Source organism: Argiope bruennichi, chromosome 2 (genome assembly GCF_947563725.1).
Source record: "Argiope bruennichi chromosome 2, qqArgBrue1.1, whole genome shotgun sequence".
Taxonomy (NCBI): domain Eukaryota; kingdom Metazoa; phylum Arthropoda; class Arachnida; order Araneae; family Araneidae; genus Argiope; species Argiope bruennichi.
The window spans coordinates 1,316,771-1,425,394 of NC_079152.1; the positions used below are offsets into that span (position 1 = coordinate 1,316,771).

General features: G+C 32.4%; 1 protein-coding gene across 1 annotated transcript; it reads left to right on the forward strand.

Moving 5' to 3' along the window:
* The first annotated feature begins 11,628 nt into the window (after window positions 1–11,628).
* On the forward strand, window positions 11,629–98,361 carry LOC129961577 (transmembrane protein 178B-like). Its single transcript, XM_056075075.1, has 5 exons — window positions 11,629–12,229; window positions 62,386–62,502; window positions 90,772–90,909; window positions 93,863–93,960; window positions 96,024–98,361. Exons 1-5 carry the CDS (start codon window positions 11,992–11,994, stop codon window positions 96,291–96,293), a joined length of 861 nt encoding a protein of 286 aa, XP_055931050.1. The 5' UTR covers window positions 11,629–11,991; the 3' UTR covers window positions 96,294–98,361.
* The last annotated feature ends 10,263 nt before the right edge of the window (window positions 98,362–108,624 follow it).

Consider the following 108,624-nt stretch of genomic DNA (forward strand, 5'->3'; position numbering starts at 1 on the left):
TATTCTATTGAATAATACTTCTATTCAATCCTATTGAATTCAAATTTTATCAAAGTATTCAAATAAAAAAAATAAAGGAAAATAATGCCTTATATAATCAATAAAACAGCTTTCATGAGAATTAATCAAAGTAAGATTTTCATTCAATGAATAAAATCAAAAGGTATTCCTGAAAAGAAGAATTTAAATTCGAGAAGTAACAAAAAATAATTAGTAGTTATTTTATTCAGAAAAAATTCTAAGTTCCAAAAATAATAATAATAAAAAAAAAATAAAAAAAAAAACCCTCCAAAAATTTCAAAATCCTAAAAGAAAGATAAGCCTTATCTGTCTTCGAAGGGGTTGGGGAGGGGAGGGGTGAGTTGCAGAGAAGGGGTTTGGGTATCACCATTTCAGCCGGGGTCAACTGAGGTCAAACTGTGCCAGAACTCTCCTTTTCCCCCTACTGATTCTCTTTCGCGGCCGCTCTTTTTATAGAAATTAACTCGTGTTTTTTATTCAGAACTTGATGTGAAGACGTGGTAGATTGCAAGTCCTCTTCAATATTTTTCTTTGGAATTTGGTTTTCGGTTTGACCACCGCGCAAATTTTTTTCAGAAGTATTACCAGTTTCTTCAAGCTGTTCTTCGGTCTCAAAAGTATTGGCGATTTCTTCAAGTTGTTCCTCAGTTTCGATACTTGCGATTTGTTCGCTGGGCAAAAAAGACGATGCTATGCCTCTTTTCGCTTTAATGCCAAAACATGGCTTCATAAGGACTTTGGCGTATTCCTTCGTGGTATGTAGTGTTCTTGGCAAATTAAACAAAGGGTAAACCTTCTGACCATTTATTTGTATTGTTATCGTTCATCCATGCAGTTAGCATATTCTTTATATCCTGATTGGCCCTTTCAACTGAGCCTTGTGTTTGACTGTGACGAGGCTTTCCATGAACTATTTTAACATCTTTCTACATAGCGCATATTTCGGATATGACTTGATTACTGAATTCTCTACCATTATCTGATTGCAATATTGCTGGAGCACCAAATATTAAAAATATTGGAAGAACGTGATACGCTACTTCTTCAGCCCTCTTAGTTTTCAAAGGTCGTAGCTGGACAAACTTAGTTAAATGATCTTGATACACCATTATGAACTTATATTCACCATCTGAGTTTGACTGCAGATCTATCAGATCAACTTGACATCTTGAGTTTTACTCAGAACTGATCATCGGTTTCACAACAATACCTTTCTTAGGTGCACTGTGTTTCATTTGACACTGTGTGCATAGATTTAAATACAACATTACAACTTCATATGTAATATTTTTGTATTTATTTTGCAACTCTTGAAGCATACGTGTTCTTCCTCCATGGCCTGCCCTGGTGTGAGCTTCATATAGTATACTGAACAATTCCTCATTGGTAACATAATACTGTATATTCGTTTCTCCTGGTTTTAATGGCACAATTAACTTCTCTTCATCATTAATTTTTAAAACGTCAAAACGTTTTAATCGTCTGTAATCCAAAGGTGTGTTGCACTTAGTTTTAACAGAAACCACTTCAGAAAGTATTTTAGAGTACTTTTTTCGAGAAAAATAAAAGCAATTGTCTTCTCGTTTACCCGCAATTAATACATTTAACTTTTCAAGAAAAAGATCACGATTCACTGCAGTATCCATTCTGTATAAATCAGGAAATCAGAAAAAAAAAAATTAAGAAAACTTTGCTCTCGCCATCGAACCTTGCATATGCATACGACTGACAAAGCTGACTGACTCCACCAGCACAAAGGATTTGGTGAGAGACTCCACCAGAACAAAGGATTTGGCGAGAAACAGCCAGTCGCCTCTTTGTCGGCTCCTGTCTTTTTGACCTCCACCAGAGCATATTTGTGATTGTCGACATACACCGGTGAGGGTCCGAATGTACAAGAATGTAATGAAATATTCGATCTTTCACCGACGTATTTGGTGTTTGTCGACATTCTCTGATTTCGGTCTTTCACGGTAACATATATAATAAACTAGCAGTACCCGCACAGCGTTGCCCGTGGCATGGGCATGTCACGCAACATCAAACAAACATAAAAATATATTTAGAAATATTCAAAAATAACTACAAAACCATTTTTTATTGCACACATTCAGAAATATTGGTTAAGCTTTGATATACAGTCATTTGGCGTCTTCCCAAGTTGGCAATTTTTCGGTGGCGCTTTTGCTACCGTTACGCTATTGCTGCCGTTTGCGCCACATTCTGTCATTTCGTTAAAATTTGGCGATAAATTATTATTATTATTATTATTATTATTATTATTTTTTTTTGCCGAAAATGACTGTGTTTCAAAGCTGTTCAGAAATATTTAAACTGTTAAAAAGATAAAAATATGATATGTTCATAGACAAAACAATTCACTAAAAATATACAATAGAAAAGCTGTTTTGAAATTTAAAAATATACAAAAAACTCATTGCACCCACTGTTCCACACTTGTTTATCAACTCTGTATAGTTTGACATGAAAATAAAATTCAGCTTGCTTCGTAATATTTCTTTGTAAACTATATTGGCTGTTTTTCCTCCTGGTGCGAAGGCAAAAAGATTTCGTTTGGATGCAACTCTAGAAAATGCCACATAAAGTTGTCCATGAGAAAAACATTCTTCACTTAAGTCAATTCCAGCAGTGTGAAACGTTTGTTCTTGAAATAATTAAAATCGCAATTTTAAAACTCCTTTTTTTTATATGATTTGAATATAATAAAACCTTTCCCAATAAATGCCCTACAAAATGGTATAAATATCTCCAATATCAGTTAATTTTTGGGGCATAATGAGTTTTGAATCGCTGTTTAAAATCAGAAGTAAACAAAGAAATGTATCGCATATGCATACCACAGCGCTGGCTATTTGCGCATGCGCAATTTGAAGTTTTCGCACATGCGCGGATAAATATATTACGCTTGCGCGAATCGTAGTAGGAAAATAATTAAAATCGCAATTAGAAAACACCTTTTTTTAATTTTGATATGACTTCAATATATTAAAACATTCCCCAATAAATGCCCTACAAAATAGTAATAATATCTCCAAAATTAGTTAAGTTTTTTTCGAGTTTTTCTGGTTTAAACATACAGACGCTTTCAGGAGACTATTTTATACTATGTATAGATGATGTTTGTCCTGAATAATGCTGAATTATAGAATAAAAATGGAACAGAAAAATCCTTTTACGAAATGAAAGATGAGCAAAACACGCGATTACAACATTTTGATGGAGGAGTTTGAATTTCATCATAGCTTTTAAAAACATTGTTATATATAAATGCGGGAACTGTTAACAGATCTCACCTTCTGTATGGCGTCATATTGCGTCATTAATCACGTGATGTTTTCCCGTCATTATAGGCAGACGAGAGTTGAGCAGTGAGATTGTAAGACGTACAACTCACGCTCAAATATGTATATGTTCTATGTTAGTAATGTTTTGTCCTTTGCCCTTTAATCTTAATAAATATATTTCACATATTAATGCTGGCCATTGCCTTTCCCCACATAAAGTATCAAATTGAATTGAAATTATTATTAAAATTAAAGGCGAAATTACATAGAAATGAAATCGATGCCATTAAAAAGATAATTAATAGAATTTTGTAAGAATTATTGTAAGTATAATAATTGTAAGAAGATTAATTCTTACAAAAATAATATTCTTTTACAAAAATATTATTTTTGTAAGAAAATTGTTTTGGAAGATATGGATATTAATTTCTGTAGGCCAATCATAACGATTACTCATTTATTTTAAGTTTATTTTTGCCCGCGAATAAATTTTCTGTTCTGAGCCTATTTCTTAATTTTTTTATGTCTTCTTTTCTCTGACTAAATGTTCTTTTTGCTAACACGGCGAGCCATCTCCAGAGCATTTCTAATAATATTTTGCATTTCCATTAACTAGTTACAATAAGCGTTGCATCAATGCAGCTGTAAAAGTGTTCGATGAAAGGAAAGATTAATTGCACTATTAAAAAATTGTTACATCCCCTCTAAAGAAGGTAAAAGTAGGGTAGGATGACTTTATGTTTTTCCTCCATATCAGAACATATCATCACACAAAAAGCATTCTTTGACCATTTTAAGATTTAAGAAAAATAATTTTTCAATGACATAAATTTTGTTTCTGTAAGTCTCATATTAATAATTCCCCCCCCCCCAAATAAATTTAAATTTAATTTATTAGAATTTATTTATTTCCGTTAAAATATTAGGTTTACTTCTTACACGTGCCAAACGGTGGGTCAAGAGTGTCGCTTATCCGAAATGTTTGATAATTATTCATTTATCCTTCTATTCAGAATTGAAGATTCTAAAATATTTTAAAGGGTTGAACATAAAAATTCAAAAATGGTACGACATGAAATTGTACGTATTTTGTTTTTGCTTGCATACACAATAAGTGCATGCAAGCGCAGTTGTGGATATAGCGGCTAGCCTTTTGTAATTCACAAAAATTGAATGTTTACGAATTTACACTCCCATATAGGAAGATACGAAGCATATAGATGATGCGAAATATATAAAGCAACCGGCGAGAATGGTCACCTCCACACTTATCCCAGAGAAAAGCCTTGTCTTGCATGGCATTGGCGCACAAGAGTTACGAAGTATTATCTTTTGGCGAGAATACAGCATTTTTACTGCACCTGTCCTGAAAACCTTGGCGACTTTTTCAGCGGTTAATAATATACGAAGATGGAATTTGTATTTTAGACGCATTTTTCGAAACCGGTTGAAATAAAAATTTGACACAAAACTACACTTGTAGTCACAAAATCCCAAAAACTTTTGATATGTTTAAGTCATTGCGTTTGTGAGTTACAACATTTTCAGGGTTCGGCGCGACCACTCAAATTGATTTTTCTAATATATTTCTTTAGGTACTAAACTAAAACATTTTTTTTACTTTATCGCATATGAAGTATGGAGAAAATACTGTAATCATGAAAAAAAAAAATTATAATTTCAGATTTTGATGTACCTACTAATCAATGATGTGTTAATCAATGATGATATAAAATTAAAATTTCCTGAAATGGGAAATTTCTAATTAATTTGACTAATTAATCTACATGTTTCAAGCCACCGTAAGATCGAAAAACAAAATTTTGGAAAATATCTGTATTTATCTGTCTGAAACAAAGTTAAGGAAAAAACTCTTTGAGCTAGACAGTTGAAATTTGGTATACGGTCTTTACACCAAATATATAGTTTTTTCTTGAATTTTGAGCAAACCCCGGTCAGAGAGGTCCGGTTTGTCTTCCCACTTTTCGGATATAAGTTAATACGATAGCTACAAAAGAAGGCAGCTAGACAAATTCGGTACACAGATTTAAAATCTATAGTACATATATCTGCCAAAAGTTGAGCCAAATCCTACATGAGGTTGACTGTCTGTATTTTTGCGCGATTGCTCAAAAATTATTATATAAATTATTATATGAAATTTATTATGGTTATTTTGTGGCTATAAGTGTGGTTCTATGTTAAATTTGGAATATTTCTATGTTAACTTGGAAAAATCAATATATTCTGGAAAAAATCATCGTTAAAACACAAATTTGATATTAACCGCATACCCAGGATGAACCGTCAAAAAATACACTAAGGATCACACGATAGATGCAGCAAAAATGCTTAACTCAATCAAAAGGTTAATATTTTGTAACTATTGTGCGCCAATGCCATGTACAATATTTGCGGGAGTGGTGGGGATAACAGCTTTAATAGAGAGTATCCGAGAAAGTTTTGGAGGAAAGGTTACCATTGGTTATTTTTAACCCCCAGATCATTAACAATATAAGTGAATGCCGTCTTTTTATTACAGTAAACAATTCAGGAAATGAAACCATGATATTTTGTTCATTCTCATCATAATTGATTGAAGATAATTTTGTTTCTGGGTTTATCTGTCCAGCAAAAGATCTGCCAGAAAAAGTTTTCGCTCATAAAATGCCTGTTGGGTAGTTACGGCAGGATGCTCTCTCTCTTGGTGATCATTAAGAATCGGAAGAAGGATGTTGGAAATTGTTAAACCACCTGTCATTTAATTACATTTTCAGACTTAGTTTAAATCGGATGATTTTTTTCCAGTTCGGTAGGTCTTTGTCTGCCATGATATTTTTTAATATTGGATCCATTCGAAAATAGTCCCCATGCTACAAATACTGGCTAAATTATGATGCGCGTTCAATTGTAGCTTAATAATGGTGCACACTATAGAAATAAAATACAGCTGGTCGAAGCAGTAGTACTTTGTAATGGTAAATACTATGGAAATAAAATATTGTTGGAAGCAGTACTTGTCCTTTTTAGATGCCCCTCATTCATTTGCTTTGAAACAAAGCGACAGTTTTTGTTTCTAAGACACGAATACATACTCTTAAAGTTCTTAAAATTTGTCATCGTATCGCTTTTTTATTTATGTGTATGCAAAAATAAAAAAATGGTATCCCGAAAAAATTTCTCGTATGCTGTCTGATAAACTTTTATATCGGAGAATGCCTTGTATGACATTCATTTCAATATATTAACCTTTGCTTTGAATTTAACCTTTTCATTGAATTTATTGTAGGATCCTTGGGGAATTGCTTGACGATTAACCTCTGTCAAGAGATTAATAGTATCCGAAAAAAGAATTCGTGTTTGATTCGCGTTTTTCAAAATGGATTGAACGCAAAATTTGACGCAAAACTACAATTGTAATCACAAAACCACATGTGAAATTTAATATATTTAAGCTATCGTATTTACATGTTTCTGAATGTTCAGAAAGATAGATGGTCAACCCCTTGTTGGATTATGCTCAAAATTTGATCATTGTTTACGCTGTAGATGTTACTTCTTGTTATAGACATACTTTTTGTACTGAAATTTATTGATAGCTCTCCTAATTTTGCAATTTTTGTGTTAATTTATATTCAAACAATCGGATAGACAGATTTCTGCAGAATGGATTTTATTCAAAATTTGGTAGAAATCTATATGTTTGGACTGCATACCAAATTTCATTCATAAAGTGTTCTCGGGTTATCTTTGCCATAAACAGACAAACATAATGCCACAAAAATGTGCTTTTCGAACTCGGTTCTAAAACGGGGAGATTCGACAACATCTCAAGTTCGAATTTTTTGACGATTACTATACTTCCCCTAGACTTCGCATGCGAGAAAATCAAATATGTAATTTAAGCTGTTTTAATAAATTGAAAATTGTAACTTAACAAATAACATTGTTTTTTTTTTCAATGTTTACTATTTTATGGGAGAAAGAAAAAAAAAATTAACTTTTTTGTAACCGTAAACCGTGGCAGTTTTTTCCTTATGCCGATACATCTTTTATGGTCTCATATTCGATTTTTTAACAAGATTTTCTTCATACTTCGTGTAAACAATGTAAATGTATTGTGATCGTCAATAAAAAAAAAATCGACCTTGAATTTTGACCAGATTTTACATTTCATACCTCTCTGAGAGGGAAAATACAATTTAATAGTTGTCTGCCTGACTGTGAACAAGATAATTCAAAAACGCATTAACCATGAGAGCAAGAGAGATGAAATTTGGTATGGGGTGTTTCCACCAAATTTACAGGTTGCCATTGTATTTCGAACGAAAACTGCTCAAAGAAAATTTGTCCATTGGTCTGTTTGAACAATTTATTTCACAGATCTAATATCTGAAGCGTAAATCTGCTTCTGTCGGCCTGTATTAACATGCATGAAAATGCGGTAACTGAAAAGAGAGATGGCTTAAGGTTAAATGAAAACCTTATATAGTATGTATTTCAATAGGGAGAAAAAAAACATCCAAAATGCCTACTCATTTTTCTTCACTATTCTACAAAGCGAGGGGGAAAAAAAACATCATGTATACGCATTGGCTTTTCAGTTTGTAGAAAAGTTGATTTGCTCATGCATACATTTTTCCCCGCCTGTATAGGCTTTCAGTCAGTTTTTGTAGAAGGTGCAATTCCCTGGTGGTAAGTTCTTGACTTCGGGACGGGAGAGTTCCAAATCTGAAAGCCGATTTCACCGAAGAATGACCGTGTAAGTGGGCATGGATGAAGTTAAATCCGTCAGGGTCAATGTTTTGCCCTTGGCGTAGAGACAGATGTCAGCTCAATGATGTCGTTCCGATCTAATCAAGGTTCAAAATTTTGATATCTCGTCCCGAAATAGCCTACGTGTTGTTTTGAAATAGGACGTAAATCTTATAATTTTAAACGAGAAATTCTTATATATATTTATATATATATTATATCTAGATAAGAATTTGCCTTTTAAGTTCATCTGTATTGGTGTCTTTCCTAAAAAAAAAAAAAAAAAAGAAGCGATTTTACACACATACACACAAAACATTTTTTTAAAAAATAACTAATAGAATAAGTAGATCCAGCTTCCGCTTCGAAGTGTGGGCAGTGCATATTGGTCCGAACAACATAAATGACGCGAGTCCTCGATCAGAGTCGAACTTTTTTGCTTTATTTTTTATTTAAGTATTTATATTTAATACTTTTGCTTTTTAAGTTTATCTATAAAGGTCTCTTTCCGGAAAAAAAGCAATTTTACACACACACATTAAAAAAAAAACACCCACTTTTTATAACTAACTATTAGAGACTTTTTCTATCTAATTTCATGCTGATAGTGTCATATAGCGTCATCTCAAACCCGATTTCATCATGGTAAAGCTTTTAAAAATATGAGTAATGATAGAGAAACTGTAACATGAATGCTGTACAATAGCAGATTGTTTCGAATAACATGTTAAATTAAGTGCTTTCGTGACTTTTTTTAAAATTTAAATGACATATTCATGTGTAGATAAGAATGACAAATACTCCCCGTGATTTGGGTAGCCCGGATTCGAGTCCTGGTTCGGGCATGGGTTCTTTTGCTGTGTTCTATCTGTGAGGTGCAAAACGATTCTAATCACACGACGACACATTGTTATTGTCGACACTTTCTTTTCTGTGTCTACATGTAATGCCATAATTGTTTTGAGGAAAATGCAGAATTGGAGTATTTTCTTGTTGTGCTTTTCAAAAATTGCTATATTTCAAAATGCAAGCTCAGAGTTGGTTCCTAATTGCATAAATAAGTTCCATCATTTGTTGCGGAAAATTTTTATGCCTAATAATTTTTTGGCATAAACGGATCAATGTCAAAACTATCAAATTCCAAATCTATATCTATACTTATAATAAAGCTCAATGTGTGTGTGTGTGTTGGCGCTCTACAGGCCAGACCGTTCGACCTACAGCTACCAAATTCGGCATGTATATACCTTGGAGGCCGGGAATGTGCACCTAGGAGCGATTTTTTTTAGTTTTGAATTATAATTTTAATTAATTAAAAATTAAGCAAAATTTTGACGTTTTCCCGCTATAACTTCCAAAAATATTATCGCACAAAAATGATTTCTACATCAAGTTAAAGCTAAAAAAGTAATCTTTCCAATGACACCAATAGTTTAATCTGTAAATTAAGTTTCGATTTTTAATGAATTTTTAGAGAAATATTTTAACCATATTTTTCACCAATATATTTCGTACAAAATAAAAATAAAATTTTATCTGTACGAGCACGTCAATGGGAAAAAATTAGCTTTTATCAACGCGTTGCCATCACATTGACAGAAGCTGAAATTAAAAAATAAATTATTATTCCAAATTAAATGGATAAAAATGTAATTTTCAGCACGTGACTGTATATAGTGGAAAAAGTAGAAATATGATATTTTCTAAAAAAAAAAAAAAAAAAAAGGAAGATAAGTTTTTTATCATCTTTTATAATATCTATATTATTAATTGAATAAAATATTAATTAAGGCAAACATAGTTTAATATATATAGAATAATCCCTCTAATCAGCGCCCATCAGCTAATTTGGAGCATACATCTGCGAATAAATTGGCCTAAATGAACTAAATAATTGTATTTTATGTAACTTGAGTCAACAAATGCTCCCCTGAATTATGCATTTTTAATTTTACCATAGGTCTTCTTCCCTTTGAATAAAAATTGTTGAACTTCAATTAACTAAATCAATCACTAAAACCGACTCATTTATGAAATTTGAATATCAATCTTCCATAAAAACTGGTGATTTTAAACCACTTCATCGACCACCTCAAAGAAGATAGGCCAATCTTCTGCCAGGGTTTCTCGACAGTGATTATTTATGATTAAGAAAATGTTGATTGTTCTAAAATTGATATTATAAAAATTTCGTAAATCGGCCAAATATTTTTATCTATTCAAGTTTCTGTAAGATTCTTTCGAAATAATTTTTCACTCTTCCATTGAATAACGTAAAATTACATTTAGAAGAATTAATTTCAATTAATCATGTTGTCAATGACTTGAACTTTCTTATGATGTTTATTCATTTTCTAATTTACTTTTCAATAATTTTTTAGTTTAGTTAATTTATTTTACTTTCTCTCATGTTTCTATTTGAATGCAACAAGAAGAAAATTTCAAATTTCTCAATAAATAAATAGATACAATTTTCAACGTTTCCTCAAAATAAACTTAAATACTAATCGGTTTAAAAAACGAATGAAAAATAAATGAATAATAATTTTTTTTATGTTGTGGAAACCTTATTGTCAATAAATTAATTTGGGGGAAAACATTAAGCTACAATATCTAAAATCATCTAATTAGATTTGCAAAATTATTAAGAAATTGTTAAGAAAATTGCCTAATTTTATTAATTAATTTTTTAAATATTCCATCTTTTTAATTGAATGAATTCGCAAAATAAATTATTTGTTATTTCTTTACATTTATCTCATTTTAAATATGGTTATACATTTTCAAAATAATTGTTACTTAGGATCTTACGTAAATTATCAGATTATCAATGAGGAGAATTAAATTTATTTTATTTATGAATTTTGTAAATTTATTTTTTTAATTATTAAATTATTTCAATTATTAAGAATTATTTAACGTCTCCAAAGCCGTTGTACCATAGACATAAATGAATAAACTTTCTGCGAAAGAAATAAGTAAATAAAAAATAAATCTGTCTCAATTTTCCTTTTGAATTATTAAAATTAATTTTTCATTCTCTTTCTCTTCAAAATTTATTATTCTTTTTTCGTTTTCTTAAATGATGATTTGATGACGCATATAACAAATTATTTCTTTATTCAGTTATGCTGTTAAGTTTGTTTTGAATGAATGTTTTAGCATTTAGAAAAATAGATCCTCTTCCAAAATTAATTGCAACGGCAAATCCATTCAAAACAGGCAATTCATGATCAAAACTCAAATATATTTTATTGATTGCATTTTTAATTTATTTCTTTTTTATCAATTCATATATTCCAGTTGATTTACTCTTCGTTATGTTTTCTCAAGTACAGTAATATTTCAAATAATAAAATAAAAAACAAAATTCATAAACTCTTTCGGCGTTTCTCCAGAACGAAGCGAGCATTAACCGGTTTAAAGAGCGCACTTATTCGAAGGCAACTCTTAACATTTTCGAAGGTAGCTAAATAATTTCTAGCCAAAGGCGCAGAAAACGAGATTTGGCATCTTTGCTAGAATACCTATACACGTCACACTCGTTTGGCAGCCGTAGCCGACCGTAGCGTGCCTTCTCAGCGAGACTCCCTTCCATTCCCCCGTTTCAGTTCCAAGGAGGAAAACACCTGTGGCGGATGTCGGCACGAAAACAGAGTGCGCCCGAACGATAACCCAACAATGATCGGATGTAAAATATCTTCTACTTTTTTCCGTATATCCACATAAAATCGTTTGCAAGATATCAGTATTTCATGAAGTAAGATTCTTGAAGAATTTTTGGAAGAAGTGTAAAATTTAGAAGACTTCTTTCAGACGGAAGAATTATTCTTCAACTGTCAAATACAAATCGTTTGTGCAAACCTGTTGGAGTTCTAAATAGGCCTAGGTAAACACAAATAATATTGCAATGGCTTGTTCGGCAGTGACGCTGTCTTTTGCGACCATCACCGCTGTTGTGGCAGTGGCTTGTTTGGCTATCGCTTTCGGAACGGACAATTGGTACGAAATTCGAGTAAATCGAACATCAATCGAGGAAAGAGAGCCCGTACAGTCTCTAAAAGAATTCGACGAAGATGTCAGGTATTTTAGTCGAGATGTGGGCTTGTTTAGGATGTGTTTCCCTGATGCAGAGAAGCCCAAAAAAGGTGAGTTTCCTTTTATGTTTTATTCCATTCTACTAAAAAGTTAAAAAAACAAAACAACAACAACTTTAAGCTAGTTTGGGAATATTTGGTGACTTTTATATAAAAAAACGAGTGATTTTAGAATATTTTAAACAAATTAAAGGAACTGAGATGCATGTTGTAAATAAATATTCTTGAAAAGATCGATTATTATATTTTTCAAACACGTTAGAAAAAAGATGCAAAATTTTGTGTTTTGCTGCAATTCGTCAAAAGATTCTCGAAGATATATGAGATCACAAACGATACTTCGGGCAATTTTGTAAATATTAAAATTTTTCAACAAAAAACAAATTTTGCTTTATTCAACTTTTATTTTGATTACCGGTTATAAAAATCGTTTGCTAAATATGCACAAATAAATAGTAATAAATTAGCACATATAAATATTTAATGAATTTATCGCGTTTTAGATGGCATCGGTCAAATAACCTTGCTGAATTTTTTCAAAATTATGAGAAATTTATCAAAAGTACTATTTTTCCTACAAAAACTAGCTACTAATTTTTTGTTCAAATGCATACTTTTAAATTTTACTTGAAATATACTCAATGTTCAGAATCTTGAAATTCAAGCGCTAAGTATGATTAACCTCCTAAAAAATAAATATATCTTTATTTTACGTGATTAAGGTGTTCTAATTTTTTGATTTATGCTGAAAATAAATATTTTAAATTACTATCTATATTACTCTTTACATTTTTAGATGAATAAAATTTGAAATATAAGTTTTATTTAAAGCGAAACAGGAATTTTCATCCTTTTTTTTTGTAATGCAGTTTATAAAAATTTGTGAGGAAACACTTTCTCACAAATTCGAGTAAATCGTATTTGCGTAATTTGTTTCTTTTTTTTTTTTTTATGCGTAATTTGAAAGGTACATTGAGAATTTCTTTTAGCTTGTCTTAAGGAATTTATGTAATCCTGCTATTGAATAGATTTCTCTGGTTCTTTTTTTCGCTTGATAAAATAAGTATACTATTTTTTGAATATAATAGCTTTATGAAACAACTTTGATTTTTGCCGTTGAATCCTATTTGGTTACAGATCTCAAGTACAAAAAGTTCGTCAAAAATTATGAACGAGTCGATTTCAGAATCTTTTTTTAATAACAATTTTTATATAGTTCAATTTGATCATATGGATCCCAAAAATAATTGTTTATGCATCCAATTAATTATATTCACTTCAAGATATTTTATTCACTGATTTTGTCCATGGAACTTGAAAAGTAATAAGAACTTATTTTTAAATCCTAAAATTGTGTAAAAAGTTTAAAATTATCGAAAGTAATTATGAAATATCGAAATGAGTAATTTTCAAGGACAATCGATGTTTCTACTTTGAATCTAAATGCTTTTATTTCTAATATTTTGAGCAAATAAAACGGATTCCTAAAAATAAAAATATTACGAAAATAATTTAAAATTTAATCACGCAAATTTGGTAACAAATATACCAGAATTAAACTGAATTCTCTTTTGCTAAAAAAAAAAAAAAATTGATTTTTAACAAATTTTTGTTCATTTTTGGAATTTTTTAAAAAAATTCGATCAATATCAATATGCTAATACAAATTTAATAATAAATAAACAAATTAGATTATAATAGTTAAATAAATTAAGGCTACTAAATTTAAATGTTATATAGATTAAAGTCTAAAATATAAACATTTTAAAAGAAAAAATATTTCAAATCAATTATTGGAATGAAGTATTTTTAAAACATTGTCAACAGTTAGATTCAAGCTGTTAAAAAAAACCAATCGCTTTTTGAGTACGCAAATTATTGATCTAAAAAATAGGAAAGGAAGTATATTATTTTTTTATTAGTATGTTACATATTTTATAACAAGCAGAAATAAAATTTCTGTATGTTATAAATTTAAATCCAATTAAGAATTGAATTAAATTTTAATCGAATTCCCAAATTGGATTTAAATTTAATTCTCAAAAAAAATTTAAATCCAATTATCAAAAAAAGAATATTTATTAAATAAATGGTAAGAAAAGGAATTCCAGTTTAGGAAATTTTAAAACTTTAAATAGTTGAAATGATTTTAAAAAATTAAGCTGAAATTAAATTCTACTTGATTATTACAAGTTTTGATTAGAAATGAGAGATAGAATAAACAAACGAAATCGAACATTTGTAAAACTAACTTCTGAATGAATAACGAAAATCAAACGATAATGTCAGACAGGATTTTTTAATATTTAATACTTAATGAAATTATAAAAATTATCTAATTACTCCATAGTCATGGAATAAGCGAAAATTGTTTTATTTTTTATTATTATTTTTTATTTTTTTTATTACGGACACAATAATTTTCAAAAAGTTTTATTTAACTAGAATTAATAGAAATACAATAACTTCAATTAACATCTTTTAAAGATGCTTCTAAAAGCACATTCAAAATTTGCTCTTTGTCTTTTTTCATATTTAATGCCGAGAAAAACATTTATCAAATTTACCTTACTTAGCTTCTTATTAGAAGTTTTATTTTGCATTTACAAATTAGAATTATTCAATTCTCATAAATAAATAAAATAAATTAAAAAAAATTGAATCAGTAGTAAAGTAAGACAGTAAATGAATTTGTCAAATAATTTAAATTTCAAAACATTTATATGAATAGACAATCTTATTTGAGAGAAGGTCTTTTAAAAGCAACAGTGATGTTTTAAATTTACAAGGATTCTCCCCAAACACATTCGTCAAAAGAGAGTTATTATAGAAATATTAGTTATTTGAACATTCAGGAAATTCTAAACTTCGACAAATTATAACGTAATTTTATAAATAAAAAAATTTTCTGATGTGTTTGCTTACATTAAGATTTTATTAATTAATACTAAAATAAATTCTGTTATTTTAATTGAAAATTGGTGACCCGTATTCTGAAGATCTGTTGCGTACTTAGGAAACAGTTTCTTTGAGAACTTTTCTTTGTTGCGGAATTCAATTTTTTTTTCCGGCAGATCCCATTCTTAACTTATAGAAAAATCTTTCTAATTTTTTTAACAACATCTTGCAACTCTGTATGCATTTAACTATCTACATCAAGACTCGAATGCAAAAATCCAACTTTTTTTATTAAATTTTTCAATCTCAAAAGTCGATTTGTAGTAACCATATTTTTTTCGATTTTTAGTAACTACTGTTCATTTTCGGATTCGGAAACCCTCCGTGCTTTTGTGAATGAATCAGGATGGTCTATTTAGTCAAAAAAGGGGCGAGAGGAAAGATGAAAAGAGATTTTTATATTAAGCATATTTTATATTTAATTAAAATTGCTTAAACTTGGGAAAAATTTGTAAGACTATTAAATTAGCCTCATAAAAAATCCATTTTTTTTTTAATTTAGAAAAAAAAATGTAAACATTTTCATCAATTTTTTTATAAAGAAAAAAATTTTTTATGCAGTAATATTTTTGGAAGTTATCACGGTAAAACATCAAAATTAAACTTAATTTTTAATTAATTTTGATTTAGAATTGATCCATTTTTTGTTTTCGAATAAATCTTCCGTAAAATTGGCTGCAAGACTCCACCTATAAAAGGAATGTAATCAATATAAAAGAAAAAATTTAAAATAGCTTATAAAATCAAAATGTTTTTATAGTTTAATTATTCTAATTTTAATTATTATAAAACGAATCGATTAGATACAACTCATCTTGGAAGCGCATGCAGACAGCTATGACAAATTACCCATTTGGCGGATGACGTAAAATGTATTTCTCACAGAAAGGTCACTGTGAAGCTAAACGAGTTTAGTTTTCAAAGTAATTTTATTTCACAAAACGCTGTTTAATGACACACATTTTTTTTAGATATTTCAATAAATTTTAAACCAGCCTAATTCCATCTGACCTGTAGCGTTTTTTAGTGATCTCGTTCATGTACAAATGAATAAACAGATACACAAGTTATTAAATCTTTGACTGCTTTGGTTCAAAATGTGATACGCATTTGTAATTCTGTTGATAAAACGTGCACCATATTTCATTTTACTAATTTCTTGTGTTTTGGAATGACTGTTTTCACAGTTAAACATAATTCCAAAAACAATATTTTTCCTATTTTAGAGGCGCCTTGATGGCGTAATGGCAAAGGTCTTAACTTCGGAGCCGAAGGGTTCCAGGCGCGAAACCCGATTTCTCCAAAAAACCACCTTGTAAGCAAGTACAATGCTCTTTAGTCGGTGGGTGGTTAAATGCTCTGCCTCCTATGTGGCTATGAAACTTCACGAGAAAGGAAGGTCCGTTCGCATCCTCTGATCACAGTTCAAAAGAATAAAATCCATGGCAAAACAGCCTTAATCTTGCTTCGAAATGGGACGTGAATACAATTAAATTAAATTGAACCGGCTCTTCAGAAATTTAAGATGTGATGATTCATCAAAAACTAAAATCGAATTCTTTGATGATTACAACGCTTTCTTATGTTTTCTTATTATAAACAAAAATAAATGCATTTGGAAGTATTTGACTTTGCCTAATCATTGTAGGGCATTGGCATCAATCCTGAAATGCCACTTTCAGTTGTTACGGACTAATTGTCGTAATTAGGTGCCTCGCATGTATTATTACCTTCTTATAGCACAGAGATATGCAGTGTTTTATGGTGTCGTGCGAAACGCTTAATAACATTTTATAGTATCGAACGATGCAATGCGATATCGTATGTCAGGGATTATCTTGAAATATCAATTCTTACGCATCTCATTTTCCTACTTAATACCCGCCTTTGGCGACCCAGCTTGTTCGCTCATATTAATGACTTTTTAGGCTGTTAAAAAATGAATACAGAATGCATATACATTTAGAAAAATTTATTTTGTTAATTGATAAGACTGAAAAACATAAATTCAATTGATTCAGTTTAATGCAAGTTAAAAAGTGAATACACCACGAAATAGAAGCGGAAGTGAAGTTCCTACTGCTGGGTTAATAATTGGTAAAAACACGCAATTGAATATTTTAATGGATGAGTTTTAATTCTTTCAAAATAATTAAAAGCATTGTATCAAACTGAATTTAAAAAATAGCATTAAAATTAAGGCCAAAATTGTACGGAAATGAAATTGGGATCATTAATAAGATGATTTTTTGAACTTTAAGATAACTCAAAGACCATTTCTATAAGATAATTGCTTCGTGAGTTATGAATATCAAGTTTTCATTGCTAAGCCATGTCGATTATCTATCCGATTGCGTTCTAGTCCATTTTTGTGCTCTATTAAAACTTTCTGATTGAAGCCTCTTTCTTGATATTTTATGAACTTTTTCTTGACATGGCAAAAATTCTTCAGAGCTTTTCCAATAATATTTTGCTCCTCCATTAATTAGCTACGGGAAGCGTTGAATTCAATGCAGCTATACAAACGTTCAATGAAGCAGTCTGAAATGGGTATGATTGTTTGTTTACATTTGACTGTTGCCATTATATATTATGAATATAATTTTTTCAGCAGAAGCGTGACCGAAAAGAGATGACACTTTGAATTTTTAAAGTTCGTTTTTATTCCATCCCGGGAGGCATAATTTATGTACATGCAGAATCGACGAGCACATCAACACGGAACGACACCAGAGTGAAACGAGGAAAAGCTAATGGAATATTTATCCCCGCTGTGATACTGTGACATTTTGATAGGGATTTCTTTACTCGTGTCGACTTAGGTAAAGGAGAATTCAGGTATCTTTTAAAAAGAATTCGCTTAACTGGACAATTTTTTATACCTTATCTCTGAGCGTGGGAACTTGTCCACTTTTAGAACTCGTGTTGAATTAAATAAAAAAGGTGGAATTGGATCAGGAAATAATAAGTAAGTTATTATTTTTAGAAGTAAGTTAGTATGGGTAAAGCAAAAAATTAGGAATTGAGTTTAAGTAAGATTTTAAAATATTATTACATATATATATTGTTCAGCGTCAGGTACAACATTCAACTTTTGAATAAATTTATCCGTTGGATTACCCACAATGTGTAAAAAAAAGCTACCATAATCCGATTCTCACAAAGAAAAAGGCAGAATAACCCACTGCGCATTTTCTGTGATAATTTCAGTTTTATTTCTGCGAACAGGATCTTCATTCAACTTTGCGGCGTAGGCTAAGGCACAACCGTGGCAGAAGATGCATGGGCGTCTATTTTTTTTCATTCGCCCGGAGGGGGCGAGGAGGTTTGTAGCGTGACCTTAGCCACCTGAACCAAGGTCAGGTGAGGTATGCAGGTAGCGAGGGTTGACTTAGTAACTCAGTGGTGATGATGAGAAATCTTCTTGGAATTCCTAAGCATTTAGAGATCACGCTTAATTTCGGTTGATATTTCACGGGAATAACACAAACTTACCTGTTGCCGCCTTAGACCTTAAAATAAGAAAAATAAAATACCGAAGTCTCATATCTAGGAATTTGCACTAAGACGGCACTAAGAAATGGTTTCCGTTTCTTATTGCTCTCTCCAGCCTAATACACTTCATTTTCTTTCTTTCCTTTTTTAAAAAATAGCAGTAGAAAATAAGTAAAAATGCGAAATAATGATTTCAGTCACTAAGTTTTAAAAAATTGTATTCAGCTTCTTAACAAAAAAGAAATTTTTATTTTCTACTAGTCGGGTGGTTCGCCGGAATTAAAGCTCGTTAAATTTTTAATTAAAAATTTTTTTGTTACTTGATCTCTTAGTTACTTCTTCAGCAAAATATTTTTAAGCTTCAAATTTTGAGTCATATAACTCATACTATTATAGAATCTTTAAACCATTTTGTTCATTGTATTATGTATCTCTCTAATTTTCTGTCAGCTCTTGTTTTCTAATCTTCTGTCAACACTTTATTTTCAACTTTAAAATAAAGTGTTAGTGATAGAACTTCAATTAATACAAAAACTTTTTTTGCTGAAACCTTTCATGTTTTATATATATACTAGCCGCCTTTGGCGACCAGCCGGTTCGCCAATCTTAATGTTCTTTAAAATTTTAATAATTAAATATTTTATGCAATTTCTACTTTAATAGCTTCTTCATCAAAATATTTTAAAACTTCAAATTTTGATTATCATATAATTCATTCATAATATTATAAAGGCCTTCAGTCATAACGTAATATGTATCTCTCTCATTTTCTGTTAGCACCCGTAGAATTTATGCTTTAAATTAAAGTGGAAAGAATTTATCTTCAATTAATATAATAATATTTTTTACTGAAACAAAGCATTTTTTTATAATCTGATTACTGAAAATAGAGTCACTCAGCGTTTAAACTTTATGGGCACTAAAGAATATCTTTTTAAATTTATGTAATATCTCAAGAGTTGGTCAACAAAATTTTCTTAGATTCATTATGAGCAGATCGATTAATTAACAATGTTTAAATTTAAATGCATCAAACACTAAGAAAATAAAATGAATCGTTTAAAATAATCGGTCGAAAACAGGTTTTAAAAAAACTACTTAAAAAACGATGTACTTAAAACTATAAGCATATACAAAAAATATATAACTAATATAAATACAATTTACTTACAAAAGCATGCAACTAACCCAAAAATAATTTAAATCATCCATTGATAACGTTGTCATGGCAACAATCAGAACAGAATGCGCATGCGTGAATTTTCTTCGCCGGTTATGTAACGCAAATACGTGATTTTTTTCTACGCCAGTTGGGGTAACGCTATGCGGATTAGAAATTTTTAATTTCCTTTATTCTGTTTTATTTTAATTCAAAAGTACTTCAGAATGAATCTGAAAGATTGATTCATTAACAATGTTTAATTTTAAATGCATCAAACATTAAGAAAATAAACAGAACCGATTGAAATAATCCGCCGAAAAATTTTAACCCTAGCCTCATTACTGTTGGGAGAAAAAAAAACTGAATCCTTTCTCGTTTGGCGCTGGGGAAAATGGAAGATTTTTTTGGCGGAAAAGTTGGCGGTGGGGAAAATGAAAGATTTTATTGGCGGGAAAGTTAGTTTTTAACTAATAATTAAAATTCTAATTAAAAATTCGAAAAAAGAAACCCCAGGTGCACATTCCCAACCTCCAAGGTATACATGTACCACATTTGGTAGCTGTATGTCAAACGGTCTGGCCTGTAGAGCGCCAACACACACACACACACACACACACACATTGAGCTTTATTATAAGTATAGATATATATATATATATATAAAAAATAGAATTGTTCGGCATGGAAGTCTTATGAGCACTTCAAAATAATTTTCATAATTTATTCAGTATCTCAAAGAATTGTTCGATTCATTATAATTCAGTTTTTAGTTTTAATTTCAAAAATATTTGAATGGCGTCAATGATGTTTTATTTTTTCGGTCAATAAATAGGCTTCAAAAAAAGTTTGGAGTCTAAATTTTATACGAACTTTTGATCCTAAAGAATCATATTATGTGAAGTATTTTTGATACTCCAACTTTTAAATAAATTAATTAATTAAAAATTTTCTATTTTCTCTAATTAGATCTTCCAAATTATGAAATTTTGAATATGTTAAATTAAATCGTCTGTTTTTGAGATTGTCTTTCAATTGAACACTAAATTTTTACAAATTTCTCGAAATTGTAATCTTTTTATTCAATTTATAATATCTATGAATAAACTGATTTTTGTGGAGTAATTCCGTGCACTTATAATATAAGGCCAAATTGGTTAAGTGGCTTACGATTCTTTTTTATTTAAATACAATTCCGTAATTCCCCATTGTTTTTATCACTTTCTTATACGAATTATAGAGAAAGTATTGCAATTTTCAAAAAACTGGAACTCGATATTTTGCCGAATCAACACGTTTTAGACCTCTTCGAATTAGATAACTCAAAAACGCTTGAGCACGATTGATGAATTTTGGTATATGGTCTTTACATTAAATTTGTTGGCTTTTTCTTCAAATTTTGTGTAAAATTTATTCAGAAGAATCTGTCTGCCCAGCTGTTCGAATATGAGTTAACTGGATTAACTACAAAACGAAGAGAGCTAGATGGATAAAATTTGTTTCCCAGATTTTTCCAGATATCTGTACCGTAGATACTTATCGAATTTTGTGCAAAATTCGACTAGGGGTTGAACGTCTCTTGGTTTGTACTTTCAGAAACATGTAAATATAATAAGTCAATGGTTTAAGTCTAGCAAATTTGTTATGTGACAAATATATCAACTGTAATTCGGTGTCACATTTTGATATCAATCAGTGAGGAAAATTGTGCGTGAAATCTAAATTCATCTTTGTTAGAGAGAACGCGAAAAAGTTTTGGACAGACCACTTCTAGTTTGAACATGGATTTGGGTGCAGAATTGTAATTCTACTTTCTTGGGATATGCACAAGGAGTGGATTTAGGTATTTAGTAACTCCAAACAATACACATTATGAGGCACTGGTATTAAATGTTCAATTCAGTTCCACATTTCGACAAATGTTTAATTTAATCAAAATGTTCGTAATTAATTTTAGTTTAATTATTTGGAAAGTTACATTCCTTTTATTTTTTTAAATATGCATATTATGTAAAACTTTATTAAAATAATAAAAATCCTTACAAAAACTAACCATAAGAATAAATTTGATTTTCCTATTTACAAATAAAAGTATTTAATTATGATAAATTATAATTAAATAATAAATTTGAAAGACATATCACTTCAAAAATATTTTATTTCTTAATTTTTAAGTATATAAAGTTTTTTTATTAATTATTTTTATTTTATTTATTTTTATAAAAACATGTATTTTATTTTCACCACTCCAGTCATTTGGATCGAGATATTACTTTATAAGTCTTTTGCATTTGAAATACGGCATTGGAGCTACATTTCATGTAGATGTCGTCTTTTTTTTTGTCTGCCTTAACATTTGTGTCTGTTCAGACAAAAAAAATGTTAAATCAAATTCGAATCTCTAGTACGAAACATCATAGAATGATAAATGTTTTGGATATGCTTGAACCGTCTTTTCCTTCGCCCGGAACGATTTTTTGTGTATCTGTGAAGACGGTGAATTAATTGAAACTGAAGAAAATAAATTTTTGTCGACTTTAAAGTTATTCTGTAGAATATTTCTTTCTAAATATCAATGTAATGTTTACATTACAATCATGAAAAACTCAAAACCATCCTAGTTAACAGTTACAGAACGAATAGCTATGTATTAACAGTCGGTTTGTTTAGTATTAAGAAAAAGGCATTGTTGGAGGAAAACACACTTCAGAAATACAAAAAAAAATTTATTAGGTTATGTCATTAAAATATATTTTATGTGTTTTGAAATGACCCTTTTGCATATACTTTTTACTGGCTTTAAAACCAACTTTTGACTTTAATTAGAGCCTAGTAAAAAAGTAATTATCTATTTGAAGTTGGGAAATAAATAAAAGCTGCCTATTGTTTTATACTCAATGTTGAACTCTTAATTGAACAGAAAATTCATTCGCACTGAATGACAGCGTTGAACGTAATGGGAAAAAGAAAACAGAAGGAAAATGGGCATTATATAGAAGTTGCTAATCTGGCCATTGATTCCCCTTAAATGGAGGAAATTCAAAAATTCGTAATTCTGTCCAAGTTGATCGCATTTAAGTAAAACTTTTTTGGCTTGTATGCCTTGGATATGCTTGATATCTAAGGATGATATGCTTGATATTGAATATTTTACTAAACATCAACAACATGACCAGAAGATTGTATAAAAATTTACATACCGTGTTTTTTTTGAGTAATCCATTCATTTTCAACAACATAAAAAATAGTCTTTACGTCATTTTAAACCTTTTTCCAATCAGCACTATAAGTTGCACTAAAGCTTTAGAAATAAACTTTTGGACCATTGTTAGAAAGCATGACCTGCACATTTTTTTAAAACTAAAACTTAGCAACAACGCTTTCTCTTTTAGAAAATTATTATGAATAATTTTGTGCTACAAAAAAAAAAAAAAAAAAAAAAAAAATGCTTGCAATTTCTCCTAAAAAACAGTTTCGCATCTCCAAAAGAAAAAATTAGAATGCATTATGTTACAGTTCTTTGTAAGACATGTCTCTTATTCTGTCTGCCATCTAGTAGCTATAGCTATAAAACACTAGCCAAAATTATGAAAAAGTAAATTCTATGTAGACATTGTAATGATTCAGCTTCTTCCCTGGGTGACCACTGTGACATTCCGTTTTTCCCACACTCGATAATTTACATTCCGGGCCATTCTTCATCAACGAAACTCCCACAGTGTTAAGTGCCTCCAGATTGCCAAATGGAAGACCCTCCTTTTAAGTATTGTCGTCTGGCCAATTAGTGCTAATCCAGATAAGGAACCACACGTGCGTTTCCCAGGGAAATAAATCGTGTCTTCGAAAGGCCAGAGTGTCAAACACTCCAGATGTCCTTCATTTTTCCCATTGTGGAGGGTGGATCATCAGTGGACATTTCCCACGGGCGACCAGAGACGATTCAGGTTGTTCTGAACGGTGATTGGGTAACAGGGAGTGGACAGGAAAGGTGGAGTCTGAGAGAAAGATAAAAGGTGAGATTTTTCGGAAGAAGGGGGAGAGAGGAGCTTGGTATGAAGTGGACTTCTGAGAAAAATTCCACCCGAAGGAAATTCGGTGGATTCCTAGAGCTAACCCTGCAGTAGCCTGAGACGCCAACCGCCTGTGAGCTGTTCTTGTGAAGGCGTTTTCTCCAAATTTGTTCGAGGAACTATTCTTGTTTAAATTTCGTGCTATAAATAGCATCATTCATTTAACCTAGATGAGAAAGAGTTGTTTTTATGTAATAAAGCTGTAAATAAAGAATTTGATCATAACGTTACCTGTTATTGGATCGAGACTTTACAACATAAAAGCTTAAATATAGTCTACCCAATCTTGTGAAATATAAGGAATATTTAGACGCTTATTTAATAAAAATTGAAGTTCAAATTTAATTTTTAATATTTATCTGAAACCAAACGATTTCTTTTTATTTTAATACTTCGGAAAGACCAAACAATTATTTTTCCATGATATTATTACCTTAAAAAAACGGTAACAAAAATTCTGTTTTTTTTTTTTTGAAGAAAATTTGTAACTTTTTGTAGTCTATTTGAAAACGATTATTTTCCCATAATAATCCATAAAAGAAAGGAAACATATTTTTTTTAATTACGAAAATTTGCAACACAAAAATTCTTTTTTTTAATTAAGAAATTTTGCACTTTTTTTTTTTTTAGTGTATTTGAAATCTGCGTTACATTTTTCAGCCCCTCTCAACTCGAAATTTTCTTGTCAAGATGTTGCTTCCCGATATTTCCGGCGTCATTATTTGCTGGTGATCCGGAAATGATCGACAGCAACCGTTCCGTTCATTCCACTTGCGCTGTGGAGGAAAGAAAAATGTATCGGATTTTCCAAACGCGGCGATGCGCGGCAAGAAATGAACTGAGATGATGCATAAGTTTTGCAGTTAACATAATGCGATGTGCATCGGATTCCAACTTAGTTGCGGTTTTTCCCCTTCGGGCTCTTTTATTTTGGCGCTTGACGTAATAGTTGCCGAACGAGTCAAATGAATACTTGTGGGATTGAACTACCGAGGGTTTCATTAGAAACCGCAATTCTGAAATGGAGCTTTCTCGCGTTACGGAATTTATGAAGAAAACGATTCATGGAAGGTTCATTTCAGAAAGTAGAGTGATGAATTGGATCATTATAGTTTTTTTAAGGGACTTAATTCACCAAAATCCAATTTTTAGAAAGTCAGAGTATTTATTACGTTTTTCGAATAAAATTACGAATTTTTCAATAAAATCACTTAAATGAAACTGCTTTTCTCAATCTCGCTTTCTTTTTTCTTTTCTGAAATTGTTTTTTCTTTTAAATTGAAGGATGAAAATGAGCTCATGAATTATTTTTAAAATCGTTTGATATTCCAACCATTTATCTCGGAACTCTGGCATTGAATTCTAAGGAATTTCCGATTTGTCAGTTCGATTTCATTTGCTACATAAGTAAATATGCAAAAAATAATTTTTTTGAATTATAAAATGTTAGGATGATAATGTGGATCTACATTGATTTATTAAAAGGGTTTTATAATAAATTCACGTATACTTAATAATATAGTTATGATATATTGGAATAATAATCATTCATCTAACCAATTATGCAATATTCTAAAAAATATTTGTTTAAAGTTTATCATTTCCTTAAAATCTGCCGTAACAATTAAATTTTTTATTATATTTAGGGAAATCATTAAATAATAATGGTTGTTAATTTTTAACGAATAATCTTACTTTTCTAGTCTATGATATGCATTTTAAAAAGATAACGAAAAAAAATACAAATTTTTTACAAAGTTTCTAAAATGAAGAATGAACTAAAATTTAATTGAGTTAAAGATTTATTGAAATGTGAAACTAAATTACCCATTTATTGAGGCCTTGTAATACGATCTTTACATTGCATGACTTCCGAAATGTAGCTATGTCGAAATATTTGTCGAATGTCGAAATATTTCTATGTCGAATTTTGGCTTCAATCGGTTGGAAAAAACAAGTTTAAAATGCAAATGCGATTTTCGGATACTATTAAAACAGCATGCCAGGAATGAATCACCAAGGATCACGCGATGGATTCAATAAGAAATGATTAGTTCACATCAAAGATTGATATTTAGTAATTACGGTACACCAATGCCACGCAAGGCGTTCTCTAGCATTATACCATAATTTAGAATATGCGAGAAAGTTTTGGAATAACATTTTCTCTTCTGTTTAGTTAGCAATGAATATCTCCATATGAAGACATAACTTAAATTTCCGATTCCCAATATTTCTTTAATCCCATCTGATTGCTTTTTTGTGTTCTTTTTTCCACGGCGGCTCTATCTAGCGGTGATCAGGTTCGATTACACCCTTAGTTCGCAATTCCAAACCCATGAGATACCAGAAGAGACCGGTTCTCCTTTTCCGTGGACTGACTGAAGGAAGTGTATTTTTACACGCTATCCAAAACAGAGGTCATGTTACCTGCAAAACGACTCATTAATGTGCCTGTGTATGTTATTTACTTTTTGTTGAATTTCATTTGAAATCTCTATTAGAATTTTTTAAAAAATGACGCAGCCATTATAGAGAGTTGTGTTATTTACCTCAGGTATTCCGCCGATGGAAAGCTGCAAATGACTTTACTGTTTGTGGTTTAGCTATAACGGATTCTGAAAGATATTCAAAGAAATTTAATGTAATTAACCGAAATTTTACTGTAGACCGTTATTTCAAAATGAATTAACTAAAAAGATTTTAAAACTTTTTTGTTAATGAATTAAACAATCATTTTTTTATTTTAATAATTCTCTACTTTTAAAGTTTTATCTTATAATGCATTAATAATAAGTATTGCGTTATTTTGAAATCAAATTTTTACGACTTCGCTACCAGATGGCACCCCTCCTGTGGAATCAAAAGTTAATTAATTTATTAACTAATAATGAAGTTCTTAAAACATTGAAATAGTGCAGTAAAATAATAAAATGGCATGAATCAAGCAAGTGTACAAAATTTCCAAGTTCTAGCATTTTTATAAGTGAGTCAAGAATTGATTATAAAATTTCATCTATGAAAACATGAAACAAGTCTTGAATGAAAGCATATTAAATAAAAAATAGAAAACCCAGCAATGACCATATCAAACTTAAAAAAAATAAAATGCAATACGAAGTGTTATCCCATAATGTTGGATAAAAACACAGAGGCATGATGACAGTTTAAATCTGATTTGTGGTTTTCCTCATATGAATGTTGTATCTCAAATGCTTTTATTTGTGATGTAGATATTAGAGTTACATGAGATTCAAGTACTGATTTTTCTGTGTCCTGAAATATCAGAACTGACAGTACATCCTTGGGTAAATTCCACAGAGAGATGGTTATTTAACACATCAAATATTTGCAGACTGCCTGATGGAGGTATTGTTTTGCACGGGATAAAAAAATTTACTTATCTCTGAACTAAGATTGTAGTAATCTAATAAATGTAAATTCTTCTTTTCGAGATTAAAAGGGACTTTTTCCCATATATGCCAGCAGACCCGATGGCATAGTGGTAAGGTATCGCATTCGGGTCCGGTGGGGGCGATATCAGATTTCATGAAAAGTGTATAGAGACCTGCCACACGTTAAATCTGATTTCGTAAGTCAAATATCTTCTTATTCATGTGGGATTGATAATAGGGCAGGAGAAATACCAGCTCAGATGTCGTCCTTGCCATTTGATTGCAGTTCAAAATTGCTAAGCTCGTTCCAAAATAAGCCCTGTTTTGCTTCAAAACGGGATGTCATTTATATAAACCTATCACAATCATATTCTATAGGAAAACCAAGTAGTATCAATTCAGTTTTGGAAACCAGTGCATTTCTTGCAACAGATAGGAGGACCCAATATGATATGACATTCACCCAGTTATGAGTGAATGCAATTCTGATGGAGGAATTCCATATCGTTGCGTATCTGTAATATTGTTTCCCTGTACAGCTTCTCTCGTAGTAAGGAAGAGGCTTTTGCAGATATCTTAACGGGTGCAAGGTCAATGACCCCCCAGCCGTGTGGATAAACTTGGCGACAATCTTTACAATAATAATAAAGCTTTTCAGAGCTACAAGAATTGTAGATTCGAAAAGCTTTATTATTTAAGTTTTATAATTATTTTAAAAGCTATAAGAATTGTAGCAATGTTTCTATTTGTAGCTGATCCTTCTAGAAATTTCTATAATTTGCTATGGAGACTATAAAATCGCGAGAGAGTAAACGCGAGGCAGTTTAATAAATTCTTTTTCTGAGTGGTATTGTTCTGAGCTCTTATTTTCTCTTATACATTGCATAGAGAAAGTATTGCAATCGTCGAAAAATTTGATCTCTAAATTTTGACGAAATTTTTGTATTATATCTGCCTGGCAAAAATATCTCATAGCCGCTTTAAATGAAACAGAAGTCATTTGGTGTATGGTCTTTACACCACATTCTATCAAGTTTTGTGTAAAATCTGTTCAGAGGAAGTTCGTCTATTCGAATGTAAATTAATACGATGACGAAGAGAGTTAGATAAAGGGATCTCGGCTTCGGAACCTGAGGGTTTAGGGTTCTAGACCAGCGAAAAACCGCCGTGTAGGTGGGTCTGATGCGCGTTAAATCTATCGAGCCCAAACATCCTCCTCCTGGTGTGGTGTGGGAGTTTGGAGAGAGAGTGTCAGCTGAGGTGTCATCTTCATCATCTGACAGCTGTTCAAAATGACGAGGTCCATCCCAAAATAGCCCTAGTGTTGCTTTAAAACTGAACTGAACTGAGAGTTGGATAAAATCCGATACACAGAATTAACTTCTCTAGTGTAGACATTTGTCTATTTTCAGCCAAATCCAAAAAGGGTTGCCCATCTCTCGGCCTGTACTTTCAAAAGCATGTAAACGTGATAAATCGAAAACGCAGTGACTTAAATATATCAAACTAGGTATGTGCTGTTGTGACTACAGTTATAGTTAGTTCTGTGCCTAATTTTAGTTTCATTCCTTTGGAAAACGTGATTAAGACACAAATTCGATTTCCGAATGCTATTAATCTCAAAAATTTGCCATCACATGATAGATTCAGTAAAAAGGCTCAATTCACGACAAGGATTCAACTATTGTTATATGCCAAGCAAAGTGTACTCTGGAATAGCGCTTTTACTAGAGAGTAGGCGAGAAAGTGTTGGGGAGACCCCTCGCATTGTTTTTTTTTAGATTATTTAATGAGTGATATTATTTATTATATTTAATTAAGTAATTTTATTGGTTTATTTAATGAGCGATTTGCTCTTTGCTTGCGAGCTGTTGATTTCTGTAAGAATTGTCTTCCTGTATATTTCTGCTGTGGTTTTGCTACATGGCCTTTTTTTTTTTTTTTTTTTTTTTTACCTTTGGGAATAGATCCGCTATCGAATTTGTTGGATCTCTCACCAAAAGCAATTTCTGTAACCATATCGTAAGATGAAATCATATGTTTAGGATTTGAGAATTCTAAAACATGCAAATGAACGAGTGAATGAATCATTTTAGCCTAGTTCTCATCCTTCAGTGACTTCTTTAAAATGAAACAGGATGTAAATTTGTTTTTTTATTTGATATTCACTTAATATTTATAATATGATGCAGATTATATATATGAATTCAACAATGAAATCAACAAGTCGTGAGTTTCATCTCTTACGCGTTTCAGCGCCGATGTTCATCTTCTATTGACGAATTCTTGCATCAGTGCTTTGAGAAGTGTTCGAACAATGGAACTTCCCCTATTTGCATACGATGACTCATTGGTCCAGTGCTCTCTAAACTTACAGGTCGCCGGAAGCCAAAGCATTCGTCTGTTTATTTACTTGGCTGTTTTTGAGGACAAATAACCTTTTCAATTTATTCACAAAAAAGTAAATAAATAAATAAAATTAATTGCGTATTGATCAAATTTCTTTGAGTTTACTTACTTAATAATAAAATATACTTAATGAACCGAATGTATGTAATAATTTATATATTTAAAATAGGAAAAATCATAGGACAAGTACTCCAATAATAGTTCAATTTTCACTTTCTCGTATACGTTAAAAAGAGATTTCAACAAATCGTCTCGTTTTTGAGTTCTAATACGTTTTTTGAAAATGTCTGTCTATCTGTGATAAAGATAATCCTAAAACGCTTTGAGCTAGACGAATGAAATTCGGCATACGGTCTTTACGCAAAATTTGTAGATTTATGTTCAATATTTTGAGCAAAATCGTCCAGAGGAAGTCCGGCTGTTCGAACATTAGTTAACACGATAGTTACAAAACGAAGAGAGCTAGATAGATAAAATTTGGTATGCAGATTTAATCTCTATATTGCAGACACTTATCCATTATTGAGCCAAATCCAACAAGAGGTTGAAAGTCTGTCTGTCTGTACTTTCAGAAACATGTAAACGCAATACTCAGAAACGCAATGACTTGAATATATCAAAATTGGTATGGGATTCTGTCACTAGAAAATGTCATTCCGCGCCGATATTTGGTTTCGGTCGGCCAGGAAAAACATGTCCAAAACACAAATTCGATTTTCGGATACTATTAACCGCATGCCAGGGATTAATAGCGAAAACTCTGGCCAAGGATCATACGACGGATTCAGCAAAAATGCTAAATTCACGCCAAAGGTTAATATTTCGTTAATGTTGCACGCCAGTGCCATGCAAGGCGTTCTCTGAATAACTAAGACTCACGAGAAAATTTTGGGGAGTCCATTTTCGCGTTTTCTGTGAAGGATGTGAAGAGAATATTCAACAGAAATGTCTTTATTTTAAACATTATAGTTCTTGATAATTATTCAAGAATGTGACCCATAATGTTTTTTTTAAGTAGAAGCCTTTTTCAATTGCATACTATTTCCTAACTCGCGGTTAACCAGAGTTTCAGCGTACCTATCTTGCTCTAATTCAAACTGCCCTTTTGAGCGTGTGATACTTCTTTTAAACATAAAAAGGTTCTGAATGCTTCCTGTACAATTTGTTTATATCTATCTATGTAATATAAAACTGACGTATGTAGCACAGAAATCGCTCTTCTTACTTATTCTCGAATGGCAACAGTCAGATATAAACAAAACATTATCAAAATGTTTCAGACTGCTCCATTGAACGTTGCACGTGAGTCGAGATATCTCGTCTTTCAGATACTTCCAATGACAGGCTTCTGTAGGCTAAAATTTGTCTCTTATACCAGTTTAGATAGATTGAACTTTCTAATATATATCTGAAGAATACCTTTATTTTTCTCTAAACTGGCATAAAAGAAAAATTTTAGCCAACAGAAACCTGTCATTGGAAGCATCTGAAAGACACGATATCTCATCGGTAGCGTTGAAAGTGTTAAATAATTAATGGAACTGCATAATATTAACAGAATTTCTCGAGTATAAATTTGACTTATCAACAAAAACTCCATTCAAATCAGAGGAAAGAGTATGTAAAAGAAATAATCAAGATGATACAAATAGACGTCAAAGTTTAATTGAACGCGGAAATAAGTTTGGCCATCGCCTAAGGGTCAATCGCAATGGCTTTCTTTAAAGAAACTGTTGTTGATATTTTTCAAAACTATTATCTTCTTAAAGGTTTTTACATTATATAAAATTCAAAAACTTATCTTAGTGATATCAGTTTCATTTCTGAAATTTTTATTATATATAATTTACTTTGGTTTCAATCAAAAAGAATGCTATGAGGAAATTGAAACTTGTCCATAAAAATATTCAATCACATGCTTTTTTTCCCAGCGTTAAAATTAAGATTTAAGAAATTCTTTATTTATGCATTACCTCCGAAGTAGAATTTTCACTTCTACTTTTATTTCGCAATATATGCATTTACTAACCTTTTAGCTGCCACGACCCCCATTTTGGAATTTTTTTTACGTAAAATTCGGCATTAAAACATATTATATATACCTGAAAGTCCAGCTTCATTCTTTATATATCAGACAATACTATGTGCAGTAGAAAGCGTGTATTCGTCTGCTTCTTTCCTTTACAACAAGCGCACAAATTTGTAAGTTGAACGGAACAGAACCATCGAGTTTGAAGCATTTTACTTTTGAAATACTGTGCATAAATATGTAGTTCAGAGGTTATAGTAATGATCTGTTACTTTTCGGTCTTTTGTTTTTATTGAAATGATTTCGTAATAGCACTGATTTGGGGGTTTTCTTTGAAAGCACCTAGGCGCTATACCTTTTCGTGTTCCGTTCAACTGGAATGAATGGGTTAATAACGAACAATTTATGTTGAGCGTAAATTTTAAATATAAAAAAAACACTGAGTAACAATAAAGACAGTAATAAACAGTTAGATTTATATATTAAAAAAACAATTAGGACAAGCAATTTATTTGTATACTATTAAGTTATTATCTCTCGATGTTTAAATTTTCCATATTGTAGTAACAATATCTCAGATATTGATAATTAAAAAAAAGATGTGTTTGAATGTAAAGAGCACTTTCATGCTAAGTTGCTGAGCTTCTTTTTTTTTCGCTCTTCGTTATTTTTTTCTCTTTTATTCATAAGTTTTTTTATTCTTTTTTGAATAAAAACTAATTTAATTGCAATGAATATCATTAAGCTGCAAGATTAACCCATTACTTGCCCCAATTTTTATTTGTGGATTTTGCAATTTTACGTACAGCACTCAGCGTCAAAAATATATTTCGAAAACCTGACAGTTTAGTTTTTATCGGATATATATACCAGTTAATATTGTGCGGTGCATGAAGTGTGTATTCCATGCTTCGTTTCTTTACAAGAGGATGCATTTGAAATTCGCCTGTGAGTTGAACAGATCAGAGTTGTTATATTTGAAGCATACTATTTTTGGTTTAATTTTTGTATTATAATGAAATGCCGTACATAAATATATAATTTAGAAGTTATAATAGCGATCTGTTACTTACTCAGTCTTTTTTTTTATTCAAATGATTTTATTGATAATTTTTAACAATGCCTTTTTAAAAAAAATATCAAATGTTTTTAAAAACACAATTTGAATATAATTATAATGTTACTGTTCGTTTCAGTATTCTGAGACGACGCCTTTTCGATGGTTCTGTCTCATTAAGGGGAGAGACTCGGAAGGATGAGTGCATTTCAGGAATTCTTCGTCATTCTTTGGCCTTGATTTCCGCCCTATTAGATACTTTTTTGATCAATTTTTTTTTTCCACATGTATGCGAGTATCGAGCCTCTTCTGACCATATTATTTTAATTCAGTCCACGAATAATCTGAGTTTATTTTATTGCTAAATGTAAACATCCCCTCCTTTCAACTTTCCTTTCACCCCTATTTTGACGAATTGAACCCATCCTAATGCATGCGCGAAAGCGCGGAGGGTTTTGGTATCTATTGTCAAATAATAGACAAGTTTTATATAGTATGTATATATATGATTGACTTGTCAGCAAAAAATTTCCAAAAAAAAAATGGCAGTTAATTGTTATTGACTTGTGCAATATTAATATAACTTTTATTTTCTTGAGTGTTGCAAATGCTGTTGGACGAGGGATCAGTAAAAATAATCTAGTGAATTCCAAAATGATGGATAATCATAACCTTGTCGAAAAATGAACCATTTGTCAGTCTCTATTTATACCGGCATGATATTTCCCAAAAGACTCTCATTACTGAAACGAACAGCTGATGACTTCATTGAACCAGCTCATCAATTTCTCTAGATTGAGGAAAATAATGAATAGAGGCCTCATATCCGAAACATTTCGAGTGGTCATCATTTGTTCCTTCTCAGAAGGGCTACTTTCTTCGCGAAGATGGAAGAGCGAGTGCGCGTTGGAATGCCTTGGAAACCTGTTTGATCACCCGCCGCATTCCGCCAACCCCAGTGCTGCCGTTCGCAAGGTCACCCACCTCTCGATCGCCCCAAGACATGCGGAGAACTCAATCGCTACTCGTAAAGTAGATTTCCTGCAGACGATTTGATTAGGGAGGGGGTACAGATGAATGAAATCGTTTTATTATTGTATTTAAAAAAATAAAATAGTAAAAATTCAGTTCAGTTTTGGTTTTGATTTGAGTTGAGTAGGTGGATATCTATAGCTGTTTTTCTTCTTCTTTTTATTGTTATTTAAATTTAGATATGCATCTTCATTCTGCATGATTTTTTATGTTAAATTATGAAACGTTTGTATTTTAAATTTTTGTATAAAAGTGATGAAAAAACACTGTAACACAAATAAATGTTTCAGTTAAAAATGAAGTGTAAAATTGGAAAAGAATTGAATATATATATTTTTTTTAAATTAAAGAATGATGGAAAGTAAAAACCTTCTAGTTTGGAGGTATATCAAATGATTTGTTGAAAATACTGCAGTTATCACGTAGTTTTAGTTTATATTATGTTGTGAATTCTAAGCATCCTATTTTTATAATGCAATAGTATTCAGTTTATAAGAATTATTAAATTTTTGTGAAAATGTTTGCAATGATAAAATTTGAGATTTTCTGTTCTCTATAAATCAAAATGTATTTCCGTAAATGAATAATTATAGTAAGTGATCAAAAAATTAATGCTCCCTTATCTTTAATATCACAAATAGAAAAATGAATGAAAATGAGCATTTTATATTGGAATTATGCTAAAAAATAATTCCGAATGAATAATTCTAACCAACCATTTTTGAAGATTATTTTTTCCTTCCTATGAAACGATCACGATATCGTTACTTTTTAATCTATTTTCAAAATTGTATTTGATGCAGTAATTGTAGCCAAAAAATATTCACTCCAGGGAAGACTCCTTTTCCCCCCCATTGTCTAGACTTTTTTAGGATACGGTCGACTTCTAATTTCTTTAACGTGTTGCTGTCCACCCAGTGGTGAAGATCTACAATATTTATTACAACTTAATAATAAATACGAAATATGTACTTACCTACATAACTAAAAACATATATTATAATAGCCACAAATAAAATAATATCAAATGAGGTATTTGATATCAAACAATTCAAAATGCATTTAAAAAAATAAATCATTTTCATCTAAAGTAGTTATTGTTAGTAGAAGACTTCGGCTACATATTGCCCGCCAGTATCTCGATATAGAATTACTAACTGCTAATCTTGCACTCGATTCAAAGGGGTCGTCTGTGAGATATGTTGTCTTAATTATATTCATAGTCGAAAATGCAGATTCAACAGGTAGGTAAAACCAAAGAACGATGTTAAATGATATGCAACTTTTTTTAAATGAGGATTCTAAAAGTTATTCTTAAGTTCTGAACTTTTAAAATTGCCATTTTGAAGGAGAAAAACTTCGTTTTTCTCAAGCGATAAAGAGACTACAAAGTTCCATAAATATGTTACTTTTAGTATGTGCGTCTTGGTAAAAGCGGTCACCCCAAAATGTCTTGGTGGTCCACCAGTCGATCTACTTAATGCCTACCGCTGGTTTAGACCTCTTGAATACCTAATAACATTGTAACAGCAAACTATTAGTTTAGATCACGCATGGAATGGGAACGTGGCTGTACCCACACGTGTTGCATCAATGTTCATTTGATTCATTGGGCGGTGAAAGGTGTTATCCAAGACGCTTTCCTCATCGAAGACGGAACCTTCTTTTGTGGGGCTTTCTGAAACAAGCCGGTCGATCGTCTCATGCGAGCCGTGGTTGCGGTCTGATAATCCGAACAGGAGGAATTGCGACAATAGGCAGACGATTTCAATAGATCCTTCCTTCCCCCCCCCCCACATCATCATTCTCTTGTTTCAGCCTGACACACATTCGATTATAAACAATATTGCAGCCTTCTCACGAGAAAAGCGGGTGGTTAAAAATGAGGCTGTCAGAAAGATGCTTCAAAATAACTTTGGTTGAAGTGCATAAATTTCGATGTGTGCAGTCATCGAAATTTAATTTTGTCGCAGAAATAAACACAATCCCTTTGTCTTCATTTAGGTGTGGTCTCCGATTTTTCAAAATTAGAAAATTGACTTTTTAAATAGTGAGGGATTTATTATTTCATTTCATAAATAAGTATGAAAGGTAATTTTTAATTTATAGGTTAAAAAATATAAATAAATATGGACGTTGTGGGATATGTTGCGGTCCTTAACATACTTGTCAGTTTAGTCCTTGTACTAATCACATTTCAACAATTTTCAATACATACAGTTTTATTTTTTTATTTTAATAACTTTGTGAAAATGTTTTTGTTTTTGTCAATTTATTATGATTCAAAATGAATATTTATACCGCAAAACGTCTGCTACAAAAATATTATTCTTATTTCAACAGTAACTGCAATATTATTATAGTAGACGGTTTGTGTGTATAAATATTCTAATACACACATCCATTAATTAATAATAATTAAATGATTGTAATGAAACTTGCAGGACTCTGGCTAGTTGAACTTCACAAAACGTTAAAATGATCGCAATATTTTGTATTTGAAAATATATTTATTCGACAACTAGGCAGAAGACAGCTAGTAATAATAATTCAAAGCATACATACATTTATTTTTTTCTGTAGTCACATTCGATCCTATTAGAACTGGTGAAATCAGAAAGATACATATATCTACATTTAACGTGGAAGGCTATCGTAATACTTATACGATAACAGGTAGTAGCCTAGGCTAATCCCTGGCTGCGAGCTTCTGTCGACTTAATGATCCTAGATAGTGACTTGACCCTGCGTGGTTGGAAATCTGACATTGCGTACAAGAACTAATTGTACTTTTCCGATTAAAATGTTTTGATGTTGAAATCTAGATTGATTTAGACTAAAGCGTGTATTGGCTTTTCATCAATAATGAATAATATCGACAGTTACTTATTGCCTTCTCGTGGGTGAAATATAGGAAAGTACTTTAATCTTAAAAAAATTCGAACTCGAAATTTTGGATGAATCTCCACGTTCTAGACCTGCTTGAATTCGAAAAACACGTTTTTGGCATTATGTTTGTCCGTCCGTCCAAAGTGAACCCAAAATGCTTTGAGCTAGTCTAAGGAATTTTGACGGAATTTTAAGGAAGATCTTTATACCAAATTTGTAAATTTCTTTCAAATTTTAAGTAAAATCCGTTCGAAGGAAGTCTGTCTGTCCTGCAGTTTGAATATAAGTTAACACAATCATAACAAAACGAAGGCGGCTAGATGGATAAAATATTGTACTTAGATTTCACATTATATTGTGGACAACTATCAAATTTTGAGCCAAATCGAACAAGAGGTTGACTGACTTTCAGAAGCATGTCAGCAGTCAGTTGATATATATAAGTCAAAAACTCAATGACAAATATATCAAATTTGGAATGGATTTTTGAAAATATAAGTGTAGTTTTTTGTTAAATTTTTGTTTCAGTCGTTTGGGAAAAACATGCCTAAAACTCACATTCGATTTTTGGATACTATTCATCGCATTCCAGGGATGAATCACCAAAATGCTCGTCAATGATAGCACGATAGATTCAATCAAAATGCCACCTTCACTCCAAAGGTTATTATTTCGTAGCTATTGTACGCCAGTGCTGTTCTGCGATCCCCTTTATTGGAGAATATGCGAGAAAGTTTTGTGGAGACTACTACCGCTTGTTCTTTTAACTTGTGATGGTAATGGATTAAAAGTACCTGTCAGAAGCTATTAATTCAGATCGCAAAGGGTTGTTCTCTTCGCGTGTTACAATAAACGCTTCCTTCACGGTTGAGTAATGGTGCTAATTGTTTGCGAGATGAACAGGCCGAGTGAGTAGGAAAAGAACTTCCCCCAGCTGCTTTCTCTTCCGGCTTGTCTTCTGCAGAGGCCGTCGGGGGATTTAAAGAAGGAATCCGCAAGCTGATGATTGCAGTTCGAATAAATGAATAATTAAAAACATGTACAGTATATTCTTTCCACTGAATGGATTTATTTATGTGTCATGAGCTTCTATTTATGTCTTTTCAAAGATGAAGATATGAGTGCTTGTTTTCTCTACAAACAAGTGCGTTTGAATTCGAACTACCTAACTTGGCGTATTATATATTTTGGAGAAGGGAAATGGGCAACTGGAAACCATTTTTTAAAAATTTTATTTAATAATTTTGACGTTTAACCGCTATAACTTCCAAAAAATAATCATGCACAAAATAATTTTTACATCATATTAGAACCTAAAAGGAAAAAAAAAAAAAAAAAAAAAATCTTTTCCATAATTCCAATTTTTTTATCCATTTTCAATGAATTTAAAATTTTTTTTCTATTTTATTATTTCTGTTTTAATCAATATTTTAATAATTCTAATTTAATTTTTCTTAGTTTTATTTCTATTTTTAATTAATTTAAGAAGTGTTTTAAGCATATTTTACAACACTATATTTCACTGTTGAAATGAAACTCAAATAATTGTCGTTGTTGTTAATATTTTATCACGGCCTTTTCCTCCATTGATCGTTATGAAGTAGAATAAGATATTTTTCTATGTTGAGCAGTTCTCAGCACAAGGCACGTTCTTAATAAAAAATGTTTTGAATTTTGTTTTATTTACAATTAAAATATAACTTCGGAACAAGTAATGGTGAAATTTTTTCAAAGTGCAGTTGTTTTAATGCTGCTTCTCTTTTATGTAATATAATTGAATGCATAAAGATAGAGACAAAAAGAGAGAAATGCTTAACATTATGAATAAGCTTCTAAAATACTTTGATTTATATGTCCAGTAAAATTTGAAGTTTAAAAATATTTTGCTGAAGACCAAGTTACACAAAGTATTTAAATTTTTAGCAACCATCAAACTTGGTGCACCTACTTCTCCCCAAAAGAGGCCAATAGAGAATAAAAATTAAAAATTTTGACCGCTGCTTGAGGCTGAATGAGTGGATTTTTAACTTTTCCATTTATTTTAAATGTAAAAATAATTGAATACTTTTCGATTAGCTGGGCGAAAGCGAAAAGTTGCCAAATAATTTAGACTTACGCCAAAAAAAAAGTTATAGCATTAGTTTTGTACATTTGTATGCAAGTTGGAGCTGGTCTAAATTATTTGGCTATCTTTCGCTTTCGTCTTTCACGTGATCGCAAAGAATAAAGCCTGGATTAATGATTTCGGTTATCATAAATTTATTACTGTTAGTCTTGTTTCTTCTGTCATTGGTCTATTTATTGAGCTTGAATATAAACAGTGAGGGATATAGTGACAAAGGCTGTTATACCACTGTCATTAGTTTAAAATGATCATATTAAAATATTTTCATTTTTTGGTCTAGCAAACCCATCTCAAACTCATGCAGGTTTTTCAACCCTCAGATGTATTTATCAAAGGAATTTAAATCATTAGGATGCCAAAATTAAATGACACAAAGTTAAAAATATATCATTCTTCTTCTAAAACAAACATTCAATAAATATTAATCACCGACCCCATTATTCTCGCGTGTTATGATGATGATGATATAATGAATTGTCACTTAAGCTAACTGGATTTTTTCCCCCCAATTATTCTGAACTAACGATGGCATAATGAAGATTCCATCTCTCTAACTATTGTTTGTTTGCAAGACGTTCTTCTAAGGGGAAAACAAACGGAATTCTTGTCGTTTTTTAAATAATGGAGGGCGTCATTTCAATCAGGAGACAATAACCACAACCGCGTTATTCAGGAAGTCTTTGGGTCTTTTCTGGCCTCAGGGTTTTCTGTCGAGGTTGGGCACCGGAACGTCTGCTATCTTTTTAACTTTATGTGTGTGACCTTTTGCCGCGGAGTATGTCTCGTATCTGCGAAGGAATCTTCTTATTTTTCTGCTGTAATACCTCTGAGAATACTAACTTATGCAGTGTCTTTTCTTTTCCGTGCTGTTTCTTTTTCCAAGGTCGGAATTTCCATTTGAAAAAAAAAAAAAAAAAAAAAGACGACGCCTGAGAGTTTTCAAGTTCGTGGAGGAATCCACGCATTATTGGCCCTGTAGGTTATGTGTTTGTAATACGGGAGGATTACTTGCGCAATCCGCCATTGTTAATTGCTGGAAGCCTGTACCGTATGAAATGGCATGGCATCGACACGTCATTCTGATGATAATAGAAACCTTTTCACGTTCTGTATTTCAGAAAAGCATTTCAAAATAAACTGCGATCTACTAACATAAAACGTATCGTAGATAAAAATTGACTTCAATGTAAGCAGTATAGAATATATGGCAACAATTGTACCCTGAATGCTAAAAGGTTGCAGTACTTTGGGGCAAGCTTTTATCTAAAAAACTTTTTCCATATGAAGCGCATTTAATATTTTGGACATGTAAATGGAGTACACTTTATAAACTAATTCATTCAATAGATATTATTATTAATATATATTCCTACTGTGATAACTTATACTGATTTAACTTACTGAGATAACTTTGATACTGAGATAACTTAGTATTACAAAACAAACGGGACTATCCTCCGCGCATATTCTTTAATAAAGATGTTGTCCCAGAGAATGCTTTGCATGTTATTGGCGCACAGTAGTTAGGAAATATTAATCTTATGAAATATTAATCTTACGAAATCTTACTTATATTAATCTTACGAAATATTAATCAATTAATTATTTGAATACAATTAAAATTTTAAAGCGCTACTTCCTGAAATTCTTATAATAATAATAATAATAATAAAAAATCGGAATTTATCATTTTTATTTTATTTTTCCTTTCCTTCAAAGTCTGTTTCTCTGCAAAAATTTCAGAGCCGATAGTTCTTTTTTTTTAAATTTAATTCAATGTTGCTACTTCTATAAATTATTGCTTTTTTTTAAAAATTTTAAATAAAAAGCAACGCAGTTTACAGAATCAAAACTAAAAGATTTCGTGGAATTTATTTTCTAATTTTTTTTTTTATGTCATCGGTATGACTTTTATGCGGGGGTGCCGTTTTTGCCTGATCTTCACGAAACTGGCATACGTCATCTTCGAGAGATAGAACCCTTATCAACTTTTTAAAGTCCTAAAAATATGTAAATTATATGTTAACTAAAAATGAAACACGTTTTCTGCATTGTTCAGAAAATATTGTGCCACAAAAATGATTTTTACATTATTTAAAAAAAAAAAAAAAACGTTTTATTTCTCAAAAATTTTTAAATTTTCCACGAAATTGTGATAAATTTTTAAAATTTCAATTGGTATCTTATCTGTAGTGACATTTTTGTATCTCACAACATTATATGATTCTTGTGTGATATAAAAACATAAATAACGAACTCGAATGATAAAATTTAAATTAATTTCATGACTCTATCGAGGCATTTCATTGCATGAATTTGTCGAAATTAATATTTAAAAAAGTACATGTTGGAACATCAACTACAATGTAGGATTTTCGCTTTCATTACAACGATTCATGTCATTCATATTTTTAAATCTTATAGAACAAACAAAGTGAGAATTCCAATAAGTGCATCATGGAAGTCAATGCTCCGAGCAAACGAACTAAATCGGTTAGTTTTATCGGTAAAAAAAAATTTTATGCTTTTTTTAGAAATAAAACAGAATCGAAATCGGCTTCAATGAAGTAAAATTCTTGTCATTTGATTGATCTGTTGTCTACAATAAAAGAGTGCGACTCATTATGGATTCCTTATACTTAAATTTTATTTTTAGTCTTAAGAAAGTTCTATTTCCTTCCAAAGCAAATGTACTCGAATGGATGCAACGCAAGATGACGCCACCCCGTACCGTTCATTTTTTTAATACCATTGACATGATTACCTTGCACTTTTCTTAAATAAACTGTGTGAGAGTAAATATTTGAACAGCGGGAATGAAAATCCGAATGCATGTTGTGGAAAACAATGTGATGAACTTAAAGGGTACAGATGGATGGAGGGCGTGCGTACAGAGAAATGAGGTCACGATGTGATAAACCGACCCATTGGCTGACCCGCATTAGTTTGCATGAAAATACAGAGAGAGGAATAAATAAAGCAACAAAAGAAAACAGCGTTTTGCGTAAAACATCAACAGATGGTTCTTTCAAGGTTTCGTCGTTAAAATTTCATCTTTTCGACGAAAATGTATGTTCCAAGATGGATTGAATGTCACGGTCTATAGAAATATCTTCTGTGTGAAAACTGCTGCCCTCATTTAGTTTTTGGCGAGTTAATGCTTGTTTTATCACTCTGTATATCATTTTGAATATGATGGAAAGGGGCAAGATTTGCACATATAAACATAAGGTTTGCTCCCAATAACCCGTTTTCTAAAAATAGCATTTAGGATTCTTACATCATACTGTTTACTTTTTTTTTGGTTAATTCCAGTTGAAATGGGGCAGCTAGAAATTTTATAAAACAGTACTTCTCCACGATCTAAATATTTGCGAATCATTACAGCCGAAAATAAGAGAGACTGTGTGCTTATCATTTTCTCTTAAGTTAGATAAACTGTACTAATGTCTTCGAAATTGAGTTTTTTAAATTGAAAGGATAAATAATAAAATGAAAGAAATAATAAAATACTCTTTGCTTGGAAAAAAAAAATGTACTTTCTCTTGAGATATAGCAACAATTATGTCGCTGCTTCACGTATAATTTGCATTCTTGATACTATTTATAGTAAGTTTGGCTACATTATTCAAATACTAATCGCCTTTGGCGACCATCTGGTTCAGTATTATTGGTTAAATCGTTTAGATTCAGGGTTTTAATTAAATTGTTTAGATGCAATTTTATATCCACGATATCGTGAAATTTCTAGACGTTAAAAATGTGTCACTTTAATTGTCTTGAATATGCTCCGCTCATTGTATACATGAAGCGTTCTAATGGAGACACGTCCCATGACATCAGGTGACATCAGGGTGCTATTAAGAATGTAAATATGTGTTTCGTCTATCTTCTAAATTTCGCGCAATTGTAATCTAACTTTTTATACGTCTTGTAAACTACACAGATCTTAACCAGTACCCTTCTTCTTTAGCTTCTAACAATCAGATGGTTGATGAAACGATGAAAATGGTTTGAATTTTGGTGTAATAATGTTGTTTTATTGTTGACAAAAAATATTTTTAAAACATTGCCGAAATTTGAGAAAAACTTGCCAACTATTAAATTGGTATCATCAAAATGACATTTTTTAAAAATTTTGAAATGATGTAAAATTTATTTTAGTATGATAATATTTTCGGAAGTTATGGCAGAGAATTTTTAAATAAATTTTTAAAAAAATCGCTTTGAAGTGCACATTTTTATCACCCAAGATATGCGTGGCCCAAATTTTGGTAGCTGTCGGTCAAATGGTCTGGCTTTTAGAGCGCAAATACCGACACATACATTTATCTTTATTATTAGTATGAATATGCATTTAAAGCTTTCAGATACGATGTTTTTTGAAGAGTCATATCTTCTCTGTACAAAACACACACACACAAATACATGAAGATTTTAAATATATATATATATATATAAATGAATAAAGGAGATTCGAATGCCTATTCCAAAAACCATGGTATGATAACTTTAAGTTTGAATCATGTATATTTATATTTAATTATTAAACATCTGCTCTGAATTATGGCAATGATAAATTGCACACTAAGAAAATATTCAACACCGTTGCAGAGCTCTTGTGTATAAGCCTAGTGACTAAAACGGTGAATGGTAATTTTGTAAACTGTGCTTCAATAATAGGTTTAAATAGTTGTTGAAATTAGAGAAATTGTTGTACAATTAAAAAAATGCTATCGTTGTGAAACTGAATCATAAGAGCATAGAAGTAGTCTTAGTATCTTGATATGCTTTGAAGGGAAAACGTTGTTTGTCAGTCTGCTTGTTCATGTGTATGTGAGAACAGTAATTGAAAAACGTAAGAAGCTGGAATAGTGAATTCCGATGTGTGATATTTATACCCAAATTGTGGGTATGTCCCAAATTTTGGACCATTTGACCGCCTGAAGAAGTTTAGATTACCTCCACGAATCTTTTTATTATAAGAAATCGTGGCGGCATGATGGTTAGGTTTTGGCTTTGGGGCCGAAGGTACGGCTGCCGAATCCACCGAAGAACCGTCGTGTAAGCGTGTCTGGTGCATGTTAAATCCATCGGTGCCAAATGCCCTCCCGCTGGTGTAATGTTCAAGTTCGGAGAGATGGTGCTAACTCAGGTGCTGTTCTCGTTATTTGATCGTGACTCAAAATTGCGATGTCTGTCCCAAAATAAGCCCTAGAGTTGTTTTTAAAAGCGGATGTTAATGTAACTAAACTAAAAACTCTTTATATAGAACGAAACTAAGCCGATGGCCCTGTGGCGCGATAGGTCTCGCGACTGAAGAATTCCAGATTCGAAACATGATTCACCCGTAGCCCTGCTTTTTAAACGAGCATGTTCCGATTTTATTTCGTCAGGATCAATTGTTCTTCCCCAGTTGCGGAGAGTGAATTTCCTTCCTTGGAATAAAGAATAAAATGGGAGAATGAGATGCGGGTTCAAATGCCGATATCGTCATCTTACCACGGATCAATATTAAGAAGTCCGTTTTAAAATTATCTTAATATTAAACTTTGAAACTTGAAATCTTGAATAAACTAAACGAAGCTGAATCCAAAATATGCTGTAGTATTTTGTAGATACTGCCTTCTTTCATATAACAGCGTGATTAACATTTCTGCATTTGCGTATCCCTTGATCTAACATCACCGTTCCGGGTAGCCTCTACTTCATTATGTATAATTATTAACATTTGCATGCATATCTGTCAATATCCACCCTTTCATCCCCCTTTTTTTGCGTACCCCCTGAGACAATTTCACATACCCCTAGGGGTACGCTTATTACAGGTTGCGAAACACCGCCTACAGAATCAAAGTGAAGAACAATCTTGCTGATGGTATTAGCTTTTATGAATTTATTATTTTACTACACCAATGGGAGCGGTCACCTCAAAACTTTCCCGCATACTCTCAAATAAAGGTGTTAAACCAGAGAACGCCTTGCAGGGCATTGGGTGTACAATAGCTACGAAACATCAACTTTTGGCGTGAATGTATCATTTTTACTGTATCTATCGTGCCATCCTTGGCGAATCTTTTCGGTTGATAGTATCCGAAAATTGAATTTTTGTTTTAAACTAGTTTTTCCCAACCGATGGAGACAAATACTTGATACACTTGTAGTCACAAAATCTCATACCCATTTTGATATATTTAAATCATTGCGTTTTTCAACTATCGCATTTACATATTTCTGAAAGTACAAACAGAGAGACGGTGAACCCCTCTTTGGATTTCACTCAAAATTTACTAGATATCTACGCCACGGATGCTTATTTTATTTGTGATGTTTTATCCAATTTGCTCACCATTTTATAGTCATTTTGTATGTTAACGTATATTCGAATAGCTGGAAGACAGACGTCCTCTGAATGGATTTCGCTTAACATTTCCTAGAAATGTCTAAATTCGGTGTAAAGACCAATACTAAATTTTATCCGTGTATGTCAAAGCATTTTTGAGTTATCTTTGTCACAGGCAGGTATTTTCTAAAAATGAGCTCTTCAAACTCGAGGATGTCTAAAACGTGGAACGTTCGAATCTCATCGAATCTCTCATTCGAATTTTTTTGATAATTACAATTCTTTCTCTGTACGTCTTAGTAAAATTGTTCTTAGGCTTAGTAAAAATAAAGATCATATAACAAATTTTATTAGTCTAGCTCAAAGCTTTTTGAGTGATCTCTGTCAGAAACGGGCAGTTTCAAAAATGTGTTTTTCGAAACCTAGGGAAGTCTAAAACGTGGAGATTTTTTTTTTATTAAGATTTTTTTTTTTTTTTTTTTTTGTTATTAAATAGTTTGAGTTCTTAGCATTCATCCTTAAAATGAAATGATAAAGCGAGCAATGAGCAGGGTAAATGTAAAAGAAGCAAGGTGAAAGATACTCATCATTAAAATCTTTTATTTATCTGCCGTCTATGCTAATAGTAAAGAGGCAGTCGTAAGTCTTCCTGCGAATGTCATTTTTGAATCCTGAAGCAGTTAATAAGTATCGATCTCCGTTTAAGCGTAATGGGCCAGATCAAATCAAGCGTGTTATCTCGCGTTACTTTGCCTTCTCAGGTTGTTTCGGTTTCCCTAAAAAATAATTTCCGTTCTTCCTCGCCCTTTCCTTCATAAATGCTTTCCAAAAAGAAATCCGAAAGACGTCTGGATCAGACCTTGAAGCCATACAATGGGCCGGGAGCTTTGGATCATCGCTTTTAAAAGCTTTTCATCGCCAACGCTGGAGGTGGAGTGTTTCTTAAAAGACACAGACAAACACTTGTAAAGAGTTATAGGAATGCTTGTTCTGTGATCTAATAGTTAGCTTAGTTATGATTAATGGTATAAATGTTTTTAAAGAATCTGTCTATTAATAGTAAAGACGCATGCGTGTATTCTGGCGCTCTTCAGGTCAAAAATATTTGATCTCGAGTTATCAAACTTGGCACAGGTATAATTGGAGGCTTAAAATGAGCACTCAGAAGCCAATCTTTTTGAAAAATTTAAATAATTCATAATTAAATAAAATTTAAGTGTTTTCCCGTGATAACTTCCGAAAACATTGCGATACAAAATACTTTTTTTCATAAATTTAAAAACAATATATTTTTCAAGTAATATCCATTTTTGTCGTAAGTTCTTTTATTTTTTAATTAAGATTACTTCGTTTGGGATGAATTCTTTGCTAATATGCTTTAAAATAGTTATATTTCTGAATTTTTCCGTTGTTTTGCAAATACATTTATAAATCCAAAATAAAACGTTTAAGAATTGATAGCCATTTTAGCGAAATATAAAAAAAAAAGGTTTCTTTTTTTACTAAAAGTCTTTTAGTTTACAAATTATCAAATGATTTACAGATTACTTTACAGCAGATAGCTTAAGAAATATTTTTTTTAAGTTCCTGAACTAAACAATAAGCTGTATTTCTATTCATTCTTTAAATATTGTGGTTCAACTGATAAATAATGTCAAATTTTCAATTTTTTCCCGACTGTGAAGCACTAAAACAACTATAAAATATTTTAAATAAGTAGATTATTTATTCTTTGGTTCAGGAATTTCGGAACCTATTGGGAAATTTTTATACCAAATTTGAACAAAAAGTATGTATTAGACAAGTCTGTCTGTCACAAATACCTCACAAACGCTTTGAGCTAGATGGATGAAAATGAATATGTGGTCGACATACAAAATTGGTAGATTTCTGTTGAATTTGGAGCGAAATTTATTCAAAAGAAGTCTATCTATTCGGCTATACAAATATTGGTTAAGACGATAAGTACAAAATGAAGAGAGCCAGGTGGCAAAAATTCAGTACACAAATTTAGCATTTATAGTGTCGACTGCTGTTAAATGTTGAGCCAAATTCAACGTGAGATTCAACGTCTGCCGTTCTTTCATTTCAGAAATATGTTAACGCGATAGCTAAAAAGCGTAATAATTTAAATACATGCGATTTGGTATGCGATTTTGTGACAAGTGTCCTTTTTTGACAAGTTTCAGATTTTGTTTCGAATCAGTGGGGAAAAACGCATGCAAAACTCAATTTCGATTTTCTGATACTATTTATAGCTGGAAAACTCGCCAAGGTTGGCACGATAGATTCAAAAGAAAAATAATTCACTCCAAAGGTTAGTATTTTGTGACTATTGTACACCAACGCCATGCAGGGCCATCTCTGGGATAACACCTATACTAGAGAATATGCGAGAAAGTTTTGGGGCGTCCCCTCCCACTGGTTTTCCTTTATTATTGTAACTGTTAGGCAGTTCGCTGCATAAAAAGGCACAGATTTCATTACTAAAAACTGCATAGATTACGAGGAAGGTGTCTTGCGTGTTTCAGTGGATAAGAGCGGACCGCCAATGCATTATTACAGAGATAGGTTTGCATGGGAAGCACACATTTCGCTCCAAATGAAAAGGGCGATGGCTGAAAACAAAGGAAAATAAAGTTCTGTTGTCTGATAGTCATCGCTGGCGATGTTTTTGTTTCCCCGCCACAATCGAAAGTAGCTCACGCCCCCCAAACAAACACAATGCACTCAGTTGGTATCTTGCACCTGATGTGTCGGAACGCTTTTTAGAAAATTTCTCAGCCTTACCTATTTCATTTGGACTGTCCGACAGGCACGGGCAAGATCGCCGGGAAAAGTGGAGCACAAGGTGGTTGGACAAATAATGCAAGGTTATGAACAAGACGAATTCTTGTTTGGTAGCATTTTAGAAGTTGTTATTTAAAAGTCATGGAAGTAATTCAAGGCACTTTATTCTGCACGTATCATTTTTTCCCCTTATTATTATGAAAGAGATCTTTATTTTTGACACTTTTTCTTTTAAATAAATGCTGTCAAAATAATATGTAATAGAGTAAGAAACAGTAACAGCTGATGCATAATTTGTGTTTTGTTTTATGTCAGTGTTTCTTTGCTTGTCATTCTGCATTGAGAGGATGCGAAATGATCGGCTAAAAGTTTATTAAAACCCCTTCCGGTAAAATGACGAGTATAGCTCGTCACTGGTTTTTTTATACCATATAGCACAATGACGAGCTATATTCGTCATGCTCCTAAAGTTTCTGTTGAATATGATAGTAAATTTGGTTTAAAATTTTTGGTGTACTCAATCCGGCTGCACTTTTATTACCTATGTTGATATTATAGATCACTATTATATATTGTTTACCGTTAGATTGTCCTGGTGCAATGTACGGCCAAATGGTTGTTGTTGACTTCATACTTATAAACATTTAGCGTGATCCTCCGTCTTACTAAAGGAAAACCATTTCTGAAATAAACACCGTAACGAACCGCAAAACTAGGTACTAATCAAAAGTCATTGGTGGTTTTTGAAAAAGTGTTGAATATGAATTTAAGGATTACAATTATATCCATATCAATAATATAATTTTAATTAACAATATGTAAGAATTATAAAATGAACTAGGTTTTTCTAACAAAAATTAAATGGTTATTTCATGAACAATTGTTAATTATTAAATCTTACTGGAAGGGATTAACCACTTGCAGTAGAAAGTTGTGCCATGCACGTCGAGATTCTTTTATCAACAGAATCACTAACGACGTACTATACCGGGGCCTCCGAGATTGCTTTCTTACTGCTTTAAAATTTTTATTGCTCTCTTCGTTCTCGGAGGTCCCGGCTATATTCGTCAGGAAGCAATTATTTTTCACAGAAGTAAAAATGATATTCGCTGAGAGTGTTTGTCGGAACACAGTTTACAGGAGCACAGTCTTGGGTCGAAAATGAATTCACTTTGAAAATTCGAATCTTCTTCCGATTTCTATAAGGTATCGGATTCTTTTTGTGGGAACGTTGTGAATTAAAGAGCATTGTTTTAGCACTTGCACCTGTGAATTTCTTAGAACCATAAGTGATTAAGGATACAAATAAATACATTTCGATTCTATTTTATTTTCTTAAAAAGTACAACTTTTTTTGATTGATCCTCGTGTACTGTTCGTTTCAGGACCCAGAGACCAGCACTTTTTGACACTCCCGCTTTACTAAAGGTTGTTGCTTTCTTGCTTATTAAATTTTTCCATTAAATTTTTTTTTATTTATTTTATACGCAGCTAAAGTTAGATGAATAACGGGTGTGAAATTATTGTTAACGGAATGATGCCCGCTCATAAAAGTTAATTAAAAAAAAAACTTTTTTGCTTTATATTTTCTACTACAAAGGAACAATAAAGGAGAGTTTAGTTGTACAAGAACATAAAGGATATTAAAAGTGTTAAGAGTCTTTATTAGTTTCCATTTTTTTCTTTTAAATGTATAATGAGATTTTTACAGTTGAAAAGAACAGACTTTTCTAAGCTTTTTTCATATGCTACCAAAAAATGAATCATATGATAATCTTGCCACAAAATAAAAGTTTTTGTCTTAAAAAAAATTTCAAAATTTTCTCTCGTGGTTCACTGAGCATTATAACGGAATAATAACGGTAGTTTCCTTTCATATATTTTCCAACAGTAGTTTTGAGGCTGCCGTTGTTTAGTGGTAAGGTCTCGGTTTGGAGGAGAATTCCGGGTTTTAAACTCAATTCCATGAATGATCCGTCATAGATGTAAGGATATTTCTTAATTTAATTTAAATCCTAATTAATTTCATATTTTTTAATCCTGAATCAGTTTATACTACTTCATTCTAAAATTTTATCTTATGTTCTCATTTTAATCCCTTTTTTTATTTAATTACTTCTAACACGCGCTTATAAAGGTGCTGATTCCGGCATTCTCGTGATTCGCTCATCGAGGAAAAGGATAAAAATCCCTAACGCCGACGATATAACTTCAAAGATACCCAAGATTCTCTTTTCCCCGTGTGCAAATTGAGCTTACATTGAAAAAATAAATTGAAATTTTTAAAATTTGTCTTCTTTTTTTCCATGTATTTGCCAAAATTATGCTGAATATATATATGGGGCCGGTGCTCGTTAAATACTATATTGTGGATTAAACGTCTTTCTGTAGTTGTGGCTCGAAAGTTTGTTGGGAATGGGGTGGCCAGATCAGATGTTGTTTACGACATTTAGTCAATATTCAAAAGTGCTTTGTCCATCCCATTATAGCCCAAACATTGCTTTAATAATGGAACATAAATATATAACTATCATTTAAGTTCATTATCATATCAGTAATTAATAAAATTGAATTATTAATTCATTTATTCTTAAACTATCAAGTTTATAAACTATACATTATGTATCAATTAAACAACCTATGGGTTATTAACTTAATTATCAGCTGGGTTATTCTGGTAATAAAGTTTTGTCTTCCCAATTGGAGAACTCCAAGTTCAAAACCTCATTCTACAAAAACTCCATTGTTTATGCGTTCCTGTATAACTGTATATATGTCATTCCTTTCCGTAGGTGTGGTTTGGAAGTTTGAAGAAGGACATGCCAGAGTCAAATGTCGTTTTGTGATCAAATTCATATAACATGTATTTTGTTCCAAAATAACATTCATATTGTTTCAAAATGGGAATTTAATACAGCTAATTAAAACAAAACAGTCTTAGATTTCTTCGTTTAATGTTTTCTTATTGTTATACCTCTTACTCGTTTGTGCAAAGTGGACTCTTCGAGTGGCTACTCATTGTAATCAGTGATTGCGCATGCCGACAGATGTAGAAAACTATATTCAAGTTGTTGTATAATTGCATCTTTTTAAATCGTTCGTTAATAGGACGCTACTATTATTGGTATATTTAATATCCTCATTTCATTTTTGTAAAAATTATTCTAATTGAAATGAAAATGTATAGTACGGAGGTCAGCAAAATATTTGATTGAAATTTAAATGCCCATTTTAGTTTTAACAGACAACGCCAAATAACGGAGTATGAATGAATTTAAAGCAACATTTTAATCAGCGCAGAACTTCATTGTTTTACTTTCTCGTAGAACAGTGAAAGTTTTGTCAAAATTCTCTTTCGAGATTTTGATGAATTTTCACCTTTTGGATCTCCCCAAGATCGAAAAACACATTTTTGGAAAATGTCTGTTTGTCTGTGACAAAGATTACTCAAAAACGCTTTGAGCTTGTTGAATGAAATTTGATTTAGGACAGTACATCAAATTTGTAGATTTTTATCGAATTTTGAGCAAAATATTAAAAAAAAAAAGTCCTTCGGTTTGGCTGTTCTTATATAAATTAATACGATAATTGCGATGCCGATAGATCTATATGAGTAAAATTCGTTACACAGAATAAATATTTATAGTCTAATCACTTATCAAATTTTGAGCTAACACCACTGAGCGTTTGTCAATATGTACTTTCAAAAGCATCTAAAATCGATAATTCAAAAACACAATGACTTCAATGCCTCCAATTTGACATGCGATTTTGTGACTATGATTGCAATTCTGTGTCAAATTTTGGTTTCAATAGGTTTGGAAAAAATACAGCCAAAACACAAATTTATCTTTATTAGAGAATATTTAAGAAAATTTTGAGGCTACCGATACTGTTAGTTTCAAATATAATATAACTTGCTTTTTTAGGCCATTCGTATTTTATTGATATGTAATGGAGACTTCCATTCTTGAATTGAGACAGATATATTAGAGCAGCCTGCTGACTAATAATGAGTAGATTCAAATCTTTCCTGTCAACCCTTCGCGCTCGGAAAGATAATAGGATGCATATTTATGCACGTGAGAATGTAAGGATTCATTCTAGCGCTTCAGAAGCTGCAAAACAAAATGATCGATTTGCTTTCATTCCTTAAAATGAATTCGAGAGTTTCTGCTACTAGACGTCTTTCGTAATATTCGTTATCCTGTAAGAATGTGTAAGTGACGTGTTAAAATTCAGTTACTTTTTATAAATTAGAATTATATTTACATCTTATAATAATATAACCATCATTTTTGATAAAATTTATCATCCGTAATATTTTAAAAACTTCCGTTGCCATCACGATATTTCTTGACGTTATAAATCGTCTCGTTGCGCCAATTCTTGTGACTCGTGCTACGGCTATTAACGTTTAAAGATGCATCCTTCAGAATAACGATGTAAGAGAGAACAAAAAGTCGTCGATGCATTTATGATCTTGTAAATACCATTAAATATACCGTCCCAGTTTAATTGTTAACTATTTTGAGTTTCTTTTATTTGTTATTAATAATATTAAGTTAAAACACTGGGTAGGACAGCGGTCATTTAGAAAATGGACGGCTCGCGGAGTGATTATGATAATCTGTCGTCGTGCGAACGGATTCCAGTCTAGTGATTCATTTGCTTCATTTTGGTGAATGTTATTTTTCTTTTAATTTTATTTGTAAATATCAGGATCAGGGTCAATTATATCAAATGCATGTGCTTAGTTAATGAATTAGGCTTTATCTAAGTATATATTTAAAATCGAAAAAAAAAAAAAAAAAAGGAACCATTTTCCCTCAGTCTTAAGCAGTGGCTTGATTTTGTACATTTTTGTTCCATATGCTTTCGCATAGTTCGAAATATACAATTTTCTTTTTCTCATTTACAATTTCGTCTCCTATTCTGTTATCATCCACTTAGATTCTAATCTTTTAATCTTTCACCTCCAATGGATTACTACAGATTCAATTATCCGAACAAAAATTATTTGCTCATTTTTTTTCTCCTTTTAATTAAAATTTATTTGCGTTTAATTTTATCAGAAAGATCTAAAATTATTAAAATCAGAAAAGAAAACTTTTTTTAAAAAAAGGGAGTGGTCCATTGCGCAAAAGTCGTCTGAGGAGCTAATTAGTTTTCAGCTTCGAATGAAAGGCTTATTAATATTATCTGATGGGGAAGGGATTAGTTAGAATCTTGAATAATCATTATAAATTTAACTAACAATATGATACGTATCAGTTATTCACAAGCCATGAGGTAGATAGCTGCATAATTAGTTCATCTAACGCAGAGGAAGTTATATTTTCTTTTTAAAACATCTGTCCTTAATAACATAACATGCCATTAACATACGAAAGCATGTTTTCCGGTCTAATGTCATCCCAGCTATAAGGAAGAGAGAGAAAAAAAAGTTGGTAGGAATGTTCGAATAATATTTGGTTTTCTGAAATAATCCTACGCAAACGAGTGATTTTTTTTTAATGTTACTGGGCAAGGTCTCCATTCTTCAAACACAATAAATACAAACTACGACTAAATGGTCATTTAATGTACAAAAATTAAACTGGTGTGTTTTGTGGTGGATGCTTGAAATGTTAGCAGTGAAATGACTTTTTCGCCTCGAATCGAGTTCAGCTGTTGATATTGCGCAGCAGCGAACAGGTGTGTCGACACGACCCATCCACTTTCAAGGCTCGAAACATTCGTTAGTCTTTTCAAAATCCATGTAGGCTGCAAGAAGGCGCCAGATGTGTCGGAAGAAACTTCACTTTCGTGCTCTCGCCCTGTTCTGTGGTGGGCTGAGTCCCATGAAACTTTTACAATCGCAGTGACACCCTCGTTTTGAGTCAACGTTTCTTCCATATTGGGACTAAGTTGTTGACCTATTGTGTGAGAGGTTATCTAAGAAACAGGTTTAAAATAAGTCGAAGAACAGTTTTACTTTTGCTGCAATTGAATATCGTTTGCCTGTACTGGGAACGGCGAACTGTTTTAGTCATCTGCGATGTCATTACCTTTTTGTCTTTACATTCTTTTTCTAGCCGCAAGGGTAATTCAGTTTTAGTGAGTGAAAAACAACAAAGAAAAATCTTTCATTCTCATTTGAAATCAAAATAGTAATATTATCAGAGAATAATTATAGTTTTGTTTTTGTTATAATGGAATCCATTTGCTTGTAGTGAGAATGTTTTAGTCACACATAGGAGGTTTCTGTCATTCACTTCTTTTTTAACCCATTAACTGTTTTTGACGAGTATATACTCGTCATGGGAAAAGAAAAACATTTTGCGTCATGATGAGTTTATTCAATGACAATTAATTATTTATTATATTTATTTTTATGGCAATTTAGATACGCATTTTCCGAAGAGGTCGAAACTGTTAATTGGTTAATTAAATTTTAGTGAATAGAAATGGTAAACAATAAATTGTTTCCGTCTCATTTGAAACCAAATCAAAACCTTTTAATTTCTATAACCTACCCTAAACTGAAATATCACGTGGAAATACACCTGAAATAAATGCTTGCTCAGTTCAGTTTAGGTAAATTCTCTTTTGGAGATATTTATAAGCTTTGAATGCATTAGCAATGTATCTTTTTTTGCTTTGCCGTGAAAAGATCAGAACTTTTATGTCATGGATTGAACAAAGAATTATTAAAATCAAATTTATTATTTAATTATAAAGAATAGAACTGTCATTTGAAGAAAACTCGACAGCTTATTTCCCCAAAAATTTATATTTCATTCATTCATTGATTAATTCATTCAAATTCATTAAGATCCCAGCATAAGATGCGTAAGAGTTCTCAATTTGTAAAATATATTGAATTTATTTCACTTATTAAATGGATATTTGTTGTACTGATAATCATCAAATGATATTACAATGAAATCGAATGATTTTTCTTGTTATAAATGGAGGCCCAAATAGGAACTTCACGCTTTAACATACTTTACGCGATTTTAGTTATTTTATCTAACCGTTACAAACGCTATTGAAACTAAACTTATCAATGTATTATAGTTGATAAATTTCGCAGTAATTAATAAAAAGCAAAATTCAAATATTTTAAAAGCAAAATAATTATTTACTACCGATGAAAGATTTATTTTCTTCACCTCATTAATCTTTTAATTCCAAATTTTATCAACTTTTTCTATAAAATAAAAATGCTAATTTCTCTATTATAAACACATTTCATTAGATCTCCTGATTGGATAGATTGAACGGCTTCGACGTTTGCATTTATTTTACTTCCTCTCTAATAAAAAAAAAATGTAAATTAATTCGAAAAAAGGGCTGTGTCAGTCAGTACTGCTAATAATATTTCGCTTGCAGGTGAAAGAAATCCGAATGACTGTGCCCCCAAGGTCATTCGTTTGTTATAATAATGACAAGGCACGAACACGTTATTTGGCACGCTTTTTCGGATCTAGAGACGGATTTCTTCACTTTCCTTTTTGTTCCAAAGGGAATTCATTAAAAACTTCTCACCATGATAAATTCCTTCTCTCAATGTAAATCAATCGATTTTTACCTTTTTTTCTCATATATATTAAGAGAAAGTTTTGAAATCGTCAAAAAACTCGAATTCGAGATCTTAACCATTTCGAACTTCTTTAAGTCCAAAAAAAAAAAAAAAAAAACATTCTTTTTAAAATTCTATTTATCTGCTTATGGAACACAATTCAAAACCACTTGAAACCACTTTGACAGAAGAAATTCAGTATGTGGTTTTCACACAAAATTTGTACATTTCTATCGAGTTAGAGCGAAATCCATTTACAGGAGCGTAAGCGAACAGAGTAATTTCAAACATACAGATCCGGATGGGAGGGGGGGGGGGAAGTGCTGCTACTTTCAATATCGGAAGTATCGATTTGTACCTAATTTTAATCAGATCCGTCAAGGGATTGGCCATGCATGTGAATAGAATAATTCGAAAATGGTGTTAATTAATTAAATGAATTTTGATATGCGACTGAATTCGTGAGTCAGTTTATGGTTCTGAGTTAACTATTGGTTTTAATCCATCAAGGAAAAAAGCACCCCGTAAAAAAGTACAGAAAGGTTCTTCTTTGTACTACGAAACGCAAATAGCTCATATAAAAGACTGAAAAAAAAAAAATTAAGCACTGATGGCATTCACCGTTCTACTCATAGTCAACAATTTTTAAGCTGGGATTGGAGGGGGAGTGGTTACAGCCTTTATTAGGTAGTATGCGAGACAGTTTTGGAAAGACCATTCAAGCTGGTTTTATTTCGATTTCTTTTATCACTGATTATAATTTAAAAAACTCTGGAATGTGTTCTCGCATTTCTTTCGCTTTGTAGATTTAATTGAATTCTTCTGCAAAATCCTTGAGGAACAGTATAGCGAAGAAAATCCACGCATTGAGCAAAACTATTTTTTATCCCAAAACCTTTTCACATACTCCAATAGAGACGCTACCTCAGACAAAGCCTTATTAGATGCATATGCCTAATACTAACAATTTAGAACTTCGATATTGGGATAGATAGAGTTGATAGCCTGTATTTTATATATATATATATATATATATATATATATATATATATATATATATATATATATATATATATATATCGGGTGTCCCATAAATTTGTAAATACTTTAAAAATTCATAAAAATTGAAGGACTGGATATATTTGAATGCGGTTTGCGAAACTATTATTCTCATGAAGGGGGATTTTTTTTTTTTTTGATAGAGAAAAAAAAATAATTCAAAAATAATCCACAATAATCCACAAGCAAATCAGTGGAATTATGCAAATTAAAGTCTTATGAAAGGCAGAGTGAGCGATTGACACATCATTTCTAAAGGTTTGCATAAGGTTTGTATTAAGATGTTGACACTGGTGGAGAAAGCACTATTGGTAAAGTTGTTTTATGTCAGCAACGAATCGGAGGCTGAAGCTTTACGAAAGTTTAGGACCCAGAAAAGATTGAAGAAAGGTTCAGGTCCGATCGCTCCTGCTGGACTTGTTTTCCTAGAACGCCGTTTCGAAGAAACTGGAAGTTTGTGTCATCGGCCACGCAGTGGTGCACCTCGTTTAACAACAATCCGTACCCCCGATGTCTCTTCGCAAATGGACAGGCTAAGGGAACAGTCTACAAGTGCAGTCAGTAGCGCACGAGAAGTGGCACGAATAACTGGTATACCAAAGACTTCGGTGTACCGTATCCTTCATGGTGTATTGCAATTGTACCCGTACAAATTGCAATCGCTACATCAGCTCTTGCCAAATGATACAGCTAAGAGATTGGAATTCTCAAATTGGGCTTTGGCGAAAATTGAAGATGATCCGCGATGGCTGCTGAAAATATTGTGGACAGATGAGGCTCATTTTGCTTTGCATGGAGCCGTTAATACCCATAACTGTAGAATATGGGCACAAGAGAATCCACATGCTTACACTGAGAAGCCCCTGCATTCACCACGGGTTACTGTTTGGTGTGGTTTCACTGCATCCATTATTGTAGGCCCTTTTTTCTTTGAAAAGCCCTCTAAAAAAGCAGGATGGAAGATATGTTCAGTTAATGGAACAAGTTACTTCGAAATGTTGCAGAAGGAAGTGATACCATCCTTATTGGAACACGGTGTCCTTGACACAGTGACATTCATGCAAGACGGGGCATCTCCTCACATCGACACCGAAGTAAAGGCATTTTTGAGAAGAACTTTTACTGAAGAACGGATAATCAGTCGTCTCTTTACACATGAATGGCCCCCACGCTCACCAGATTTAACACCCCTTGATTTTTGGCTATGGGGTTACCTTAGGTCTCGGGTGTACCGCCATAGGCTAACTTCGTTAGTGCAGCTGAAGGAAGCCATTCGCCACGAAATCTCATGCATTCATCCGGATATGCTGTATGATGCAGTTACCAGTGTTGTCTCCCGCTTCCAAACTGTTATTTGTGGTGATGGCGGAACACATAGAACAAGTACTGTAGTACTGGTGTGATACGCATGTAAACAAATGCTTGCATGCAAATAAAAGTATTTTTCCCGTAGAATTGTATGTTTTGCTTGTGTTTAGCGCCCTCTATCGACAAATTTTTGAACTCTTTCTTTTTTTTTTTTTTGTATGAAAAAAAAATTCCCCTTCATGAGAATAACAATTCCGCAAACCGCATTAAAATATACTCATTCCTTCATTTTTTATGAATTTTTAAAGTATTTACAAATTTATGGGACACCCGGTATATATAATATGAATAAATGTGTGAATATATATGAACACAATGACATTTTTTAAGAAATGTGTCCCGTATGAATCATTTTACTGCTTAAACGACAATCTGAGTATTTAAGCTGATCGCCAAAGGAAAGTAGTAGTTACAAAATATGATTGAAAATAGAAATTTTATAAGTTAAAAAATGGATGTCATGGAAAAAAGTGTTGCACTTCAAAATGATATTAAATTCCTTTTGCACTATTCATTAATTTAATTATTATATTAAAATCGTTACATTTTCGGTCGTTATCGTGGAAAAAAGCCGAAATGTCGCGCCTCTTTTAATAAATTAAAATCTAAAAAAAAAAAAAAAAATCACTCCTAAATGCAAATTTCCACCTTTTAACGTATAAATGTGTCCAATTTGGAAACTCTCATTTAGGGATTGCAATACCGAACCAAAATTTCAATACCGGTATTCGGTATTTTTTAAATCTTAATACAGGGATACCGGTTTTAATACCGGTATTAGAAATTTTGGAAAAAGAAAGAAAACACAGGTGTTTATTTTTTTTATTTGCCAGTTTTGTTAGAGAGTATAAATATCACAAAAAAATAATTTGTAACTTATAAATTATAACAGTATATAATCACAAAAAAGTAAAGAAACATCTTATTTAAATCACACACAAAAAAATATAAATATCACTATTCAGTTTGTGGTACTAATACAAATTTTTGAAATGTGATCTAAAAAAACATAACACATCAATTGTACTGTCATTAAGCCTGAAAAGTAATTTTGTGTAAAAATGACCAGCTGTCGAAAACGCTCTTTCGGTATCTACGCTAGTTGGTGGTACTGTTAGCAATGCGCGATATACTTTTTCCAAGTATTTACTTCTAAAACCCTCATCTTCAAATATATCGATTTCTCGTCGGATGGTTTTGGACATAGCTAATTTCTGTATTGTATTTTGGTTCGTTGAAATTTTTTTATTTATCGCTAATTCTTATTTTTGTTCAAGAGACAATTCCTTTTCACTATCGACAGTAGTGACATCATAATTTTCGATAATTGAACCAAATTCTGAATGTGGATAGGTTTGTGAGAAAAAATTTTACTCTCACTTAATCAGATTTGAATTGCTTATTTTCTTTTCTTCTTTTCATTTTCATTTTTAAAATCATTATAATTATGTAAATACCATAAGACATTTTCTATTTCGGTATGCCTTTCTTCTATGCGATTTTTCAATGTAATATATAATTCTTCAGATAGTGATGTGTGCTGTTCTTTCAGTGACTGCAACATGAAATTTATTGTTGCATTAGCTGTTAATAAATTAGAATCTCTCCGACATAATGCCTCAATAGTCAATTTTATTGGAAGTAGAGCTGATATAGTTCTGGATATTAAGTCGAATTCACTATCTGAAAAATTAATTTACAGGTTTAAGTCGATTATTGCTTTTTGGATTGGATTTCTCAGTTTCAAAAATCTTTCCATCGTTAGGAGTAAACTGTTCCAACGTGTATTAGAATCTAATATTAACATATATTCTGTTTTATTTTCAGTTAGTATTTCAGTTCATCCTTTTTATAGGGGAACGTTTAAATATCTTAACAATTTTTCGAACTTTATAAATTATAGGAAGCAATTCTTGATAGGTTAATATTTCATCTTCATTAGCAATATCTTCTTCAAAAATTACATTGTCATTATCTTCATTGTCAATATCACTCTCACTCTTAATCTTTTCAAAGTTGGAATCCGAAATTTCTATATCCACAGTATTTGGATTCTTCTGTTCTTTATTTTTTTGGTATAATACATCTATTACTCCGAATTGAATTCCATGTGCATAGCACAACTGCTGATTTGCACCCATCAACTTTCCAACTTTTTTCATAATTGTTTCCCCATCAGTCGTTATGGATGCAATATTTTCTTTCAGGGATAATCCATGTTTCGCTAATTTAGATTTAGGCAATTAATTAAGCCATTCATTGGCTAATTAATTTCGCCCGTTAGGGAGACATAAAAACAAAAACGTATACTATTTTGCTATGTTCGCGATACCTGAACATATAGTGGAGACAATTTTAAAAATTAGTAAATGCCGAAAAACCGGTATTTAAACTTGTGAATACCGGTATTACAAAATTGTACAAATGACTCAAAATACCGGTATTCGGTATTGCAATCCCTACTCTCATTCAAACGATCTTACCTGCAGAGCGCCATTCATCCTTATTGTAAGTGATAAAAAAATAAAACATTTTATTCTCTCTTGATAAGTTTTAAGAAAAGGAACAACATATGTCTTTATGAGAGACGAAATTCCTTGCACCACACCATTCCGCAACTTTAATCACAATAATGGCAGCAACTGAATCACGCGTTTGACATATAAACTTTTTTTACTTAGAAAATTATCTAGATCTGATATTTACGTTTTGGTTCATTGCATTGGCAACTGAATGAAAAAACTTCAAATCAAATATTAAATTGTATCACTAAGAGTTACAACTTTTCATGGTCTGTTAGAATGCATCTCGCCATTCATTAAAGGCTAACCAAAAGACGGAATAGTTTTTAGCCCATCTGATGACGGAGTTAAGGAATCAAATGTTCTTCAATGACATCTTCAAAAAGGCTTAAAAAAATTCTAAAATATAAATTTCAATTTCTAGTGTTTTTGTAATTTGAGTTTTAATGTTTCCAATTAATAATTTATGAAACTATCTATCTATCTGTATATATAATATATATATGCTAATAATATAATGCTAACGTACTTGGTACAAAAATAGCTGTTATTACTTTTTGTAGAATGGTAGTAGATAAATGTAAACAAATCATTATATGAACGCTTCGGATGGCTGCATTGAATGTGTTTGCAGTTGCATTTCATTCAATGCTTCGTTAATGAATGAAGTGACAAACTATGGATAGGATTCATCAAAAAAGGTTTACCCAGAGGAAATGAGATGTAAAAGTAATTTTTTAAAAATCCTAAACTAAGATTAATTGAGCGCGAAAATGAGTTTAACCATTTCCAGATGAGTCCTCGCTGTGACTTACTTACGGAACTATTTGCCAAAAATATTAACTCACAAAGATGTTTTTTGCATTATCTTAAAATTCAAAAAATTATCTTTTTGATGATATCCATTTTATTTCTGTACAATGCTTTCTTTACTTCTAATAATTTTTTTAATGTAGCACACAAATAATAACAACTTTTAATGTTATGAAATTGAAACATCCGTCAAGAGTAGGATTTTGCAGTATATGCACCTTTTGAAGCTGTACGCATTATAATTTGTTCTGATTTATTCCATTCATTTCATGTTTTTCCTTCTTCGGTTTTAACGTGAAAATAAAATTTTAAAAATATGTATTTTTCATTAGTGGTTCATATCTGCATCGTATGTTAAAAGTTCATATCTTTCTCTATATATATATATCTTTATGCAGCGGACTTTGCAAAGTGTTTTTCTTTATTTTAATTTTACCAAAATTGTATTATTGCTTCCGAACGCAACTAATCTGAACAGATGAAGACCGAATCTTTGACGGTTTCTTTCTTCATCTGAGGCAATTTTCATTGTTGATTACAATTTCATTTCGGCCGGTGTTACGAATGGCAATTATTTATATAAAAAGTGATAATATTGATAATAATAATTTTTTATGTAATCGTCATTCGAAACACCCGCCGAAATGAAATTGTACTCAACAATGAAAATTGCCTCAGATAAAGTAAAACGATGACGTAATTAAAAGTTGAAATATTATATTATTACAAGCAGTATATTTGTAGAACTTGAGGAGCGATTGCTCATGATGACATAGAGATACATCAATGTTTTTTTTTTTTTTTTTGAAAAGTTAAAAAAAAAAATTCTTACGTGGACTTCATTTTTGTATTTTTCCCATTAACCACACCCATTTCCTGGTTGATTTCAAATTTTATTAATAAAAAGTTCATGCGTTTAAGAGTTACGATTTATCAGCCTAAAAATTCAATAATTTTTGGAAACAAGTGGGTCGCCAAAGGCTGTTAGTTACATACTATATAATCTTTTGTAATACAATGTCTAGCTTCAATAATTATTCAATAATTATTACTTAAATAATCATGCATTATTTTTAGTATTTTTTTTTTTCTCTTCATTGCAATAACCTTCATCTTTGTTTCTCCTAGCCCCTCTGTACATGTCCCCGGTGCAAACCGAGTGCCTGAATCTGGATTACTACATTCCTCAGAACCAAGAAAATGAAAACACGAAGCGGTTCACCGATCAGCGATGGGAACGGATCCGTAAGTACAGCTTCTTGCCTCTGCCATTCGCTCGAATCCGATATCCGGCGAGAAAAAGAAATGACACAAATTCGTGCGCAGATAGGATCAGTTCCAGCAATTTAGCCGATAAGATCGTCGCAGTTTATCTTATTTTCCTCGAGGACAGGTTTTGATTAAAAAGAAATATTCCAATCGATACGATATCGACGTCATGCGATCTAATAAGTTCATCACTGTAGCATGGCTACTCAAGAAGAGAAATTGGCAATATCAGTATTATAACAATATAACAAATATTGTATACAAGTATCATAGAATTAAAAGATCTCTCTTTAAAACACTTTAGAACAGGAAATAGTGATCATCTGATGTGCATGCGTTCTGTCCTCGAAAATTCGTCTAAATAGAAAGACACGAGCAACAATAGCTTTATTATTATCCTTATTTCTCCTCATATATATGTTTAAAGTCCCTATATAGGGCCAAAAAGCGTTCTTATTACTTATTGTCGAATGGCAACAAGCAAATGTAAACAAATAAATATTCGAATGTTTCAGAAGCTTTATTGTTTTTTACAGTTACACTTAATGCAATGCTTCGCTAATTACAAAATTTTATGAGTTAAATTTTATTAACGTCCCGTTTTAAAACAACTCTAGGGCTATTTTGAGACCGACCTCGTCATTTTGAACTGCGACCAGATGACGAGGGCGACATCTGAGCTGGCACCTCCTCTCCAAACTTCCACAACACACTAGTGGGAGGACGTTTCACCAAGGGTATTTAGCGTCACTAGACCCGCTTAAACGACGGTTCTTCGGTAGAATCGGGTCTCGAACCTGAAACCTTCGGTTCCGAAGCCGAGACCTTGCCACCAGGCCACCGGGATCCTAAATATTATTAGAAATACTGGGGATAGAGCTCACAGGAAACTCAATTCATTCAGGGGGAAAGATAATGTAAAAGGAATTAAGAAATGAGATTCAATCGAGTGCGGAATGAGGCTTCATTGTCGCCAAATGTATAATCGCTATGACTTGCCTATGGAAATAGATGGCCATATATTCCTAAACTATTGTTTCACAAAAGTGATTTTTGCATTCTTAAAACTAAAAAACACTCTTTTTAATGACACCCATTTTGTTTCTGAGCACTATTTTTAATATTTTTTTAATGTAGTTACAACAATGAATGGTTTGGTTGAAAATGCGTTTTGAGATGAATGCGTACTTCACTTGCCTTAACTCAAATGATCTACCTGTAGCAGTAATTATTTTGCTACGTTATGAAATTCAAACTCATCCATTAAAGCATTCAAATGCGTGCTTTTGCCAAACTTAAGATTAAAAAAATAATAAAAAAAAAACTTTCTTTGGACTTTAATTCTAAAGTAGGATTTTCGTTGCATATACTCTTACTTTGTGAGCGTTATAGTTTATTTTGACTTATTCAATTAAATTCCTGTTTTACGGTCTGGTAACAAGGAGAATTAAAAAAATATATATGCATTCCGCATTAAGATCGTTAAAAGTCTAAAACATCCATCTAGCCTCTTTTAAAACCCTAATCATCAAACAAGAGTGGTCGCCAAAGGCGGATAGAAATTTGAAATAAAATTAAACTTACTAAGTTAAATGAAAACTAAATAAAATATAAAATTTGTAAGGTACATAGAGCTGGAAATGATTGCTTATTTCGAATTTAAATAACCAAGTTACATAACAATATTATTTTAATCAAGAGAATGTAAATAAAAGAATATGTTTAGTCATTGATTGGGATGGATTTTTAAGTATCGCAGGGTGGCGATAGAACCGGGAAATCGGGGAATTGAGTCGATATGGAAGAAACAGGAAAGATTGCGGAAGAGAGCATTTCGCGCCAAGCATGCGACAGATCAGCGATCCTTTCTCTACATCCGCAGTCGCCCAGATTTAACTTGTGTTGTAAAGAAAACTTTTAATGTTTCCTAAAATTCCTAAAGTTTTCCTAAAATTTTGAAAACAAAGTATTTTATTAAAATTTTCTGTATTTTTTCCATATAAGAAATATATTGTTTAAATAGTTTTTATTGAGATGTTCATTCCATTTTTTAAAAGATTAAATTTCATGAAAAATTATGAATTTAATTCATGAAATGATGAAATCCTGAGTTTCATTAAATAACTCTTAAAATGTTTTTAATAAAGTATATTGTATACGTACACTGAATAAGGAGAAAGCCAGGAAACGAATATGATTCTGCATAGTATAGATACTTATCAAATTTTGTGTCAAATCCAACAAGGGGGTGAGCCTCTCTCGGTTTGTTCTTTCAGAAACACGTAAATGCGTTACTTCAAAAACACACTGATTTAAATATGTCGATTTCTACAAGAATAATTTTGTGTCAAATTTTTGTTTTAATCGATTTGAGGGAAACGCGTCTAAAACACAAATTAGATTGCCAGGTGCTTTTAACCGCATAGTAAGGATTAATTGCAAAAGAAAGAAAGAAAAAAAAAACATGAAGGATCACACGATAGCAGAAATGGTAAATTCTCACCTAAGATTAATACTTCCTAACTATTGTACCCCAATGCCATGCAAGGCGTTCTTTAGGATAATACCTTTATTAAAGAATATGCGAGAAAGTTTTGTGAGACCCCTGCCGCTTTTCCTTGCATGTTTTTCGTTTTCCCCATTTCTAAAACTCATACCATTGAAATTCGCCGTTCAAAGAACAAACAGTCATTTTCTCTGCACATTCTGAATAAGGATACTTCAACCACATCGAAAGAAATGTTAATAATTTGATTGCAAAATGTTTCGTGTTTCTTCTCCGTAATTGTAAGACTAAGCAGGCTGCTGTGTTTCAAATTTGCATGCCCAAGTGACTTTATAGGACAGTTTAGAAACTGTGTCCCCAGCAGCCGGGTCATCCATTTCACCACGTCATCATTCAATGTCATTATTGTGAATGCGGTGGAATAGAAATCTAGTTTAGGGCTCTGAAACTGATAAAATCATCATTACACGGGCTGAATTCCGAAGTATTAGAAACAATTTAACTACTGTAGCAACGCATGCGATGTCTTCTGTAAAAGAAACAAAGTCATGACGAGGAAAAATTTTAATTGAAGCTTCTTTAATCCTCCGTGTTTAAATAGTTTTTTCTCTCTCTCTCTCTCTCTTTCGAGTTTTTCTAAAATCAACAGGATGGTTTCATTTTATCCCTTTATCAAGATAGATATACCGCAAAAAGTTTGATCCTAATTAATAAATGGAACAAATGATACATTAGGAGAACAAAACTAATAGGATTACAAATGCTTTAAGATTTAAAAGGAGCAACTGTTTATATGAGAACTGTCACTACTGTTAAAGGAAATGGAGTGATAGATATAATGAACATGAATAATCTCTCGAAATATACTTTTAACCGCAGCGCTCTTTTTTTAAAACAGAGTCTGAAGATATGAGCTCAATACTTTAACGTCATTCTGTCTAAAAATTTTTAATTTAGCTTTAGATGACGTAACCTTTTCCCACTTAGAGAAATACTTGTGTATTGAGTTGTTTTTACTTTTCGTATAGGAACTATACAAAAAGTATTGTAATTGTCAGAAAAATATCGTCATTTTGAGGAATCTCCATATTTTAGACCACCCTGAATTGGAAAAATGCGTTTTTCGCATTGTGCCTGTTTGTCTGTCACAAAGATAACTCAAAAACGCCTTGATTAAGTCGGATGAAGTTTTGTGTGTAGTCTTTACACCAAATTTGGAGATTTTTATCAAATGTTGAGCAAAATTCGTTCACTGGAAGTCTGTGCTCCCGGTTATTCGAATAAAAGTGAACACAATAATCATAAAACGAAGAGAGCTTAAACGAATGAAATTCGAAGCACACATTTCACATCTACGGAATAGACTCCCATCAAATCCAACAAGTGGTCGACCGTCTTTCGGCCGGTACTTTCAGAAGCATGTAAAACGTGATGATTAAAAAAACGCAATAACTTAAATATATTAAATTTAGTATGTGATTATGAGACTACAAGGGTCTGCGGTGGCCTGGTGGCAAGGTCTCGGCTTCTGAACCGGAGGGTTTTAGGCTCGTGACCCGATTCCACCAAAGAACCGTCGTATAAGCGGGTTTGGTACACGTTAAATCCGTCCGGGCCAAACACCTCCCGCTGGTGTGGTGTGGTGTGGAGAGGGCGGTGCTAGCCCAGGTGTCGTCTTTTTCATCTGACCGTGGTTCAAAATGACGAGGTCCGACCCTAGATAGCCCTAGTGTTGCTTTAAAACAGGACGTTAATGTAACTAAATTAAACTAACTAAACTGAGACTACAAGTGTCATTCTGTGTCAAATTTTAGTTTCAAGCAGTTTGGAAAAACGCGTCCTAAATACAAATTCGACTTTCGGATGCTATTATTTAGGAATGAATCGCCAAAAAATATTCGCCAAGGATTCCAAGATAGATTTGTTGAAAATGTTGAGTTCACGCCAAATGTTAATATTTCGTAATGAATGCATTCTGATGCGATGCCAAGCGTTCTCTGGGATAACACTTTTATTAGAGAGTAGGCGAGAGAATTTTGGAGTGACCACCCCGCTGGTTGAGCACAATTCTCGGAAGTCCTACTTTCATGCCTTGTATCATCTCTCTTTTATGGGACGGCAAAGACTTCCTTTCAGGAAAGCTTCCATTCCGAGGCACTTTCCAAAGTCCTTATGTTGTCACGAAGGCCAGCCACATATCACTTTCTTCTGCGAAACAAAGCCTTACATCCGAAGATTACCTGTCACCGCAAACGACACTCTTCCGACTATTTTGTGCCATTCACAAAACATTTGCAGCCATTGTGGGTCATTGGGAAATCGTCCCATTCTTTTTTATCCCGAAACATAATTCCTGGAATCTCATTGTTCTTCCTCATAAATCCGAACGTCCGACATTTACGGCCCACAACCTGAGAGAGTGTTGATCTGAAATGTTTATAAACGGAGAGAAAAGGGGGGGGGGTTGATTTGGCATCAATATTTGAAGATGAAAAGTTTCTTGTGCCTCTTTACTTCCTCGCATACGAAATATAAAGGAAGTATTGCAATCGTCAACGAATTCGAAGTGAGGATTTTGACGAATTTTAACGTTTTCAACGTTTATGAATTCAAAAAATACATTTCTGGCATTATTTCTGTGGCAAAAAAATAAAAAAAATAAAAAATAATAATAATAAATAAATAATGAAAAAACCATTTTAAATTAGACGAATGAAATTTGGTATATGATCTTGACACTGCATTTGTAGACTTCTGTCAAATGTTTAGCAAAATCGGTTTAAAGGAAGTCTGTCTGGCTGGCTGTTTGAATATAATTAAATACAAAAGTAAGGAAGCTGGATGAATAAAATTCGGTACAGATATTTGACATCTGTAGTGTAGGAACCAATCACATTTTGAGCGAGTCCCAAGAAGAGGTAGACAGTCTGTCGGTCTGTGCCCTCAGAAGCATCTTAGGGTGGTAAACACGAAAACGTAATGACTTTTCAAATTTGGTATGTAATTTTGTGGCTATAGGTACATTCTGTATGAAATTTTGGTTTCAGTGGGCTGGGAAAATTGGATCTGAAACACAAATTCACCTTTACTAGAGATTATGTGAGAAAGTTTTGGGGCGATGACTCCCGCTGTCATATGCATGATGTTAGATTTGCGTGCTTCATTTAGCGTAATATACTTTATAAATCTATTTCAATTTATTCATTATAATATCTCTAAACTGTAATAATTACCTCTTAATATGTCATAATGATTAAATTCTTTTATTGTAAAGAAGGAAATCATTAACTAATAATTGTGGTTAATGTTTAAAGAATAACTCTACTTTTTTTATTTACTATATGCGTAGTAAAAAGATGATGAAATAAAGACACAAATATTTTTTAATAAACTTTTGAAGAATGTTTATTATCATTAAATTAATTAAGTTAAAGATTTATTGAAATGTAAATTTAAATCGTCCATTTATTCAGATTTCTGCAATGGTACTTCTGTGTCAAATTTTGGCTTCAAGCGGTTGGGAAAAACACGTCTGAAATTCGATTTTTGGATACTATTAAACGCGTGTCAAAAATTAATCACCAAAAAAAAAAAAAAAAAAAAAAAGAAAGAAAGAAAACCCCCCTAAGGATTAGACGATAGATTCAGTGAAAATACTAAAAGATTAATATTTCCTAACTATTTTGCTCCAAATCTGGGATAACACCTTTATTACAGAGTTTAGTTATATTAATGTCCCGTTTTAAATCAACATTAGGGCTACTTTTGGGACGGACCTTGTAATTTTGAACCACGGTCAGAAGACGAGGACGACACCTTAGCTGGCAACCCCCTCTCCAAACTTCCACCACACCAGCAAGGAGGCATTTGACCCTGACGAATTTAACGTGCATTAGACCCGCTTACACGGCGGTTCTTCGGTGGAATCGGGTCTCCAACCGGGAACTCACCAGTTCTGAAGCCGAGACCTAACCACCAGTCCCCCCGCGGCCTACCTATATTAGAGAGTTTGTGAGAAAGTTTTGAGGTACCTACTGCCATTGGTTTCACCATTTATTAACTATAGATTCTTTGAATTAGCAAAAAAGACTGATTTGTGCTGTTTTGAAAGAATAAATTATTAGTAATTTGTACACACATACATGTACACGCAAAAAAAAAATCATAATTGAATCTTATAACCACGAGAAGCAAGGGAATATTAAAGCGACAAGGGAGCGGCGATTTTAGGGCATTTTATAGTAACAAAACTTCAGTGCTTTTATGTCACTTTTTAAACACAAGTATGATGCGAGACAAAATGTAATACCATGATTTGGGCGCTATTTGCACTTAGAGACCACTCATTACGAATGTATTTAGTTTAGTTATATTAATGTCCAGTTTGGAAGCAGCACAGAGCCTATTTTGGGATGAAACTTAAAAAATCAAGCTTAATCAGATGATTCGAGAATTAGCACTCCGCTTTACTAACTTGGACAGTACACCAAAAGGAGCCACGATTTAGTGTGCTCGAACTCCTCATACATGACGAACATTCTGTGAAATCACATTTCTTTCCTATCCTTCAAGTCCTGAAGTCGAGACCTTATTACTAAACTACCGCGGTCGAAAGAGAAACCCTCGTTGACATGGATGCTCGTGGTGGGATTCAAACCCACGACATCAGAAGGGATTGCGACTTGAACGCACCGTTTTAAACCTCTCGATCCCCCTGACGTGATTGGGCATGAAAGGACTGAAAGATCATACAATATTCCTTGTGCCATTTTAGTGACAAGTGCATGATTCAGGAACTCATAAGATCGATTTCAATTGGTTCATAAAAATGCACCAAAAATGCATTTTTTTTTTCACTATACTGTGCGGCACAAAACTCTCATGTGCGGAAAAATAAAATTCTCAGTACTTGTAGTGTTCACGGTTTTGCCCAAGATTTCCAAATTTTATGTGGGAGTGAGAAGATGATAATCCTTTTATTTGAGAGTAGTCAAGAAATATTCGGGGGGACCATTCTTGAAGTTTTATTTTTTCAACAAATAGATGGAGTGCTTCTCAGATTGATTTAAAAAAAAAAAAAATCTTGTCACAGGTGAGAATCATCAAGGTCACAAAATGTGCAAATTCATTTCTAGTCCAAGTGCGACTTAAAGGCCCATCCACGGAAAAGGGGTTAATTTTCGCTGAGAATATCTATTCATGCAAACAATCCTCGTTTCGGTTTCGTCTGTTGCCGCCACCAGGAATTCCCTCGTAGCCAGTAGAGCCCCGAGGCCGCCCGAGGCTCATTCCATTTTTCATGCGACAGAGCGGAACGGTATTTGCCATCTTCGCCTCAGGGCTGTACTTAACAGTAAGTAACAACACAACGGGTTACAGTTATGAGTAGTCATTTTTTCTTCTTCCCATTTCCGTGCCATTTGGCATTGGTGATTCTTGCTTCTTTTTGTTCTGCGAGAGGATTTCATTGTTTCGCTTCAGTCGGCGCTTAGACGCAAACAAGGACTTCTTAATCACCCGGGGGCTGCACTTGGAGCGGCCTTGAAAATTGGGCACAAAGCGTTTTTGCAGGGAGATTGGAGTCGTTTATGAAACGTAAGAGGGGGGATGAGGGAAAAGGAGAATTGGAATAAAATTGGGAAAACCTCTAGTCTGTCTAATCTAAAGCAGCAATGAATTTGAAATGAACGTTCAATTTGTGTGTGTGTGTGTGTGTGTGTGTGTTGTTTCAATAGATTCTTCGAGGAGGAGGTGGGATGAAAGCTACTAAAAGTCAATTTACCAATGACTAGTTGTGAAAAAAACTGAACACTGGTCATTTTGGAACATTATACTTTAAAATGAGGCTGAAGGGAATTCATTGATTCCCTCCCAAACAAAAGCCCCTCATTTCGTAAACGGTGTGCATTTGTGCATATCGTATTATAGAATCATTTCACGCATGAAAAGACTTTAACCGGGAATAACAGAAGTTGCCCAGAGTCACTGCGCATTATTGGGCGAAAAGAAAGGAAATGCCATAAATAATTCTCTTTGTGTCATTTTGAATGATCGCGCGTCATAGCAAAAGACTTTTAACAAGGAGTGACAGAAGTGGGTTTGAACAATGGCATTATTAGACATGGGCAGAAAGAAATGAAATGTTTGAAAAATCTTAAATAATTTTGTTTGTGATATTTCAGATGATCATTCCTGGGAACCTGAATGAAATAAGAATGACAGTATATCTCTGAAATGGAAGCAAGTTCGTTTCTGTGTAAATTTTTCCAAATTTTCTCAGTTGTAAAACAGATGTGGGCAATTTTGAAGTTAAAATGAGTCTATGGTGCAGTGTCCTCCGAAATGCGGGGTTTCGGTCTCTCGAAGGCAGCGGTGAACTGGTAAAAAGGTCTCGGCTTCGAAACCAGAGAGCTTCAGGTTCGAGACCCTATTCCACCAAAGAACTGTTGTTTAAGCAGGTCTTGTGCATGTTAAATCCGCTTGGGCCAAACGTCCTTCCGCTGGTGTGGTGTGGAAATTCAAAGTGGGAGGTAGCTCATGCGTCGTCCTCGTCATCTGACCGTGGTTCAAAATGACTGGGTCTCAAAATAACCCTAGTATTGCTTTGAAACAGCACGTTAATATAACCAAACAAAAAAACATCGGTCTCTCGAAATGTTCGCAACTCCTTCGGGTTATGCCTATCGTTGTGATCAATGTTTCAAAACTTGAGGAAACAAATGGTGCCACCTCACTCCAAAAGATAACATCCACGGCTAGTTTTTAAAACTGTTTAACAAACGGTTGGGAAGATACATTAATAGTCCGAGAAAAAACATAATTCAGTTTCTTCTCAAATCTCATAATCTTCATAAATCTCACGGGAAAGTGAAAGTATCCGCTTCCTTTGTAAAGATCAAGAATGTATCGTATCCTGAGAAGCAAATGGATCATTTCATTATCATAGAAGGGGATGAAAGTAACTTAATATATGCTAATATACTAATATATGTATACATATAATGTAAACATAATTTTGCAAATGCGTGGCTGAAAAGTGGATAAATTTGCATCTGCTTCGATTTTTTTACCACGGGAAGCATAATTTGTACCCGGAAATATCGATGATTACGCGTCTATTTCATCGCGATACAATGTGATTGAAGTTTTTCTGTCGGTGATTTTACTAAGAGATTTTGATAGCGATTACTTCGACAGCTGTCGATTCAGGAATGGGAATCAAGTGCCTTTGGAAAGAATGCGTTGAGTTTTGTTTTCCCCTTTGCTCCGTCTTCAAGTTTTATAGAAATAATTAAACAAAAAAGTGGTTTTTGAAGTCAAAGAAAATTTTAGAATGAAGTAAGAAAGGCTAATTCAAGATAAAACTAGAAAATTAATTAGGATTTAAATTAAGATATATAATATGTAACATAGTTGTACTGATGAGTGGCCGAAGAAAAGACAGTATGGAATTAACTGTTATCCAACTAGCTCTCTTATTTTCGCACTTATCGTGTAAATTATATTTGAACAATCAGTCAGGCACAAAAGCCGGCTTTTGTGCCTGACTGATTGTTCAAATATAACTTACGACGGATGTAACTTAAGACGACTTTTGCTTAAAATTTGGTTGAAATTGGTGTAAAGACCATGTACCAAATTTCATCTGTCTAGATCAAAGCAGTTTTAAGTTACGTTTGTCACAGACAGGCCATTTCCAAAAATGTGTTTTTGATTTCCTCTAGATTCTAACAAACTTGAATTGTATTCAACAATAGTATGCTATCTGTCATTTTTAGCCCCATGATTTTTTTTAAAATCTTCTGCTGCATTTTATACATACTTGGAAAAAGTACTTGTGTACTTTAACCTTACCAAATATTAAACTATGTACCAACATATGATAATTATAACGAGAAGGGGAGAGGCACCACAGGGCGCTGAATATTCTATGGATTAAACTATGTGGCAGTATACGATACTTATAAAGAGAGACGGCACAATAATGAAGCTGGACCTGAATGCGTTTCTTTAATATGGCATAAAACTAAAATAATTTATCCTATCCTCAAACAAAGGATTGTTCAGTAGACTTTTGGGAATGCATGCGCTGATTTTGGCCCCATTCAATCAACCATGCCGAAAGTTCAGAAAGGTATTAATACAAGCAGATGTCTGCGAGGGTTTCATCGCATTACATGCTTCAGGTGCCAAGATTTATTTGACTTGCCTTATTTCCAAGTCCGGCTTTCACCACTAGTGCTGTCTCATTACTTTACGAATCAGTTGAGCAAACAATGCGACTTCCGCCCTTGAACCTCGTTCTGGATTTTTTGTTTGTTCGTTCTTACACAGATACTCCACTCACTCACTCGGATTCGCAGATGAAATGCCATTCACATTTTAATAGCCGTTCACACTACATGTGTGAGATTTTTTTTTTTTCTTTCACTTTCTCCTATATGAAGTATAGAGGAAGAACTGCAATCGCTAAAAAATTCGAACTCGAGATTTTGACGAATCTCCACCTTTTAGACCTCCTTGAGATCGAAAAACACATTTTTGGAGTTATGTCTGTTCATCTGAGATAACGATTTCTGAAAAACGCTTTGAGCTAGACGGATGAAATTTGTACATGATCTTTGCATCAAATTTGTAGATTTCTATCAAATCTTGAACAAAATCCATTCAAAGGAAATCTGTCTGTCCGAGTGTTTGAATATAAGTTAACACAATAACTACAACACGACGACAGCTAGATGGATAAAAGTCGGTACACATAGTGCAAACAGCTCCAAATTTTGAGCCAAATCTAACAAGAGGTTGACTGGTTTGTATTTTCAGAAGCATGTAAACGCGATAGCTCAGAAACGCAGTGACTTAAATATACGAAATTTGATCTGTGATTTCTTGCCTACAGGTGAAATTTTCTGCTCAATTTTGGCTTCAATCGGTTGAGAAAAACGCATCTAAAACGTAAATTCATCTTTGTTAGATAGTTTACACGAATGTTTAAGGAGATCACTGGTTTGTTTGATGTGCATGTTAACACATATTGAATTATTTTGTGAATTTGAGTGAAGTTTTTAAAAAAAATTCTTCTTCAAAAGTATTGTCGGCCCCTTGAAACTTGAAAGGAGTAAGATATAGGGATTTATAGCATATTGTCGGCCCCTGTCGATATTTGACTGCGTATGCATGCTGCCACTGAAGTGTTAACATGTGTGCTTCTTTTCATCTTTCATTTAATGCTCCAGTCTGTATTATATTTCCAAAATGCTTGTTGGCAGCAGTTTCTTCGTTTCTGACCTTAAGAGAGATATTATTCGCCTTCCGTCGATAAAATCTGTACACGAGGTTAAATTTGTATTACATGTACTGGAACTTAAACGTTAGGAAAAAATAAATAAGTATTTGAAATAAATTATTATTTTAATGAATTAATTTTACCATTGTCAGGTGCTTTTTTTATTCTTTCTTTCTTTTATTCATTTAATTTGTAACTTGACTTCTTGGTATTCAGATAATCAATCCCATGATTACAAAAAATGAAACATAGAGGAATTTTTTTCTCATCTGTGACGAAGTTATTATCCTATTATTTTACTCTTCCCAATAGGATTTGATGGCAATTTGGAACGTAAAGGCTATCATTTCTCATCATTTAAGTAATAACGTGTTTATTTAAAACAGTTAGTTGCAAAACTAAATGACATTTTAGACATTTCTAAGTGATTTCTAACTTACTCTAAATTCCTTACATCAACTTACTTCTAACTTCTAGCCACCTTTGGCAACCAGTTTGTGTGCCCAGATTACCGACTCCTTAGATTGTTAAATGATTTATAAAATGCGTTAAATAAAGCGGCGTTTCACCGTATTATTTAATGCGACTAAAAAACACTGAATTGAAAATCTTACTGAGCAATTAATATTGTCAAAAGAAAAAGGGAATTGAATGTTTTGATGGGTGGATTTGAATTCCATCATAGCATTTCAAAATATGGTTGCATATAGTTTAACAAATTGAGGAGCAGCTTTGATATACAGTCATTTTCGCCAAAAAAATAATTCATCGCCAAATTTTAGCGAAATGAGCGAATGTGGCGCGAACGGCAGCAATAGTGTAACGGTAGCAAAAGCGCCACAGAAAAATTGCCAACTTCACAAGGCACCAAATGACTGTATATCAAAGTTTATCCAAAAAATATTAAAATTACTCGAAAAATTCTATAAAAAGGAAATTATCGTTAAAATGGTAATTTTTTAGTCTTAAGGTAATGCATTTTTTGGAAGCTAATTGTTTTGGAAGATATGAACGTCAATTTCGTAAGCAAGCTACCTTTAAATAGTTCAGTCTATTTTTGCGCTCGATTAAACTTTCTGTTTAAAGCCTATTTCTTGCTTTTTTTACATATATTTTTTTCTGACCGAATGTAGATCTTTGATGAGATGGCGAATTATTTCCAGGATGTTTTTAACAATATTTTGCCGCGTCATTAATTGACTACGCGAAGCATTGAATTCAATACAGCTGTAAAAACATTTAATGAAGCAGTCTGAAATTTAAATGATTCTTTGTTTACATTTGACTGTTGCCATTCGACGGTAAGAAATACGAGCAATTTCTGCTCCACATACGTTAGCGTTTTATGTAAATAGAGTATTAATTGTTCACCAGTTTTTTCCTGTAATGAAGAATGCTTTCTTTTTAACATCTTGCTAGTGTTAGTCCTTTTCTTTCTTTTTCTTCATGTGCACTACAGCCCCTTGCAGACCTTGGCTGCCTCAACCACGCGCTCTTTCCAGCGCTTTCTGTCCCCCGCAACTCTCTTCCAGTTCTTTATCCTCAGAACACTCGGCTCTCTTTCCATATCATCCAGCCATCTAGTTGGAGATCCTCCTCTAGCCTGGGATCTTATAGAAGTTTTAAAAGTGGATATTTTGAAGGCGCTGATTTCAGGGCTTCTCCAGATATTGCCGAACCATCTTAACCTATTGCTCCGGATAACCAGTGTTATCTGTGGTTGCGTATAGAGCTTGTATAACTCAAAACTGAATCTAGTTCTCCAACATCCTCTCTCTAGTATTGGGCCAAAGATAGTTAGTTCTAAGGATCTTTCACTCGAACATGTTCAGAGAACGCCGAGTGTCCTAGTTAAAGAGTACCTTGCATAGAGCAGAATAGGCATAATGAAATTCTTAGTTTAGTTTTTCAACTGATTAAGTTGGATCTTAGTTGTTTTTTCAGTCCAAAGAAATATTTATTAGCCGTTTTTATTCTGTTGTTAATTTCTGCTCTGAGTTTATTATTGTCATTAATCATTGTGCCAAAGGTATTTGAAATGATCGACTTTTTCCAAGGTATGACCGTTAATGCACAGAGGAACACTGTGATTTATAGTTGAATCCTTTTCTTTCGCTGATATATAAAAGCTGTACATTTTGAATTTCATTAGAAGAAGTTAATCTTTCCGAGTAAATCTCTATGAGGCGCTGTCCCTCGTAGCAAAAATTAAATCTGCCCTCTTTTCTAGGCAAGCTATATTTAAATTCATTTCATTCGAATGCTCTGACGCAAGGTTCTCACGGAATCGACAGAACATCGTCAATTTGATTCCATTGTCTAGTTTCCTGTTTTGTTTCCTTTATTCTAGTATTTTGGTTTAACATCCGGCGTATTTTTTTAGCAATCGATATATCGAAATTTGCTGCACTCTTTTGAAAGTATTAATGCGAATTTAAAATACAGTTTATTCAATCATGATTTTAGAATAATTTGAAAAACCAAATTAGATTTTTTTTTTTCCTTTCTGCAGTTTATCTGAAATTTTCATTTCATTTTACGAAATGTTTGCTCTAGGTTTACCACCACGCAGTCCCACAGAAGTAAATTTTTAAACTCAGAATTAATATTTTTGCACTTTGAATCCGGAGCGAATGCCATCTTGTATTATAAGTCGCTTAAAGAAGCTGATAGAATTAGTAGTAAAACTTTTTTTTTAAAAACTGAATTTACTGATTTTTATGTTAAAATCGAAAAACCATCCTCCATTATGTTAAAACCATTCTTCATCCAAAATAAACCTTAAGATGATAAATTGAAGCTTTAAAAAAAATCTGTTGATTATTGTGTTGTAAGTATAGACCGTTGCTTATGAACAGCCATCCATAAGGTGCTTTCTCTAAAAGTGATAACTTAAAACATGAATGCAAACCAGCTGGAGTGGTTTTCCCAAAACTTTTTCAAAATAACCTCGAATAAAGGCTCATTTTTTATTTTAGCCACGTTTCTCTCCAACCAACTGAAACCAAAATTTCACACAGAACTAACTTCTAGTCACAAAATCCCTTACCAAATTGGATATAATTAAGACATTGCGTTTTTGAGTTATCGCGTTCACATGCTTCTGAATGTATAGACCGACAGACATTCAAACCTTTATCGGATTTGGCGTAACATTTTATAAATGTATGCAATATTGATGTTAAATCTGTGCACCGAATCTTATCTATTTAGCTCTCTTCCTTTTGTAGTTATCGTGTTAATTTATATTCGAACAGCCGGACAGACAGATTCCCTCTTATTCCGGATTACCTCGGATTCACCTGCTCGGATTTTACACAAATTTAATAGAAATCTACGAATTGTGCATGAAGACCATATACTAAATTTCATCCGTTCTAGCTCAAAACTTTTTTTGGGTTATCTTTGTCACAGACAGACAAACATAATGACAAAAGTGTGTTTTTCGAACTCAGGGAGATCTAAAACGTGGAGATTCAGCAAAATCTGGAGTTCGAATTTTTTGATGATTGCAATACTTCCTCTATACTTCGCATACGAGAAAGTCAAATATATCATTTAAGCTGTCTCTTAATAAAACTGAAAATCGTGAGTTAACTAACAATGTTTATGAGAGTAAGAAAAAATAAATAAGTACTTTTTGAAAAATCATCAAGATTAAAAAATTATTTAACTAAAATAAACGATTGATATGCCAATCAAGACAAATCTTTGAAATGGAAAACTAAATTACTCTGTTATTAAAAGAGAGGTGTTATAAAAGAGATGCGCTGTCTAAATCCACAACTGATTCTAACCCATATCTTTTCATAACTAAATTCTTTGCACCTCCCTCCCCACCACCAACTATCATTTCTCATTATCCTTGGAACATTTAAAGATTATCTCCTAGTATTAACTATCGGAACTTGAGATAATGAACGTTATGTAAACAGATTTTTAGAGCGTTATACAGCCGAGAGATTTCGCGTGCCGGTGTCACTTGTCGCTCCACTTCAAGTGCTAGCAATCCGAAGCGATTGCGATCGCAAAGACGAAACCCATACGAATACTTTGTTCACGCCATTTGAGATTTCGAGAGTCTGTTGGGCAATCGTTCAATTATCGAGCCAGGAAGTCAATCACCTTCGGGACTTTTTTCCCACCATTTGTTTCGCCGCTCTCGCTGAAAAGGAGAACTATTCGAGCGTTCAGACGCTTTTCAGGATTGTCAGCCTTTCCTCAGTGATTTCGTTGTTGAAACATGGTTTGTTATTCTTGAGTTGCTGTTGTTGTGTTACTTCACTTTGCCAGTCAAAAATAACCCGGGACAACTTCATTCATTTGGCTGTCCTGGATTCCCGATGTTTAACAATGCTGACAAATCACTGCAGCATTTTTCTCAAGCAAGAGAGAACAACTTTATTTATTTTAGTAACTGTTATCGAGCCACCGTTATTACTTTCTCGTATACGAGGTATTGGGATCCTCAAAAGAAATTCGAACTCGAGATTTTGAAGAATCTCCACGTTTGAGAATTCATTTTCCGGACATTTCCGGAACATGTGTCCGCCCTTTTGTGTGTGACAAAATGATAACTCAAAAACGTCTCGAACTGCAATGTGGATGAAATAGGGTATACGGTCCTTACACCAAATGTACAGTTTGCAAAATCTGTTTAAAGGAAGTTCGTCTGTCCGGCTGTTAGCACGATAACTACAAAACGATGAGAGTTAGATGGATAAAATTCGGTACACTGACCGATAGTGTAGACACACCTATCGACTTTTGAGCTGAATCCGACAAGCAGTTGGACGTCTGTTGGTTTCTACTTTCAGAAACATGTAAACGCGATCATTCAAAAATGCAATGACTTAAATATGTCACATTTTGTATGTGATTTTGTCACTTTAAGTGCAGATTTGTGTCAGATGATTGTTTCAAAAGGTTTGAAAAAATGCACAGATTCGGTTTTCGTATATTATTAACCACATGCCAGGGATGAATCGCCGAAACATTCGGCAAAGATCCCATAAGAGATTCAAGGGGGAAAAAAAATGCCAAATTGACATCAAAGTTTAATATTTCGTAAGTGTTGTACGCCAATGCCACGCAACGCGTTCTCTGGAACAACACTTTTTTTTTTTAAACCTTTATGTAAAAGTTTTAGGAAAGACTTTCACATGAAGGTTGATTTTTCATTAAAATGATCGAATTAAAATGGAAAATAAAAAAAATGTTAAGTGAGTGCTGACTATCCAAAAAGTAACTACAAGCGATGTCGGATCTCTATGGATGCTCCTCTTTTTAAATGAATTTGAGTTTCATTTGACATGCATCTTTATTGGATCGACATGTTCATATTTTGGGTATTTTTTATTTAAGTAATGGACTGAAAATGCATTTTTTTAATAATGAAGGATCATGATTTATAATGATGCCGCATCTCCATTTGTTTATAATAGTAATAATAAAGCTCGACGGTTAGAAATATTTTAACCCATTAAGTAATAAATTAAAAAAAAAAGTGTTTGGCTGGGTAAGTTGGATGTTTTTACACCAAAAGTTATGTAATAGTATAATTATATTCACATTATGTTTTGTTTTTAAAATATCTGACATTTTTCAAAAAGGGTATCGTTATAAAAGGATGAATAAAGTCCTTTAAAAAAAACCGAGTCAATAACATTGTTACCGTAACCTCTCAATGACATATTTATCTACGGTGTTTCCTTATTCATATAAACCAAGCCAAAGATACAATGTTTCAAATATGACACTCCTGTTTCGTTCAACTTACAGACGAATTCGAAATGAGTTCGCTTGTTGTGAAGAAGCGGAGCACAAAATAGACACTTTTTACTACACATTATATATATATATATATATATATATATATATATATATATATATATATATATATATATAGAATGAAGCTGAACTGTCAGGCGTAGCGAATATATTTTCAGTGTTAAGTGGTGAACACAAAATTGCAAAATCCCGAAGCGGGGATCGTGGGAGCTAATGAGTTAATAAGTAAGCACAATGGATGAAATCGATCAGAATCTGACTCATTGCACTAGATAAAATATCGGTATGGCAGATGATTTGTGTTTTAGACCAATTTATTTATTTGGCAAATAGGCTAAAACCATCTTTTTAATAGGCGATTGTGCATTTTGAAATCCATTATAGACTACGTGTTAAATTTAATAACTCTTGGTTCAGCGTATCATTTTACGGTGAGTTTTGAATCGTTCAAAACGATTTTTTCAAACATTCGTATCGCATCATGCAATTTACAGATAGTATATATTGGTAAAGCAGGAACTATACTGGTAAAAGCAGGATAATGTAAAGCCGAATAGATAAAGAATAAACTGAAATAACAGTTAAAAAAACTGAAGATTGATTGATATGATAATTATTCTGGTATAAAATCCTTTTGTAGGATATACTGCGCCGAAATTTACGATTCAGAATATAATTGTAATTTTATTCATACAATAATAATAATAAGAAGAAGTGGTAAGCATGTGGTAAGAATAAAACTAAATCGGTTGGGAGCTAAAAACGAATAAGCGATTAAAATCAATAAATATAATACTACTGTTTTTAAAAATTCAAAGATTTTTATATGTGGTTTTTATCTAATTAAATATTGGAAATATACGAAGAAAAATGTTTGCGTTTCCGTGAAGTCTGGGCTGTACAATCTATTCCAGCTTGCCTTATAGTTAAAAGGTTCCCACAATGATTGCAAGTTCAGAGAGGTTCTCAGAAAAGTAAATATTTGTGAGTCAGCCTTGACTGACCGCTCATTAACCAAGTTAAGACGAGATCATATCTGCGGTTGAGTGAGAATACCATGTTATAATAAATGGTTTTACATTGTACCATTCATTTTCTGCATTTAAATTCCATTGATGTTGCCAATTCTGGAAAACAGTGAAAGATGAGCATTTAATTTAATAGAAGTCGACCTTGCTGCGGAATTATTCTGCTGCCTATTCGGAAATTCGTCGCTTACTACATGCAAATTTGGCAGCTCTAGTTCCAATAGACTGTACTGTGGAATGTTTTATACGAATTTTGCATCATTATCACTGTCTGCAAAATATACAGATTTTATCAATCCTGTTAAGAGCGAAGAAATATAAAGCTGGGCTGTTAATGAAGCATTATATCCTTAAAATGAGTAAAACAGCTTCATTAACTGCTTTAATACGAATTCGAAATCTTCGATATAACGATTGTGAGCTGCGATAGGCAAGAAACAATTACTGCTCCGAGATCATTAGGATGCTGGATTCAGCGGTGGTCTCGTTTATTTTCCGAAGGGGAAATGAGAGCTAACCCGTGCGACGACTTCTTGGGGTGGTTGGCCTCTGGAACGAGGAAAAAAAAAGAGAAAAGAACTTCATGCAAAAAGTGTCGATCGTTGATGACGACAAGATACGCCACAAGCAATGTCGGACGAACTTGTCCTTGCCTCCGGTGAACGAGATGGCTTGAAATTATTTCTTCTTGTTTTTTTCTTTTTACACGCAAAAGTTGTCATAAGTGGACGCAGCTGCAAAATACTTCCGTTTTGGACTTCTATGCTGATTTACGAGATATAAAAGTACAGTGGAACCCCGTTTAACGGACATCATTCGTTCCCAAAATCTTACTCACGATGCGAAACACTCGTTAAGAGCTACCACTTTTTCCCACAGGAACTCATGTAAAATGGGACAATATATTCCGTACCGAAAAAATACTGAGTAATTTATAACAATGTAATTTATTGTAAATAAAAACATATAAATAAGAAAATTGTCTAAAGACATTTGTTTTTTGGATACGCTTCAAAATTTGACGAAATTGAGACACTGCATTAACACTAAATGAATTTTAGAACTCATAGCCACTGTCTTATCAGGGAGATGCTTCTTAACATACCATGCAACAATTTCCCATCTTTTGAAATCTCTCTTATTTCACTCAAAGATGGTTGCTCTGTTGCGCCTAACATTTCCTCCTCTCCTGACCAAATCTCCTCCGCAACTTTTAGTCGTGACACAGAATGCAACACCAAAAGCTTTTTTGAGTTTTGACTATCTCTTCTAGCTTCGTAATCTTAAACAAAGGCAAAATCTGGTCGATTAAGGCTCCACGGGCACCTGGAGTCGCGTTTGACAACGCGGTTAAGCAAAACTTCTTCGATGTGGATACAAGGGCTCTCTTCAAACAAGCTGCGCTCAACACAGACTGATGCGGGGCAATCCAGCTGGTAGTCACGATGTCTCTTAGCCAGTCGTTCCGCGATACATGGTTCGTTAAACGAGCCACTTTTTTACACTTTGTTTTGCTCGTAATGCAAATTGCTCACTATACAAGGTGCTTGTTCGGCGAGATTTGACTGCATCTGGAGTATTTGTTCTGTGTAGTTAGGATCATTTGTGGAGGGATTGTAGTAGATATGTCTTGGGTGTTTCTTACATTTTTCGCAGATTTGTATGAAACAATTTGCATTTAAAGAAGCTGGGACTTTCTCGACAATGAAAATAGCCGAAATCTTCAATTGTAAATAAACGGGATTCTTCAGCAAGAAAAATATAATATCTGATAGAAAATTTCGGACATATAGAACGAATTTTAACTATAAAACAATAGAAAAACATTTGTTTTTTAATGGCAAAAAGAATAGGTGTTGTGATGCGGTAGTTTTCATGTTCGTAATATATATATATATATATATATATATATATATATATATATATATATATGTATGTAATGATATCTTAATCTAATTTAAATCTTAATTATTTCCCTCATTTTTAATTTAGTCCATATTAACTTCATTCTAAAATGTTGTCTTATTTCCTGATCCAATTCCCACTTTTTTTTATTTAATTAATTCTATGTCCGTTCTATAATAATGCTTACTTCAGCATTTTCTCACACTCCAAGTGAAGAGATAAAAATCCTTAATGTTTACCCCATTCTTTTAAAGATACCCAAGATTCCCTTTCCTAAGACTGCATGTGTCGAAGAAATCTCTATCAAAATCTCATAGTAAAATAAAAATCAATGAAGGGAAAATTTTCTCTCTTACTCCAGTGTCGTAGTGTAGACCTGACACATCTTTTATGATCGTTTTTCTTATACAAATTATGCTTCCCAAGTTGGAATAAATCGCAGTTAAAAATCTCAAAAGTTTCTTCCATTTGGCGCGCAACTGCTTATATATATATATATATAATATAGTTCTTTTATCTTAATATAAATTATTTTAAAATTGTCATCTTCTTTGGTCATCTTTTCATATAATCATAGATTGTCTAATAAAATTCAGATAAACATTGCTTTAAGATCTCTATTGGATAGCGCAGGATCTAATTTATTCTTTTATAAATAGAGAGAGAAATATCTAAGAGCTTTACAGAAGAAAGAGCAAAAAATGGACTATTTAGAAAATATTAGGGCCATTAGTTGTTTAACATCGAAACTCGACAACTTACAGCAAGAAAAATCATTTGAAAAATTCCGCCGCTTGAATAGAATGATTTGCCAAAAGTTCAAATCAGAAACAGATGTGAAACAATGATTCATTTGAGACAAAAATAATAGTTAATGTACTAACCATTCCTTATGTATCCTCGGCAACAAATTGCACTGCTGCACCTCAGACATCGCCTACCGTAGTTTATTGCTCATATCTGCCAATAATAAAGGTGCATGCGTGTGTGATTATGTTGGCGCTCGTTTCACAGGGCTAATCATTCGACTTAGAGCTACCAAATTTGATATTTATATACTTTGGAGGGTGGGAATATACATCTCGGGATAGTTTCTTAAAATTTCGATTAGAATTTTGAGGGGTTTTCCGAGCTACCGCCGAAAATATTATTATATAAAACGGATTTCTACACTGTTTTAAATTTTTTTTTAAAAAAAACTATCATTTAAATATTGGTTTATTTGTGTAAAGTTTCCTTAAATTTTGGCAATATTTTTTTGCATGTTTTTCATCAATCTATTTCACTGTTGAGCTGAAATTCGATATAAGCTCATTGTTTCATCAAATATTTAATCCTACTCATGACTCGCGATTTTAAAAATTAAAGAATTAAGATGATTCAATATTTGAATAATTTAAGAGATGAATAAAAAAGGTTAGTTTGTTAAATAGTTTGTAGATGGAATGATGAGTATGAAAGGAAAACTCACAAAAATTATATAAGAAATATTCTATGTTTAAATAAATAAAACCTGCCTTAAAACATTATTCGAAAACAACAGTTCCTCGAAATGGTTGACACTTTCAGTTTCAAAAACGATTTTCTTACGATCTCCGTAAGCCTATTTTTCAGAAATCATATTGTCAGAATGCATTCACGACGTTTGTTATTGTAGCTCAGTTCTGGATTTTGCCGTGAAATTTGCTTCCGATAACGGTAAGAAGCACTTCCTCGTGCATTTGCGCGTGATATAATAATATACACGGAAGTAATAAAGTTGGAATGGATGAAGACTTTTTTTTTTCTTTCTAAGTATGAGAATATTTACGGAGACGGCGTATTTTTCCTTTCTTCTACCACAAATGGTCCGTTTCAGCCATTTTCATTCTGCACAAATGTCTTTGGTCCAGTTTCTCTTCATCGATAGTTGACGAAGAATTATTTTTCGAACACTACTGGGGCAATAAAATTTTTTTTTGTAATTCATGATGCATATAAAAATTTCTAGATTAGGAAGTTTTTGAGATGCGCAGAAATTCCCACGGAAAAACAATCTGAATCAAAATGCAGCCACCTGTTCACCCGCCCTATTAATAGTATCAATTGAATCATGCCAGCCATTTTTGATGAACTACGTCTTATTAAAGGATGGAAGGAACTATTGTTTAAAATTATACCTGTACAATGAACATAGATCCATTTGATTGGTTAGCTATACTTGCAAAGTGGAATTAATTAGTAAAATCGTTCCATTTCGTTGATGCTGAGGATTCTGTCAAGTGGTTAACTGTAAAGTAGAATAAATTGGCGGAATCGTTACATCTGTTGATGCCGAGGATTCTGTCGGTTATTAGCTGTTCTTGCAAGGCGGAATGAATTGGCGAAATCGTTACATCCGTTGATGCTGTGGATTCTGTCAATTGGTTAACTGTAGGTACTTGCAAAGTAGAATGAATTGGCGAAATCGTTACATTTGTTGATGCCTGGGATTCTCTCAGTTGCTAGCTATGCTTGCAAAATGCGAATGAAGTGACGAAATCGTTACATTTGTTACTGCTGAGGATTCTGTAAAAATTTTATTTCGCGATAAATATCGAAACTCTTAAGAGGATGAGGAGACCAGGTGACTGTTGATGTCGTATGTAGGGGGTCAAGAGCTTCCATAAGAAATAAAATTTTTTGAAATAGGCATAATAAAGTTACTGAGGAACTTCTGGCAGGATTTTTCATCATAGAGAGCGTACCGTGAATTAGTATTTTCTACACTTCCACCAAAATGGAAGGTGGAATACACATGGATCATAAATTTTTATCTGAAATAAAGAAATTCTGAAATCGGTGCAACAGTTGTAAAGGAGAAACTCGGAAGGTTGTTTTGTTTTTTTATTATTATTTCAAATGTATAGATTGTTCCTCAACAATTTGGCATCTCTGGAAATGCAAATGCAATTTGATGAAATGAATATTTAAGGTTAGTGACTACGTTAAAAAAATCCATTTTTTACGAAATTATAATTTTTTAAAAATTCAACATCGCCAGAGTTTGAACAGGTTTCTTCATAAAACCATTTGAATTTTTTAAGTCTATTTTTTGTGAAAGTTACATTGACTTTAACATTTGCAATTACGTACGTTTTAATGTTATTTTTCATCTTCAGATGCTGTTTTCATCTTTGGTAGAATTTTCTTATGAAAAACCTCAAAAATGACAATCTAATGCACGTTTTCCTTTGTCCAAATTTAATGTAGTAATTTCTCAATATGTTCTGAAGTTCCTAAATCATAGACTAAGTAATCCTTTAGAACTATTAATGTTTCACAATTCGAAAATTGAAAATTTCTTGTTATTTATCAGTCGAATCTAATATTTAAAGAGTGGATAGAAATACAGCTTATATTTTAGTTTAGGAATAAGATAATATATTTCTTGATCTATCTGCAAAATTTTCAACAAATCATTTGATAAATATTTTAACTAAAAGACTTTTCTTTATACTTTTTAGCAAAAAAGTATAAAGAAAATTTATACTTTTTTACTTTTTTTATACTTATACCTCCCCTATAAAAACATTATAAATAAAAAAAAAAATTTTTTTTTTTTTAAACCTTTGTCATTTAACTGGAATATTTTGGTTTCATACGGTTTTTTTTTTAAATCTTTTTATACAACATTTCAAAAATATAACAAATTTAGAGCTTTTTTCAAAAACATTTATCTTGAACATAGTTATGTACCTTAATGCTACCATTTTAAAAAAGTAATTTATTTCGAAATGTTGCATAATATCTATTACATTAAAGTGTACGTACACATGTTTTTATGTTTTACACATATTAATCTAGCACATGTTATTTCATATTTAGAAATTATCTATATTAAAAAAAAAAAATCTTTTTTGAGGGCAACTTTTAAAATATAATTTAATGAAACTCTACAATCTCTACTAAACTTACGATTTCTTTTTAAAATCGCGTATGAAGAAGAATGCTATGGAATCAATTTTCTTTTTCCCACACTCATCACGTAAAGCTTATTAATGAAGGCTACTTTACAAATGACGTCACTTGCCAGCATTATCCAGCCAATCTCATTCATATTCATTAATAATTAAATATGCGTCCCTGACATGCTCACTGCTGCCATATGTTCATCTGCAAAGAACCTCCGCTTTCTGTTTATGATTAATTTATTCCTAAAATATTTTAGTCCCCGGCCTTTTTTTTTTTTTTAATTTTAAATAGTATTTCTAAAATAAATATCTGCCTTTCGCGATCAGTTTGTTCAAGCAGATTATTAACAATTTTGTTGTTAAATATTAATATGAAATATATATTTCAAATTTCACCGTGTTATTTCATAAGAACGAAAACGCAACTAATTGAATGAATCGAAACAATTTATACCGCATGCAAATTTAAAAGTGTATATACTAAGAAGTAAAAGCGGAAATGAAAATCCTACTTCAAAATGAATGTCGATAGCAGGTATTATTTTTTAATCTTAATTTTAATATTGGCAAAAGCGCGCAATTGTTATTAAAAAGCGCGCGATTGAATTGTTACAGATTGTTCCAAATGCATTAACAAATTGTCAAAAATAAAGAAAACATAGTACAGATATAAAATTAATATAATTAAAAAGTTTTTTTAACATCAAGAATCGTATTGTGAGATAATAATTTTAGAAAAATAGTCATTTATTCCCATAAGTATGTTACTGCAATTTTCCTTCTGGCAATGGTTAAGCCTATTTTCTGGCCCGATTAAACTTCTGAAGCCTATTCCTTGATTTCTTTTACATCTTTTAACCTCTGAATGAATAAAGCCTTTGGTGAATATTATCCAGTGCTTTTCTAATAATATTTTTCATCTTCATTCATTAGCGAACCATTAAAGTAAGTGCTACTGTATCAACGTTCAAAGAAGCCGTCTGAAACGTTCACGGAGCGATTTGTTTACATTTGACTGTTGCCATTCGACAGTATGTAATAAAAGCGATTTCTGGGCCTCATACGTTAGTGTTTTATATAGAGAGATTGTTTTTTCTAAAATCTCAATATGTCACAGTCATTAATTCTTGACAGCAGTCAGTTTTGGATACACGCACTGCGTTTCGTAATTATGTACACTTGCATTCGCACTAGCTTCGGGAAACAAGTTTTCTTCGAATGGATTTCTTTTTTAGAAAATATAAATCTTCAAATTTGTTCATATAACAATGTCTTTTCTGAAATTAATTGAATAATGTGGAAATGCATCAAAATCTAGAAATCGGAATCGCAACTAAAATGAACACTATAATTATGAAATAAAGATAACTAGACAGACAAAATAGGGTTCACAAATTTAACCTCTATACAACTGCAAAAAGAGCGAAATATCCTACAAGGGTTTGAATGTCCGTCTGTCTGTACTTTCAGAAAAATGTAAGCGAGCTAACTGAAAAATGCAGATTTAATCTAATTTTGTATGGAATTTTGTGACTACAGGTGTAGTTAGTTCTGTGTCAATTTTTTGTTTCAATCCATTGGGAAATATGCGAATAAAACACAAATTCGATTTTCAGATACTGTTTGCCAAATGGATTCTAAAACCTACTGCGCTTTTGCGCATGCGTTAGGATTTGTTTAATTCGTCAAAATAGGGATGATGAAAAGAGGATATACTTGCATATTACAATAAAGTGAACTCGGATGACTCGCGGACTGAATTGAAATAAAATAATATAATCAAAAAACGACACGATACTCACATACATGTGAAAAAAAAAATTGAACGAAAAAGTATCTGATAGGGCGGTAGTTAAGTCAAAGAATGATGAAGAATGCCGGAAATGCGCTCATCCTTCTGAGTCTCACCCCTAATGAGATAGAATCGTCGAAAAGGGGTGGTCTCGGGATACTGAAATGAAGAGTACAATTACCCGCATGCGAACGATTCATCTCCAAGATAGTCACCACGATAGATTCATTAAAAATGCTAAATTCATGCCAGAGTTTAAAATGTTGTAACTTTTGTTGCGTTCCCTGGTGTAACACCTTTATTAGAGAGTGCGAGGAAGTTTTCGGACGACCCTTGCTGGTAGTTAGCTGATATCTTTCTTGCGCTTTGACTCTTTCGATAATTCAGTTTTCTCACCATTCGAAAGGAAATGGCATGCTTCTGAGAATGAGCACCTTCGAGGCATTCTGTAAGCTGCCATCCCCGAGCACAAATCTCCATCTCTCCGAATGTCGACGATTCCTGCCAAATCCGATTTACTCGGAGATATCACACGCAGGCCTGCGAGAAATCCCAGCACTGCCCAAATATTTCAGATTTCCCCGAAGAAAAACTGCTTAATGAAGGTTCTCTCTTGTTCCTGTTCAGTGGGAAGCGAACGAATTCAGAAGATGTCGGGTGCCATGACGGAAGAGGCACTCGTGCGTGTAACGTCTTCCATAGAGTCCCGGCTGCCTTCCTCTTGGCTGAGATTTAATGAGCCTCGACGTAACATGCGAAAAGACCAAATAATAAAATTTTGACTAATTCTTGAAAAAAAAAAGAATGTTTCTCTCGGCAATCTAGTTTTGGTGTTTTGTTATTTGAAATGTAACGATGAATCGCGATTGTTTTTGCTCAAAAGTAAAATTTGGATTGAAGTGACGGCGTTGAAAAGTCGATTACTGGTGAAAATATCACATCATTTTTTTTATTCAATATCCTCTGCTTCTGAATTGTTTCATTCATAAAACTGTGTCATTTATTTTCCAAACTCATTTCCTGAGAAAGTTGCATTGATTTTTTTTACACTTGCACATGACACCTAAATGTTAAACGCGTTTTACATGTTCTTACATCTTTAAATGCTATTATCTCAAACTCTACAAATTTAGCCAAAATCATCTGGCAAAAAATTTCATTAATGAACATTTAATACATATTTATTACTTGAAGTGGATATGGCAGTTTCATAGAATAATCTGCAGTTCCAAAACTAGAATATAAAGATTCTGTTCATTTAGAAATATTTTACAATTATTTTATTGCTTTGCAATGCGGAACATGATATTTATCAATCGAAATTGGGTTATTTATTTGTCGAACTCTAAAGATTGACATGGCCGAAAAGTACACAGACAGCGCTTACAGAAATAAAAAACACGCACAAACAACAAATCGCTATTAAATAACAGCACTTCACCCCTCGTAGTAACTCGATCCATGATTAACAATCCACAGAGAAAATTGACCTCTCATGTGAGCGCATCTCTTTTTATAATCTCCCAGCAAGATATTGAAACTTCTACAAAGATCTCGATTCCTAGTAGAGATTCGCTATAATTCTTACATTTTCCAGAACCTTCAATTTTGTCATCAAAGTGAAATGTCGTTGACAATCCAGAATATCTGTGAATCTCTTTTCAGCAATGATGGAAAACAGTATTACAAATTTATAAAGATTTTAACTAATTATTTTAGCGACAATTAATCGTGACGAATTAACAGGTGGCCAAAGTCGGCTGCTGGGAAATAAAATGTTTAAATAAAGAGAAAATTCACTTCTTGTGTAAGTTCTTCGCCTTTTATGGTCTCCCAACAAATTATTTAATTTTCTACAAAAATTTCCAGATTTCGGATCCTAATAGAGATATCAACATAATTCTTATACTTCTCAAAACCAATTTTGTCAAACCTTCAGCCCTGAATATATAATTCACGATTCATACATGCTCGTATGATATTTCATTCATTTTTTTTTCTTTCAGATATGGCTCGCTCTGTCATCGGCATGTACATCGTCGGCTTCTTCTTCATCTTCATCTCCTTCTTCACTGGCGTCGCTGGATGCTGGAAGAGGTCAAAAGGCAACATTTTGGCGACGGGTTTGCTGCAAATGCTAGCAGGTAAGTAACGACCACCAACGAATTTTGAAGGATTTCTTGACAGAATCACTTATTTATCGTAGGATACTATGTCCAAGCTTCGATCACATTTGTTTTGTCTGTATTTTCTAATGGATCGCCAGGAATGATGATCACATGCAACGATAAGTTCCCAAAATGTGGGTCGCGACTCACTGGTGAGTGGTGACAAGACTTTGAATATATATATATTTCTTTCCCTAATTTTCGAAAATGTGTCGTTGGCCTAAAATTTTCGTCAAACCGCAAGGTAGCACCACGACAAAAAAGCGCAATACGGAAACAAGCCACTAGTGTGAGCTCAGATCCCACGTGTTAGTTAAAGATACCTTTTTGCTGCGAACGTTAAAGGCAATTTGTGGATGCATTCATTTCTAAACAGGTTTGCTCTCTTTTGTGTAGACATTTATTGATAAATGTTCAAGTTCCTTCCATCTCTTCATAAAAAATCTCTTTCGCTGTTCTGAAGAAAATTCATTGCACCGAGGCTGAAGTATGTCGCTATTGACGCGGCTTCCAAAAATTCGAGTGAACGTTTTTGCAAGGTATCAAAGTTCTCTTCTCGACTTTCTCGTATACCATAGCAGCCTCTTTCTTTCCTGAATTTATAAAGGGAGTAGGATGGTGTGGGGTGGAAGAATGCAAACTCTGGGAGATCGCAGCGGTCCGTCAGCAGCAATGCCATTTTTGCAAGGTATCTTACTGATCTCTGCGAGTCGTGGCACAATATGGCGGATTTCGTGATTTAAGAAAGCTTGAGTATGCCTTCTGGACGCATTCCTTTTCAGAATTTAGCACACGGTGTTTCTAAAATGTGTCCCATGTATACCATTTTGACTTAAATTTGCATACTCCAGGTATTTGCCTCATACCATTTCTAAATCATTTCATTTTTCGTTCATAGTGTGCTTATACACTAGAATATGCAGATTAACAAATGTCCTCACTTCTTTTGATAAATTAACAAATGGACCCATCTCTTCTGATAGATGAAGTCCAAAATTGTATACACATATACATTTCGTGTGATAAGTCTATGAATTAAGATTTCATCCATTTATCTTTTTGGTTACGGAGGTTTTGAGGTGAGTTACATGAACAGTGACAGACAGATTTCTATTAGACGGAAAACGTCCAGATTTTGATAGAAATCGAAGATATGCTGTCCAGTCAAATAGACATTTGTCCGTCCAGTTCAAAGCGCTTTTGAGTGATCGTGTTCACGAGCAGACAAAAATCATTTCATAACTGTGTTTTGGACGAGGGGAATTCCAAAAGTAAAGATTCGTCAGTATCCCTGAGATCGAATTTTTTTCAGTAATTTCTCTCGTGCACGAGGGAAAAAAAAAATCTGAATTTAAGAGTTAGCTTGCAAAAAATACAGCCATCTTATTAGTAATGTTTCGGATGATCAGAGCAATGGCGTGACAGGGTTGATGATGAAACCCTCTTTCCTTCGTCCTCGGCTGCTGACAGTAAAATTTTTGTTCGAAATGAGCAAGGTTAGTCTTTCATTGCTACGTATGCTGTTAGTTTCATTTCTGCTTAACAGTTATTACGAGCGTTTCGAATAATGTAAATAGAAGTTGCATGAATAGGATGAATGCATTTTATAATTATATCATTACACACACACACACACATCTTAATTCAATTTAAATCCTGAATATTCTTTTTATCTTAAATTAATTCATATTACTTTATTCTAAAATTTTCTCTTATTTCCTGATCGAAATCTCTTTTTTTTTAGTTATTATTTTTAATACGCCCACTAAAATAGTTCTGACGTTTTCGTTCTCACATTATAAGCAAAAGGATAAAAAGTCCAAAACACCCACGACATAACTTCCAAAGATTTCCTTTCCTGAATCGACACGTCTGAAAGAAATCCCAATAAAAAATGTTCACACTTTCGCTCTTGTATTCTAGTGAGAATAGACGCGTTCCACCTTCGGCCTCCTTGTATAAATTATACTCTTCCATAGAAAAATAAATTGAAATGAAATTCACAGTTTGTCTCAGGTTTTTCGCCTGAAATCTATCCTTGGCTGTTAGAATTTCATCTTACTGGTCCATAATATTGAAAAAATTGAATTTCATGGAATCAGTCAAAGACACTTGAAAAATTTGAACTACGTGATCAACTTAAAAACGTGCTAAATAGAAGTGGAAATGCAAATCCTATCTCTGTGTAAAAAAAAAAAAAGATTTTTTTTAAAAAAAATCTTAATTTCAACGTTGGCAAAAACACGTGATTGAATGGGTTGATGGAACAATAAAATAATTAATTTGATCATAAAAATGAAAATATTATTACGGATTATGTACTAAGTCAAATTTAAAATGTATTAAAAGTAGAAAAAAAAAATGTGCAATTTTTAAAAATTTTTGATAGTGGTAAATTTATTTTTCTGAGATAATATTTTCGGAAGATAAGCCCAAAAGCACTAAAAACTTGCTCAGTCTTTAATTAACATATTTTAATTTACTTTTGAATTTTGAAAAGTGATACTCTTTCTTCGTGTCTTAAGACCAAATTCAGATAAAAAAAACACATACATTCATCTTCATGCACAGAGAGATATTAATTCACCCGTTTCATAGATAACTGTCCATTCTCGGAATTCGGAAACCGACCGCGCTTTTGCGCATATGTCAGAAAGGATTCAGTTCGTTAAAAAAAGGGATGAAAGTGATAAACGGATGAATGGTTTGCATTTAGCAATAGATTATTAAATGAATTTGGAAGTGTTATAACCTCTCACCTTCCAGCCCTTAGCGAAATCAAACGTCTAAAAGCGCTCATCTCGGTATCCTGAAACACACAATAAATGTATCTATATTGCCACAAGGTTTAAAAACAAAGCAAAAATACTTTTATTTCTTAACCCGCTGCTTCATAACTTAACTGAATAATTATATCATTCTTTTTCAGCTCTTGTCGACGCTGGTGCAATGGGCTTATGGCACGGAGTACATTATTATGATTATCAAAAGCTCACAGATGAAATGTCTTACTACAACTGGCCCGATGTAAGTAGAATTATTCTCTTATATTGCATTATTCAAACCAGATAGAGGGGTCTGCCTTAAAACTGCCTCGCACCTCTCTATTTAAAGGTGTTCCCGAGAACGCCTTGCATGGCCTTGACGAACAATAGTTACGAAATATGAACGTTTGGAGAGAATTTAGAATTTTCGCTGAGTTTATCGTGTGATCCTAGGCGAATATTTTGTTGATGAATCCTTGGCATGTCTTTAATAGTCTCTGAAAATCAAATGGCTGTTTTAGACGTGTTGATTTGAAATAAAAAATGGATACAAAACTACATTTATAGTCACAAAATCCCATGCGAAATGGGTTTTTGATTTGTCGCATTTACATGTTTCTGAAAGTACAGGCTGACGGACAGTCAACTACTCATCGGATGTGGTTCATGATTTAATAGGCGTCTACACTATAAGAGATTCAATATGTGTAGTGAATTTCTTCCATCTTGCACTCTACGTTCTGTCGGCATAGTGTTAACATATATTCGAACAGCCGGACAGACAGACTTCCCCTGAACGCATTTTGCTCCAAATTTGATAGAAATTTAAAAATGTAGTCTCAAGACCGCATATCAAATTTCCCCCTTCTAACTCAAAGCATTTTTGAGTTATCTTTATTACAGATAGATTGATAAACAGACGAGTGGTCAGATATTTTCCAGAAACGTGTTTTTCGAACTCTTGGGTAAGGTTTAAAACGTGGAGATTCGTCAAAAGCTCGATTTCGAATTTTATAACGATTATAATACTTTCTCTATACTTCAGACAAGAGAAAAAAAAATGGTTTAAAATATTTAGATTTGATATTGAATTTGATAATGTTTTTTCCACTTGTATAATTTACCTCTAAACTAGAAATTACGAGGGTTAGAACTTTAATAGTGACAACTATTGATTAACATGGAATACAAAAGTGATTCAAGTCACCATGTTTTACAATCTTTCAATAGAGTCGCCAGCATTGTGTAAAACCCGTTTCCAACGATGTGGAAGTCGCAGAACACCTGTAACAGCACCTGTTCTGTTGATAGTTCGAATGGACTGGTCTACTGCCGCAAGAATCTCTGGAACAGTTTTGAAGCGAATGCATGAAGTGGTTCCTTCATCTTAGGAATTAAGTCAAAGTCACAAGGGCTTAGATCTGGGGAGTATGGTGGATGATAAAGTACTTCCCAGTCCCATCGATCGAGCAAAGCAGCCACAGCTTGCGCTGCATGCGGCCGAGCATTGTCATGCAAAATGATAGGGACGTTCTGCAGAAAGTGTAGCCGTTTTTTCTCAAAGCTGGTGCTGCAAAAATGAGAAGTTATACTGCACATTGACGGTCTGCTGTGGGGGAACGGTATGTGTTAGGATGACACCATCACTGTCGTACACGAAAATCAGCATAACTTTCACATTGCTGGGGTTCTGAAGAAATTTCGAACTTCGTGGTGACCCGAAATGACGCCATTCGTTTGATTGGCGTTTCAGTTTTGGCTAGTACGATCTGGCCTAAGTTTCACCCAGCGTAATGATACGGCGTAAAAAAAACCTCTCCTTCGCGCTCATAGCTCTCCAGGTGGGTTCGAGCAGCATTGTATCATAGCCATTTCTGCATTTCCGTAAAATGATGTGGAACCCATCGTGAAGCAATTTTTCTCATGCCCAGGCGTTCCTTCAGAATGTGCAGGACAGTCGTATACACTGTCCATTAGTGCGGCAACAGCATGCCCTTCTGCTTCGCCGACACTAGGGCGACCTGGCCGATGCATATCTGCCACATTTTGGCAACCTTCATTGAAGGCTTTTACCCCTCTTGCAACAGTTCTGTAAGGCAAAGTAAATTCCCCGTAGCGTAGAAGGACGAGTCTTTTTGCTGAGAGGTAAGGTAAGTATGTAGCTAACATGTGGTATACGTGACATTCTTTGGTTTTGTTGTGTGACGTTTTTACAGCTGTGTTGCCACTATTAAACTTCCAACCCCCGTATAAGAATAGCTGTTTCAAACTATAATTTTTTACAAAAGAATTTGCATGATCCATATACTCGAAATTCTCCTACAGGTCCTGAAGATGAGCGGAGTCACCCAGTTCTTCTACGGTTGGTCCTACATCCTTGCCTGGATCGGCGTGGGCATGTGCCTCCTGACTGCCATCCTCTTCTTGGGTGCCGCCTGCTGCGTCGTGCACGAGAAGAAAATGGAACAGGCCAAGAACATGCAGTACCTGATGCCGGTCTACCCGGACAAGAGGCAACCCTATGGTTACGGCTATGCCTATCCTGGCCCTTACTACACGCACGGTTCGCAATATGGCGGTCCGTACAGCTACTAGCGAGACGCATTTTACTTAAAAAGCTAAAACAAAATTATTTATCCTGAGCCTTTAAAGTTCAGTAACAAGAAACTGGGTAGAAAGTGCCAGAAGTGGAGAAAAAAAAAACGATTCATTCCAGAAAACTCTTATTTAGCAGAATATTTGGAAGACTGTGCTCAACTCAAGCGGAATGATGCAAATCAGTAAACAATCATGTGACGTTATATTTTATAAGTAAAACAATTCTGGTTTCTCCATACACTTATTTTGCTGTTTAACTCGAATTTGCAAAATGTGCTTTTTATGGAGTAAAGAGATGAATATATATTATTATTGTTTGGATAGTATACTCTCTTGTATGCTCATTTGTACTCAAACTTTATTTTCCCCTTCAGAAAGAATCATCATATCTTTATTCTATAATATGAGGATTTTCTTGATAGCTCAGAAACTTTTAAAATATAAAAAATTAGATCTGTGATCATTAAAAAGTATTTTTTCTCTTATAAATGCAGCAGCCAATAGTAATTAAATTTTTCTCTATTTCATCACTTAAAGTTAATTCATAATTATTAACTCGCTTTTCCCCTAGAAAAGATACAGCATTGTTTTTGAATTACAAGTAACGCTGCCGTTTTATCAAAACACGGATTAAAAAAAAATACTGTGATCTGATATTTTATTCTTCATATTCACTCCCATATATCCTATTTCTAAATTTTAAAATAATTAGGAATTGCTCTATCAAAGCAGTTTAAAAAAAAATAGGAATTGACAAGACTGATTCAAGTTAATAAATCACTTTTAAAATTATGATTTAAGAAGTAAAATGGCTTTGTATTTTGCTATGTATGTACTTATACAGGGTGCCTACTTAAATCCCTTACAACTCCCCATTCCCACTCTTATGTCAAAACAACGGCAGCTATAACCGTGAAAGCAATGTCTAGATAAAAGTAAAATAGCTATGCTTACAGCGCTACCTGAACTCTAGAGTTGGCGTTCCTATCTCAAAAATGCCACAAGATAGTGGGAAAATGTCATTTACAAAGTTATACAGTGCTACTGATTTAGAACAATAACAATAAAAATAAAACAAAAAATACTTTATGAACATTAATGCAATGCACAAAATACTCCCACCTCTTGTTTTTGCTTGTTCACAATTTTTACCATATTAGCTGGAGTGCCTGCACAAGCAACAATAATGCGTTTTTACAATATTGGCAGAACTTGCTATTTGAGTTATTCCTACAGAAAAAATTTGTTGGAGTCATTTTTTTTTTTTTTTAGTCCCAGAAATAACATTTCTACTTTTTTCCATGTCTTGTGACGTTTCAATTTCGAAAAACACGACAAAAAAAATCTACATTTCAAGCCTTTTATTCTTATGAGACACAAGTCTCATTATATTCTATAACTTTAAATCGATAATACACTATAACCTTGTTATTGCTTTTTATCTCGTACCGTTTTTAAGGTAGGGACGTTATGTCAAGAGTTTACCTCTAGGTGGCGCTGTTAGTAGTTGTGATGTTTAGGTGCCAATTTTACGATATCTAGACGCCATTTTCATGTCTGTAACTGCCGCCGTTATGAAATTAAGGCAGGGCTGTATAAAGAATTTGAACGGGCATCCTGTATATAAGCTTTCTATAAGCAAATATGTACATATATTTGTTTCTCGGGTGTTTTCACATTGTGCAACAGATCAATATTTGAATGTGAGAATGAATTATCTTCAATGTGAATTCACACAGAAGTGGCAAATGAAATGTGTACATAAATTATTTTGTAAATTCATGAGTGCCTTCATGTCAATTTATTTAGATATTAGAATTTTAAATGCATTTACTGTAGTTTGTTATCATAAATGTTCTATGTAATATAGATTTTAAACAATTTTATAATGAAGTTAATTTTATAGAGGAGTTTCAATTTCTACGTGTCTTTTTGTAGGTCTATGATCACAGGAATTATTTATGTAAGAAGTGAGAAACCTCACGTCTTTTTAGGAATTGTTACATACGTGCATATTTATTTTATAATATTAAAATACTATTAATATTTTTCCTATCTTCAAAGGAAAATTACACTTAGATTAATATTTTAGTATGAATATAAAATTTCTAGTATTGTCAAAGGAAATAAAAGATATTTCCTTTCTATTGAATGTCTTTTTTTTTTTAAATAAAAATAAATCTTGTGAATGTCTTTTTTAAAATAAACGATCCAATTATTTCACCTATGTATACTAAATTAAGACTTTCTTTTACAAATAACTTTAATTTAAGCAGTTTTTGCACACATGCAGCATTTTAATGTAAGAAATTTTCATTCATTTGAATCTAAAAAAATGATAAAACAAGAGAGAGGAGGAAAAAAGCATAACAACTATCGCATTTTATAATTTAAAAAAACTTTACCAATCTCTCAATCGAAATGGAAACTTATGTAATTCTTTACCGATCTGTTCTGAAATCCATGCATTACAATAAAATGCATCAAACATTCCTACATTATTGCTTAAGTTAGTGTTCAAAAGATCTGCTTTTCACAAAAAAGAAACAAAACGTTGATCTTTTGTTCATAGCCAATTGTACTAGTAGTAAGTATTTAGAATCATTCACATATTTAAACAGAATTTTTTCCCCACCAGTTTGTATTTAAAAAAATTATAATCCAGTCTCTTTATACATATATTTATCGTAATAAAAAGTGGTATTTTCAAATAATTAATAAATTTTAATGACATCTGAAATCCAATATTTTTTATTCATTCATAATAATAAACATCCGACATTAACATTGTGTGACTTACACTACAATTATCAATTCCATTTTAACATTATCTTCTATAAATGAACCATCTTTGATATTATTTGTGGAATTCTATTTTGTGCATAAACATTATTGTTAATTTTCTGATTTAACTAGTTTTAAGAAAATGATGCTGAACTCAACTTTAAATATAAATACTCATTGCAGCCAGTGGCGACTTTCCAATTCAGCAAATGCTAAGAGCCACTGACTGAAGGGTTGGAAGAAGGAGTTAAAATGTTAATAGCTTAACTGGCAAATAAATTTTAAAATATAAATCTCTTGAATTATAAAATATATACTATAAGTTTAATACACATTTCACTTGACAGGTCTTGCAGAATAATAATTTTGTTATATATGTTTAAAATTTATTTATAATTTTTTAAAAAAAATTAAATACTTATATGCTTACAAGTAAAGAGATCCTTAACCAACAATTATGATTCTACTCAAGTTCTTTTCCCATTATAAAAATTAAAAATAATATTTTCACAAAATTATTGAAAACGGGTCATAAATAAGGCAAATTAAAAGTGTGGAATTAAATTAACCACTTACTAAAATAAAGGCGGCAAAATTTGCATTCTTTAGGTCAATAAAATGCTGAAATTTGTTATTCCTTGCAGCCATTGTTGCCATAAAATAAAAGTTTAAAATATTCCTCCACCTGATGTTTACAACCTTTCAATGGAATATAAAGAGAAACACGCAGTGGATAATTTATGATTCGTTGTATTCTTAATGAAAGAATGTGCAAAAAATAATACAAGGGTTGTTTTCATATTTGTGATCAATTCCTGAGTTTTTAAACACTTTCTTTTAAATCTATGAATACAAAATTGGAAGTTTGTTTGAACCCTATACAATAACATAATCTTGATGGTGCCTAAAGAATTTTGTCACACATTACTTAGAGTTTTTAAGGGATAACCATACTACAAAAAATTTCTAACCTTCTAAAAATTGAAATGAGAAACAAAATTTAAAAATCTTTTCCCAGTATAATTTCGGAACATATTTTATTGATGTAACAATAATGTTAAGTATCTCTTTATGTGGATTGAATTAACGCCCGTGGCACATCTTTCCGTCGTAAGCGGTTAGTGATTGAACATCTCCTGCAACAATATTCAAAATCAAATTATTTCAATGCAGTTAAAAGAAGTTTGTCTAAGAATAATGTCAAGGAAATTAGAGCAATACACAACAATGCTCATTCAAATTTTTCAAAAACTGCTGCAGCAATATTTCATAGCTTTACCAACACGCTTAATCAAAGAATCTTCGTCACAAATCTTCACGTGGAAAGTGAGGGAGGGAAAAAAAAAAAAAAAAAAGCTCTATCTGCGAGTATCACCAAAAGTTGTGCCTTCATCTACGGGTTTTCCTATGCACGAGGTTCCTCAGATTTGCGCCAAATTTTTTTTTAAGGCTCTTTTGTTTGCGTTTTGCTTTTCCAAATGGGGGAAAGTTCTTTTTTTTTCTTCTTCTTCTTTTCTAATTTTGGGTTTGAATTCGAGAGCTTTCTCATTTTTCTACTTCTTTTAGTAGCAAGCTGGGTTTTATTTCTTCAATTATTTTTAATCGTCTGTTTGTATGATCTTTCTGCAGTGAAATAACTCTGGTTAACAATGCTACCATTTTTCTACCTCTCCCTTTGATTTTTTCGAGAGACGTTTCTATCAGAAGCAGAAATTTCTTACTACCTTAACAGAACATTTTTCTGAATTCGTCGACAAAATAGACTAAATGGAGGTCTTCTAAGAAGCATTTCTGCAAACATGTTTGGAAAACTAATTTTCAACAACTTCAAAGAACACTTGAAGTTACAACTTTGGAATCGAAGTCAAATGTAATATTATCACCAATTAATGCACTCAACAAGGTTTCATATTAACCAAACAAAACATTTGTTTGTCCTTGCCTACTTTCATTTTTGGCGATTTTAATTGCACCACACTCTTTGGATTGGCTTTGTGAGGTTTTATGATAAAAGAGCCATAAATGGCTATACTGCGCCAAGCAAAAGGTAATATTATAAAAACGCACACTTATTAAAAAAAAAAAAAAAACCCACGAAAATCGAGAGAAGGATTACATAAAACACGACGAAACAAAAATGAATGTATAAAATCTTCACATTTTAAGAGCAAACAACAAATCATTAATATAAACGTAAATAAGTAAAATGTGAAAATTATGATTCACAATGATTTCAAGAGACGAGACAAAACAGAAAAAACTTGCTACCGAGTTAAATGCAATTTAAAAGTTAAAGATATTTGAGGGTATTTCTCATTCACTAAATCTCTGAAAGTTAATGACGATAAATGAAAAAATTGAAGACGATGTGGATGTGCCTGTGTATGAAGCGAATATGTCGTATACGGAGTCAACTTGACATCCACTCCACGGCCACGGGCCGATGTCAGGTTTCACGACATGTCATTCTTTTATGAATCTGCAGATCCAATGCATTTTGCCAGGAAAAATGCAGGTCTTCCAAACATTCTTTGTGAAGCATCCCGTTCATCAGCTCCAAGTAACAATTTCGTTGATTGGCTAATTACTCCGAATTACACAATTCTTACTACAGCTAGTTCCTTTCATCTTAGATCCAAGTCTTTGTTCTGCTGATAGTCATAATCAAACCATTTACTCTGCGGAGGATTCACCAACTTTCGATAGCGATCACAACCCTTAATTGTTAGCGGGTCGGCATTGGGAGACACGCAATTTAGAAACAATCAACTGATAGAGAATTTCACAACAAACACAATATTTAACTACGACAATCATTGTTCCATAAAAGATTTCGCGGTGAACGCAACTAAGATAATTAATTCATTTTTTTATATATATATATAATTCTTGCTTCACAGAACTTCCCCTCCATGGTGGAATCTTTCTTGCCAGAATTATCCAAAGCTAAACAAATAGTTTCAAGGGAAAAAAGCAATTAGAGACATTTCTATGAACAGAATGGATAAAACATAAATTCGCCAGTCGATTACATTATCACGTAAAAAACATGAAAAGAGAATAGTAGGGAAATTTTTATACTATATGTCGAAATCGGAAATTTTTTTAAAAAATTTAAATAAACTTTTGAACTATACAAACCCGATTTTTAAATGAAACAGCATTATTTTACGAAACAATCGTTATATTTGTGATCCAGCCCATCAAAGTGAATTACCTGCTGATAACTTTTCTAATCAAATAACACATATTTAACCTATTCCCTTAAACTTACTTGAAAAAAAAAACACTCTGCTTCTTAACAACAAATTTGATATTTGAAAACTTAAGAAAGCAACCCACCGAAACTAAAAACTCTGTTCCTACAGCATCTCAGCCATTGGATACAAAAATTTTAATAATGACCAATTCCATGTAATTTTGAAGTTATGTCAACATCCATTTGATCCGGCAGACATATTTAAACAGTATAAATATGCGTCAAACATTCCCACTCTCAAACCAAACAAAGATAAAACTAAAATTTCTTCCTATCGTCCTAATTTTAGTTTTTTGCAAAGTCTTTGAACGCATCATTATTTCATTAGCAATAAAAAAATTTTTAGAATAGATTTTGTTGCCTTTCAGAAACAAACAAACTGCAATTTGAGACACAAACCACAGAAACTCGTTAAAAAAAATCATTGGGGCAAATTTTGATATCAAGACCGCATACGATTCTGTCCACATCGATGCCATATTTTTAAATGCTTACAGCTTGGCATAAAGCAGACAATATGGCAAAGTGGTTAGCCAACTTCTTTCAACCCAAAACTTTTCAGACTGGAATAGAGGACTACACGGGTAGAGTACTTTCACGCATCCTATTCGTCATTTTTATGCACGATTTCTATGAAACTATGAAGAAAGGTGTTCTTTTAGCGGATGATATCTTTATTTCTTTTTGCAGCTATGCTTAGTGGGAATTTACTATAAAAAATTCAAAATACGTTAGTAAATAGATATATAAGTGGTATAATTACTGGAAGATAGAAATCATTCCAAAAAAAAAAAAAAAGTGCAATAGCTAAATTTTTCAAAATAATAATAATAATAATAACATATTCTTTCTTATGTAGAATATTCTTTACAATGAGGTGAATCAAAAATTTCTTGGTATATATTTTTTAAAAAAAAGAATCAAAATTTAATAATGCACAAAAATTTCAGGTATTATGTATTCAAAAATATAAACGGTCTCGTTTTATAAAATAAAATTAAAAAAAAAACAAAAAAACATGGTTCCAGGACAAATGATAGCAATTTCAGCATATTTGATAATTACACCACAATCAATAAGTTTTCAGAAACTCAGTTTAAGGCATGCAATACTATTCATACAATGGCACTGAGAATTGCTCTTGATTTCCTAAAATGAGCCCTGAACAATATCCTTCGAAAAATTGCTTCTCAAGAGTTTCTCTCTGAAAAAATCAAGCGGCTGACGCTCCAATTTTTCATTAACCAAATAACTAATGATTTATATTCCACACTTCTAATACAGCATTCACACAATAATCGGGTAAATTAATTAAATACCAAAGGCAAAATCAAACAAACAAATAAATAATAAAAACCTACCGTGTTGATACTTAAAAAAATTAACCGCTCTTCGAATCTAATTATCACCATGACTGAAATCCTCTTGGCTGATTCCACTTATTTCGAAATATTTTTACTTATTTTAAATTTCAAGAAGCTGAAAGAAAAAAAAAAACTATTTTGCAGAATGTATTCAGAACTATTGATGTATTCCAAAATATTCCAATATACTTCAGACATTGGTTTCTCCTCTATTCGAAAATTCATATTTCGAATCCACCTAGTCAACTCTATTTTTACTGCAGAAAGTTTGGATATCGCAGAAGTGTTGGATGTTGTTGTTATCTCTGTAAAAAAAATACATAATTCTTACAGATAGCTAACTAGTGCTTACACCTTTGAAAATTATCTCCATCCAGTCACCAAAAAATCATACATAGTCTTGAACAAAGACTATACTAAGTAAAAGTAAAGTAAAAAATCATACAAAGAATAGTCAAAATATAGTCTTAACCTAAGAATATCCTTTCAATGGGTATCTGGCCATTTCAATATAATCTGGAGCAAACTAATGGATCGTTTAGCCAAAGAAGTTGTAGAAAAATTCCTTTCAATGAATGAATCTTTCCTAAATATATTTCAAATCTTGAGAAAAAAAATAATCACAACCAATTATCACTTTTGAGGCTCCAATTTTTCACTTTTAATGTTATTAAAAAATAATAATAATTAAAAAAAAAAAGGTTGCCACATTTGGCGACTTATCACCAACAAAACGTTACAATTTGATGCAAACACCCACCATGTACCCAATTCTTCTATCTGGCCAATAAAGGGCAGGGTCGTACACAGGGTCGAAGTTATTGCTCGAAGAAGCAGAGAGAAGAAAATGGGAATAAACATGAAACAGCGAGGTGAGGTATTGAAAGTTATATATATATATTAAATTTTCAATTTTTATAACTAGTAAAAAAAGTTCTGGAGTTCAAACGATTTTGAAATCAGAATAAAAACCATTGCTTTTCTAAAAGTTATTGACTGCACAATACAATAGTCACATGATCATTCCAAACCAATCAGATTTTTTAAAAAATCTGGCCTTGAGACAGTGTTAGAGTTTGAACGATTTTGAGATGGAAGAAAAATACCCATTGATTTCTAAATATCAACGCATGTGTAATCTGAGAGTCATGTTATTGTTTAAAACTGTTTTAAATTGCCCCCCCCCCAAAAAAAAAAATTTTTTTAGTCCCAGAAATAACATTTCTACTTTTTTCCATGTCTTGTGACGTTTCAATTTCGAAAAACACGACAAAAAAAATCTACATTTCAAGCCTTTTATTCTTATGAGACACAAGTCTCATTATATTCTATAACTTTAAATCGATAATACACTATAACCTTGTTATTGCTTTTTATCTCGTACCGTTTTTAAGGTAGGGACGTTATGTCAAGAGTTTACCTCTAGGTGGCGCTGTTAGTAGTTGTGATGTTTAGGTGCCAATTTTACGATATCTAGACGCCATTTTCATGTCTGTAACTGCCGCCGTTATGAAATTAAGGCAGGGCTGTATAAAGAATTTGAACGGGCATCCTGTATATAAGCTTTCTATAAGCAAATATGTACATATATTTGTTTCTCGGGTGTTTTCACATTGTGCAACAGATCAATATTTGAATGTGAGAATGAATTATCTTCAATGTGAATTCACACAGAAGTGGCAAATGAAATGTGTACATAAATTATTTTGTAAATTCATGAGTGCCTTCATGTCAATTTATTTAGATATTAGAATTTTAAATGCATTTACTGTAGTTTGTTATCATAAATGTTCTATGTAATATAGATTTTAAACAATTTTATAATGAAGTTAATTTTATAGAGGAGTTTCAATTTCTACGTGTCTTTTTGTAGGTCTATGATCACAGGAATTATTTATGTAAGAAGTGAGAAACCTCACGTCTTTTTAGGAATTGTTACATACGTGCATATTTATTTTATAATATTAAAATACTATTAATATTTTTCCTATCTTCAAAGGAAAATTACACTTAGATTAATATTTTAGTATGAATATAAAGTTTCTAGTATTGTCAAAGGAAATAAAAGATATTTCCTTTCTATTGAATGTCTTTTTTTTTTTAAATAAAAATAAATCTTGTGAATGTCTTTTTTAAAATAAACGATCCAATTATTTCACCTATGTATACTAAATTAAGACTTTCTTTTACAAATAACTTTAATTTAAGCAGTTTTTGCACACATGCAGCATTTTAATGTAAGAAATTTTCATTCATTTGAATCTAAAAAAATGATAAAACAAGAGAGAGGAGGAAAAAAGCATAACAACTATCGCATTTTATAATTTAAAAAAACTTTACCAATCTCTCAATCGAAATGGAAACTTATGTAATTCTTTACCGATCTGTTCTGAAATCCATGCATTACAATAAAATGCATCAAACATTCCTACATTATTGCTTAAGTTAGTGTTCAAAAGATCTGCTTTTCACAAAAAAGAAACAAAACGTTGATCTTTTGTTCATAGCCAATTGTACTAGTAGTAAGTATTTAGAATCATTCACATATTTAAACAGAATTTTTTCCCCACCAGTTTGTATTTAAAAAAATTATAATCCAGTCTCTTTATACATATATTTATCGTAATAAAAAGTGGTATTTTCAAATAATTAATAAATTTTAATGACATCTGAAATCCAATATTTTTTATTCATTCATAATAATAAACATCCGACATTAACATTGTGTGACTTACACTACAATTATCAATTCCATTTTAACATTATCTTCTATAAATGAACCATCTTTGATATTATTTGTGGAATTCTATTTTGTGCATAAACATTATTGTTAATTTTCTGATTTAACTAGTTTTAAGAAAATGATGCTGAACTCAACTTTAAATATAAATACTCATTGCAGCCAGTGGCGACTTTCCAATTCAGCAAATGCTAAGAGCCACTGACTGAAGGGTTGGAAGAAGGAGTTAAAATGTTAATAGCTTAACTGGCAAATAAATTTTAAAATATAAATCTCTTGAATTATAAAATATATACTATAAGTTTAATACACATTTCACTTGACAGGTCTTGCAGAATAATAATTTTGTTATATATGTTTAAAATTTATTTATAATTTTTTAAAAAAAATTAAATACTTATATGCTTACAAGTAAAGAGATCCTTAACCAACAATTATGATTCTACTCAAGTTCTTTTCCCATTATAAAAATTAAAAATAATATTTTCACAAAATTATTGAAAACGGGTCATAAATAAGGCAAATTAAAAGTGTGGAATTAAATTAACCACTTACTAAAATAAAGGCGGCAAAATTTGCATTCTTTAGGTCAATAAAATGCTGAAATTTGTTATTCCTTGCAGCCATTGTTGCCATAAAATAAAAGTTTAAAATATTCCTCCACCTGATGTTTACAACCTTTCAATGGAATATAAAGAGAAACACGCAGTGGATAATTTATGATTCGTTGTATTCTTAATGAAAGAATGTGCAAAAAATAATACAAGGGTTGTTTTCATATTTGTGATCAATTCCTGAGTTTTTAAACACTTTCTTTTAAATCTATGAATACAAAATTGGAAGTTTGTTTGAACCCTATACAATAACATAATCTTGATGGTGCCTAAAGAATTTTGTCACACATTACTTAGAGTTTTTAAGGGATAACCATACTACAAAAAATTTCTAACCTTCTAAAAATTGAAATGAGAAACAAAATTTAAAAATCTTTTCCCAGTATAATTTCGGAACATATTTTATTGATGTAACAATAATGTTAAGTATCTCTTTATGTGGATTGAATTAACGCCCGTGGCACATCTTTCCGTCGTAAGCGGTTAGTGATTGAACATCTCCTGCAACAATATTCAAAATCAAATTATTTCAATGCAGTTAAAAGAAGTTTGTCTAAGAATAATGTCAAGGAAATTAGAGCAATACACAACAATGCTCATTCAAATTTTTCAAAAACTGCTGCAGCAATATTTCATAGCTTTACCAACACGCTTAATCAAAGAATCTTCGTCACAAATCTTCACGTGGAAAGTGAGGGAGGGAAAAAAAAAAAAAAAAAAGCTCTATCTGCGAGTATCACCAAAAGTTGTGCCTTCATCTACGGGTTTTCCTATGCACGAGGTTCCTCAGATTTGCGCCAAATTTTTTTTTAAGGCTCTTTTGTTTGCGTTTTGCTTTTCCAAATGGGGGAAAGTTCTTTTTTTTTCTTCTTCTTCTTTTCTAATTTTGGGTTTGAATTCGAGAGCTTTCTCATTTTTCTACTTCTTTTAGTAGCAAGCTGGGTTTTATTTCTTCAATTATTTTTAATCGTCTGTTTGTATGATCTTTCTGCAGTGAAATAACTCTGGTTAACAATGCTACCATTTTTCTACCTCTCCCTTTGATTTTTTCGAGAGACGTTTCTATCAGAAGCAGAAATTTCTTACTACCTTAACAGAACATTTTTCTGAATTCGTCGACAAAATAGACTAAATGGAGGTCTTCTAAGAAGCATTTCTGCAAACATGTTTGGAAAACTAATTTTCAACAACTTCAAAGAACACTTGAAGTTACAACTTTGGAATCGAAGTCAAATGTAATATTATCACCAATTAATGCACTCAACAAGGTTTCATATTAACCAAACAAAACATTTGTTTGTCCTTGCCTACTTTCATTTTTGGCGATTTTAATTGCACCACACTCTTTGGATTGGCTTTGTGAGGTTTTATGATAAAAGAGCCATAAATGGCTATACTGCGCCAAGCAAAAGGTAATATTATAAAAACGCACACTTATTAAAAAAAAAAAAAAAAACCCACGAAAATCGAGAGAAGGATTACATAAAACACGACGAAACAAAAATGAATGTATAAAATCTTCACATTTTAAGAGCAAACAACAAATCATTAATATAAACGTAAATAA

What these genes read in the sequence shown, in the direction of transcription:
- LOC129961577 (XM_056075075.1), top strand. Translation starts at nt 11,992, where the DNA reads ATGGCTTGTTCGGCAGTGACGCTGTCTTTTGCGACCATCACCGCTGTT. An exon ending in TCAGCGATGGGAACGGATCC is followed by an intron (nt 62,503 to 90,771) that starts GTAAGTACAGCT and finishes TTTTTCTTTCAG; the next exon opens with ATATGGCTCGCTCTGTCATC. An exon ending in TTTGCTGCAAATGCTAGCAG is followed by an intron (nt 90,910 to 93,862) that starts GTAAGTAACGAC and finishes ATTCTTTTTCAG; the next exon opens with CTCTTGTCGACGCTGGTGCA.